The 144,179-nt window shown below is 43.2% G+C and overlaps 2 protein-coding genes and 2 long non-coding RNA genes across 14 annotated transcripts; 2 read left to right on the top strand and 2 right to left on the bottom strand.

Moving 5' to 3' along the window:
• Nucleotides 1-25,877: 25,877 nt before the first annotated feature.
• On the top strand, nucleotides 25,878-142,354 carry TACC1 (transforming acidic coiled-coil containing protein 1). 11 transcript variants are annotated; one of them, XM_078069589.1, is made up of 15 exons: nucleotides 25,878-26,015; nucleotides 83,352-85,127; nucleotides 86,089-86,204; nucleotides 110,762-111,860; nucleotides 114,157-114,192; nucleotides 115,432-115,492; nucleotides 117,556-117,763; nucleotides 120,409-120,461; nucleotides 127,812-127,940; nucleotides 129,546-129,622; nucleotides 131,023-131,066; nucleotides 132,565-132,725; nucleotides 133,636-133,742; nucleotides 136,351-136,471; nucleotides 137,553-142,354. In XM_078069589.1, exons 2-15 carry the CDS (start codon nucleotides 84,967-84,969, stop codon nucleotides 137,619-137,621), a joined length of 2,442 nt encoding a protein of 813 aa, XP_077925715.1. In that variant the 5' UTR covers nucleotides 25,878-26,015; nucleotides 83,352-84,966; the 3' UTR covers nucleotides 137,622-142,354. The 11 variants fall into 11 exon arrangements, with proteins under 11 accessions (XP_077925715.1, XP_077925718.1, XP_035928570.2 ...); XM_078069593.1 differs by having other exon boundaries at nucleotides 25,880-26,015; nucleotides 117,556-117,676; XM_078069592.1 differs by lacking the exon at nucleotides 114,157-114,192 and having other exon boundaries at nucleotides 25,879-26,015.
• On the top strand, nucleotides 47,558-48,300 carry LOC118523223 (large ribosomal subunit protein eL42-like). The gene has a single exon (XM_036072676.2). The coding sequence runs from the start codon at nucleotides 47,892-47,894 to the stop codon at nucleotides 48,210-48,212; it is 321 nt and encodes a 106-aa protein (XP_035928569.1). The 5' UTR covers nucleotides 47,558-47,891; the 3' UTR covers nucleotides 48,213-48,300.
• On the bottom strand, nucleotides 49,527-54,797 carry LOC144381412 (uncharacterized). The gene is made up of 2 exons (XR_013446621.1): nucleotides 54,578-54,797; nucleotides 49,527-49,749 (listed from the first exon to the last, which is right to left on the bottom strand). It is a non-coding gene; the product is annotated as an uncharacterized LOC144381412 (long non-coding RNA).
• LOC144381413 (uncharacterized) lies at nucleotides 80,006-83,392 on the bottom strand. The gene is made up of 2 exons (XR_013446622.1): nucleotides 83,330-83,392; nucleotides 80,006-80,377 (listed from the first exon to the last, which is right to left on the bottom strand). It is a non-coding gene; the product is annotated as an uncharacterized LOC144381413 (long non-coding RNA).
• Nucleotides 142,355-144,179: the final 1,825 nt, after the last annotated feature.

Raw genomic sequence — 144,179 nt, 5'->3', positions numbered from 1 at the left:
AAATTTAAGAAGTGGAGCTGGGGTCTAACATAGATCTGTCAGATCACAAAGTCCATGTATGTTTCAAAATAATTTCCTCTTAACATGTATGTTTCAAAATAATTTCCTTTTAACACAACTAATAGCAAAATTTAAAAATACAAAAATGATGGGGCACCTGGGTGGCTCAGTCAGTTAAGCGTCTGCCTTCGACTCGGGTCATGATCGAGTCCTGGGATCGAGTCCCGCTTTGGGCTCCCTGCTCATCGGGGAGCCTGCTTCTCCCTCTGCCTGCCGCGCCCCCTGCTTGTGCTCTTTCTCTCTCTGTCAAATAAATAAATAAAATCTTTTAAAAAATGCAAAAATGAAGAGGGAATGAAAGAAATATCCTTTGTAATCCACTACCCAAAGGTATTCACTGTCACAATGTGGGGTATGCATGTATATCTTGGACTTTTCTTATTCAGATGTAACTTACAAGTGACTTGAACTTGCTTAGGCTATACCCTTGTTCTTGGCCTGCATCTACCTTCGACACATTTATACCAACATTAGCTGGAATCATCCCCCAAAGAACACAATTTGACACCAAAAAAGAATTGTCAATCAGTGCGATTTTACCGGAGGGTTTGTGATAACCTGGAGGCAAGTCCCCTCAGCCCACGCAGCAAAATTATCCCCGACTCACACTTTTAAACTACTCTTCCTCTCTGCTTCTGCCACTTTCAAACAGCTCCTCCTTTTCTCCTGAGAAACAAATTTTCATTATCTCACTTTTTCTAATTTGCTCCCTCACCCATCACCCTGTTCAGGAAAACAACATGTTCTTCTCAGGATCTTTTCTTTATAACAGTAAAGGTTAAGATCATCAATAGTGAAAAATTTTACTCTTGTCTCTCTCACACATATTTTCTTACAAAAATGGGTTTATATTGTTTAGTAACCCACTTTGTTTTCTTTAAGAGTATGTATTATGGGAGGAATCTTAAAGTTCTGTTTGTTATTATTTTACTTGATTGATGTGAAAGGCAAAACAGGTGTCAGCCTGTGCACCTGGGAAATTTCTGGCAGAATACTGTTACAATCATATCCTTTGAGTCATAAAAGTCATTCTGCCTATATTTAGGTTAATTTTCAATATATTTTGGTTTAGAGCATACTGTTGTAAAGGAGACATTTTTTAAAAGGTCATCAAAACCAAACCAGATAGACGTTTTATTTCTCTATTAGTCAAATCATTTAATTTTTTAAAATATTTTATTTATTTATTTATTTATTTATCTATCTATCTATCAGAGACAGAGAGCACAAGCAGGGAAAGCGGCAGGCAGAGGGAGAAGCAGGCTCCCCGCTGAGCAAGGAGCCCCATGCGGGACATGATCCCAGGACCCTGGGATCACAACCTGAGCCGAAGGCAGACGCTTAACCCACTGAGTCACCCAGGCATCCCTAGTCAAACCATTTTATTGAACAAGACACACCAGTGGTGCCAATGAGAGTTAAACTCTATCTTTCCCCACATTGTCCTGCATATATTCTTCTGTCTGTGCTTTTGGATCAAAAAAGCCATTAAGAGGGAAGCCTGAGCCTCATTCCTGATGAACCAGCTTTGAGGGCGTGCACCAGTGGGAGCAGACCAGGTTCTGATGGCCAGGAATTCCTTATGTAAGAGAGCTGAGTCCCAGTCTGGGGGCAGAGCTGCTGGGACACATTCTTTTTATCTAAATTAGTGGTCTTCAGACATTTTTGATCACATACCATATGATCGGTGAATTAAAGATGAAGGTGAATTAAAGATGAAGGTGAATTAAAGATGGCCACACAAATACTGAAGGATAAATTTAACCAAGGAGATGAAAGACTTGTACTCTGAAAACTATAAGCCATTAATGAAAGAAATTGAAGACAGCACAAATAAATAGAAAGATCCACTGTGCTTGGATTGGAAGAATTAACACTGTCAAAATGTCCATTCTACCCAAAGCAAACTATAGATTCAGTGAAATCTCTATGAAAATATTAATAGTATTTTTCCCAGAACTAGAACAAATAATCCTAAAATTTGTATGGAACCACAAAAGATACTAAATAGCCAATTATAAAATAAATAAGTCATGGGGATGAAAAATGCTGCATAGGAAATATAGCCAACACTATTGTAATAATTTTATAAGGTAACAGATGGTAACTAAACTTAAAAGCAATTCATAATGTATGTGTGTAATTATGAAATCATTATGTTGTATGCCTGAAACTGATGTAATATTCCATGTCAATAATACTTCAATAAGAAGTTTTAAAAAGTAGGCTAAACTGATACTTCATTTTAAAAGCGCATCTAATTTTATTTTATTTTATTTTATTTTAAAGATTTTATTTATTTTTCGACAGAGAGACAGCAAGAGAGGGAACACAAGAAGGGGGAGCTGGAGAGGGAGAAGCAGGCTCCCCACAGAGCAGAGAGCCCAGTGCGGGGCTCGATCCCAGGACCCTGGGATCATGACCTGAGCTGAAGGCAGATGATTAACGACTGAGCTACCCAGGCGCCCCGGCATCTAATTTTAAAAACTGTATTTTCTTGCTGTGAAATTGAACATGTTAAGTTTTCCATTCTTGAGTGACAGAATGCTTACTTATAAAGACAATCACAAAAGAGAGAGAGAGAGAGAAATGTAAATTAAGATGGCCACAAACTCCTTGACAGACCATTCACTGAGAGGTAGTTTCTATGCCTCTTCCCCTTGAATCCTGAATGGACTCCTGAATAGCTTTTACTAGTAGAATATGATGGAAATGACACTTTGGTATTTTCTTGCTCCAGGCCTTAAGAGACTGGCAACTTCTACCTTCTACCTCCTGTTTTTTAAAATATTCCCTCTCGGGGGAGTCTGGGTGGCTCAGTCAGTTAAGTGTCTGCGCTCAGGCCATGGTTCCACGGTCCTGGGATCAAGCTTTGTGTCGGGCTCCCTGCTCAGTGGGGCGTCTGCTTCTCCCTCTGCCCCTCTGCTCCCCACTCGTGCTCACTCTCTCTCTCTCTCTCTCGTGCTCTCACCCTTTCAAATAAATAAATAAAAATAAATAAATACATAATAAAATAAAATAAAATATTCCCTCTCAGAACCCAGCTACCATTCTGTGAGGAAGCACAAGCAGCCCAATTCAGATGCCATATGGAAAATAACTGAGAAACACCCCCTCCCCTAACCAATCACCCTGGCTGAGCTCCCAAGTGATAGCGAGCACCAACTTGCCAGCCATCTTGGAAGTGGATCTTATGGATCCAATTGAGCTGTTCCAACTAATGCTGCTTCTTGCAAAGATAGACTGCCCAGGTGAGTCCTTCACAAATTACTAATCCACAAGATTGTGAACAAAATAAAATGGTGTTTTAAGCCCCTCAGTTTCCAGTTTGTTACACAGCAATAGATAACCAGAACACAACTTTATCATCAAAACCATTTAGCAACCTTTGTATACTAATTTGTTATATTTTATCCAGTTGTATTATATACATTATAAAACATAACAAAAATAAAAAACAAAAAAGAGTTATCCATAAATAGAAATACTAAAATTTTTTCTTACAACCCAGGGGTTTGTTTTGAGCATATACACATTTTGGTCATCAGTGGCCTAGAATAGATGATGCTTGAGACTCAACTCACTGCCAATAAACAATCCTCCAATACTACTGAAGTGTTTGAAAATGGAGAGTGTATTGATAGCACATGGGTCCAAGCACCCATAATTAACCACACATCTATGGAGAACCAAATTTGACCCAAACAAGAATACCCAAACTGTAAAAATAGAAGGGCAATTTTTGCCACCTCTATATTTTTCCTATTTTAATTACCACAACCAATGAATAGGTTTTTTTGTTTTCTTAAAAAGCATGGGATTAAGAGTGAACAATTTATATGGATCTGCTGTGGCCTAGGGAGAATTTAGATGTGCTAGTCCAAAGCCATTCCACAACATGTGAATATTATTCCAGGTCAGTAAATAAAAATCCACATCATTATTTTAATAAATACATGGTATTCCAATGGGTAGACGTACTATTTTTGACCCATAACTTGTCATTGGATATCCAAGCTATTTTCCAATTTTCGGTGATTGTAACAGTCATTCCTATAGCTAAATCTTTGCATAATCCTTTTTTATTTAATTATTTCCTTCAGATGCATTCCTAAAAGTAGAATTGTTGTTGTCAAATTTCTCTCCAAAAAGTTTGCACCAATTTATAATTTCTCCAACAGTGTCCATTTCCTAGCATCTTCAACATAATTATAATTAATTATAATTTTAAAAATAGTTTTGTCAATTGAATATAAAGATTGTGCTATACATATACATATGATATGTTTTTTTTTTTAATTTTATTTATTTATTTATTTAACAGAGATAGAGAAGACAAGTACAGGGAGAAACAGGCTCTCCGCTGATCAGGGAGCCCGATGCGGGGCTCGATCCCAGGACCCTGGGATCATGACCTGAGCCGAAGGCAGACACTAAACCGACTGAGCCACCCAGGCACCCCATGTATGATATGTATTTTATATATTAAACTTACCTTTGAGGGGTGGCTGCGTGGCTCAGTCAGTTAAGCGTTGGACTCTTGATTTTGGTTCAGGTCAGGATCTCAGAGTCCTGAGATCAAGCCCGAGTTGGGCTCTGCACTTGGGGGGGAGCCTGCTTAAGATTCTCTCTCCCTCTGCCCCTTCCCTGCACCCTGTGCTCAGGTGGGCTCTCTCTCTGTCTCTAAAAAAAAAATTTTTTTTTAATTTAAACTTACCTTTTGATTTTGGCTTTTTGCCTATTTTGCCTATTTATTTTTATAAGATGCCTCAGAATTTTTTTGTTGAAAGGAATAAAGCATACTACAAATAAACAAGTTTTTGTTTTTGTTTTTTTTTTAAAGATGTTATTTATTCATTTGACAGAGAGAGAGAGAGAGCACAAGCAAGTGGAGTAGCAGGTAGAAGGAGAAGAGAAGCAGGCTCCCCGTGGAGCAAGGAGCCCAAAGTGGGGCTTGATCCCAGGACTCTGGGATCATGACCTGAGCCGAAGGCAGCCGCTTAACCGACTGAGCCACGTAGGCGCCCCTAAACAGGTTTTTTTGAGAAAAGATTTATTTATTTTAGAGAGAGAGAGCCTGTGTGAGTAGGGGGAGGGGCAGAGGGCGAGAGAGAATCTAGAGCAGACACCCTGCTGAGTGCAGAGCCTGAAGCAGGGCTCAACAGGAAATGGGGAGGGGGGATCAATCCCATGACCCCGAGATCATGAACTGAGCCAAAATCAAGAGTCTGTCACTCAACCGACTGAGCCACCCAGGCAAAGAAACAATTTTAAAGAGGTAATTTCCTAAATCTGAGACAGAAATGACAGTTTTATTAGTCAATAACTTCTTTGTATTTGCAAGTGTCATAAATACAACTCCAGTTGGCTTAAGTAAAAAAAGGAATCTATTGGCTAACTGGAGAGTTTCAGGCACAGCTGGACTCAACGTTTCCAATAATAACATCAGGACCCTCTTCAGCTCTCAGCTCTGGTAGCCTCTGCTTGCCTTCATTCCCAGTCACACTCTTGCCTCATATCAGCAAGAACCCAGAGAAAAAGAGTATGTCTTTCCCAAGAGCTTTAACAAAAGGCTCAGAAAAGACTGTGATTGGCCAGCTTAGATCATGAGCTCATGCCTGAGCCAATCATGTGGCCAGGATAATAGATTCTCTGATTGGCCAGGCTTTATAGTTCCCTGTCTGCAGTTAGGAATATGGTGGGTTCTACCACAGCCGAAGTGGATGGATACTACAGAATTGGGGGCTGGGGGATTCCCAAAGGAAGGGAAGCCAGGCAGGAGAAAAAAAAAAAAAAAGCCCAGGTCCATTTGAGCAGATTTGATGGGATTTGGCCAACCTACAGCTCTCTCTGGGTTGTAATGCATAGTGATTTGATATGATAGAAATAGGGTCAAGGAGCCAGAAAACCTGGAATTAGTCCTACCTTTTCACGACTACCTGTGGAAGCTCTCTGAGCTTCAGATACCTTATTTATCAAAGGGGAAGATTAATCCCCACCTTACCTATTTCACATGATTCTGGTAAGGCTCAAATGAGATTGTGAATGTAGAAGTGCTTGCCAAAAATAAAATGTCATGCAAATACACCTCGCATGCAAATAAAAATAAAACTAGGAAATCGTGTGTGTTCCCAGTTGTGGTTTTGCCTGAGCACCCCCTTGAGTCGTCAAATGAAAAAAATCAGTGCGTTGTGGGTCTAAGGCCTCCACCCCGCTCAACCTTGGCTCGGTCTAAGCTGTCCACTTTAATTGTGCTGGAAGCCCTATTGAACTGTTGCCCTCAGGAAGCAGGAAAGGGTGGTGGCCATAATCACCGCTAAAAGTTGAAAATGGTACTAACATCACACATGCTGGTGTCCTTCTAGGAAAATTTGTATCCTGTCTGTCTTTGCTTTCCTTCTAATTAACAAGGCTGTGACCTTCCCTAGCACAGGAATGACCTACAGCCCAACGTGAAGCAGCAGGAAGCACCAAAGTGCATCTGGGCAGCCATGGAATTGCAGTCCTGCTGAATCCCCGGTTCAGGGCAGGGCCAGAGAGAGAAGCCAGGCATGGAGGCTCTCTGAGAAGCTGAGGTCTTCTGCTCGGAACATTTGTTTGGAAGTAGCCACACGCAGGCAGGGAATTATACATGAAGCCTGTTTTTGGCCCAGTTACCCAGGGAAAACTGCACTCATTGTTCTCCACCAACAACATAGAGTAATTCGTGCAAGACTGTCACAGATATCCCTGCTCACACCAGCCAGGATGGAAGGACACGGGAGGCCCAGACAAAGGAAGTTACAGGAGCCTCAACCAGGGAATGTGCACGTGCAGGCAACCGTGCAGAATGGTGACTGAGAGATGTACCAACTCCCAAAATGCAACTCTCGCCCCTTCTAGCCCACCAGGTTGCTGTCTGAAATTCCCACAATTCAGACAATTCTTTTAGAGGTATTACAGGTATTCCCCCCACTATCTGAAAGTAGAGTGTTCCTATGAAACCTTTTGTAAGCTGAAAGGGTGTAAAGCAAAAACCAAAAAAAATAAAAAACAAAAAAACCCCTAAAAATCCAATTACCATTGGTAATTTTGAACATTCCCAGACCCCGAAAATAACCTATCTTAGGCTTTTCTGATACCTTAGGACACATCTAACTAATGAATGCACAAAATAAATCAAGATAAGCACAGATGTTCGTAGACATGGTTCAAGGTCTGGCAGCTTGGTGCTGAGATGTTCGGTGTGGCTCCTGGGGAGGGAGCTCTGAGGGGCGGCTCTCCTTGTTCAGGGCGCTCGAAACAGGCGCTGAATGCTATTTTTTATTTCACTTTCCACCTTCATTCATAAAAGCAAAGATACTCTGAATTTCTTTCACTTAGTGAAAACAGGTCTTTTTCGTAAAAGCGAAGTGGTGTAAGGTGAACTTTCTAAAAGCAGGGGATACCTATATCTTCAAAAAGTCCCATTAAATGTCAATATAGGGAAACAGTAGGGTAGTTGAGGAAAAAGACCAATGAATCCATTAAGTCATTATCTTTCAAGAACAGAGATGTGTGGGGGCCAGAACGAGGGCACTAGATATTTGTGGGGGGGGATGAAGTCTCGAAGATAAATTTTGCCTGTCTCTGAGGCTGGGCTCTATGTATTAAAAATTATTTAAAATGCACCACCGCAGACTATCACATCTCCACACACTTGGTCACGTCTGACCTCATGTCTTGATTTCAGTAAAGAGGACAAGACAGCAGCCTTCCTCTGTCGTTGTGATGGCAGTTTTGCTAAATGGTTGTTTATATCTTAGTGCCCCGTTGAAGACTTCTGAGGTTTGAGAGTCCCTGGCTGGAACTGGTTTTTGGTGCAAATCTGTAAAAACAAAATGTGAGTTTTGTTGATTTCCAGATGGTATCTGTTAACGTTAACACTGCTGCCTCAGGAACATTTTCGAGCTTATTTTCTCCTCCTAAACAAAATGAAGTTTGGGGCCCAAGGGCAGCTTCCCTCCATCTTGTGCTCCTTCGATTCTTCGTGGCCTGTTCTTTTGCTCTTTCTTGGCAATTCCTTTGCCTCTGATTAGTGACTAGAGCTGCATTTGCTGACTGTCCCCTCCCGGCTTTCCTTGGCTGTGGCGCCCCCATTCAGAGAATCCGTATTACCTCATGACATGTGGCACAGTGCACACTTCGAAAGCTAAGAACTGGAAAGTTTCTCTTTTGGCAACGTTTCCCCAGTCGCCCAAGCAATTTCCACATGCAACACTTTCCATACTCATTGAGCACCGAGTTTAGAGGGTTTGAAATAAAAGACTCTCAGGTTTGCAGGCCTGGCCCAAAACAGCCGTGTCCACCAAATGCTAGTGTAACCGGTCCGTTCAAACGATTGGGTCCGAAGCATCGTTCCGTGCAGGGGAATTCTGGGGGCTCATGTCTCATCCCGTGGGTAGCCTTAAGAGCAGATGCCCCCACCCCCACCCCCAGGCTGACATTTAGCCCGGTTCTAAAATCAAGCAGTGCGACGGTCAGCTTTTGTAACAGTAGGGCGTCTGCTAGCGAAAAGGAATGCGACCAGCAAAGTTGCTGAGAGAAAGACTAGAATTATCACTGGCACGGGGGTCCCAGGAGCCAGGCCAGCAGAGTTGAATCTTGGCACTGGGAACTAAGGGCAGTCAGACGGTCCTCTGAGGGGCTTGTGGCACCAGGAAAGCCAAGTCAACGTATCTGGGAGTGTGCTGAGCTCTGGTCAAGCCAAGAGAGGCCAGGTCATGTATTAAACAGCCCCCACTTCACCTGAGAAGGCCATCGGAGCAAGTAGCGACCAGGAAGACACAGGAAAGTTCGCGGGACCTCCCAGGATGCTGAGGGCGCCTCTTAGGCCCTCCTTGTAAGCCACACAGGGCTCTTCCTCTGTGACTCAGATGCTATCTTAGGGTAAGATGGAGGAGGAGGAGTATTTTTATCCCTGAAGGACTGGACTCTACTCAAAGGGGACTGTTTATTATGGAAGCTTTAAACTAAGTTGGACAGTTAGTTACTTTTTCTGCCTTCTAACCAGGAGGAAGGCCAGCAAAGTTACAGACAAAATAAAGTAGTTTCTCCCCACAGCCCTGAGGCAGTGTGGATTGATTCTGTCAGCCTACGACAAGGAAAAGCGGGACTGGCCCCTCTGTCCCTCAGCCCACCCTGTTCCTACCCCTTCATCTGGAAACAGAATCCTCTGGGCTTCTGCTCTGGCCCAGGTCCTCCCTGTGGATGACTGGCTGTGATATGGCTCAGTCCACTGCTGAAGACGCGGGCTCTTGGGCTCATCTATCCCTCACTTGCACTCCCTGAGACTTGCTCACACATTTGGTGTTTGCTTAGTTCCCCTCTGCACGTCCTCTTCCCAAATCTTGTCCCTTGAGAAGTTCTCCTGTGTTCTCTTCCACTGTTCCAAGGGGCAGGGCCAGACCTATGGCTCAGACTGACCCCACAGCAATGAATGCGAATGCAGAAAGAAATCCTTGAGAAGAGTCGCAGACTGACAAAAGGCAGGCTCCTTTAGGACATCTTATATAGAAGCAGTGTCTAGAATTAAGCCAACAAGAGATCTAGAATTAAGGCCCCAAAAAGAAAAAGGGCCTATTATGTTTCTAAGGATGTGCTGCGAAGGACAGTGGCCCGTCCTTAACCTCATCTGCACTCACTCTGTCCCTCCCTGGCATACTGTCCTTCCTTTTTGTTTGCGTATTTTGTTCCTAAGGATCTTAATAAAAATAATAACAATAGCTAACCCATATTGAGCACTTACTATGCGCTGGCTCTGTGTTAAGTCCTTGTCACATGAAGCCACATAATATCCTCTGAGGTTGAAAAAATACTTAGGATTGAAAAATAAGTAGAGGAAACTGTGGTGGGGGGTGTGGGAAGGCAGACGGAAGCTGCTGGGTTGGCATATGAACAAGATACATATTCACACACAATAATGCTGGACTCTCCCCCTTTCTAGCTAATTTCCAGACTTTCGGATCCCTTTTGCTGCCAAAATCTTCCACATTGCGGCGGCACTCAATGCCTCCATCTCCTATTCCCTTAACCGCTGACTTCCGCCCCCACAATTCTATTGCAACTTCTTTTGTCAAGGTCACGATGACTTTCTTCTGGCCAAACACAATGGTTTTCCTCCTTACCCCTCATCCTTTGTGACCTCCTGGCAAAATTTAACGTTGTTAGTTACCCGCCTCCCGCACAGTCTTCCCTACCTTCTTCTTTCCTGCTTGCTTACTTGCTGGGTCCCCAAGCACACTCCTGATTGTGGGGCTTCTGCCAGGGCTCCTTTCACTTGGGCATCCCCCCGCTCCTGCTTCCAACTAGCAGATCTCTGTGTGACTCCAAAATTTACCTTCCCAGCCCAAACCCTGCCCCTGTGCTCCCGAATGCTCCTAGGGTTATCCCCCACCCTCCACATCCCTCAAATCAGTTTCTCTTGCAAACATGCCCATTTCCAAAGGGTGTCTAGGGCAAATGCAAGTCCAAAGACTACTCCTCCCCCATTTCCATTCTGCACCCCCAGACCAGCTCTCACTCTGAACACCTCTCACTCCGACCCTGTCTCCCCCTCCTTCCTCTTGCCCTAGGTCAGACTCCTCCCACCCCACGCCCCCTTGTTACCTGGGCCTTCTAGCTCATCTCAGAGCTTCTACCTCTCCTCCCCCATTATTTTCCTAAAACATTTCATTGAGGGGCACCTGGATGGCTCAGTCGGTTAAGGTTAAGCGTCTTCTTAGGCTCAGGTCATGATCCCAGGGTGCTGGGATCAGCCCTGTATTGGGCTCCCCCCTCAGCAGGGAGTCTGCTTCTCCCTCTCCCTTTGCCCCTCCCTCCACTCCTTCTCTCTCTCTTTTATAAATCAATAAAATCTTTTAAAAAAACCATTTCATTTAAAAGCAGTTTTTGTTGTGGCACTTGGCTCAGTCAGTAGAGCATGCAACTCCATCTCCCACGTTAGGTGTAGAGATTATGTTTTTAAGAAGTAGTTTTTGTTAATCAACACCTTTAAAATAATCTTTGATCTAGAGATTGTACTTACAGAAATCTATGCTAAGGATGGGGCGCCTGGGTGGCTCAGTTGGTTGGGCGTCCAACTCTTGATTTTAGCTGGGGTCATGGGAGAGTCAGCTGGAGATTCCCTCTCCGCCCCTCCCCCATTCTCTCTCTCTCTCTCTCTCAAATAAATAAATCTTTTTAAAAAGGGGGGGCACCTGGGTGGCTCAGTCAGTGAAGCATCCGACTCTTGATTTCAGCTCAGACCCTGGGATCAAGCCCCAGGGTGGGCTCCCCGCTTAGCGGGGAGTATGCTTCTCTTGTTCTCCCTCTCCCTCTGCCCCACACTGCACTTGCTCGCAGTCTCTCTCTCTGTCTCTGTCTCGCTCTAAAATAAAGAAATAAATCTTAAAGCAACATGATCTTAAAAAAAAAAAAATCTGTCCTAACAAAGTAATCAGAGATATGTGAGAACAAACATTCACACACAGGAATATTAAGTGAGAACAACTTAAGTGGCCAAGGGGGAGGGGGATGGTTGGTAAATACATCATGAGTCCACTGCAAGGGAACATGGTGCTGCCATTAAGAATCATGCTTTGAGGGCATCTGGCTGACTCAAGGAGAGGACCATGCTACTCTTGATCTCAGGGTCATGAGTTCAAGCCCCATGCTGGGTTGTAAAGATTACTTAAATAAACAGATAAACCTAAAAGAAAAAAGAATCATGCTTCAAATGGATATTGGATGATATGGAGAAACGTTCACCCTATATTGTTAAATGAAAAAAGCAGGCTACAAACTGGAACATATGCCATGACCCCCATCTCAACCCACTCTCCTCCTTGCTCATTACATCCCAGCAACATTCCTCTTCTTTTTTAGTTCTAGTAAGCTCTTTCCTTCCCCAGGGCATTTGCACGTGTCAGGAAAAACTGTGAAAGACTTTGAAAGGAGAGAAAAAATTTCATGGGTGTCCTGATTACCTTATTCGTCCTGGCTATCTCGCTCTTTCATTTTCTGTGAGCTAGTTTACAAGTCTGGAAGCTGTAGATAACTGAGGGCAGTGTGAATGATTATTCCCATGTGCCAGTAAATTCCGTCCGGGGGAAGGGCAGCTGATTTTCCTCCACCCAATTTGGCCCGTCTATGTATATATACTTGGAATTTTTCTGTGAAACAGTTGTAACATCTTAATGGTTCCTTCATTAATTAATGAGTTAAAAAAACCTCTTCGGCACATGTTCATTTTATATTTGTGTGATTTATCTTTTAATGTGTTTTCTATTTTATTTTTATTTATTTATTTATTTTTTATTTTTATTTTTTTAGATTTTTTTTATTTATTTATTTGAGAGAGAGAGAATGAGAGACAGAGAGCATGAGAGGGAGGAGTGTCAGAGGGAGAAGCAGACTCCCTGCTGAGCAGGGAGCCCAATGCGGGACTCGATCCCAGGACTCCAGGATCATGACCTGAGCTGAAGGCAGTCGCTTAACCAACTGAGCCACCCAGGCGCCCTCTATTTTATTTTTAAAAAAGATTTTATTTATTTATTTGAGAGAGAGAGAGTGTGCATGCATGAGTTGGGGGAAGGGGGCAGAGGGAGAGGGAGAAGCAGGCTCCCTGTAGGGAGCCCGACTCAGGGCTCCATCCCAGGACCCCGAGATCATGATCTAAGCCGAAGGCAGACACTTAACAGACTGAGCCACCCAGGCGCCCCTGATTTACCTTTTTAAAAACCATATTCCCTAACACACACCTGCTTCTTATGCTCTCTCTCGTCTCTTCACCTGTCCAACCCCTGCCCACCCTTCAGTCCCTGTGTAAATGTCACAGCTGCAGAGAGGCCTCCCTACTCTAGATCAGGTCTTCGATTATTCTCTTATGCATCCATGCCTTCCTAGCGCTTGTTGCAGTTTATAATTACATATTCTGTATGTTTACACATGTCTGGGAGTCAAATTATCTGTGGTTTAAATTTTCTTCTTTATATTTTTATTTTTACAAATTTTCTATAATGAATATGTACACTTTTATAATTTTTTAAATGCTATCTTTAATCACTACTTTCAAAAGGAAAAAAGCAAAAACAAAAACGAACCAGAGGAGGTTTACTGTCAGCTGCCTCTTGCATCTCCAGTGAAGTCTCCCTCCTCCAGCTCCTCTTGCCCACCCAGATTGCTCCCTTACACAAACCCCTGCTGCAACTGTATTCTGTTCTACACAATCATACTTACTGGAGCATCTGGTAACAGTGTAATGAGGAGCTGTGTATACAGCACTGTTCTAGAAGCTGTGTGTGTGTGTATGTGCGTGTGTATGTGATGAGACACTAAGTAAGTTGTGTTCCTACCCTGGAGGGGTTTATAAGTCCCAGGGTGATACAAGACAAATTAAATAACAATGTGAGATATTCTTTTTTAAAAATTTTTTATTGTTATGTTAATCACCATACATTACATCATTAGTTTTAGATGTAGTGTTCCAGGATTCATTGTTTGTGCATAACACCCAGTGCTCCATGCAGAACGTGCCCTCTTTAATACCCATCACCAGGCTAACCCATCCTCCCCCCCCTCCCCTCTAGAACCCTCAGTTTGTTTTTCAGAGTCTATTGTCTCTCATGGTTCGTCTCCCCCTCCGATATCCCCCCCTTCATTCTTTCCCTCCTGCTCTCTTCTTCTTCTTTTTTTTTTTCCTTTTTTTCCTTAACCTATATTGCATTATTTGTTTCAGAGGTACAGATCTGTGATTCAACAGTCTTGTACAATTCACAGTGCCAATGTGAGATATTCTTTAATGAAGTCCCAAGCTCTACCTAAATGTTCAGGCTTGAGCTCACTGAGGGCCAGAATGACCATGTGGTCTTCTATTAGGGTCTTGGCCTTGCACATTAGTCTTGTGTATTGAACTAGAACACAGCCTCACAGAACCCAGGACCGTTTTGGCCTCTTAATACGACCCACAGGACCTGACACAGCTTGGACACATGGCAGAGGCTCTTGTCCACTGATTCATCTGTCGTCCATGATGACCGGCTGGGTCGAGTCGTGGCACCTAGTTTATCTGGGAAATGAAGGCTTTACTGAGAGCCCTTCCCCACCCCAGCAGAATGTGTGTTCTGCTACCGCAAGTCCAAGTTATGGCAAAGTTATGTATTTGTGATTGCTTGATTCCTGTTGGGTCTGTGTAAGGAGAAGATAGACATTGATGCAGAGGCTGATCAAACTGAGAAGTGTGAGGCTGGGCGGGGGATTTCATGAGCTCCTCCTCAGGGCCTGTCCATGGGCAGCGAGCAGGGAGAGCAGCAGTGGGTGCTTCCCGAAAGTGGTGTTGTACAGCCGCCCGGAGTCCAGAAGGCAGGGGCATCTCCAGGAAGGGGGCCTTTGCTGAACCAGAAGCTGGAGACCAACCACCTTCCCACGCCTGGTTGGGATCTCTATTCTCCGGTCTCGTCATAAGGGTGGCACCTTTGGAAAACAACTCGCTTATTACGACTCTAGTTCAGGGACACTGAGGGCAGAGCTCTGCCATCATCCTGTTGTTTTACTCATGCAGAACTTGAGTCTTCTCGGGGGCCTCCTTGAAAATGTCCCCACTCTCCACAGTGGAACCGCTGGTAGGAAGACAACCCCCCGCCACTTCCATGCTTGCATTTGCAGGACAGCCTGTGACAGAGTAAGGGGACCTAGGGGGATAGCGATTGAAGAGTGGGTTACTTTTTAATCACAGTGGTCTACATGTTGCATACCCTGCTTCCCCCAGGAAGCCTTAGAAACTGGCTTTAAAATGTTTCTTAACCTTTGACTTCAAACTAGTTTGCCACCTCCTATATCCTCCCCCCCTCCCCCGCCCCTTAAACTCCCTGTCTGCACAATCTGACCTTCCTTGTGAAATAAGACACCAACCCCGTGGTATCTCTCCATCACTATTTTTTCTCTCTCAGTTTTGGGAGGCATCCCTTCCCTTTAAGACTGACGTCAAAGAAGTCTCTGTATCATCCCCCAAATTCTCTGGGATGCTGCTTTCAGGGAAGAGTCCTGGGGAGGGCGGATCAGGGTCTACACCCGTGTGGCAGCGATCAGTTCCACAGGGGCACCGCTGAGTCGCGATACCCGGCACGGAAGCCAAAACGGCTGGCTGGCGGCTGAGAAGGGCAGCCAGGGTCCCCAGAAGCAGACTCCGAGGCACAGTCGGAGCCTCAGTGTCCTCGTGTCTCAAGAACACGGTGGGGCGCCTCTTTCTGAACGTGCAAGTCTGGAGTGCAACAAGAGCGGCCAGATGTGGGACGGGATGCCAGGGCAATGGTGCTCCCCACTCACAGAGCCGCCTTTCATCCGAGGCCAGGAAAGGATTAAAAAAATTGTCATGTAAGTTCTACAACTTGGCTGTGACGATTTCCACGCACGCATGTGGGCCGCATTGTGCTGCCTCTCCTGGCCGATCTTGGGCTCTCAGAGTGGTTTGGCACCCGCAGCCCTCGTGGGCTCCCTGCAGGCCTCCCTGCCGGTCTGCTCTGGGGGCCTGTGTACCCAAGCCTGATTTGTGCAGCCTGGCTTTGCCCAAAGATGCGCGGGGTGGGGACGGGGGTGGGGAGGGGGGATTTAAGTCATTCTAACCGCCTAATTGACTGATCGCTTTTATTTCTCCTTTGCTGTTGACTTCCTGTTTACTGCTCCTTCCAGCTTAGACTAAGCCATTTGCAGCCGCACGATGTTTTAAGATTCTCTTCATTCAGGGAGAGCCAAGAGACAAAACTGCAGTCGGCCTGACAAAACAAAAGCAATGGCTCGGGAGAGCACAAGCTCGGCGAAGCGTCTGATTCCCCCGGTGCGGGGGTGGCTGCCGAGCGCTTTGCCCTGCGACGTGATGATTGCCAGTGATTAAGCCTGTCTGGTGGAGGGGAGGCCAAGCGAGGAGCAGCAACAGTAACAGGGAGATAAACGATTCCCAGGGACTAAGAACCGTGCAGACAAAACAGCAACAACCACCACCACCCAAATCCCCGGCACTCCCTTGAGAGTTCATAGCCAGGAGGATAAACACCACTTAATTTGCAAATGATTGCCATTTGGAGATGATAAAAAAATTAAATGTCACTGGAAGAAAAGTTTCCACGGAAATCGCGAGATCCTGTGTTGAGAACGTTTGTGAATTCCGGCTCAGCAGTCCCCGAAGCACAACTCACAACGGGACCCCGTGATATCTATTCCAAGGGCAGTTTGGGGTTTGGGTTTTACAATGACCCAGTGGTTCTCAAACCAGGGCGATGGGGTGATTTCACCCCTCTCTTCCCTGGGGACATTTGGTGAGGTCCGTAGACATTTTCGGTTGTCACAACCGTGGGGGGAGGAGGGGGGCGGTGCGGGGAGGCGGTTGTGAGTACTGCTGGCGACCAGTGTGCAGACGTCCAGGATGCTGTTAAACATCCTGGACATCCCTCCCCAACAAAACATTTCCAGTCCAACATGTGAGTATCGTGGAGATTGAGAACCCCTGGCCTTAAGGCATCTGAAAAGCAAAAAGGAATAGAGATGCATTGGCTTTCAATTCTAACTTTCGACTTGGACAAAGATGGGTACAGGCAGGGAATCCATCCTCTCTGGAAACACACAAAGCTGACATCTACAGAGCTGGTATTGCAGCCTCCGTGCGATCAGAATGTCTTGTGGGGCCTCTGAAATCTATGTGAAGATGAAGATGTGGGCACTCATCACCACCTTCCAGTGTCGGACCAGCTGGGTCAGGCGTCCATGCGTGTGCAGCCACTGCCCCCTAGGGGAAGAAATGTGCAGGGCTGCTCAGCGTGGGTTTCTGTTTCCAGGCGGTGTGTCGAGCTCTCAAAGCCCTCTTCCCTTATGCTCTCTTGTAATTGCTGAGTATATAAGGTAGACACCACAAAGTCCAAGGTGGGGGGAGAAAGATAATAAACAATCAGTAAATAAGATAGGATGTAATCTCAGTGCTCGTTGCTATGAAGAAAAGCATCCAAGACAACGGGTTAGAGGATGGCTGGGGTGGGGAAGTCGGCACCACTGCAGTCAGCCAGGGTGGTCAGGGAAGGCCTTTCTATGGCTGAGATCTAGAAGGAAGTGACCTTATGAACAGTACTATCTTTGGGGTAAGGCAGTGGGAGCCCCTGCCCTGGGCCTCCTGCTGCCAGGACGCTGATCACTCTCTTTACTTAACACGGGACCCTAGGGACATGCTTTTCCAGCTCTGCCCCCACGTGCAAACTAGTACAGAGAGAGTAAGCATGCAGAAATACTTGGTGAGAGAAAGGACAAATGAATTAATTTGTTAAGCCCTGCTTCTCAGATAGCATCAGTGCAATAGATTGTTGCATAAAGAATTGTTTTCCAGGGGCTCCTGGGTGGCACAGTCAGTTGAACGACTGACTCTTGGCTTCAGCTCATGATCTCGGGGTCCTGGGATTGAGCCCCACATGGGGCTCTGCACTCAGCATAGAGTCTGCTTGAGATTCTCTTTCTCCCTCTCCCTCTGCCCCTCCTGCTCGTGCGGTCTCTCTCTCTCTCTCTCAAATAAATTTTAAAACTCTTAAAAAAAAAAAAAGAATTGTTTCCCAGAGTTTCTGAGCATCTTTCTTTTTTTTTCTCTCTTTGTGTTTGGGAGATGCTCATGGATTACAGCAGTATTTGCAACATTTGCACGTGGTTTGGGAAGAACATTTTACAATTTTAAGTAATTCATATTTCTCTTAAATTCCTATATATGTTTGTCTGGATGCAAGATGCTTGAAGCATACCAATTCTTTAACCTAACAACCACATGGACATTGAACACTAATAATGAGAATCATATTTTTAATAAGAATATTTAATGTAATTTGGCTAAATTTTCAAAAAAACTTCTTCAGTTCTATTTAAATAATTCTAATTTTAAAATTTCACACTCACTAATTATAATATGGCATTTGTTTACTTTTAGGTAATTTTGAATCTTTGAAAAAAGGGAACTTTTTGAAAGCATGTGTGAAAACCATTTTAATTTTTAATTTTTTATATATACCTTCAGCTGTGTTTTTTTATCATTATTAAAAAGATTTAATTAATTTATTTGAGAGAACGTGAGGGAAAGAGAGAAAACATAAGGGGGGTGGGGGGGAGGGGGGCGGAGGGAAAGGGAGAAGCAGACTCCTCCCTGAGCAGGGAGCTCTACACAGGGCTCGATCCCAGGTGACCCTTAGCTGTGTTTTTAATCATAATATATTCAACTTTTGTACACTTTGAGAACAATAACATTTTAAAAATCTTATATATCATTCATCTCAATAGAACACAAATTATTTGGAAATGATTACATTAGTGATTTCACTTAAATGAAAGCAAAGAGTGAATTCTGTGGAATAAGTATATAACAAGAAAGATAATGTATGTCTCTATTTTGTTACTCATTTAAATATCACCAACCAGCCAACAGAACACTCAAATATGAGTATAATAATTAAATTCAATTGTCTTTTATAGTTTGCTAATTTACAGTCATGAAAACCATACGCTTACACATATTTTTCAATTTTGTTGTGCTGAAGGCATTTGTCATTGTAAGAGGAGAGAACATATCTTATATAACCGTTCTTAGTGGTGGGTGGGTCCCCATTTATTTGTACCCTTGCCCTGGGCCCCACTAATGCTAGGGCTGGGCATGTGTATGAAGATCTGGGGGAAGAGGCAGGAGCACGTTCAAAGGCCCTGAAACAGCAGAATGTTTGGCATGTTGGAGGGACAGAAAGGCCAGCGTGGATGCAGCCTGGAAGGTAAAGTTGGAGAGGTGGGCAGGGCCTTGCAATGTGGTAAGGAGTTCGGATCCTCCTCTAGTGGCCGTGGGAAGTCATTGGAGGGTTTAAGCTGGAGAAGCTGGTTCTGGCTGCCATAAAAGAGAATGATGTCAGGGGCACAGGAATAGAGGCCAGCACCCAATTAGAAAGCTGAAGCTTTAGTTCCAGCAAGACAACAATGATTTTGACCTGAGTTCTCCCAGTGAGAAGTGGTCAGACCAGGGATGACAGGGTTTACAAAGGATTGAGTTTTAGAGACGGGGGAAGGAGAGAATGATCTCCAGGTTTTTGGTGTGAGCAATTGATGCATGGTGGCAGGACGCCTAGAGAGAGGCATGAGGAGGTGGAGAATACCTTGTATTTGGAACAGAAGTTCTGCTTTTGTTGAAGTGCTTGCATTACTGATAAAGGCTAGAGGAGAAATTAACCAGGTAGGAGAAATTTATTAGCATCCCTTCTTACACCATGTCAGCAGGTCTCTTTGGGGCTTACTGGCCTACTGCCATCAGAGCTGTCCCATTCTAGTTGCCCATCACCCCCCCCCCCCCCCCCCCCCCCCGCGCAAGGTTTTGACGAGATAGCTGAGGTGTTACCACTCAATCCCTTTATGGCCTCGAGAAATTCTCTGTTTTAAGGTGGGACCCAGAAGTCTTTGAATTTTAAAGGAAGACTTTTTAAAGATAGAAGAGAAATCAATCTGTAATGGTAGAAATGTTTGCACGGCCGTGATCCCGGTGCCACCACCCCACCTTGCTGCCATCCTTACCCACCCTCCATGTCTCCGTACATACTCGGGGCACATATAAATCTGTGTCCTGTTTTCAGAACGAGCATGTAGGAGGTGCTGAATGTAACTTTGTCAGATGAGTGAGTGATATGAATGCATCAATAGGGATTCTTTGCCTTGTTTTTCTCCCTGAGTTTTCTCTTATTTGCCAGACCCCAAATCTGATTGGCTTGGGCGCGAGGGAGGAGAGCCCCGGAGGACTCTTTGCAATGTTGTGCTTTACTGCTTTAGACACCGCCTTTCATCCCCAGCCTTGCAATCAGCATCACAGGTCTGTGAGCTCTTACCCAAAAGCCAGGTGTGCTGCAGGATTCTGATTGTTTTCAGATTTGAGAAAGCTAATTCTGCATATTATACCTTTTATTATAGCAAACTCCCGGTGGGTGGCGTGGGGGGGTGGGGGGAGGCAACTTGTAATCAAATATATAAACCCTTTTGCAGTGAAATGTAAGAACATTCACACTAAATAGGAAAATACATAACCTCAGGTCAGTTTAGGTCAGGTCTTGCTGCCAAGTGAGTTATGAAACGCTTCTGGTTTTCTGAGTGTAGGAGTTTGGAAATGTGGACAAGAGATTCTGGACCTGGGAAACCCTCACTTTTTGGATGAGGCAACTGAGGTCCAGAGAGACAAAGCAGCGTGCCCAAGGTCACTGTACTAAGGCAAGAAGTCCAGATTAGGATATGGCTGCTCTTTCTAAAGCATAGTTCTGGGCTGTTTGTCTTGTCTGCTGCCCAATGGAAAGCAGTAAATGGCAGCCACTTCTGGGGCTTAGCTCCAATACCGAGTTTGGAAAGAGTTTTCTTTCTGGAACAGCAATGCCTCCATCTACTGGACAGATGCAAGAATGACATCTGACCCACATGAAGTTTGTTGTGCTGGTCGTGGATTCTACAGAAGAGCTGCTGAATTGTTTTTCTCTTCTGTGTCGGTGTAAATCATTTTTCAGGGACCAGAAAACCACTACTACATTACCCCTACGTAATCCAGCCTTTAAAATAAAACAACAGGGCGCCTGGGTGGCTCAGTTCGTTAAGGACTGCCTTCGGCTCAGGTCATGGTCCCGGGGTTCTGGGATGGAGTCCCACATCAGGCTTCCCCTGCTCTATGGGGAGCCTGCTTCTCCCTCTGCCTTTGCCTGCCACTCCCCCTGCTTGTGCTCTCTCTCTCTGTGTCAAATTAATAAATAAAATCTTTACAAATAAAACAAAATGAAACAACAACAGGGGCGCCTGGGTGGCTCAGTCAGTGAAGCATCCGACTCTTGATCTGAGCTCAGGTGTTGATCTCAGGGTCATGAGTTCAAGCCCTGCCTTGGGTTCAATGCTGGGCCTGGAGCCTACTTAAGAAAAAAATTCTAAAAGTAAAACAAAAGGACAACAAAAATAATGAGACCTTTTTCACCCATTTGCCAGGAATTCTAGAGTGAAAGTACCAGCGTCCATTCTCAGTACCTCCAGAAGACCTCTTCTAAAATATGACATTCTCGGGGCGCCTGGGTGGCTCAGTCGTTAAGCGTCTGCCTTCGGCTCAGGTCATGATCCCAGGGTCCTGGGATCGAGCCCCGCATCGGGCTCCCTGCTCTGCCGGAAGCCTGCTTCTCCCTCTCCCCCTGCTTGTGTTCCCTCTCTCGCTGTGTCTCTCTCTGTCAAATAAATAAATAAAATCTTTAAAAAAAAAATAAAATAAAATAAAATATGACATTCTCTTGCTTCAGACTTTTTGGCGGCTCCCATCGGTTACAGAAGTGATTCCGCAGGCCTCCTTGTTACCACACCTACCACTCCAGCCATTCCCCACACCATACACTCGTTGCCCCCATGGGGTCCTTATCGTACCTGTATTTCCCATTATAGTGCCTAGAACTGCCAACTACATTGGTTTGCTTGCTTCCTCTGCCAGACTTTCAGTTCTTGCACCTTTCATGGAACCCAGAATAAGCAGGAGTTTTTGAGAGATGAAAAATCAGAGTGAATTTATTTCAGTAACTAAAGACAATCAAAAATTTGCTTATTAATTAAATGCACACACAGTAATCATACAGTAATTGGTTCCTAAATCTCAGGGTAATTACACTTTTAAAATCCTTGCCTGAATATGAGTTCTGGTAGAGGACAGAATGGAAAGAGCCTGGGGATATCTGTCTCCCTAAGAAAGCAGATCATCAAAGAGTCACACTATGCAGAATAATTTGCTCCTGTAAGAAATGATTCTTTCCTTGAGTCTCTTAAACCTCAAAATGAATTAGCCAAGGAAACAAGGAATGCGGCATTTTGCAAGTTGGAGTGGGCTACACACTAAACAGATGTAGTTACTTTTTTCATGCACGTGCATTGTTTTTGCAGTAGCTTTATTTAGATATCATTCACGTACTGTAAATTCACTTGTTTAGAATGTACGATTCAGTGGTTTTTAGTATATTCACAAAGTTGTGCATACGTTGCCACCATCAGTTTTAGAACATTTTCATCAGTCCCCAAAGAAACCCTGTGGTTTTAACTATCAACCCCAGCTTCACCACCACACCAGCCCTCGGCAACCAGTTACTTACTCTCTGTCTCTACAGATTTGCTCATTCTGGATATTTCACATAAATGAAATCATATAATAGGCAGTGTTTTATGTCCGGTTGCTTTCCCTTAGCATGGCGTATTCAAAGTTCATCCATGTTGTAGCATGTGTTGGTACTTATTTCGTTTTATGACTGAGTAATATTGTATTGTTAGGGCTATATCAATTTTGTTTACCGACTCATCAGTTAATGAACATTTGGGTTGTTTCCATGAGCAGCTATAATGCAGAGTACTACTATAAATATTCGTGTATAGGTCTTTGTGCGGACATACGTTTTCAGTTCTCTCGGGTATATACCTAGGAGTAGAGCTGTTAAGTCCAGTGATACAGAGATGTTTCTTTCCTCTCCCTACCAGATTACAAACATCCCCAGGGCAGAGTTTGAGGACTTCATCTCCTGGCCCAGTCCTATGTACACAGATGTTCATTAAATGTTCATTGACTGTTGGGCGCCTGGGTGGCTCAGTCATTAAGCGTCTGCCTTCAGCTCAGGGCATAATCCCAGGGTCCTGGGATCGAGCCCTGCATCGGGCTACATGCTCGGCGGGAATCCTGCTTCTCCCTCTCCCACTCCCCCCGCTTGTGTTCCCTCTCTTGCTGTCTCTCTCTCTGTCAAATAAATAAATAAAATCTGGGGCGCCTGGGTGGCTCAATTGGTTGAGCGGCTGCCTTCAGCTCAGGTCATGATCCTGCAGTCCCAGGATCAAGTCCCGCATCGGGCTCCCTGCTCAGCAGGGAGTATGCTTCTCCCTCTGACCTCCCCCCATGTGCTCTCTCTCCCTCTCTCAAATAAATAAATAAATAAAATCTTAAAAATAAATAAATAAAAATATTTTTAAAAAAATGTTCATAGACTGGAATGAAGAAGTGGATGATATTTGCAATTCTAACATGGAACATGGTAGGGAGCTGGGGGACTAGACAGGCAACATGAATAAAATGAATCTTTTCAAAAAACTCAAATCATGAACAATCTTTTTTTTTAAATCATGAACAATCTCGACACTGCCAAGTAAAATTGCAAAAGATACTGCGCAGAACCCCAGCATCCCTTCTGTAAAATGAGAGCAACAATACCTTATGGAATTGTTGTGTTAAAATCATTTTCCTTCTGAGGAGGCCTCAAATAGAGCGGCACACACACTAGGCACTCGACCAACACAGTGTAACTGGTTAAATTCAGTATGGTCCCTCACCTACAAACCAATCCAAACTTTGGCCTTTTGTGAAATCTTGTCTAGCTTTGAAACCTTTTAACCTTAAAAAGACTGGGTTTTCGTTTCGCCTTCAGCTCTGTCTTTTGCTGCCCATAAAATTGTTATGCCTCTGTCTACATTCATATCAAATCAGTTAGTTTAGCAAGTGGAAAAAGATGACTGACTAAGCTAGTGACTCTTGCTCTCAGGAGAAGAATTAGAAACCCCACCCCACCAGGGTGCCTTTGGGGGTACAGTTGGTTAAATATCCAACTCTTGATTTAGGCTTGGGTCTGATCTCAGGGTCATGAGATCGAGCCCCACACGTGGGTCCAGGCTCAATGCGGAATCTGCTTGAGTTTCTCCCTCCCTCTGCCCCTGGGTCCTGCACTCTCTCTCTCTCTTTCTCTCTCAAATAAATAAATAAATATTTTATTTAAAAAAAAAATACCCCACCAATTCTGCTTGGCAACATCCCCCCATCCCTGTGGCAAGTTGTGCCCACCAAGCTACACACACTATATCTGGGAATTAGACTTTTGCCTTCATTTGGGGACATGATCAATCTTTTTAGAACACAGTTTGTCTGTTGTTTAGATATAAAATAGACTCAATTTGTCTACGTCTTTTCAGAGTGTGATTCTTGAGATCCTTTGGGGACAAAAACCAAGTGAGGGAGTATAGTATATTACATATACTATTATGTTAAGATATATTTAAAAAAAACCAAAATGGGCATCTAGTTAAATACTTTAATGATGGGTTAAATTTTGTTGATTAGGATTATTTCTACACTAAACCAAAATTGAAATGACAGAATCTCTAAATTTCAGAATATGAATGCATTTCAAGTACTTTCAACTTTAGGTACAAAACTCAAGCTAGAAAAAAAAAAATTTCACCTAAGTCAGTCTTGCTTTACTGACTAGATAAAAATGTTATCGGGGCACCTGGGTAGCTCAGTCGTTGGGCATCTGCCTTCGGCTCAGGTCATGGTCCCAGGGTCCTGGGATCGAGCCCCGCATCGGGCTCCCTGCTCGGTGGGCCTGCTTCTCCCTCTGCCTCTGCCTGCCGCTCCCCCTGCTTGTGCTCTCTCTCTGTCAAATAAATAAATAAAATCTTAAAAAAAACCCCACATATTTAAAAAAATAAAAATAAAATAAAAAATAAAAAGTAAACTATCCTTTAAAAAAATGTTATCGATACATTAAATAAAAAATCTAAAAATTGCTAGCCTCAGCCTATTATGTATGCAGTATAATTTTTGTAAACGAAGGAGACTTCTAAAACATTTAAAATTTTCTAACCTCATGAATTGGCAAAAAAATTTGTTCTTATCTTGCTTACACTATTGATTTGTTTATTACTCACCTTCTTTTAATAAGCAGAGCAGAGGGGATGTCCTCATTTCCTGTTTGTGAACTAATCCCCAATTAGCACCATGAGAACTACTGAGTTTTATTGCAAGGGTCAACAAGTACCCTAAAGTTTCCCAATTTGTGGTGGCATTTGACAATGTACAGACATGCCACCCTCCGGGCAATTACCAACAGCTAAATCTTATGATGGCTTTTCACCCCATGCACCCCCACCCACCGCCTCCAAGAATCACAACCAGCAATGTTGCAGCCCCATCCCTGAGGGGCTGAGGACGTGGTTTGTTACGTGGAACTGGACCCCAGTCCCCTTTGGGAAAGGTAGCCAGTTCCTGTGTCCCCATCATAGAAAGACCTAGAACTAAGAGAGGGTCTTGGAGACTAGCATTCTGCCTCTTACTATACTCCTCACACCCTGCACTGTGCGCAGAGATGTGAGCAGAGATGAGGCTGACCTAGACCCACAGTTTAAGGACATTTTCACTATAATCTTTTACCAGTTATTATTGTTGTTGTTTTTCCATTCGAAGGGAGGGGAAAACAGTCAAGAGGAATATGGGTGTGTATATTTCTTGAAACCCAGAGGTTCAGATGAAAAAAAACAGTCCATCAAAAATGTCCCTAGTACAAAAGTTGGCTAAACAAATAGCCTTCTTTTTTTTTGTTTTGTTTTGTTTTGTTTTTGTTTTGTTTTTTAAACTGAACTTTGTAACAGGAGAAATTTTCTCACAAGGAGAGAGTGTTCCTGAGCCAAGTTTAGGCAGAGGAAAATTTTTCCAGCATGTCAGGAACGAAGCTGACGTTCCATTAAGAAAAAAAAATGTGCTAAGGGAAAGAGTAAGGGGGAAAGGGGCACCAGAATTTAGACGGAGCTTTAAATTCCAGATAGGGCACCGTTGAGAGCCCCCCGGGAAGTTCCCCTCCGAAGGGAGACTGCAGCCCATTTCTCCCTGGAGCTCCCAGCCCCAGTGGACATTTCCTGTTCTGCCTCTGGAAATTCAAGCCAAAAATTACAAAACATCCTTTTCCCTCTGACCAAGTGCTTGGTTCGGAGACCATCCCCTTCCCACGTCGGTGATCTCAGTGCCTGCCCTCCCCTTCCTTCCGCGGAACCCCTCCCTGAGCAGCGGCAAGCGCTGGCTTCCCAAGGAGGGATGATGGATCCGTGGTAGCAGGTGGTGCAAACGGCGGCGAGAAACGACCCTGGGGACCCCAGCCCGAGAGGTAGGCACGGGGGACTGGACATTCTTGCGATCGTTTGACATTTATTGCGCAAAAGGAGGACTTGTCCTTTAAGCCTTGGGCTGAGGGCATTCTCTTGCCCACGGGTGTGTGTGGTGGGTGGGCAGACTCTCAGGCATAAGGTCAGACATTTCTTTTCCCTCTCTTTCTGAATTGCACTTTAACTCTTGGGCTCCTGGAAGCACACGTTTTGTTTGAGTTCTGGTATGGAAAGTGTTGTGGCAGAATTCTGAGAGTTCCCCCAATTCTGGGGTGGTTTTTTGTTTTTTGTTTTTGAGTCCCTGGAATGTCAAGGAGCTCTCCTAAATACCTTCAGCTCTGGGGAGACTGACGAAGAAATGAGGGAAGTGCCAGGACCGGGACCATGTGTCCTGCCGGCTCCCGGGGCTCTCTCCTTCCCTCCCCCTCCCACCCATGGGCACACTCTGGAGTTGCCCCTCCAGGCGTGGGGATGTGGCACGAGGGCCCTGGAGCACCAGTGCTGGGCGATTCCGGGCAGAGCCCAGGTGCAGTTCGAGACCCAGGTGACCGTGGCAGAGGTAACCCGTCCAGCCGGGAGGCTGCGTGGGGCCCTTGGCTTTGTTAGGGACACGCTCCCGGCAGTCAGTGGCTGGAAGGCTTAGCCTTGGCACCGCACGTGCTGACATTGGACCGACACCAACGACTCAGCATGGCTTCTGCACAAGGAGTACTCAAAACTTTAGGAAGCAGTCCTAAATGAGGCATTTCAAATGCCCTTCGTTTGCGCTCCTATGGCTTTCACTTACCTCTACCACACACAGCTCCTTAGCCACACGCATACTGCCCTGCGCTGTTCTCTTCACGGGCCAGATCAATGAGACGGTGAATTGAACAAACTCGTCATAACCTATTAGTGGGTGATCCCAAGACAGCAATGAGCTCTTGTTGGGCACTGGCTGCGTGCCAGCCACCATTCTAAGGGTGGTAGGCGTCATCGCCATCAGCCTTATTTACAGATGAGGACGCTGATGCCGGAGAAACAACTGGTCCATGGCAGAGATGGGGCCTGCACTGAGGTAGCCTCAGTCTCAAGGCCCGGCTGCCCTGCTCTGAAAACAGGCAGCAATGGTTCCAGCATTGCCTGGCTGGGTGGCTCTGGACAAGTTAAATGTCCTCAGCCTCAGTCTCCTCATCTGTAAAATGGGATAGTTATAACCCCACCCCACCGAGGTGTTGTGAGAGGTAAGTTAGTTTTAAAAGATTATTTTACTGAAGCAAGTGAACAAGGCGAGCAAGCTCTTCCCCATCCCTTTAGCGTGTGATGTAAATGGAGAAGGATCTCGTGCCACTGCAAAGCCCGAAGGTTCTGTAGGAGCTAGCAAGGACGCCCTGTTGGGATCTGACCTTCCACCAGGGACGTCGGAGTTTACTTGCCAGCCAGTGCAGGACTGCAGCTGCCAGCTCACTGGACTCCAAGCTCCCTAAGGGCAGGGTTCATGTAGTATATGCATTTGTTTCTCTTAAGAAACGCTTCTCAAACTGTGGTCTGAGGACATCATTGCTGTTTAGAAGGGACACAGGGTCCTTTTGGGGGAGGAGTTCAACCAGGAGCCTGCAAGTGCTCCAGGAGCCTCCTCTTCCCACTCCCAACAAAGCAGCTCTTTCCTGACTTATATGTTGGGGTGCCCAGTTGAAAGAAAGTTTTGAAAACAGTCTCAGAACTGCTAAGCTGGAAAGAGTAACGTGTCTGGGCTGAAAGTGCTTCTGGAATGGAGTTGATTCACAGCGGGATTTCTAGCTCCCCTGTCTAAGCACTCACTTGGCCCCCCAACTCCCTCCTACTTCGTGGTCATCTCCTGCCCCGGGACACCCAGTGGAGCTGTGTGCCAGCCAGGTGTGGGAATGAGCCCTTCCATCTCAGGCAGCCTGTCCTCACGTGCAGGGACAGGCAAGGGGCAGAGCCCCGGAGAGCCTGGCTTACAAGCTGGCCGCTCTCTGAGTCTTTTCTGAATGTGCCCTTCTCAACTCTGCTCACAGTTACGGACTGCATGATCAATAATCATAATAGCTGTTATTGATCTTCTGTAATGATAACAGCTTACTGATTGAGCCAGGCACTCTGCTGAGCACATTACAAGGATTAGCTCATGTAATCCTCACAAAGGCATGTTGCCCACTCTGCGGATAGGGCATCTAAAGGTAGAGACATGAATTGACTTGCTCAAGGGCACCCAGCCAGTTACGACTGATAGTGGGTTTGGAGCCCCATCCTCTGAGTCTGAGCCCCAGTGCCTCGAATATTTTTGCAGCCCTGTTTGACAGAGATAAGAGGGATATTGTGGTGAATGTGTTTTGTTCATAGTTTTGGCAAAGGATGCCCCAGAGAAAAGGCTGGAAGGAACAGAGTGACAGGGTCAGGACAGAATGTTCCATGGAAGGAAGGGTGCTTCTGTGAAAGAGTGGAGTCAGGAGTTTTGTTCAAGCAGTATCCCCGATAAACGTCGCCTCTTCTCTCAGAGGTGGTATGGTTTAGTGGGAAAGCAGCTCTGTAGCCAGACCCCTTGGGTTCCAATCCCAGTTCTGCCACGTATTAGCTACGTCATCGTAGGCAAATTATCCAAGTTATGCTATCCCATGTAGAGGGACGATAATGACAGTATCTCTCTCACAGAGATATTATTACGATAAAATGAATTAGTCCACAAAAAGCATTTAGAACTGTGTCTGGCACATAGTAAACACTCAGTGAATTATGTTTTTATGTGTAAAAGAGGTTGTTGGATTAACCTTAGGTAGTTCGGCGGCCGTCTGGAAATAAGTAACTGCTGTTCGAGACTATAAAATGGACACTAGTGATTTCAGCTGTGAGCTCGGGGGAGAGGGTTGTTCCTGGACCCCAGCGAGAAAGGACCAGCGTCCCTGAGAGACAGCTTAGAGAGACCCTGAGAGACCTATGAGAAAGAGCTGAGATGTTCTCCCAGAGATTAAAGAGGTAGAACTGAAACAACTAGCCTTTAGGGTCACTTTGTCAAATTGGACCCTTGGATGAAATGAGGTATAATCTATTTATCTTTGAAGTTATGGAAATTAGTCCCACCTCCGACCTATTGTTATTTCAAAAACAAATTTGTTTGTTTTTTCAGTGAGTAAATGCCATTGGCTGAACCACTTGTATTTTTGGAAGGATGACTTCTGAGATATAAAATTTAAGAGCTAAATATAGCAGATAAAAAAACCAGTAAGGAGATCATGAATTACAAAAGAATTTTGTGGCTTTTTCAAAGAACAAATCTGTGAGCCTAGCTTAAGTCTAGATTAAATTTGCAATGATTCTGAAAGTTATGCCCATCAGTTTGCTAGACTTTACTGGAAGTAAAAGTAGGCAAGAAATACATTAATAATTGACATTTATTGAGCACTTACTAGGAGCCAGGCCTTGTGCTAAGTGCTTCATATGCATTTTCTCATTTGTTTAATCCTCAAAACTGCACATCGAGTGACAACTCTTATTATCCCCAGTTTACAAATGAGGAACCCGAGGTCTAGAGGAGGAAACAATATGCACAAACACATACAGCTGGTAAGCGCTAGGGTCGGCGCTAACTCAGGACTGTCTGGTTTGCCTGTGGGTGCTTAAAGCTTACAGTACGGTTATAGTAGATCTAATCCTCCCTGACTTAGTCCATTTCTGTCTGTTTGAAATGTGCCATGTTTAGAAGAGGATGGAGGGAGCAGAACACCCACAGTATGAGGTCTGAGTGCAGCACTCAGGCATTTTGGAGAACAGGGGGCAGATGATACAAAGGGTGCCTGATATGGGGGGGTCGGCGGGGGGGTCCGGTGCACCTGCATCTAAGCAAGCATATTGTCAGGCAGGGCCCGGTGTGGGTAACCCTGTGGCGCGGATTGCCATCTTAACCTGTCTCCAGGCTCTCCCAGAGTCCTGGTGTCCAGGGATTCCTCCCTCCTCTTCTGCAAGGATCTCGGTCACTTTCTGACAAGACAGAGAAGGTCCCAGCTGCAGCCTCCCACTGAGCCCTGCTCTGCACCTAACACCGTCAGTACCCTGTATCTAAAATTAATCCTAGTTCTTGTCCATCAGAATTCCCTTTGGCCAGTGCTTGACTGTTAGCAAACCACTGGGAAGTGATTAATAAATGAATTGATATGCAGGTTTGGCTCTAGTGGGAGACTTAGATTTCGCGGTGGCAATGAATAGGGGAAGCATTTCGGAAGAGGGAGACCCCCCCAGGCACCCCCTAACCACATTCCGCGGTTGTACTCTACCCCATCGCTGGAAAGGCAAGCTCCTTTCTGAGGGTCTGAGGTCCACAGTGCAAGCTTCCCTTGTGTGTGTTTTTTTTAATTCACTTAGCCAACATATAAGTACATCATTGGTTTCAGATGTAGCGTTCAATAATTTATCAGTTGCGTATAATACCCGGTGCTCATCATATCACGTGCCCTCCTTTATGCCCTTCACCCAGTTACCCCATCCCCCACCCACCTCCCCTCCAGCAACCCTCAGTTTGTTTCCTAGAGTTAAGAGTCTCCAATGGTTTGTCTCCCTCTCTGATGACTTCCCATTCCGTTTTCCCTCCCTTCCCCTATGGTCCTCTGTGCTGTTTCTTATCTCTTGTTTTCTTGATAGAGAAGCTGCTTATCTGAATTTTCAGAAAACATTTATAGCACCGACTCAACAGGGACAGCTGTAGGCAGTGGTGTGAAGTGGGTGATGCCATCCATCAGTGCCCAGGGCCCTCTCTCTCTGTCCTTTTGTCCTTCCTGGCCCACCCCCACCCCCCCACTCCCCCCCCCACCCCCCCACCCCCGCTTCCACCCACCTTCTCAGTTTCTCACACGCTGACTCCTCTTCTTTCCTCATCTCCAATAGGACCTTGGGGCCCTTAACTCACTGAGCAACCTTAAAGCACACGTTTCCCAAGTATGGTTGTGTGTACAAAGAGGGTCAAATTGTTTTGTTGAGAACAAAATGGAATTTAGGAATCAGCAGTTTGGGGAGGGTTTCTAAGGATTTAGGGATAGAGGTCCTTGTTAGGCCCCCCACCGCCAAGTCATATACTTATAAACGAGTGCTCATGTGGGGCCCATCAGGAGTTATGGAGGGTCCTAGTTAATGATGACGGGTGGGGCTAGGGGCAGGGAGGAAATCTGTTGTTTATCCCAGGCCACCCAAGGTATATGGGGATTGGGGGGGAGGGGCAGGTAGTTCACATCTTCTGGAGGCCTGGAGGGCTCATGAAGATATTCTCTTCCTTTGCTTCATCCTCCATTTTGAAAAAGAGGTTCCAAAGAGACAGAAGCAGACAGGAGAAGTTGAAAAGGCAGGCATAATACAGAACAAAATGTCTCAAGGCAGCAGGGGAAGGCTCGGTGTATGTTCATTGTTCAGTGTGGGGCTCTCCTGGACCCTTGGAACTTTCCATAGTTTGACTCTCTGGCTAATTATTACCATCTGTGTGGTTGCTGGCAGCCACCCCTCTGCTGGGCCTGCCAGTGGAGTTGCCGGGCCAGCCCGAGGGCCGAGGGCTGCACCAGCTGCTGCCCAGCTGCTGAGGCCCCCCAGAGTTTTCTTGAGGAACGAGCAGACGTGCCCACTGACCAGCGTCCTGGCCGTTGGGTGAGTGGCTTGCTCCTCACATCACGCCGTTGGCTGTCCGGGGCCCGGTCTGGTCTTCTAGGCCCCCGTTCCCTTTTCCAGCATGCCTGTGACATGTCCACGTTGAGGGAGCACAGCCTGCTCCTTCCCTTGGAGTAGCTCCATAACCAGCGTGCGCTGCACACCCTTGCACGGGTGCAGAGATACGTCATGGAAAAGAGAGGCCTGTTTATGTTTTCGTAAGTAAACAGCTGTCAGGACTCTAGACACAGGTCAGCCTCAGCCTGGGAAGGCATTTAGTCTGCTTCTCAAATCCTGAGCATTAGAGCTGAAAGGGATCTTAAAGACTTTCTAGTCTAGTTCCTTCATTTTACAGATGAGGAGAAGGAAGCCTAGGGAAGTAGGGACTTGCCCAAGGCCACAGAGCTAGGATCCAGGGGGCCCTCTGTCTCACAAAGTCCATCTGTTATGTGGACGGTCTTGAGAAGGGATTGAAGTTAAATGGGTGCCAGATATTTCCATCTGCCCTTATAAATCCACTCTCCACTCTTCGCCACTCTTCTCTGTGTCCAGGAGGCTGACCTGGATGGCTGCCTTGCATTTGTGACCAGAGGCCACTAGCAGGAAATCAGAGCCACGGAAGAGAGTGATATGAGGTGCTTATTCTCCCTGCTGCTCTGCGGCGGGCCAAATGTGTCCCCTGACTGCAGGCCACAGCTCCTGTCAGACGGCCGTCTGTCTGCACACAGCTTCTGTCCCCCTAACCCGCGAGGCCCGGGGTGGTGCCGGAGTCTCCCCCACCGGTCAGCTCTGTGAAACGGACACTCTTTGAGGTCTCTCAAACTCTACTCACACCTTCGTCTATAGTCCCTGGATTAAACACTCAAATTGGAGAGGGTCCTGACTGATACATGTGGGTGGCTTTATTCATTACGGAATGAAAAATCTATATGAAAGGAAGGTGACATTTAGGAAGATGGTGTATGAGTTTCTTGTGGCTGCTACAACAAATGACCGCATATTCGGTGGCTTCAAACAGCAGAAATGTATTCTTTCACTGGTCTGGAGATCAGAAGTCCAGAATCAGTGTCACTGGGCAGAAATCGAGGTCTCAACAGGGCCATGCTCCTCCAAAGGCTGTAGGAGAGAATCTGCGCCTCGACTTCTTCAGCTTCTGGTGGCTGCCACTATTCCACAGCTTGTGGGCACATCACTTCAGTATCTGCCTCTGTGGTCGCATTGCCTGTTCCTCTTCTGTGTGTGAAATCTTCCTCTTCGTCCCTTTGATAAGGACTCTTGTGATTGCATTCAGGGCCCACCCAGATAATCCAAGATAATCTGTCCGTTTCAAGATCCTTAATTCCATTTGCCAATAAAATAACATTTTTCTAAGTAAGGTCACATTTATAGGTTCCAGGGAGTGGGACCTGATATCTTTGGGGTCATTGTTCAGCTTACTACAGAGAGTGACAAAGGCACTGATGAATCCCTTCAGAACAATTTTAAGATTTTATTTATTTATTTATTTACTTACTTATTTGAGAGAGAGTGAGCAAGCAAGAGAGACAGAGAGAGAACAAGCAGGGGGGAGGGGCAGAGGGAGAAGCAGACTCCCCACTGAGCAGGGAGCCCGACGTGGGGCTCGATCCCAGGACCCTGGGATCATGACCTGAGCTGAAGTCAGATGCTTAACCGACTGAGCCATCCAGGAGCCCCTAGTTTTGCATTTCACATTTAGGTCTGTGATCGATTTTGAATTAATTCTGTGAAGGGTATAAGGTCCAGTTGTTCCAGCATCATATGTTGAAAACACTATCTTTTTTGTTTGCTTGTTTGTTTTGTGTGTGTGTCTGGTTTTTTTTAGATTTTAACTATTTTATTGGGTTAATGTATTTTATTTTATTTTTTAATTTTTTATTAACATATAATGTATTATTTGTTTCAGGGGTATAGGTCTGTGATTCATCAGTCTTACACAATTCACAGTGCTCACCATAGTACATACCCTCCCCAGTGTCCATCACCCAGCCACCCCATCCCTCCCACCCCCTCCACTCCAGCAACCCTCAGTTTGTTTCCTGAGATTTAGAGTCTCTTAATGGCTTGTCTCCCTCTCTGGTTTCGTCTTGTTTCATTTTTCCCTCCTTTCCCCTATGATCCTCTGTCTTGTTTCTCAAAATCCTCATATCAGTGAGATTATATGATACTTATCTTCATCTGATTGACTTATTTCGCTTAGCATAATACCCTCTAGTTCCATCCACATCATTGCAAATGGCAAGATTTCATTTTTTTGAGGCTGCATAATATTCCATTGTATATATATATATATAACATCTTCTTTATCCATTCATCTGTTGATGGACATCTTGGCTCTTTCCATAGTTTGGCTATTGTGGACATTGCTGCTACAAACATTGCTTCACGTGCCCCTCCAGATCACTACATTTGTATCTTTGGGGTAAACACCCAGTAGAGCAATTGCTGGGTCATAGGGTAGCTCTATTTTCAACTTTTTGAGGAAACTCCATACTGTTTTCCAGAGTGGCTGCACCAGCTTGCATTCCCACCAACAGTGTAGGAGGGTTCCCTTTTCTCTGCATCCTTGCCAACATCTGTCATTTCCTGACTTGTTAATTTTAGTCATCATGACTGGTGTGAGGTCGTATCTCATTGTGGTTTTGATTTGTATTTCCCTAATGGCTAGTGACGTTGAGCACTTTTTCATGTGTCTGTTGGGCATTTGGATGTCTTCTTTGCAGAAATGTCTGTTCATGTCTTCTGCCCATTTCTCGATTGGATTAGTTGTTCTTTGGGTGTTGAGTTTGATAAGTCCTTTATAGATTTTGGATACTAGCCCTTTATCTGATCTGTCATCTGCAAATATCTTCTCCATTCTGTCGGTTGTCTTTTGGTTTTGTTGATTGTTTCCTTTGCTGTGCAAAAGCTTTTTATCTTGATGAAGTCCCAATAGTTCATTTTTGCCCTTGCTTCCCTTGCCTTTGATGATGTTTCTAGGAAGAAGTTGCTGCGGCTGAGGTCGAAGAGGTTGCTGCCTGTGTTCTCCTCAAGGATTTTGATGGATTCCTGTCTCACATTGAAGTCTTTCATCCATTTTGAGTGTATTTTTGTGCGTGGTGTAAGGAAATGGTCCAGTTTCATTCTTCTGCATGTGGCTATCCAATTTTCCCAACACTATTTGTTGAAGAGACTGTCTTTTCCATTGGACATTCTTTCCTGCTTTGTCAAAGATTAGTTGACCATAGAGTTGAGGGTCCATTTCTGGGCTCTCTATTCTGTTCCATTGATTTATGTGTCTGTTTTTGTGCCAGTACCATACTGTCTTGATGATGACAGCTTTGTAATAGAGCTTGAAGTCCGGAATTGTGATGCTGCCAGCTTTGCTTTTCTTTTTCAACATTCCTCTGGCTATTCGGGGTCTTTTCTGGTCCCATACAAATTTTAGGATTATTTGTTCCATTTCTTTGTAAAAGTTGATGGTATTTTGATAGGGATTGCATTAAATGTGTAGATTGCTCTAGGTAGCATGGACATCTTCACAATATTTGTTCTTCCAATCCATGAGCATGGAACATTTTTCCATTTCTTTGTGTCTTCCTCAATTTCTTTCATGAGTATTCTATAGTTTTCTGAGTACAGATTCTTTGCCTCTTTGGTTAGATGTATTCCTAGGTATCTTGTGGTTTGGAGTGCAATTGTAAATAGGATCGACTCCTTAATTTCTCTTTCTTCTGTCTTGTTGTTGGTGTATAGAAATGCCACTGATTTCTGTGCACTGATTTTATATCCTGCCACTTTACTGAATTCCTATATGAGTTCTAGCAGTTTTGGGATGGAGTCTTTTGGGTTTTCCACGTAAAGTATCATATCATTTGCAAAGAGTGAGAGTTTGACTTCTTCTTTGCCAATTCGGATGCCTTTTATTTCTTTTTGTTGGAAAAGACTATCTTTGCTCCATTGTCTTGCCTTTGCTCCTTTGACAGAATGTATATGGGTCTGTTTGTAGATGGGTCTATTTCTGTGCTCTCTGTTCTGTTCCATTGATTTATTTGTCCATTCTTTCACCAGTACCTCACTGTCTTGAGTACTGTAGCTTTATAGTAAGTCTTGAAGTTGGGTAGTGTCAGTCCTAAAATTTAGTTCCTGTCCTTCAAAATTGTGTTGGCCATTCTGGGTCTTTTGCCTCTCCATTTAAACTTTAGAATCAATTTCTCAATATCCAAATTATTTCCATGGTGGTTCTGCTTATGAATCTCTGTTCTGGTAAGCAATGACTTTCTGTACTCACCTGTTGGTCTCTCCAATCTTGGGTGGAGTGGTTTGTCCGATGTCATTCCCTCTCCTACAGATCCAAGAAGAGTTGTTGATTTTTCAGTCTGTTCAGCTTTTTACTTGCTCTTAGGACAGAGTAGTAACTTTCAAGCCCTTTATATGCAGTACCAGAAACCTCCAGAAAAAATCTGATGGCATGCATTTATTGATACCTCTATGTTTGACAAAAGCATTGCTCAATCATTGGGAGACACATATTGCTGAAGATGCCTTTCAGCCCCTAGACTCTAATTCCCTTATCTTTGGGCCTGGCTGCTGGATATCACTGTGACATTCCTGTTCTGAAGCCGGTTGTGTCGTCACCAGGCAAAACTTTGTGGGAAACAAAATGGTGGCAGATGTGATGGGGACACACAAGTTGTGGAAAGGCTCAGCCTAGGGACATTTAGTATGTGGAAGTCATTTGACTCAAGGAGTTAAAACCTAGAGCACAAGAACTGAAAGAATTTATCTACCTCCATCACCTTCTTTCACAGATGAGGAAAATGAGAACTGGAGAGAATTTCCCTACCCACAGCCGGCGAATGACAGATCCAGGACTAAACTAGAGGTCATAGGACTCAGTCTAAGGACTTCTCCACTATGCCACCCTCTCACCTTCTTCTCACATTTTCTCACCAACTGCCCTCCTTCTGGGCAATCTTTGAGTATTCTTTGTAGGATTTCTACCCTGAGTCGTTTGCTCGAAGTTGGTTGGCAGCAGGAATGAACTAAATATTGAGTCTGTTACAACACAGAATAAGAAAACAATGCTAAGAATTGTGGCTGAGATCAGTGCTATTCAGAGAGGCAGTCCACAACAAGATGAAGAGCTGGTGTCAGACTAGAAACCAACACACAGCTTCCTTCATTGAGAAGGTCTTGCTGTGAAAAACAAACCAGCTGAACTGAACAGTGTCCTTAGTGATGTGGGTGGTTTACAGTCTGCTACAAGCTCCTTATCTCATCACAGACCAGTGTGATGACCACTGGCAGAGGACAGCAGTAAAAGCATGGCTTCACTGCTGCTTAAGCAAACCTATCCCCCAAATAGGTCATGTTGATGGACAAAGACATCAGAGAAGGCAATAGTTCTTTTGTCTAGAATGTATTTCATTGGTAGAGTCCAGATCTGGGGCCATTTTTAAGGGGGATAATGACATTCCAGAAATCATCCAACAATGCCTGACTTATAGAGCATAAATTTTGTGCGGATAAAAGAGAAGCTGTTTTAAAAGTGCTTACTTACCACAGCGCACAGTATATGATAAAGCACTAAATAAATAAATAAATACATACATACATAATTTTATTACTACCGTATCATCATCCGGTACCAGAGGCCTATGTTAAGTGAGAAACATGTGAAGAATCTAGAGGTTTCCAGCTCGAAGTAAAGAAAACTTGGAGGCATGCAAGTCCATATGTTCAAAGAACTATCATGTCGAAGAAAGCAGACCAATTTTTTCATTTGTTCATTCAACTAATAAATCTCCTTGAGTGTTCTCTGTATTTCCAGACTGTTTTCTAGGTACTTGCGAAGATTGCTGTGGGCAAGAATAATGAGGTTCTGGGCCTCATGTGTGGGGGTGGTTATAAGACGATACATAAAAATAAAAATAATTTCAGAAGAAACCAAGACAAGATAAGACGATAGGGTTGGGGATTAGGAGATGCCTCTTCAGACTGAGTAGTTGGAAGCACCCTCACTGAGGTGGTGATGTTTGAGTTGAGTCCTGAATGACAATAAAGGCAGCCACATGAAGATCTAGGGTAGGAGGGATCCAGGCAGAGGATCATCAAACATCACTCAAGGTGGTAAAGACTCTTGGCAGGCAGATGTTAGCTAAATATGAGAAAGTTAGTTTTAACAATATAAGGGAGTGTTTTTAAAAACAACCTTTTCAGGGCGCCTGGGTGGCTCAGTCATTAAGTGTCTGCCTTCAGCTCAGGTCATGATCCCAGGGTCCTGGGATCGAGCCCCGCATCGGGCTCCCTGCTCGGCAGGAAGCCTGCTTCTCCCTCTCCCACTCCCGCTGCTGGTGTTCCCTCTCTGTCTGTGTCTCTCTCTGTCAAATAAATAAATAAAATCTTAAAAAAAAAAAAAACCAACCTTTTCATTTTACAACAGTTTTAGATTTACAGAAAAATTATGAAGATAGTATAGAGTGTTCCAATATAACCCACATACAGAATCCCCTGTAATTAACATTTAATATTTGTGTGGTACATATATCACAATTAATGAACCAATATTGATACATTATTATTAACTGAAGTCCATACTTTATTTAATTTCTTTAGTTTTTACCTAATGTCCTCTTTCTGTTCCAGATCCCATCCTGGGTGCCTTATTGCATTTAGTAGTTATAACTCCTCTGGTTACTTTTAGTTTGACAGTTTCTCAGATTTCCTTGTTTTTGACAACCCGGAAAGTTTTGAGGACCGTTGATCCTGTATTTTGTAAAATGTCTCAATTGGAATTTGTTTTATGTTGTTCTCACAATTATACTGTGGTTATGGGTTCTTAGAAGGAAAACCACAGAAGTAAAGTACTGTTTCCTTGCATCATATCAAGGATACATACTGTCTGGGATGCCTGGGTGGCTCAGTTGCTTAAGTGTCTGCCTTCAGCTCAGGTCATAATCCCAGGGTCCTGGGATCGAGTCCTGCATCAGCTCCTTGCTCAGCGGGAAGCCTGCTTCCCCTCTGCCTGCCGCTCCCCCTGCTTGTGCGCTCACTCTCTCTCTGGCAAATAAATAAATAAATAAAATCTTTTAAAAAAAAAAGGACACATACTGTCAACATGACTTATCACGACTGGTGTTTACCTTGATCACATGGCTGAAGCAGTGTTTGTCGGATTTCTCCACTGCAAAGTGACTCTTTTTTCCTCTTTCCATACGGTACTCTTTGGAAGGAAGCCACTATGTGCCACCCATGCTTAAGGAGTGGAGAGTTAAGCATTCCCTCATTGAGATTGGAGTATCTACACAAGTTATTTGGAATTTTTCTTCATGGAACATTTGTCTCTTCATTTATTTATTTGTTAAATCATTTACTTATATTGTAGAAACTTATGTGTAATTATTTCATACTTCAGGTTATAATCCAACACTAATTTGTTAATTTCATTTCTCAACTTGTTCCAACTTTGGCCATCGGGAACTCTTTCAGTTGGCTTCTGTGTCCCTATGTTATACCTCTATCAATGTGGGTTTTGGTGTTGTGTTTGTTTCTTTCTTGAGCACTTTTTTACTTTCTGGCACTATATGAAGCTCCAGGGTCACCTTGTATATTTCTTGCCCCAGTCCTAGAATCACCCATTTCTCCAAGTAGTCCTGGTTCCTTTTATTGGAGAAAGGAATTGAAAACCAAGCTCTGGGTGCTATATATGCTTATTGCTACTGAGGGGCTGTTGATTTTATGCCCTCTCAGCTGATAGAGCAAGATATATGTGTGTATACTAACCTGGGTATATACACATATTTATAAATATTTCTATATGTAACCATCTGAATCTTTATGGAACAAAACATGGATTCATATTGATGCCTCCAACTCTGATTTATTACCACATGGCTCTTTCTAGACCTCCCTTTGCTTACCTGTAACTTCTCACTTAAGCCGAGAAAGCTGGCTCCCACCATCTGCCATCCATTTACTTCATTGTTCAATTGCAATATACATGTATAGTGTTATTAGAATTGTGAACGTGTGCTCCTGTGGGAAACAACTTTATCAGCCAGAATACAGTGCTTATGTGTAGTTTAATGGCCATTAGTCTTACAGACTCCACCTGTTCCCAGAGTTACTTAGGTCAGCACCTTTCCCCCAACCCCTTCAAGTACAGGTGTTTTGTATATTTGTAATACAGTTAGATTGTTTTGTTAGTCTGCATTCCATCCTGGAATCCCCTCACCTCCTAAGTGATTGTTCTTTAATGCATATACATTAAGGTTCACTTTTTGTGCTGTAAAATTCTATGGGTTTTGACAAACGTGTAGTGTCATGTTTCTACTGTTACAGTATCATAAAGAATAGCTTATGCCCAGGCTGGCTCAGTCAGTAGAGCATGCAACTCTTAGTTTCAGGGTCATGAGTTTAAGCCCCACGTTGTGGATAGAGTTTACTTAATTAAAAAAAAAAAAAAAAATATATATATATATATATATATATATATAAAAGGAATAGCTCATGCTCTAAAAAAAATCCCCTGTGCTTCATGTATTAAGGCTTACTGAGGTGTAACACTTGGACAGGAGAGAAAGCAAGATTGGGCAGGAGAGCCTTCAGACTGTAGTTCTGACTAAGTCTCTGCCAGGCCAGTGAAGAGCTCCAAAGCAAACATTATCCACTAAGAGGAGTGCCTTGTTGGGCAGAAATGGTCAGGTCTTTATGCCACCACTTTGCTCAGCCTTTGGCTGGGGACTCCCAGAGAAGATTGAAAAGCTGAGGCGGACCCTGAAGGCACTAACAGCTGGAGGTTATCAGACCTCCAGGGAAGCTGGGTTGCTAAGTCCTTTCTTGGAAAGGGATCTGAGTGCTGCAATTCTTCGCCTGCCAAAAATATCTCTGAATATTGCAAGCAGAGGTTGACTGACCATTGGTCACAATTCTCAATCAGAGGAATTCTGAATCAGGTGGGATTTGGAATCAGATGATCCCGTTGGCCCCTTTTAGCTCTTCGGCCCTATGACTGTCCTCAGTATGCTTTGACCAGGCAATCCAGGTATTATGTTTCTCACATTCATTCCACTTTGCTCAAGCCTCTGTTTCCCTTCTTGCAATGGCCGTCTCATGCCCTGTTCAGTCCTTGCGGTAGGATCAGTCCCTTCCTCCCAGGGACTATTCATGGAGGGGCAGAGGACCCAAATGATGGAGTCTATAGCTTCCACTTATGCCGCCCACACCTTTTGGATCCCAGATGCTCAAAAAAATGGTTATAGTATCAATAGCCATGTGGATCACGGAGTTGAATGCAGATAAAAAATAACTTGTGAGCCCAGGCAAGAAAGTTGAAAAATTCAAAACTAAGGCTACCCAAAGCAAATCCTGGTCTGATACCACCCCTCCCTGGAGCACGGAAAAAGGTCAACAGGAGCACTCCCTGCTGATCAGTGCACATACTACATCTGGTAAGGTGTCATATTTTTATTTTCTTCCATCCTAACTCCCATGGGTAGCCCTGGATTTTCACCTGCAGGTTCGGAATCATTGCAGTGCAATTCTGGTCTTTCTCTGTTGGAATGTGGAAGACTTTGAGACTGCTTGAGGAAAGGGTGGCTCTGAGGTTTGGTTCCACCTGCTCTTAATCTTCTTTGTATTTATCTTGCTTATGGTGAAAAGCCTGTTTTATTCTTGTAACTTGGCAGCTCTGGCTGGCTCACAAATGTCCTAAGGTAAATAATTAAGGTCCCGACATGCCCTCTAAGGACAGTCTTATCTTCTAAGCCAAAAAACATTTTATATTTACTTTGTCTGTCTTTAGAGATTTCCTTTGAATGTTTGCTTCTGCTTTGCAACATTCTTAGGCTCCACACAGCCTGCTGGTTTGCCCAGCCAGAAAACGATAGTGTTTTTTTTTTGTATTTATGCTGCTATTTTGATTCAATGAACCATCATACTGATTTTTTAATTCCAAATTTAATGCTCGCAAGTTTGAGCACTTCCTTGAACCCAGCCCTCAGGACTCTTGCCAACTTTCTGTTTTTTCTACCCGCTTTTTCATTTCTTGGTGCAATGACTAACGTTGGAGCCTGCTGGGTCAGAGAGTAGAAATACAGTATACTCTCCCTATTCTCCAACCCTCAGCACCAGGCAGTGGGTTGGAATCCATGTTTAAGCACCAAAGGTTGGGGCGCCTGGCTGGTTCTGTCGGTAGAGCATGCAACTCTTGACCTCAGGGTTGTGAGCTTGAGCCCCATGTTAGATGTAGAGATTACTTAAAAATAAAGACCCAAAGGTTGCTCTAGGTCTCTACCCCTGAGTTAGATGAGACCCAAAAAAGTACCAAGAGTTAATGTTCCAAGAAGACACTTGAGGTTACTGAGGATGTTTGAATTATAGGCAGATTCTGTCTCTGAAGACAAGGCCAGGGCACAAAAAATATCCTGCTTTAAAAACAAAATCAATAGAAATCAATCAATCAATCAATCAATCGAAAGCACACAAAAGGTATAGTCCCGGAACCATTATGTAGGAATAGAAATGACAAGTAAATGAAATAAAAAACAAAAGAAGTTTTGTTGTTGTTGTTGTTTTAAATGCTTTCATTGCTCTCCTGGAGAATATAGATTGAAATTGTGGACTTGGCAGCCGTTCCCACAGTAGAAGGGCAGAATCACAGGTCTGAAGCACAAGCTTTCTTCTGGAAACTGCCCACTTATTATGGATGACGGTTGTATCACCTTAAATCAGGGGAACAAAGACTGTGTGTGTGTGTGTGTGTGTGTGCGCGCACACGTGCACACACCAGAAGTCAGCTTCACTAGCACAAAGTGTAAGACGACAGTCATACACAGAGTGGTGGAACCATAGAGGAATTTCTGAGAATTAGCCTTAGGCAGAAGGCATTTGGCTGGAAACTTGCACTGAAAACCTACCTTGTAAATAAGCATGTGACTTTCACCTGACTTAATTTTTTTCAGTCCTAAGGGCTCTAGTCGGAGCAAAGGTCCTGGTCTGGGTTGCTGGCATGTTCACTCTTCAGGGTAAACTGAGAATAAATTCAAAGACAAATCACCAAAGGTAATTTCTTTCTTTGACACTGAGTATAACTGGGATGGTTTTTAAAGTAAAATGTTCATATTTTCTAATCAAAGTAATAGATATGTAATCTTTGTATTTGGATTAAGTGTGAATGAAGGAAGTAAGAAGGGAGGAAAGAACAGAGGGCTGGGCGGGGTGGGGAAATCTGAGTCCTGGTTGCAGCTTTGGCACTCTGTAACCTTGGGCAAGTCTCAAGTGTGTCAGGGCCTCGGTTCACTCATATTAATAAAAGAAGCTGGAAGTAGATGACCTCTTAGGTCCTTTCCAGCTCTTTTCTAGAAATCAGTCTCTTAGTTTTGACTTTTTGTTGAATTTAGGCAGCGCCATGACAATAATGTGAGGCGGAATTAGGGTCAACAGGGTCATTGTGAGGCTGACGGCTGGTCTCAGGCAACTCTCAACTTCTGCAACATTTTTGCCAAGATGAATTCAGAGTAAGATAGACATCAAGGTAGGTGTCTGGGTGTATCTGCTGAATGAATGAGTGAATGAATGAATGAATGAATGCATAAATGAACGAATCACTCAGGGCAGGACTGAGGGAGAAGAGAATGGAAACATTCAATTGGAGAAAGTTTATTTGGAATAGAGCATAGATTTGCATGGGTGGAATGATGGCTTGGGGTAGATTTTATGGACACATTCAGCAGGAACTATACTTCAGCCCTGGGATGTATTAGGGTTAGGGTTTTTTTTTTTAAGATTTTATTTATTTATTTGAGAGAGAGAAAGAGATCAGGGGAGGAGCGAGGGAGGAGTACAAGCAGAAACTGCGCTGAGCGTGGAGCCCTTCTCGGAGCTCGATCTCACAACCCTGAGATCATGACTTGAGATGACACCAAGAACTGGACGCTTAAGCGACTGAGCCACCCAGGCGCCCCTAATTTATACACACTCTTTATCTAAAGAGTAGGTGGGATGATTGCTGGCAGGGTCACTCAGTAATACCATTCTTCCAGTATAGATGGTTCGACTACAAGATAATAGGACGTTTTTTCCTCTGTAATTTAATGACCATAATATAATCAGGATTTGCTTTGGCTGAGTTTTTCAGAAATCCAAAATAATAGTGGTTAAGCAATATGTAAGTTTATTTTTTCTTTCACATAAAAGGTCTGTAGGGCAGACTTAGGGGCTCCATGGTGTCATGGATCCAGGCTCCTTCAACCTCAAGAAGTATGGCCGCATGAACTGAGCTATCCCATCTACATTCCAGCTGGCAGGGGAAAGAAAGAGCCAAAAAGGGCTCACCGCCTATCTTAGTCTTTTTGGGCTGCTATAACAAAATACCACAGAATGTGTAGCTTGTACATGTATTTCTCACAGTTTTGGAGGCTGAAAGTCCAAGATCAGTGTGCCAGCAAAGGTGAGGGCTCTCTTCCAGGTTCATAGCCAGTGCTTTCTAGCTGTTGTCCTCAAATGGGGGAAGGGGCAAGGAATCTCTCTGGAGCCTCTTTTATAAGGGCACTGATCTCATTCATGAGGGCTCCACCCTCGTGATTTAAGCCCTCCCCAAATGTTCCATCTCCTAATACCATCACTCTTGGGGATTATTCAACACATGAATTTGAGGGAGACACAAACATTCAGCCCATAGTACCTCCCATTAATGATACTTCATATAAGTTGAACTTGGCACTTTTATTTTTATCCCATTGACCAAAACTTAGTTACATGGCCAGTCTGGGAAATGTAGCTATTATCCATAATAGCTAAAAGTCAGGATTTTTTTTGTTTGTTTTACTAAGAGAAAAGAGAAAAACAGATATTATGGAATATTAGTCTCTGTCACCTTAAGATATTACAGATTTAGTGCAATTATGCTTCCATTGCTCAATGCCCTTAAAATTGTCTTCAGGGCACATACCAAATTATTCCCAGTATTCTAGATGAGTCTTTATCCTGTGGAGGTGGATTTGATTTTTGGAACTGGGGTCACTCAGGACAACTGTGATGAGTAAGGTGGGTGATAAAGCTGAGCATTACATCTCATAAGAATAATATACAGGCTTCTACCTCTGGATATTATGGACCATTCTGGGTATTATGACCATTCTTGCAGAAAATAACTCTAAAACCTGGACATCATATATAAAGTGACGACCGGAAGGTACTGAAGAGGAAATGGAAGTAGATTCTGGTGTGGTGTGAGCTTGAGTAATTTTGGTTGCTCTACCTTAAAGTTTATTATTCTTTCATTTAACACATCCATTTGGTAGTTAAGTCCATCTGTTGAATTTTTTTCAGAAATTGCACTTTTCATCTCTAGATGAAGAAGTACATTATTAACTTTAAATGGGCTATGAAAAGTTAAGGATGTATTTTATAATTTATAGGTCAACCGCTGAAATAAAAATGTAAACACTGTAGCTAAAAAGCCATCAATAAAACAAAAATGGAATAATTTATAAAATATTAAAGTAATATTTTTTAAAAGGCAGGAAATGGGAAATGGAGAAGTAAATGTCAGGAGAGAAAAGTAGAAAACAAAAATATAAAATGATAGAACCACGGCGCCTGGGTGGCTCAGTGAGTTAAGCACCTGCCTTTGGCTCAAGTCACGATCCCAGGGTCCTGGGTTCAAGCCCCGAGTTGGGCTCCCTGCTCAGCCAAGAGTCTGCTTCTCCCTCTGCCTGCCACTCCCCTGCTTGTACACTCTCTCTCTCTCTTTCTCTCTCTCTGTCAAATAAATAAAATCTTTAAAATAAAATGATAGAACCCAACCCAACCATATCAGTAATTACATTAAATGTTTATAACCTAAACACTCCAATCAAAAGACTAAAATTGATGATTATTTTTAAATGGATTAAAAAGCCAAATGTAACACCTCAGTGAAAAAGATATATATAGGGGTACCTAGGTGGCTCAGTCGGTTGAGCATCTGCCCTCGGCTCAGGTCATGATCCCAGGGTCCTGGGATGGAGCCCCGCATTGGGCTCCCTGCTCAGTGGGGAGTCTGCTTCTCCCTCTCCCTCTCTCTCTGTGTCAAATAAATAAATAAAATCACACATATATATATATATATATATATATGGCAAATAAACATATGAAAGATGTGCCACATCATGTGTCATCAGGAGTCTACAAATTAAAACAAAGAGATACCACTGCACACCTATTACAATGGCAAAGATTCAGAACACTAGTGACACTAAATACTGGTGAGGATGTGGATAACAGGAACTCTCATCCATTGCTGGTAGGAGTGCAAAATGGTACAGCCCCTTTGGAAGATAGTTTGGTGGTTTCTTACAAATAAACCATATGATCCAGCAATTACATTCCTTGGTATTTGCCCAAATTAGTTAAAAACTTTTGTACAAACAAAAATCTTCACATGATGTTTAAAGCAGCTTTATTCATAATTGCCAAAAATTCCCCAAATAACCAAGATGTCCTTTAGTAGGGGAATGGATAAACTGTGGTACATCCAGACAAGGAATATTATTCAGGGCTGAAAAGAATTGAGTTATTAAGCCACCAAAAAGACATGGAGGAAACTTAAATGCATATTACTAAATGAGACAAGCCAGTCTGAAAGGCTACATACTGTTTGATTCTATTATGACATTCTGGAGAAGGCAAAACTACAAAAACAGTAAAAATATCTGATTGCCAGGGAATGGGGTGGGGGGAGGAGGAATAGGCAGAACACAGCAGGTTTTTAGAGGATTGAAACTATTCTGTATGATACTACAGTGGTGGATACATGTTACTATATGTTTGTTAAAACTCATAGAATGTACAATACCAAGTGTGAATCCTAATGTAAACTATGGACTTCGGGTGGCGATGACGTCAGTGTTGGTTGTAACATATGTACCACTCTGGTGTGCGGTGTTGACACTGGGGACGGTGTGTGTGTTTGGGGGCAGGGATACATGGGAACTCTCTATACTTTCTGCTCAGTTTAACTGTGGACTGAAAACTGCTCTAAAAATTAAAGTCTACTTAAAAAAACACATAGACATACTTTAAATATAAAGACAGAGATAGATCAAAAATAGATGGATAGAAAAGGATATATCATGTAAAGAGTAAGCATAAGAAGGCTGGCGTGGCTATATTAGTAACAAACAAAATAGATTTCTAAACAAAATGTGTTACCAAAGATAAAGAAGGGCACTTCAGAATAATGAAAATTTTAGTTAGTCAAGGTGACATGAAAATCGCAAATTTGCCTGCGCTCAATAACAGCTTCAAAATATATGAAGCAAAAATTGACAGAATTAAAGGAAGAAATATGTAATCAAAACTGGAGATTATAATGTCTCCCAAAAATTGATAGAGTAAACAAACAAAAATCAGCAAAGATAGAAAATGTTAACAATATTATCAACCACCTTGACCTAATTGATATTTATAGAACACTTCACCCAAGAACAGTAAAATGCACATTCTTTTCAAGTGTATATAATATGTTTACCAGGATAGACCATATTTTTTTTTTAAGATTTTATTTATTTATTTGACAGAGAGAGTGAGAGAGAGTGCACACAAGCAGGGAGAGGGCCAAAGGGAGAGGGAGAAGCAGGCTCCCCGCCGAGCAGGGAGCCTGATGCAGGGCTCGATCCCAGGATCCTGGGATCATGACCTGAACCGAAGGCAGACACCCAACCAACTGAGCCACCCAGGCGCCCTTAGACCATATTCTAGACCATAAATAAGTCTCAGTAAATTTTAAATTTGTTCTCTGACCACAATTAAATTAAATTAGAAACTAAGAACAGTGAGATAACTAGGAAAATCATAAATATTTGGAAACTAAACACTTTAAATATTCAATAGGTTGAAAAAGAAATTACAAGAGATTAGCAAATATTTTGTACTGAATGATAATAAAAATACAACGTATCAAAATTTGTGGGATATGCTAATTAGTACCTAGAGGGAAATAAGTTATAGCTTTGAATGCCTATAAGATAAAAGAAGAAAGCTCTCAAATCAATTTTCCACTTTTCCACCTAAGTTTCCACCTTTAAAAACTAGAAAAAGAAGCAAATTAAACCCAAAGCAATCAGAAGGAAGGAAATAATAAAGATAAGACAGAAATCAATGAAATAGAGAACAGGAAAAAAAAAGGGAAAATTAATAAAACCAAAAGCTGGTCATTTGAAAAAACTAATAAAATTGATAAATCTCCTTTCCGTGCCGATAGCGCTCCCGCAAACATGGTGAACGTTCCTAAAACCCGCCGGACTTTCGTCAAGAAGTGTGGCAAGCACCAGCCCCACAAAGTGACACAGTACAAGAAGGGCAAAGATTCTCTTTATGCCCAGGGAAAGCGGCGTTATGACAGGAAGCAGAGTGGCTATGGTGGGCAGACTAAGCCAATTTTCCGGAAAAAGGCTAAAACTACAAAGAAGATTGTGCTGAGGCTTGAATGTGTTGAGCCCAATTGCAGATCTAAGAGAATGCTGGCTACTAAGAGATGCAAGCATTTTGAACTGGGAGGAGATAAGAAGAGAAAGGGCCAAGTGATCCAGTTCTAAGCTTCATATTTTGTTAATATTATGAAGACAATAAAATCTTGAGGTTATGTTCACTTCAAAAAAAAAAAAATTGATAAATCTCAATCCCACCTGACCAAGAAAAAAAATAAGAAATTGCCATATCAGTAATGAAAGAGAGCACTCCATTACAGATCCTTCAGACATTAAAAGGAGAACACTCCATTATTATTTTTAAAATTTTTAAAAGACTTATTTAATATTTATTTGCGAGAGAGAGTGGGGGAGGGGCAAAGGGAGAGAATCTTCATGCAGACTTCCTACTGAGCACAGAGTCTGACTCTGGGCTCAATCTCACTACCCATGAGATCATGACCTGAGCTGAGACCAAGAATCAGATGCCCAACCAACTGAGGTGCCACCCAGGCACCCCAAATACTCCATTATTATTAGTATGAGCATCTTTATGCCATTAAATGTGAACATTTAGGTGAAATGGACACATTCTGGGAAAGAATAAATTACAAAGCTGACTCAAGAAGAAACAGAATGCTTGAACAGCCTTCTGACAAAGAAATGAAATTTGGAATTTAAAAACATTCTGACAAAGAAAACTTCTGGCTCAGATGGCTTCACTGGTGAATTCTATCAAACATTTAAAGAAGAAATAATACCAATCCTATGAAAACTCTTCCAGAAAATCAAGGAGGAAGAAACACTTTCCAACTCATTTTATGATGCCAGTATTATCCTGATTCCAAAACCAGTTGAAAACATCTGAAGAAAAAAAACTACAGATCAATAGCCCTCATGAATATAAATGTAAAAGTCCTCAACAAATATTATCAAATCAAATCTAGCAGCATATAAAAAGATTATATGCTACAATCAAGGGGCAATGCAAGTTTGGCTTGACATCTAAAAATCAATCAGTGTAATTCAACAAATTAATAGAATATAGGAGGAAAATAATATGAACATTTTAGTAAGTACAGAAATAGCATTTTTTGAAATTCAATACCTTTTTATCATTAAAAAAAACTCAGCAAATTATGAATAAAAGCAAACTTCCCAACTTGGTTAAGGCATTCTACAAAAGATGACAGCTAATGTCATGCTACAATGTGAAGGATTCAGTGCTTGCCACCTAAGATCAGGGAAAAGGCTAAGATGTTAGCTCTAACCACTTTTCTTTAATATTGTATGGAAGTACCGAGCCAGTGCTAGGCCCTGGAATACAGAGTATAAAGGAAGAAGTAAAACTGTCTTTATTTGCAAGTGACATACAGAAAACCCTAAGGAATCCACACACAAAAAACTATTAGAAGTAATAATGAACTTAGCAAGGTTGCAGGATAAAATATACAATAATCAATTTTATTTCTCCATTTAAAATAGCATAAAGGGGCACCTGGGTGGCTCAGTCAGTTAAGCATCTGCCTTTGGCTCCGGTCATGATCCCAGGGTCCTGGGATCGAGCCCCGCATGGGGCTCCCTGCTGAGCGGGGAGTCTGCTTCTCCTTCTCCCTTTGCCCCTCCTTACCGCTCGTGCTCTCTCTCTCAAATGGATAAATAGAATCTGTAAAAAATATTTAAACATAGCACAAACATTTAGGAATAAATTTAGCAAAAGATGTGCAAGACCTATAGGCTGAAAATGACAAAACATTATGGGAAATTCAAGATCTCCATAAATAGAGCTATGCCATGTTCATGGATCAGAAGTCTCAATGTTGTTAAACTAGCAGTCCTCCTTAAATTAGTCAATAGATTCAGTAAGTCAATAGATTCAATAAATTCAGACAAGGTTTTTTTTTAAAGAAATTTACAAATTGGGGTGCCTGAGTGGCTCAGTCATTAAACATCTGCCTTCGGCTCAGGTCATGATCCCAGGGTCCTGGAATCGATCCCCGCATTGGGTTCCCAGCTCCGCAGGAAGCCTGCTTCTCCTCTCCCACTCTCCCTGCTTGTGTTCCCTCTCTCACTGTGTCTCTCTCTGTCAAAAAATAAATAAAAAATCTTAAAAAAAAAAAAAAAGAAATTTACAAATTTATTTTAAACCTTCTATGAGAAGACAAAGAACCGAGAATAGTTAAAACTATTCAGAAAAAGAACAATATTGGAGCACTTATGCTACCTAATTTCAAGAAAAATATGTGGCTCTTGCAGTAACAATATGTGGCCTTTACTAACAATGTGTAGTAAACCTAATTTTATCCTTTTGGCTTATGAATTAGCATTTCAATAACTTCGCAAAAGGAAAGGTGGTGCAGCTCTGAGATAAGCATGTAATTTCCCAGGATGGCTACTATGAAGGGTAATACTCATTTGGCACAATTGCTGGGGGGAAAAAAATCCATGTTGAACATAAGCTTTGTGATCAAAACAGAACTGGGTTTAAATACTGGATATACCACTTACCTCTCTAAACCTCAGTTTCTTCCTCTTAAAATAGTGCACAGTGTAAAAATTAAGGAAATAAAGCACAGAGACCAAACTCTGTGTTATAACTCTGGAGCTAACCTGCCTGGATTCTATTCCTAGCTCTGCTATTTTGTAGCTGTGTGGCCTTGGGCATGTTTAACCTTTCCATGCTTCACTTTACTCATTTGTAAATTGAGGATATTAAAGTGCCTATAAACACTGTAATGGACATTAAATGAATTAATAAATCTAAAGCACTTAGAACAATCTGGCATATAAAAAGTACTCAAAAAACTGTTAGCTACTGTTGTTATCATTTCCTTGTGTTATAAGGACGAAATGTGGTTACTTTCATCAACCACCAAGCAAAGCCCCCAGTATCTACTAAATGCTAGCTCTCATCCTTCTAGGGAGCCTAAGGAGCATTCTAGGGGTAGGGTTTGACACTGACGAGTGTATTTTGCAATATAGGGGGCAATCATCAATTTCCATTTCTTAAATTTTCTTTCTTTACTATTTGTTCAATGTTTAAAAAATGCCTACTGACAGAATTATAATGCAAAATGGAAACCTTAACACTGGATATCAAATACTACCCCTCCAAGACTCCATCACAGGCCATATATCTCCTTTGATCCCTGCTGGCCATCATGTTCAGCAGCCCGCTGCCCAGGGACAGCAAAATGCGGGCTGCCTCCCTCCTCTCTTTCCTTTCTTCTCCTTCTTTGGTCGCTTTAGGCAGAAACTACAGGACATCCTAAAACAGTCAGAAGGTTCTATTCTCCCTTTATTCCGTATCAAATGCAATCGCAAGTGGTGTCCAGCTGTTATCCTCCTGCCTTCCTCTTGAAGGACAACTCCTCAGCTGCGTGAAGAGTTCTGAGCCCCAGAACTGGCCTTACTTGGGTAAGACAATGGGTCAGATGACAGCAGCGTCATCCACAACTTATAGCTGGCCTTTGAGCGCACAACTGCAGAACCACACTGAGGGAGAGGAGGTGGTTCCATTTCTTTAATAATTTTCCTCAGAGAAGGACTTGTGATTGCATGGTAACAATTCTGTATCTTCATTAGCAATGCTGAGCTTTTAAATGCTGCGTTCTAGTTGAAATATAAAAAGCCAGAAGGATTTTAAACCAAGAGACATTAAGCAGAGGATTTGTAGATATCCCAGAGCCTATTCCTTTGTTGGAGATCTGCAGCCAGTCTCTGAGATGGGGAAACAGAACTTGGCTCTGCTTCCATGTGAAGGGCCAATCATTATACATTGGGGGGAAGAGGGTTATTTGGGTCTTTCAGGTCTATCCTGGGCATTTTCCTTGAAAAGCCCTCATAAGTTTACTTTGCAAAGATAAAACTTCTCTCCTTCACTGTCTTCACACCTCTGGGTCTGGAGCCCCAGCTGCCCATGTCTCTGTACCGGCCAAGGCAGGCAAACCAGTAAACACAGGTATCTATGCAGAGATGCTCTTTGGCCCCCTATAGCCAAACTTCCTCATTATTTTGCAGACTTTTTTTCTCCTCATTGTCTTGGTTTCTCTGCATCACAATGGGGTGTGGGTTTCACTTTTTTCCTTCTTTTCAACAATTTTAGTGATGTTACCCTGTGCCTTTCTCCACTAATAATAATAAAACTTTCCCCAACAACCCATCTTGTCTACCCAGTAGGAAGAAAACTTTCCCCTTCTTCCCCTCCTCTCCTGTTGCTTCCCCTCCCATTTTTCCCTTGGAATGATCCACTGGGAATAAAGACCTTTCTCACTAGGAGAGGCTGAGTGTTCCTCTGAAAGGGAGCATGGCTCTGACAGGGTTATGTCTGCATTATCAATGGCACTTCAATCACATTACCAAAGTATTCCAGACAGAATGTGTGAAGAATGTGAGCATTTTTTTAAAATCATCTGCCAAGAGTCAACTTTTCTTCAGCTTTTTGAAATCCTTCCCACACAATCTCAGTTCCCAGCCTCACTACACTTTTACTAATTACTGTTTATTTTCCCATCCCCAAATACTCTGCCTGTATATGCCTACAACGTGGCAGCATCCTGAACTCTAGGAACTCTCTGGCTAGGGTAGAGTAAAGATAACGTATAAACAGGAAGTCAAAATTCCACATAAAAAAGGATCCGTTGTAAATAGAAGTCTCCATTGTGAGTTTTCCCACCCTTTCTGGAAACGTTAAAATGTAGGCACATACGTCTTTATTGCCTAAAGCTTCCAGTCAAGAAGGAAGTTAAGGTTGAGCGCCATTCTGTGTGCTTTGCCATAGGCTCATTCATTCATTCATTCATTCAGCAAATACTTACTGTATGTAAGGCAGGATACAGGCACTGTGCCAGGCACTAAGCTTGCACAGAGATAAGAAAGTATTCTTGTCATTATAGAACTCATATTCTAGTGGAAAGATAGACAAGTAAAGAAATAATTACAAAATAAGATTGGTAAGTGCCATGTTAGAGGAATTAACATATGGTGTAGGAACTTTGGGGAGGAAAACGATAACATGCATTTATCGACAATTATTAGTGTCTACTACTCACCAGGCAGTATTGGGGGAGCAGGGAAAACAAAACAATTCCCTGTCTTTGCAGAGTTTACATTCTAATGAAAGAGACAGGCTGTAACAAAAAATATGTACTATCGGGATACAGGATAGTGTTCCAGAAGGGAGGTCTGAGTTGGTCTGGAAGGATAAATAGGTATTAGCAGAAAAGGGCATTCCAATCTTTGTTTAAAACCAAACCAAACCAAACAGTGGGATGGAGGAGAGATGGCTGGAGAGGAGGGATGCAGGAGATGGGAATGGGTGAGAAAGGGCATGAAATATTCTGCAAAGGGATTTATTAGGCGTAGCATTAGGTGGATCACAGGTGCAATGGGAGGGATAGGGTACATTTTTCCCTAAGACAGAGTTTGGAAGAGAATTCATTCCAAACTGAATGTCAGAACCAGAAGGGTCATTAGAGGTAAAAATGAACATACTCCCTCGTTTTACAGATGAAGAAAACAAGACTTGCCGAGGGTGAAGTAATTAGTCCCAAGTCACCCAGCTAGTCGGAGGCAGAACCGGGACAAATCCGTTTTTCTCCACAGCTCAGCCCTGGCCTCACTCTCAGGAGAAGCTGCGGTGGGGAGGCTGCCTGGAAAGGCAGCCGCGGTCTCGGGATCCCGAGACACACACACACACACACACCCCGACACACACATCCTGACACACACACACACACACACCCCGACACACACGCGCACACACACCCCGACACACACACACACACACACCGACACACACATCCCGACACACACACCCCGACACACACACACACATCCCGACACACACACATCCCGACACACACACCCCGACACACACACCCCGACACACACACACACATCCCGACACACATACACACATCCCGACACACACACACCGACACACACATCCCGACACACACACACACCGACACACACATCCCGACACACACACACCGACACACACACATCCCGGCACACACACACATCCCGGCACACACACACATCCCGACACACACACACACCGACACACACACACATCCCGACACACACACACCGACATCCCGACACACACACCGACACACACATCCCGACACACACACACACACACCGACACACACATCCCGACACACACACACACCGACACACACACACATCCCGACACACACACACCGACACACACACATCCCAACACACACACACACCGACACACACACACATCCCGACACACACACACGACACACACACCGACACACACATTCCGACACACACACACACACACACACACACACACACACCCGCCCCCTACCGGTGCTTCCCTGCAGAGCCGCTCCCCTTCTAGCCTGGAGCAGGGACTCCCCAGGCGCTGCCGACCACCCCGGGCCGTGCGGGCAGACGGCGACGGCTCCCCGTCCGCGGGGCCCCCGGGGTGCGCCCAGGCCTCCCGCCCACTCCACCTGTTTTCGTTCGCCGCCAAGGGACTTCGCGGCTGGGAGTGCGCTGCCCGCGGTCCGGGCCCCCCGGCAGTATCGCGGGGCCCCGGTGGGAGCCGCGCGCTCAGCATCTCCCGGGGCGGGAGTCCCCCCGGCCGCGGCGCAGGCCGAGCCCTGCAATTGGCGGCGAAGTTGGCGGCTTCTCGAGCAACGCCCTTTAGCCGGCTTTCCCGGCGGCCGGGACCCTGAGGCAGGGCTCCCCACCACCCGCCCGCCCCTCCGCCCCTCCCTTCCTCCCCCGCCCCGCCGCCTCCTCCCCGCCCAGGGTCCGGGTCGAGCCGGCGCGCCGCAGAGCACGGGCGGGCGCAGCCGGGGCGCCGAGCTCCGAGCCATGGGAGGCTCGCACTCTCAGAGCCCGCGGGGCCGGGAACCGGCCGGGGACAGGCCCCCGACAGCCCGAGAGAGCGCGTGAGTCCCGAGCCCTCCCCGGGGCCGCCGTTCGGGGGTTTGCGTGCCAGCCCGGGATGCGAGCGCACGGCGCCTGTCCCGCAGGGGCTGGGAAGCCGGGGCTCCCGCCCGCGCCCGCGGGGGCCGGGGCTCCGGGGTGGGCCTGGTGGGACGTCCCGCTCCGAGCCTGGCCCTGCGGGGCTCCGGGGCGCCCGGCCACGACCCCACCGCGACAGAGTCGCGCCCAGGCGGGGCCGCTGCCCTGCGCCTGTTCACGCTGCGCGGGTGGGAGAAGGGGACCCCGAGTTTTCCGGAACTCGTCCAAGCAGGAAAACACACGTGTCCTAAAGGGCTCTGAAGTATTCGCGAGACAGCTATTTGCAGGGAGGTGTAGATATTAGAAAGGAGCTCGAGTCTCCGGTAATTTGGCCCGTGTTGGCTTTTGGAGTGCAGGAATTTGGATGCAGTGTTTGCTGCTCATAAGAACTCCCTCTCTTGTTTGCTCCGAGGGTTTCATGATGATCTCAGAAAAAGGGCTGTATTGTAGCAGCAGCAATTAGGCTTTTGTTCTGGGACGACAACAGTTGGGGACACCAAGTAACTGAAATGCAAGCTGCGAAGGAACATTTTTAGAGAACGTGATTTAGAGCAAGTTAGCCGCACGGTTTGAGAAGTGGCCATGCTTCTCGCCGGAGAGGATGCGTTGGTAACTACTTGAGAACCCAAACAATCGTTAAGCTTTTAATTTAAAATAATTTTAGAGCGTGTGTGTATCTTGGAGGTGAGGTCATGTTGAGGATCCATACTGTATTTTAATTCAGCCAATGACAAAGTTATTTCATTTGAGAAAGATACACTTAGGCTTCACATATAGCAGCCTGGGCCCTGGGAGGGCTTTTTGGTCGTCTTTTTGAGGCAAAGTAGCTTTCTGAATTTCCAAATGATACGCATGTTAGTAATGCCTCCTGATGTTTATGATCACTAAACTTAGTTCAGGAAGCTTATTGATCATATGGAAGGCTGAGAATTATCCAGCATGTAAAATGTGCAAAACACTTAAATACTCTTATTTAATCCCCAAGAATATCGAGGTAGTTTCTATCATTGCCCTCATTTTACTGATGAGAAAACTGGACAGAGAGATTAAGTGACTTATCCAAGGTCACACAGCTAGAAAGTGGTGGACTCAGGTTGTCTGACTCCAGAGCTCTTGCAGCAGCTACCTCCCACGGGAGAGTTGGGGGCTATCTTAGGAAGCCAACTTCTGTCTCGGCTGGCAGAATACATCTCACTTTTTAAAATTCTTCCTGAATAAAGGAGGAATCTGAATTAGCAATGCTTAGTACCTACTAAGAGGAAATTCCCAAAGTCAATTTAACCTTTTAAAAAGCAAACACAAGCAGCAGTGTAACATTGAGATGAAGTTAGGAGTTTTGGAAGCACAGAGCCCTGGGTTTAATTCTAGGCTCTGCTCCTTAACAGCTGGAGATCTTTTATCTGTTCCTTAACCTCTCTGTGTCTGTTTCCTTATTTGTAAAATGGGAGTGAAAACAATGTCCACTTCACAGGCTGTTCTGAAGATGACATAAGATGGGGTATATATGAAAGACAAGTTACAGTTTTATCTCTGAGCAATATATTGTTTTAGCCAAGGGTAAAAGTTGACTATTTAATCTTTGTGAACATGTGGCAGGGTTTACTGTGTAATTTGAAAGTAAATATGGAATCATTCACTGATAGCATGCTGAACTCAGTGCTTTCCGTGTAAGGTTCAGTGGTTAGGGTGAGGAATTTGATTCCCAGTTGTTAGATTAACCAATGGCTTAGCCGTAGATAGAGGATCTCTCTCTCAATGAGGTTCTTACACGGACCTTAGACATTCAGCAAAGCTGGCCTAAATATGATCAACATAAAAGCCCATCTTTGATCTTCACCTGGGAATACAGCCCAGAGACGCCCTTCCCTACTCAATTGAATACATTAAGGGGCACATAAACTCCTGTAGGCAGTGATAGGATTATTTGGTCTCAGAGTGTGCAGACTCTGCTTACGGAGTCAACCCTACAAACCACTTGGCGTGCACCAGGTCAAGGACTAGAAATATGAGATTCCGCGCCTGTAATATGAAAAGCTAAAAGTATGCCCTTTATCCAAGCCCTGCCTTACTTAGATGTAGAAGCCACAAGTCTCTCCAGGGTCTGAGAAAGTGGGGAATTCATTGTTAATGTCACCCGACTGCAGATTTCCTGCCGGACATATGGCTGTTGTGGATAACGCTGACCTCAAGGAAGTTCTCCTACTCAAGCCTTTTTAGTTGCGTTTTCAAAATCTATTGTTCCTTAAAAAAATAAATACATGAAAATCTCACAAGGAAAGCATTACTACGTTCATTTGTCTTTTGAGGGAGAAATTATGTTTCAGGATGGTCACAATTTATATTTCAGAATAATTTAATCAAGTACTAAAATTAACCAGATAAATCTCTCGTAGCAGAGCTCTGTTGTGAAATATAAAGAGGTATGGATGTACATGAAAAGAAATGTCTGATTTTTTTTTTTTACCCAGTTCCTGTGCACAGTCTGGGTGAAGAAATGTCCGATTTTAAGATAATGCTCACTATTATTAAAAATCGTAGCTGTCTACCTTCCCCAAACCCAAGGAAACAAAATTGCTGGCTTTGGTAAGAAATAGGGGAAATTTCACTTCATTTCTTTAGGGAGGCTGTACAATATGGTGATTAGGAACAGAAGCTGCAAAGTGAGGTAGACCTGGGTTGGCATTCCAGTTAGATAGCTTACTGGCTTAGTTCGGGAAGCCTCGGAAAATACTCACTTAATTCTTCGGTTGGGCAGAATTTCTACATCTTTAAAATGGCAATAATCGTGGGGTACCTGGGTGACTCAGTCGGTTGAATGGCCACTCTTGATTTTGGCTCAGGTGGTGATCTCAGGGTTGTGAGATCAAGCCCAGAGTCGGCTTGAGATTCTCTCCCTCTGCAACACCTCCCCCCGCCCCCCACCGCCGGCCCTGCTTGTGTGCATGCATGGGCTTGCAAACAAATCTTTAAAAAATAAATAATTAAATAACTAAAATAACAGTAGTCATAACTACTTTTTGAAGTGGTGTATATTAGTGCAGGGCGTGGTACTTGCCGACAGCTCACTACCTGAGTTATTATAATGTTTATATGTAAATGCACCTATAAACCAGATGCTATGCTGGGCTCTTTGGAATATATATATATATATATATTTTTTTTAATATTTCATTTATTTGACAGAGAGAGACACAGCGAGAGAGGGAACACAAGCAGGGGGAGTAGGAGAGGGAGAAGCAAGCTTCCCTCAGAGCAGGGAGCCCAATGTGGGGCTCGATCCCAGGACGCTGGGATCATGACCTGAGCCAAAGGCAGACGCTTAACGACTGAGCCACCCAGGCGCCCCAAGGGATATATATTTTTGAAGAAGGCAGGGTCTTTTCTGAAGGGAAGGTTGACTTGTGTCCTAATTCAGCAAGGCCTCTTAGAGAAGAAGCAAGGCAATAACTTCTTTGAGTTAATTTTTTTTCCTCAGTTAATTTACATTTTCCAGAAAGATGCACTATCCGGAGGACGGACGTGTGTTTGGGAATATGGCAGTTTGGTGAGATGTTTGAAATCACTGATTCCTTAGGTGGTTAGTTTTGGCAGTGTGTCCAGGGTGGGTTTTCTAAGAGCAAAAAATAATTTGTGGAGAGATTTGAAGAATGACATAAACGGAGCCTATTATTCCTTAGGGAATATGGTGTGTAACTAATTCATCTATAGCTTGTTGAGCTTGTCTGCCTGGAATGCAAGATATGCACCTGCTGTCAATTCTTATTAAATTTCTAGACCAATCTTTGTTTGCATTTGGAATATATCATAATGGAATAGGACAGTAGCAATGTCAGGAGGAGTTTCTGAGGTCTGGAGTGGTTTTGCCATGTACTTTTCTTATCATGTGAATTAGATGCAGGTTCTACAAGGTTCTAGTGAACTGCAAAATCAGCAACAATTAAACTCAAGTGCCTCTTGATGGGCAAACCGCTGTGGGACAGATGTCCCTGACCTGAAAAGGAAGCACTGACTTTGAGGTTTTAGACACAGGGAAACATGACTCAAAATTAGTAAATTTGGGGAATAATATTTCTGAAACCCATTGCAATTTTTATTGTCATTAAAAACACTTAAGTTCCTAGTTGCTATAGAAATTTTTTAAATGCCCATGTTTAAATGGCTCCGTCTCTGGTGAAGGCAGCACAAAAGGAAATGGTTTGAATTGCAAGACAGGGGGCTTATTTGTGTATATATGTTGAGTTTAGCTGTCACAACTTCTAGACCATGAGGGTAGTTCAGATAGTAAAAAGGTTAATAAGGGAAGAAAAATCCCTCTCTGAAAATCATTAGAAGGTAAAGTAGTTGCTCTCTCAAGGATTGAAACTTTAAGAAGGTTCAGGTATAGTTTTTGCCATAATTTCTTCCCTCTTTTTGATTCAGTGACCAGCTGTGCCTCACCCCCACTTCCACCCCACAGCTTCTCCCGGCTGGTACATGTTTCAGTATAAGAAAAGAAGGGGCACCTGGGTGGCTCAGTTGGTTAAGCGTCCAACTTTTGATTTTGGCTCAGCTCGTGATCTTGGGGATCCAGCCCCAAGTTGGGCTCTGAGCTCAGCTGGGAGTTTGCTTGAAGAGTCTCTCCCTCTGCCCCTCTTCCTGTGCCCATGCTCTCTCTGTCTCTCTAAAATAAAATAAAGAAATCTTTAAAAAATCAAGAAGAGAAAAGGAAAAAAGGCAGAGCATGGCTGCTGGTGTCCTGAGCTACCAAAGTAGATTATCTAATGTCTGAGTTAACCAGTTAATCTCCTGACCTTGAGTTAACAAATTCATGCACCCGGCATACATGTTAACCCAAGGTCAGGAGATTAACTGGTTGCATCCAAATGGCCACAGAACCTGGAGGCCCATCTTCTGAGGAAGCTCAGGCAGACTCTCGTGGGATGTTTTTACTTTTTTTCTTGTGGTGAAATACACATAACATAAAATTCACCATTTAAATCATTTTTAAGTGTATACTTAAAATGAAGTGTCATTAAGTACACTCACAATGTTGTATGATCATCACAATATCCATTTCCAGGACTTTTTTGGCATCCCAAACAGAAACTCTGCACCCATTAAGCAATAACTCCTCATCTTCCCCTCCCCTAGCCACTAGTAACCTTTATTCTGGTTTCTGTCTCTATCTGCCTATTCTGGGTCCCTCCTGTAACTGGAAGCATACAATATTTGTTCTTTGGTGTCTGGCTTACTTAACTCAGCATCATGTCCTCAAGGTTCATCCCTGTTGTAGCATGTATCGGAATTCATTCCTTTTTATGGCTGGGTATTATTCCAGTGTATGTATCCACCCCATTCTATTTATCCATTCGTCTGTTGATGGGCACTTGGGTTGCCTCCACCTTTTGGCTATTGTGAATAATTCTGCTCTGCAGGTTGGTGTGCAAGTATCTGTTTGAGGCTCTACTTTCAGTTCTTTGGGGTATATGCCCAGGAGCAGAATTGCTGGGTCATATGGTGACTCTATGTTTAACTTTTTGAGGAACCATCAAACGGTTTTCCCCAGGACTTCATCATTTTACATTCCCACCAGCAATGCATGAGGGTTCCAGTTTCTCCCTATCCTTCCAACACATTTTTTTTTTTGCTTCTTTTTTAACTAATATCTAGCCTAATGGGTGTGAAGTGGCATCTCATTTTGTTTTGATTTGCACTTCCCTAGTGATCAGTGATGTTGATGGTCCTTTCATGTGCTTATCCACCATTTGTATGTCTCCTTTGGAGGAATGTCTATTCAAGTGCTTTGCCCAGTTTTAGATTAGGTTGTTTGTTTTGTTGTTGAGTTATAGGTGTTCTTTAGATATCCTGGATATTAATCCCTTATCAGATTTGTGGTTTCAAATATTTTCTTCCATTCTGTGGGTTGCCTTTTCACTCTGTTGATAGTATCCTTTGATGCACAAAGGCTCTTAAGTTTAATGAAGTCCAATTTATCTACTCTTTATTGTGTTTCCTGTGCTTTTGGTGTCATATCCAAGAAATTATTGCAAGACCCAATGTCATGAAGATTTGCCCTATGTCTTATTCTAGGAGTTTTATAGTTTTAGCTCTTAAGTTTAGGTCTTGTATCCATTTTGAGAGTAAGTTTTGCATCTGGTGTAAGGTAAGGCCTCCTTCATTCTTTTGCATGTGGGTCCAGTTTTTCTGGCACCATTTGTTGAAAAGATTATCCTTTCCGCACTGAATGGTTTTGGTACCCTTGTTGAAAATCAATTGACCATATATGTGAGGTTTTATTTCTGGGCTCTCTATTGTGTTCGAGTCACCTATATGTCTATCCTTATGGTAGTGCCACACTGTTTAGATTACTGTAACTTTGTAGTAAGTTTGAAATCAGGAAGTATGAGTCCTTCAGGTTTTTTTTTTCAAGACTGTTTTGGCTGTTTGGGGTTTCTTGAGGTGGGGTGTATGTGTGTGTTTGTGTGTGTGTGTGTGTGTGTGTGTGTATGTGTGTGTTAATCTCTCTCTGTCTCTCTCTCTCTGTGGCTTTTTCTTCTTGGCTGGTGACAGTCAGCCAGCCTTGCATGAGAGAATGCTAGACTGCCTTCAAGTGGCAGTATGTCCCCAAAATGCTCCTTCTCTGCCCTCCCTGCTTCCCCACCAGCAACCAGACTTTTCACCCCAAGATATCTGCTGAGAACCTGCCCTGAGCCAGACACTTAGGCACCAAGTATCCAAAGAGCACCTTGATATGGACAGGAGCCCCCAAGAGGCAGGCAGAAAAGTAGAATCACTGTGAAGTTTAAAGGTCCTGAGAGATGAGCATCAGAGAGCCCACCTGTTCCCCAAGAAGCAACTGAGTCTGGACGGAGTCTTGAAGGAGGAGTGAGTTGCCAGGTGAGGGGGTCAGGGAAGGGGCAGTCCAGGTGAAAGGAAAGCCTGTATGAGGCATGTCCTGTGGTGTCAGGGGCTTGTCATTTCTGGGGAATGGTGAGGATTTGGGGGTAAGGTGGTTGTGGAGTGGACTGGGGGGGATTGGGAAGCAGTGAGTCTGGAGAACTGGATAAAGGCTGGGTGATGAGGTCTTTGTGGCTATGTGGGAGTTTGGACTTAATTTTAGGAACCGTAGATGGAAGTTTTCAGCTGAGGGGTTGGCCAAAACACCATGGCAGCCCTGGACAAAACTGGAGAGAAGTATTCTTGCAGAGTAACTCAACCAAATGGTGGGGGGTCCAGTAAACCACAACTTCCTATGATTCTCCCCAGCACCTCACTGCCTACCCCAGGCAGCGCATCCAGGGGACTAGAGTTTCCTTTTTCAACCCCTTACCTTGTCTTCATTTCTATTTATTAGCTATTCAGTAGCATATATAAACATTTCCATTTTTCTGATTTTCCAAAGAATTTTTTTAATCTAAATTCAATTAGCCAATGTATAGTAATTCATTAGTTTTTGATATAATGTTCAACGAAGTTGTGTATAACACCCAGTGCTCATCATATCAGGTATCCTCCTTAATGCCCATCACCCAGTTACCCCATCCCCCCACCCATGATTTTCCAAATTTTCTATGAGAGGCATATATTCCTTTTATAATCATGAAGTATATAAAAATTTGAAAATTTAGAAAACCCAGACTATAAAGAAAATAAATCATTCATAATCTCATTACCCAGCGATGACTGTTAATATCTTGGTACATTCTATTGCTGTCTCTTTTTTTCCAGGAAATATATTTTTCAAAAGTGGGGTTATACTATGTTGTACATTCTGATTTTTTGACTTAATGTTTTTTAACATTTCTCTGTATCATTATACTGAGATGGTACATTATCTACATGTACCATAGTTTATTCAATTTTTTCCTAAATGTTTTATATTTAGGTTGGTAACTCTTCTTGCTCATGTAAATAACACAGTTAATAAATATCCTTATAATTCTTTGTACATCTCTGGTTAATAACTTAGGATACTTTCCTAGAAGTTTAATTACAGGATAAAAGAATGTGAACATTCTGAATGTTTTGTTTTTATATATATATATATATATATATATATATATATATATATATATATATATTACTACATATTGTCAAATTATCCCCCCCAAACTAGTACCAGTTACACTCCTCCCCCACCCCCCAGCAGTATAGCATCCTTTCCAATGCTAGGCACTATCATTTTGAATCTTTGCCAGTTTGGTAAGAAAAAAAATAATAATCTTGATTTAATTTTTGTGTCCATTATCAGAGTGAACTTTTTTCCATATATTATTAGCCAACTGTAATTTTTAATTTATTTCTGTTGGCCAATTTGTACTGAAATATTAATTTTTTCATATTTATTTGGGCTCTTTATATGATGAGGTCAGCTAACATCTATTGAGCACTTGCTACGTGCTAGGAAAATGTTAATGTCTTAACATACATTAACTTATATGATTCTCAAAATAGCCCTATAAAGTAGGTACGATTTTAAATTCCTATTTTATACATGAGGAAATGGGCACAGAGAGATTAAACAACTTGCCCAAGGTCTCACAGCTAATGAGTGACAAAATTGAGATTTAAACCTAGACAGTCTGAATCTGGAGACCTATGTGCCTAGCTGTTGTGTCATACAGATCTAATAACCCTTGTCCACCATTTTTTTGTTTTTTTGAAGGGGAGGTATTTTTTAAAGATTTGTTTATTTGAGAGAGAGAGAGAGAGAGAGCATGCGCATGGGGGTGGGCAGGGCAGAGAGAGAGAGAGAATCTCAAGCAGACTCCCTACTGAGCATAGAGCCCAACTCTGTGGGTCTCACGACCCTGAGATCATGACCTGAGCCAAAACCAAGAGTCTGATGCTTAACCAGCTGAGCCACCCAGGTGCCCCAAGGGGGAGGTATTTTCTAAATTAACTTTTTATTTTAGAACAATTTTAGATTTACAGAAAAATTCAGACTTACTGAGAGTTCCTGTCGATGCCACACACAGTCTCCCTATTATCACCATCTCATATTATATAGTATTTGTTACAATTCACGAAACTGTCACTGATATATTAACTGAAGTCTATACTTTATCCAGATTTACTTAGTTTTTATCTGATATCCTTTTTCCTTTTTATATAAATTATTTTTATTGTGTGAAAATGTCGTAATTCATGCTGATTAAGAATAAAAATGTAGCATGTAACAAAATAGGCATCTACTTATTAAAAGCAACCTAGGGGACGCTTGGGTGGCTTATTCAGTTAAGTGTCTGCCTTCCTCTTAGGTCATGATCCCAGGATCCTGGGATCGAGTCCCTTGCTCACCAGGAAGACTGCTGCTCCCCCTGCTTGTGCGCTTGCTCTCTTACAAATAAATAAAATCTTTAAAATGAATGAATGAATGAATGAATGAATGCATGCAATCTGGACTTATAGCCTTTTTCTGTTACAGAGTCCCATCCAGAATACCACATTACATTTAGTAGTCCTGTTACTTTTTAATATAAATAAACCTATCATGTTTTCCTCTAGGGTTTCTTCCTCTGCTTTTATGCTTAGTTAAGTTCTTCCCTATCCCAGGATGAGATAACTTTTTTCTTCTAGTTGTTTTATGACTTCCTTTTCTTTATAATAAGCCATTTACTCTATCTGAAATTTCTAGAAACAGTAGTGTAAGGTAAGGCTCTGATTTTTTTTTTTTCCAAAAAAGCTAGCCAGTTACTCCAGTACTAGTCCTTTTTTTTTTTTTAAATATTTTATTTATTTATTTGACAGAGAGAGACACAGCGAGAGAAGGAACACAAGCGGGGGAGTGGGAGAGGGAGAAGCAGGCTTCCTGCCGAGCAGGGAGCCCGATGCGGGGCTCGATCCCAGGATCCTGGGATCATGACCTGAGCCAAAGGCAGACGCTTAACGACTGAGCCACCCAGGAGCCCCCATCCAGTACTAGTCTTAAGTATAGACAGTCCCTGATTTACTATGGTTTGACTTACAGTTTTTCAACTTGAGGATGGTGTGAAAGCCACACGCATCCAGTAGAAACCAGACTTGGAGTTTTGAGTTTTGGTCCTTTCCCGGGCTAGCCGTAGGCAGGACGCTCCTCTCGGGGGTTGGTGGGGAGTGGCAGGTCGCCACAGGCCTCGGTCAGCCCCGCGATCTCGAGGGTGGACACCCATACACTGACAGCCGTTCTGTTTCTGTCAGTACAGTGTTCAGTCAGTCACAGGAGACGTTCAGCGCTTTATTATGAAGCAGGCTTTGTGTTAGGTGATTTTGCCTAACTGTAGGCGAATGTAAGTGTTCGGAGCATGTTTAAGGTTGGCTAGGCTAAGCCCTGATGTCCAGTAGGTTAGGTGTATTAAGTGCATTTCTGACTTCTGGTATTTTCAACTTATAATGGGTTTATCAGGACATAACCCCATTGTAAATCAAGGAAAAACTGCATTAAATAATCCCTCTCTTCCTGCAGATTGTAATAGCATTTTAAAAAATTGAGTATTATAACCTCTCTTTCCTTCTGTTTAACACTTGTTGTTTTTTCTCTTTCCATTCTTATCCATTCGACGAATATCAACTGACTGCCTTCTTGTGTTCAGGCCCTGTGAATATTATGTATTATTTATGTAGGAATTTACATGAGCAGAGAAAAGCATTTTTAAATGTTTAAAATCTGAGTATTCATTTATAATTTGGGGGGCAAGACATTTGCCGGAGAATCAGACGAGTGGAGGTGACTTTGGGAATGGAGGGGGAATGGAGGAGCTTGGGAAAAAAGAATACTCATAATTAAGCTTTTTTCATAGATTTTACACTGACGTAGGTCAATCTGCGGGTCATTTGAAGGTTTCATTTTAAACGGTTTAGCTTCCTGTATGGAAACAGTGGTGCCTTCAAATACTGTCAGGTCATCTGCATGCTCTGCCATGCTTACACTTTCCTTGGACAGTCTAGACTTTATATTTCATGATAATATGATATAAAGTCCTTGCAGATTTATATAAGGAATGGCAAATGATTAACCGCTATTCTCTGCTCATCCTTTATCTGCCAGCTCTTCTACCTGTAGAGACTTGGTAACTCTGGAGAGTAAGAGAGTGCCTGCCTCATGCTGACATTTCTTCATTTTCAGAATTCTCACTGTTAAGGATACTGTGGATATAACTTTTTTTGCCTGTACGTAGTACAGTTTTGCCTTGGCTAATCTTATGGTATGCTTGCTGCAAATGCTATTAATAACAATTGTAGGCAAAAGAAATTATATTTGACTTGCTTAAATTTAGGGGTATTACATAGAAACTTTGGAGTCATATCTATTTTCTGAAAGCAGGCTAGTTCTGTTTCTAATATAACCCATACATTTGTCTCCTACCGCATGTCCCCATGAAAGCCTGACAGCGTGGTATGTCACTGGTAAGGATGAGAGCCCCTAGGAATCTTACAAAGATGCTGTGCTGTAGAGCACCAGCTCTTAAAACTCCTTTGGATCACAGATCCCTTGATAATTATGATAAAACATAACGTAAGTCTATGAAAAATGTAGACTCTTTCCAAATGAAAATACACACACACACACACACACACACACAATATATATAAAAGTTAGGAGTGTCAGGGATCCTGAAGCCAATGCATTATCTTGTTTAACCTTTTCCTAGACCTGGGGCACTTGGGTGGCTCAGTCAGTTGAGTGTCTGACTCTTGGTTTCAGCTCAGGTCATGATTTCAGGGTCGTGGGATCATGATCTCAGGGTCGTGGGATCGAGCCCCATGTTGGGCTCCACACTCAGGGGGAGTCTGCTTGAGATTCTCTCTCTCCCTCTGCCCTTCCCCCTGCTTTTGTGTACTCCCTCTTTAGAATAAATAAGTATTTTTAAAAAAATCCTTTCCTAGACCCTGTGAAGTAGATATTATTATCTCAATTTTACAGATAAATAAACTGACGCCTGGACAAAGTTAAGAAACCTGGACAAAGTTAAGAGCTAGTAAATAGTAGAGCTGGGATTCAGGTCTAATGCATCTGGCTGAAGCAGAAGAAACAAAAGTACCAGTCATTTCCAGAGTCAATCGGCCACATAGGCAACTCATTAACCAGCAGAGGCTTCTGTTTATCTGCTAGAAAATAAATTTTTATGGCTTGTTCCCTAGTGATAACATGGTTTCAGCAAAGTAAATGTTTGAGAAACATTGTCCAGCCCATTCTGGTGATAAATACCCATATAGTGTATTGCATTTACGTAGAGCAGATAGAATGCTTTTCCTGGGTTTCTTTGCAGAATTATTTTTGTCTGTGAGTCTTGCTTTCCTAACAACTGCAAAATGTTATGTTTCTATGGCTACATCCAAATTGTTTTAAATAGGGTTTAAGGGGAAAAAACTAGAAAGGCTTGGACATGAAGTAATGGTGGGAAGATGACTGACATTTTACCTGCCAGACATCACCTTTTAAGCATTTCTCTGAGTCCTGTCCCTTCCCCCATCCCTTCCTTTGCTTTCGCAAACCTGTGCATCCACTGGTTCCACGTGTGTGAAGCCACGATTCCTAGTACAAGTCCAGTGGCCCGTAGTGATGACATTTGGGAACACAAGTCAGGTTCTGAAGAACTTGGGCCACCTTTACAGTTGGTACCTGAAGTGGTTGTTAACAGGTTCCCTTGAGAGTAAGATTAGAACTAATAGATGGGTCCAAATTTCCAAAAGTAGCTGACAATAGCGGGGACGAAGAGAGAGAGAGGTAGGACGGTGTGGAGCTGGCATCTTTCACAGGCTTCCGGACGAGTAGAAGGCGCTGTTCTCCAGTCCTCCCACTAGGGGGCGCCATCCGCCATCCGCTTAGTTCTTGGTGGAGGTTGGTCTGAGGTGGACCATTTCTTCAGGCGACTCCTTTGCTGGGTGGGATAAAATGAGAGTCATCTGATACCAACTCACAGTACATGTCAGAGAAAGGAAAACAGGGAACCAGGGAGATCGAAATTGAATTTTTCGATACTTCTCTTTCCTTCTGCTGGCTGGGATCCTACCTCTCATGGGTGTGTTTTCTTCACCCCAAATCACATGGTTTCGAGCCTACTTTTTGTGGCTTCTGAGAAGTTGGAAGTCTTCCCCCTTCTTCATGTGTTGTTCATTGGTGTGCAAGGGTTGAATTGCAGGATAAACACCCTGTGTTGGACGCGGAGGGGACTCATGGTGACTTTTTGTATTTATGGAAATACAAACCTTGAAGAAATTCTCCTTTTTTTTTTTTAAAGATTTTATTTATTTGACAGAGAGAGAGATAGTGAGAGAGGGAACACAAGCAGGGGGAGTGGGAGAAGGAGAAGCAGGCCTCCCGCGGAGCAGGGAGCCCGATGCGGGGCTCGATCCCAGAATTCTGGGATCATGACCTGAGCCGAAGGCAGACGCTTAACGACTGAGCCACCCAGGCACCCCAGAAATTCTCTTTAAAAAATACTTGTTGATTGAATGTGTGATAGAACTTCTTCTGGCGCCCCCTGGTGGCTGCTGTGGCTCCTGGCTGGCAAATCTGTACAGTAGAGGGTTTTATTCGCAGAGAGAAGGGAACCCCCGTGCTTCCCCCACCCAGCAGGATACCAGTTCTTCTAACAAGAGTGGGTTAGCCCAGCTTTTGAGACATGTTCTTCAGAGACCAAAACCCAAACAAAACCAAATCCAAACTTGACTGGCGCTTTGGTCTCTTTTTCTCAGGCTTTGTTTCCCTAGGCCTACACTTTTGTTGTTGTTGTTGTTTTTAAGATTTTATTTATTTATTTGACAGAGAGAGACACAGCGAGAGAGGAAACACAAGCAGGGGGAGTGGGAGAGGGAGAAGCAGGCTTCCCGCGGAACAGGGAGCCCGATGAGGGGCTCGATCCGAGCAGAAGGCAGACGCTTAACGACTGAGCCACGCAGGCGCCCCCCTAGGCCTACACGTTTTAATTTCTCCTTGTGTTTCTCATTTGGCAGTCCTTTCCCAATTTTATGGTCTTTTTCTTTTAAGTGGAAGTTGTTTTTATACCCCTGATGATTGTCTTTTGTTTGATTGATTCCATACCCCCGTATGAGTGAGTGGTCAGTGGGGTTGGGGCTTGTGTCGGGACTGAGGTGTTTGAGGAGTGTGTATGCCCATGCATGTGCGCGAACGTGTGTGTGTATGACTGTGTGTAGGGATGTGTGTATGTGTGTCCGTGTGTGTGTCTCTGTGTGTGCACCATATGTGTGTGAGGTGTGGGGGGGGAATATGGTATGTGTGGGACGATGAGTGGGAAAATGTATGGTATGTGTGGGACGATGAGTGGGAGTATGTGTGTGTGTGTGATTCTGTGGCACATGGTGCGCATGACTGTGTGTAGGGGTGTGGGGGGCGTATGTGGGTCTCTGTGTGTGACTGTGTGTGTGCACACACGCATGTGTGTGAGGTGTGTGTGTGTGTACACGAACATGGGCCTGTGCAGCCGGCCCTGATTTTCCCACACATCCTTCCTCCCAGAGCTGCGACAGTCGCAGACATAGAGAAGTCAGATGATGGTGGTTCCCCCTGCTGAGCTGAAGAGCTGTATTCAGGGCTGTCTGTGTGTCTTGAATAGAGTATGTAGGAATACTCTAGCTGACAGTACCAAATCCCAGATTGCTCGTGTTCTGTACAAAGCAGAGAGGTTTTTTGATGCTACATTATTTGTCAGCATGAAAATAGCTCCCCAGGAGCAGAATAATCTTGAGAGGAGCACAGACTTGGGCTCACATTCCTCTTTTGCAATCAGTAACATCACCACGCTCCGGGTTTCCCTCCCTCCCTCCCTCCCTCTTTTCTTCCTCTCCCCCGCACTTTTCCTCTTCACGCATTTGAAAACCCTCTATGGAAGCTGAATCATGTTGTTTCCTTTTTTGGTCATACTTGAGCTTTCCTCCACTTTCATCAGGCTGAGGCTCGGGATGTGTGAAACAAATCCTTTCCTTGCATTATGCTGTCTGTAATGTGCCTGTTTTGTATGTCGATCTCAGAGAGAATAAGCAGTTCCTTTGGCCTGCCTTGCCCATGCTGAGAGGCACTCAATAGATGTTTTTGAATGAGCGGATTTAATTAAAGTGTAGGTACTAAAGATAAAACAATACTGAATATCTTATTTGAGGGGAAAAAAATCAACAGCCACAGGGAGAAAATACAGATTCCAGCATGAGACAGTTTAATAATATCCGAGTGTTAGGGAGTTTCTTTAAATGTGGCCCTCGGTGGTGCTGGCGAGGGAGAGTGAATTCTGGGAACATCTCAGGCCACTTTTTACCCAACAGATGTATCAGGAGCCCTGGAATGAGGCTGAAGAATGTTACCGCACAAACTCCTCATATCCATTCCTGGCACCCACCAGCCTGGGAAATGTGTCTACCAGCTGTCATTACTTGAGGCTTACAGAGCTTCTTAAATAAAGGGATTGTTGAACCAAGAGGCCAGTGACTAATGAAAATGCCCATCATTTGGCTAATCCCAGTGCAGAGTCACATTTGTGCACATACTGTCCGCTGGTATCGCCCTGGGATGCCTGCTGAATACACTGCAGATACCATGGTAAAGGCCACTTCTCCTACAGGGAGCTCCTGTGGGCAGCTTTTAGCCTGTGTCCCTCCCTCAAGATGCTGGATTTTCTTCGGAATCCTGTCAGAGGGCCCAGGTTTGATACAGGAAATAGGAGAGGTAGTGGTGACAAAGTTTAGAGAGGTTGTCAGGAGATGCAAGTTGGATGGGTTTGGGTCATGTGGCCTTTGCAGAACCAAGTGTGTATGTGTGTGGGGGGTAGTCAGGGAGGTGGGTGTGGAATGTAGTGTTTAGTCAGGCCTGACTCACTCTCCCACCCCTGCATTGGGAGCCGGATACGCAAACCACAAGCCCTGAGAGTGGGAGGGGGTGGCTCCTCAAAGAAAATGTGACTTTTGCTCAGAGAACGGGTTAACGAGGCTCGGCCGACAAGAACAGGGAATACCTCTTACAGGTATCATGCGGTACCGTTGTGAGGTAGGAACTGGTGATGCAGTGGGCTCCCGGGTCCTATTGAGGTAATTCAGAATATTTTGAATGAAAGGAAACAGTGAAATTCAGTCCACAAATACCATTTTGTGGAGGAAATATGGAATTTGCTGTTGATCAAAAAGCTTTTTTGTCTCTAGTTTGGAGGTTAGAGACACATTTCCTGTGTAGAGAGTGAGGGTCTGCAGTGTGGCTGGAGGACACACAGAGGCTGCCCCCCCCCAGAGTTTCTAATTCGTAGGTTCACTTTAAGGCAAAGGACTTAAACACTCCATTTCCCAAAGAAAGAAGGAAAGGAAGGGAGTCAGCCAATGGTTCAATAAATACATTAAAGGATGTTCAGACTTCCTTTAGCAATCAAATGTGTTCAAATAAAACCAACAATGGTGTGTCATTTCCACCTACTTGCCATAGTTTTAGATGCACTGAACTCAGTGTTGATTAAGGTTGAGGGAGAAGCTATCTCGTACACCGTCATTTAAAAAGGTAAATTAGTACAGCCTTTCTGGAGAGCAGTTTTGCTATATGTGTCCAAATATTAAAATGTGTTTGTTTTGACACTACAATCCCATTTCTAGACCCTTAAGAAATCATTGTGTGTGAAAAGATGCATGCGTAGGGTTATTCATCACAGTTTCACTTACAATGAGGAACAGTGAACCCCCTAAATGTCCCTCCATGGAGAACAAATGATGTAAATGTTGGTAGACACCGAAAGGCTTATTACTGCAAGTAAGCGAGAGAGCAGAACACTTGGGCTCTACGGGGTCAGGAAGGGCACTGGTTTCATATCCTGGTCCCCACTTCCTCCCCTGGGGAGCAGAGCTCCTGCTTAAAACAGGAGAAGTAGGGATTAAGTCCTCACCTCTAGCAGAGGGTGGTATGATATTTAAATCCCATTTGTGTAAAAACTATCTGTCTGTCTGCCTATCTATCCATGCTCATAATTACATGCTTGGATATTTTTAAGAGGAGTATTTGGAAGTTTTTGTCTATTCAGTCATCAAATACTATCAGCAGACAGAGCAAGGTAGGCAAGGTGCTTTGTGTTCATGGAGCCACTTCTAGTCGGGAAGGACAGATAATAATTAGAAAAAATAGAAATAATTTGATGCCAGATGTAAAAAGTGCTTTGACAAAGATAAAAACAGGGTATGTTGTTCACCAACATTTTAACGGTGGCTGTTTATCAAAAGCACAACTATGGGTGAGTTTTCCCTTCGTCTTTGTTCTTTTCTGTGTCATCAAAAACTCACCTTTTCAAAGATCATGATCCAGCAGGGCCCCCAGACAACCTGTGCCTTTTCTAGTCCACCAACATTACCTGGACAGTTCTGCCCCTGACTCGCTTCGCTTTAGCTACACTTGCTCTGAAGCAGAGGCTCCTGTTCTCTCTGCCAGGATCCTGTACCCCCGACACTTCCCACATCCATCCCTCAGGCCTCAGCCTGTCCCCTTCCATTTATCTCCACTAACCACCGCCTCCCTTGGCCTTTGCTGTTGCCCCTGCGCTTTTCTGATAAAGCATACTCCACAGTTTGTAAGTTACATATTTATTTCTTTGCTTCCTAAACTCACTAATGTGCAAGCTCCATGTGGACAAGAACTGTATTTGGTTTGTCAGTTGTAAAATCTGTGGAACGACTGAATGAAAGAATGAACATGTGTATTATTTTCCCTTAAAGGTATTTAAAATACTTTTAAGACAAAGCACAATGTTTTTTTTATAAAGAAATTCTTTGCTTTATAAAACAGTTCAAGTTGCTTTTTAGGATGAGGTGGTGGGCTCCAGGTTGGGCATGGAGCCTACTTAAAAAAATAAAAAATAAAAATAAAATGAGGCAAATGTTGGGGAGGGGTGGAGTTTTATCTCTATTATACATACCAGGTGTGTATATCCATTAGGGTTGGGGAGAAAGCCTAGAATTTATACTTCCTGCCAGAAAGGTGTAAGTCCTAGACATACAAACTTTGGTGCCTGACTGCACCTTGGGCAATCCCTAATGTCTCAGGGACTCATGTGGTCATCTGAAAACAAGGATATTCAGCCCAGTGATCTTTGGTCCTTTCCATCTAAAAATTCCTGTGGTTCTGTGAGATCTCGGGTGGATGCTTAGGTTTGGAGTCACTGACTTATCATTTGTTCAGAAAATGATTTGAAGCAAACACATTCTACTCAGTAGTTGTCTATGCCTTGGCAAAAGGAAGTGGAAAATCCATACAGTATTACCACATCTTATATGATGAGGTACTGAGAAGAACAGTAAGGATAACCTTACTTATGGCACTTCTATAAGATAATACAACAAAATAACTGACTGACTATGAGTCCGTATGAAAACAGTTTCTAAAAAAATATCTTATGGGTGAGTATCGGAAATAACACCAGTTGGTGTTAAAGGCAAAGAACAATAGTGATTAATTTCTTTATAGAATGTGGGTCAATTATGATTTTAGCCTTTGAATTGGCAAAATACTCATATTTATTATATAGTATTTCTGGATTTATCGTATTATTTTCAAGAAATATTCGAGAAGAATTCAAGAAGAGAATATTCTCTCAAAGAAGATTATATCCTTCATACAATATCCAAATCCATTCTGCCTGGAAGACTGAGTATTGACTCCCTCTTCCCTTCAGCTTTGTCATCCACACGTGTCATCTTTAAAGACACCACTGCCTAATTTCCAGAAAGGCAGTATTACAGCTCATGTCATTGCAGCTGGGGGAAGGGTGGGCTCAGTCCTGCTTTCAGAATAGTTAGACCACCTCATCCACGTGGCAGGCTTGAGTCTCACGGCTGGGCAATTTTCTGGCTTTAAGAAAAAGACACCACTGTGATATAAGATGCATTTTTGAAAGAACCAAAATGTCGTCTTTCTCACAATGATGTGGAATGACATTTAAGGCAGGCTCTTCCCATATTGCCATCTAGGGGAATTGAAGACGCTAAAACACCCCAAAAGAAGTTGTATTGTGAAGGAAGAGGTGAGGCTGCTTATCACCAAGGGACTCGGCGGTGCAGCAGCATAAAGGTGGACTTTTAGTACTCTCTTACCTAACAGTCCTCGGGTGTGTTGGTCTAGGGCAGCAGGCCGCTCTGCTCCCGAGGTCAGCCGGGTGTGACTCCATCCATCTGTTCTGCCATCTCCCAAGTGTGGTCCTCATCCACACCGTAGAAGCTGGCCCAGCACCAGCCCACAACACGGGGCAAGCACAGCAGTTTTCTTTTTAAAAACATCACCCCCTAGGGGCGCCTGGGTGGCTCAGTTGTTAAGCGTCTGCCTTCAGCTCAGGTCATGATCCCAGGGTCCTGGGATCGAGCCCCACATCGGGCTCCCTGCTCAGCGGGAATCCTGCTTATCCCTCTCCCACCTCTCTCGCCGTGTCTCTGTCAAATAAATAAAAATAAAATCTTTAAAACAAAAACAAGAAAAAAAACGTCACCCCAAAGTCATACCTGCCACCTGGCTCACTTCCCCCAGGCCAGAACTAAGTCACAAGACCACGCCTGCCTGCAGAAAGGGCAGGGAAATGTGGCCTCTACTGGGTGGCCATGTGCCCAGTGGAAACTCAGGGGGCTCTTTTACCAGAAGAGATAAGGAAATAACGGCCATGGGAGGAAGTTAGACTCTGCTGTGGTGGTTGTGGAAGTCCAAAGAATAAGGGTGCAGAAGGCACACGATGCTAGAGAAGTGTTACAGGTTTTTTTTTTTTATCATCATTAAAATTGTATGTGTGTGTGTTTACACTTGTTCAGAAGCAAAAGAACCATGAGTTATACTTCACACTTTGAATAGGAGATAACTTTTGACATTTTTTTTTAAAGATTTTATTTATTTGACAGAGAGAGAGACAGTGAGAGAGGGAACACAAGCAGGGGGAGTGGGAGAGGGAGAAGCAGGCTTCCCGCTGAGCAGGGAGCCCGACGTGGGGCTCAATCCCAGGACCCTGGGATCATGACCTGAGCCGAAGGCAGACACTTAACGACTGAACCACCCGGGAGCCCCAACTTTTGACATTTTTTCAAGCTTCCAACAGTTAAAATTTTTCATTGCCTTTTGGAAGATAGAGGAGGGCAATGCGACACCTTCCTTAAATATATCCATATTTTCACTCACCAAGTTGAGGCTTTGCTGGACACTCCAGAGCCACAAGGATCTCTTTTGCCCTCTGGGCAGAGTTGAATTTACCATGAAGCAAATGCAGCGTAAACTTCAGGACCCCTCACTTGGATAGGCCCCCTCCAGGGTCTCCAGAAGGGCCCTAGCATTGTATTCACAAGATCCTTTTGTAGTTTTCTTAGAGAGCTCCCCAGATTCTTAAGCTTCCTGCCGCACAGAACCAGGCCTCGGCAACGTGTGCCATGCCTCCATCCACTACTGAGCCCACCACTGTTCCCACTTTTTCCAGATGGGAAGAGGCTCCCACCTAGTATAGTAGTTCTCCTTTACCCACCAGAGATAAACCCCCAGTGGATGCCTAAACCACAGATAGTACCAAATCCTATATACACTATGTTTTTTCCTATACATACCTATGATTTGGTTTAATTTATCTATTAGGTACAGTAAGAGATTAACAACAATAATTAACCATAAAATAGAACTATTATAACACCATACTGTAATGAAAGTTATTGAATGTGGTCTTTCTTTCAAAATGTCTTATTGTACTGCACTCATCCTTCTTCTTGTGATGATGTGAGATGGTAAAATGCCTACTTGATGAGAAGAAGCAAGGTGAATGAGGTCCACATTGGGACCCCACTTTAGGCTGCTCTTGACCTTCTGACAGTGTGTGAGGAGAATCATCAGCATCCAGACCCTGGTTGATTGCAGGGAACTGAAATTACAAAAAGGGACATGGCGACTAAGGGAGGACTCCTGGAGTCCGGGGTACCTCATCAACATGGTTTCTTGGAAGAAACCACTCTAAAAGGGAAGTACCCCAAAAGGAGAGCATCCCAAAGAGACATTAGAACTGATTTTTTTTTGCCCCTTCCACATAAAGCGCACCTTTGATATCCTGGCCCAATTTTGTATGTCCTTGCTCATGTGTATCAGTAGGAAGTCCCTGGGAAAATATTTTGATGGCACCTTGGCTACCCAGGCAAATGCCTCCTTGGAATGAGTGTGTCACTTAGATTAGACCACAGGCTGCCCACTAGTACCCACGGCCCCACCGTGCTGCATGTCATCCAAGCTTGCCGCTTCTTGTCTTGATCTCTGGCAGGTTTGGGTTCTCCGTGTAAGGGCCCTTTCGGTTAGAACTTCCCTGTAACTGTTGGAGGAAGAGAACCTGTTGGTTCCACTTTCAGATTCAGAAATTAATTTTTAATCAGCCTAAAGCATTGTTTCTGGGGTGGAACTTGATGGTATATGGGGACAAGGTGGGGAGAGATGGGTGCAAATACACAACACATAATTTTGCGTATAATTTCAGAGCAGTCACAATCTTTGAAACCCCTCTTGCTAAGCCCCTACTCTACAAGTTGAAAATGTAGTCAACTTGACCTGTTTTGTTTAAAAAAGGCCATACTAATACCTTCCTCATAATAATACCCTCCAATACTGTGGGGCCAAAGGGTGCAGATTAGAGGAGATAATTCACGTAAAGAGCCCTTAGCACAGTGTCTGACACATAGTACGCAGTTATAATTGCTCATTTCTGCTGGGGTTTTGATGATCTTGACGATTTTCATGAGTTCCTTAGGTAATAACAATATTAGCTTTTGGTTGCTATTATTTTCCCCAGCCTGTCGTTTGCCTTTTAATATGAAGGCAAACATTTATTAGCTTTATTCTTCTTATGTAGCCAAATCTGCAATCTTTATTTTGTGTGTGATTTCATTAATTACTGGAAAGATTGGACAGTCATCCTTCTGACAGAGCTTTGACAGATTCTGTTGCTTCTGGATTGTTTTCTCCCCCTGGCTTGATTCTTATTATTTAGCATTCTAATCCATCTGGAATTTATCTTGGTACATGCTCTGGGGTAGAGGTTTAACTTAATCTTTTTCTCCATTGCCAACCACTTATTCCCCAACCACTTATTAAATAACCTGCCCCTCCCCACTGTATTATAACATCTTCTTTATCATATAATACATTCCTATGTTTTATAAGTGTCTTTTTCTTGGCTTTCCATTTTGTTTCACAGAACAAGGATATGCCTATTTTGGCATCAATGTGTCTTAATATCTTGTAGACCTAATCCCCTTCTCGACTCTCTCTTTTTTAAAGAATCTAAAATATGCTCACTTGCTTATTTTTCTAAATAAACTTTTGGAAAATATTGACAAATCCCAAGAAAAAAATCCTAGGAATTTGATTGACATTGCATTAGATTTATTAATTAGTTGGGTAGTATTGCCATCTTTAAATATTTAGTTTTACCAACTTGAAACGTTGTAATGTCTTTTCGCTTATTCAGCTAGTTGGTTAGCTGATATTTATTGGTGATGAAAATGAGCAATGTGTTAACATTTGTAGTTTTAAAACAATTTTAACATACTTAAAAAGACAGGTTTCCCTTCTCCCCACTTTGTACTATAATAGAGCAGTAAAAGGAAATATTTTCCTTCAATTTTCACACACATGTGGTTTCAGAACCCAAACACAGGAAGATTTAACAGTCACGAAGAATTACTGTCATGAAATCCCCCCCAAGTGAGGATTTAAGTAGAGTGGGTGTCCCAGTTATTTTGGAAATCTTTTTGTGGTTTTATTCTTTCTCTGGGTGGACATTCCCCACCCCCCAAGCCTCCCTCCTAACTGCTCCCCCCATCTCTGCTGTCCTTTCCAATTGCCATCCCAATCTGTTATTTTCCAAGTTCTTAGTGACAATATTTCATAAATTGAAAATGGGGTCATGTATTTATAAATAGAATGGGTAGAATATTTGCTCTCAAGATGATCTCAGAAAACCTGGGTCATGTGATCAATGTTGCTTTAGTGTTCCAGGTGTATTATTTGGGAAATTTATTCTGGAGGTAGAATAGAGGAGAGGGAATAAAATGGCTGCAGGAAAAGGAGTATTATTCTATTTCAATTTCCTAAATTCTTTCATCCTCTTTAACTCAAGCCTTAGATTCTACCCACTGTCTAACCATGGTGAATGTCGATCTCTCAAATTTGGAGTAATAGTCTTATTACTTAAATTAAGTAATTCATAAACTTAAATTCATAAACAACTGAGAAACTTAAATTCATAAACAACTGAGAAAGGGTTTCAGATGGTTTTCTTGTCTGAGGCTTAACATGTAATGCTGCCTGATTCAGAGGGCCCACTTTTCTTAATGCCTAATCTCCTGAAAAGGAATATAAGTTCAACAGAAAAATACAAGGGCACCTGGGTGGCTCAGTCGGTTAAGCGTCTGCCTTCAGCTCAGGTCATGGTCCCAGGGTCCTGGGATGGAGCCTGGAATCGTGCTCCCTGCTCAGCAATGAGTCTGTTTCTCCCTACCGCCCCTCTGCCTGCTTGTGCGTTCTCTCTCTGTCTCTCAAATAAACAAAATCTTAAAATAAAAAATAGAAGAACACAAAATGTGCTAAATCAATAACAATAATTTTACAAGATCGTCTACCTGCTTAACAGGCTCTGTAATTGCAATAATGCTGTTTAGCTGGAAAAACCACTTATGTCTCCTGGAATGGAAAATATTTCTAAATTTAAAGATAGTTCACTGCTTTAATTGGATCTTTTGTGTTTATTTTTGGCTTGTTTTCAACTTTGGATTTGTGGTCGTTGGTGGGAAGAATTAGGGATAATATTGGGGTTATTTTCCTCACTTAGCATGAACAGACTGACCTATTTCTGTTTCTGTCCTTCGTACTCAACAACTATTTCTCTAATACTCCTACATCCCAGGGTAGAGTTAAAGTGAACTTTCTCATAAAGTCAATAAACATACAGCCATGGTGTCTGATGGGGACGGGAGAGAACTTCACAGAACTGGCTCTTAAATGACACTAGTTCAGTGTAAACATCATAAAATAGATTTATTTTTTTTCCCACCTCCCACTGAAAGCTGAAACAGTATAACTCCGCTATGTGGCAGTTCTGCTGTAAGTCTGATCTTAACCCAGGCTGAATGGCATACTTTCTGGGTAAGTCAAACTTTACTTTTGTGATATAGAACAAAATAAATCAGAGGGTCGACTTGACAAGAATTGTTCACCAGAGCAAAGCCTGGACAAGGGTCTCTGAGAGGCCCTCGGTGGGGAGCTTGGCCAAGTCTTTAAAGGATGCAATCTAGATCCCTTTTAATCTTTCTGGAGCTCTGAAAGAGTATTAACCATGGACATAAATCTGGCTCTTCTCTTAAAAAATTAGAAAGGAGGTTCTCTTTATGATACAATTTTCAGCGCAAATGCATTGTACAAATTCTGATTTGGGTGTGTTTGGGTAGTGGAGGGAAGACTGTAATTCTACAGGTGATTGTAGCCTATAGGTAAGAATCACATCTGATCTCACAAAGACTGTAATGTTAACATATTTGAATAGGTCAGATGCCCTTATTGGCCATGTTGTCTTGTGCAGACATCGGCCTGTTATTGCCTGGTTAGACTGAGGTTGGCCAGGAAAGCAGGCCTTCTGCTGGTGCGGGGGGCGGGGGGGGGGGGGGGCGGGCGGAGAGCTAGGTATTCTTAGCTGTGGCTTTCATGCCAGCTAAGCAGGAAGTGGGGACTGCAGCAGCACTCTATTGAGAGGAGTGTCTAGCTGATGGAATGGCAAGCTACCCAGTGGCCTCGAGGACATTCTGCTTTCTTCCAGTCTGATATAGCGCCAAAGGTACCAACAGACTAGCGTTCTAGATTCAGTCCCGGCGCCAAATAGCTGTATGACTTCAGACAGGTGGTTGCCCTTTCTGCTTCAGCTACCTCACCTGCAAACTGAGAATGAGAAGACCTGCCCCACTACTGAAGAGAATGAATATAAGGATTGGATGAAACTTTATTGATAATAAGGTACTGTTAAGTCATTATGTCTTAGGGACCTCCCGAGGCTGTTTAGCTTGGTAAGTGAGGAGAGAACATTCAGGGATCAGGGTGATGGAGTTACCAGCGCGGGGAATGCCCCATCGTGTCTTGGAAACCTCATCCCGTGAACAGATGGCTCTCAAAAAAGCAGGGTTGGGGGACTGGGAGACATTCTGTGGAGGTTCCACTGAGGCACATCAACCGCATTGCTGTTCTCCGGGCCAGTGCTTTTCCTACACGCTTCAGAGCTGCCCAGCCACTTCGGTGACATCATCCATCTGGCATGTAATCTTAGTTGAATTCCATGTATCTCTTGCTCACCAGATTCCTAAATTGTGAGAATACGGATACATTGACGGTCTTGTCTGCCTGCCTGCCTGACCTTTCGGTTTTCTCTGTGGCTGCTTCAGCCCCTATCCCCTCGTGCCATCCTGCCCCCACCCCTTGCCTCCTCCACTCCCACCATCTCAGAGCAGAAGCTTTCTCATCTTACTGGCTGTCGGAAACTTGGTTTCCTTAGCAGTTGGTTTTCCTGTCGTTCCCCTGTAAAAGTGTTCCCATCACACTTGCATTGCTTACAGCGCTGATGCTTTCCGAACAAGTGGAGTGAAAGCTAAGGACACAAATTCCAGTTCTGCTTCTTTACCCTCTGGGGCAGAGGCTGTCCGCTTTCTCTAGGTTGTTTGGGGCAGGGAAATGCGGTTCTCTGGGTCTCCCAATCTTGACTCCTTCTCTCCCATCCCCCAGGTTGCTACCAGAATGATCTTTCTAAATGGAAATGTTACTTACTTGCTCAAAGCCTGATGACTCCCCTCTGCCCATCCAGGTTCCCTGGGCCCCTGGACACACTGATGGCTTTGTTTTGGCCCAGCACCATGTTGGCCTCCACAAGGTTTAAAACAATTTAAATTAGTAAGAACATTAAAGATTGGAAGATGTCTTATAAAATCCACAGTTTGAGTTTCTCTTGGAAGGTTGTTAGATGGCAATGCTGGGCACAGGAACTGGGCAGGGCTGCCTCTTAGCCACAGCAGGCTTCTCCAGATGGCATACCTCCTGCTACGGCCTCGTCACTCCCTTACGTTACCTGGGGAGGTTCTGGTGTTTGCTCCCCCCATTATAGCATCAAGTTCAACTTGAGTTAAAATCAACTTTTTAGGGCGCCTGGGTGGCTCAGTCGTTAAGCGTCTGCCTTCGGCTCAGGTCATGATCCCAGGGTCCTGGGATCGAGTCCCACATCGGGCTCCCTGCTTGGCGGGAAGCCTGCTTCTCCCTCTCCCACTCCCCCTGCTTGTGTTCCTGCTCTCGCTGTCTCTCTCTCTCTGTCAAATAAATAAATAAAATCTTTAAAAAAAAAAAAAATCAACTTTTTACCAGGTATATGGGATCCATACCAGTTAGGCCCCAACTACATCTGCCCCCAACTCCTGCCCCATCCCTACAGGCTTTTCTAGAATAGCTTTGCTATGAAATGGTTAGTTGTTTGCCTGTTTGAGTTTGCTTACCCTTTCATTTTATTTTATTTTGTTATTTTTTTTAACTGAAGAGACCCATCTTGCAGATCCCTCTGGAGCATCCATTACAGGCAAGGGTGTGCCTGGCTTGGCCACACCACAATTACGGGGTGTTTCAAGGGAGTTACATTTCAGATTTTCATGGCGTATTGATCCAAAGCGTCTGTGAAGGGCAAGCAACAGAGTAGGGAAGAGAGCAGATGGGGCCCTTTCTGTGCTTTCGGTCATTTCCAAAACAAATACATTTCATTTGGCTACGTGGTCATGTGTTTGCAGACATTCTGCTCTGTGATGCTGAGGACATAGCAAAATGGTTTACTTTGGTTAGGATATCTGTTTTCAAACATTGCCCATTCTTTCCCAGAATTACAGGAAAATTGATATATCAGCCTCGTTACTTGAACTTCTAGACAATAAAATAAATTCAAGCTATTGAGTAATTACTTCCTTTATTGTTGTTCACATTAAGTCCAGGAGCTTGCCGAGGAGTGATGTTCAGAAACCTGGGCACTTGCTTCTCCAGTTTCAAGATATTGCTGCATAGGTTGGGTTTTATCTTACTGGGGCCATTACTTGCTCCAGGTTCCACTCTGTGCTGGTTCCCAAACTTGATTTCCCCAGGAGGAGTCAGGCTTTAGGAATTTATGGTATCCTAGCCAAACTCATAAGATCTATTACTAAACTAGAATATTCCTTTTCTTTTCATTTACTGAACACCTACTAAGTGTGTGGCCCTGTCCTAATGTCTGGAGAAACAAAAATAAATCACAAATATGATGTGGTCCCTACCATTTAGAAGCTTATGGTATAGAAGTGGGACAGATATGTAAGCAAATACATTATATATCATGTGCTAAGAGTAGGGTGACCTTATATCTTGGGGACATCCTGGTTTATGCCTGCTGTCTGGTATAACTACTAATAGTGCCGCCTTTCAAACCATCTAAGGGCCACAGTAAAGGTTTCTGTTAACGTTTGGGGTATAGAGATGGTAGATGGGGGAGAAATCAGCCTGTTTTTCCAGAGTAGACTCTTGAGCTGGGTGATGAAGGAAGTTTGGGCAGTCAAGGTCAGGGAGCTCAATGTGTGGGTAAGGGGGAGGGGCACGTGCAAAACTGCAGGCAAAAGGGAAATTGTTCCGGAAGCAGCAGTCAGTCCAAGCTAGTCATTGTTTCCCAAATTTATCCTGTGAAAAAAATTCCCCAAGATACTTGGTAAAAATACAGATTGGCAGGTCCTGCTGGTAATCTGGATTGGTATTTTTAAAGAAGCACCCCAGATAATTCTGGGACATATTGAAAGTTCAGAACCAATTCTCTACTGATTATGGCAAGGAATACAAAGGGCTGGGAGTAAAGAGGAGCGGGAACAGCAAGACTAGAGCACAAGTCACCTATTAGTCAGGTGGGGGGACCCCAGGTGGGAAAACCCTCAGAGGTAGAGCTAGTTGGAAGACATTTACAGTAGACCTATGAAAAATGGACAGTGTGGGAACTATATGTCAGCTACAATGGGGATGCAGAGGAATGAAAATATTAGAGAACTACTCAGGAGGAAGAATGAACAGGACCTAGGATATGCCCGTTACTGATTTACATAGGTAATATTTCCAGGCAATAAAACACTTGTGTGAAATCCAGAAACCTAGGGGACCTTACAACCTGAAGGTTTAAATGGTGAGCCATAAACCTAAAAAGACAAAGAATTGGATAACATTGTGATGTATTTCATGTGGATGTTAAAAAAAAAAAATGACTCCTGCTTACCTCCCATTGTTATAATCTCCAGAACAGTCACGACAGTTGTGTTTATCTCTGGAAAAGAGCTGGATGAGTTCTAAAGCATCCTGACACACCCAACCCTTTTATCTAGACTTCAGGCAAACCTCTGCCCTTCTGTTAGGGTAAGACTACTTGCCAGGCCTTATCTTGCCTTATTTTTGCTTCTGTTTTTGTTATCGAATGTGTGAGACAGTCACAGTCATGACTCCTCAACAGTCCCAACCCCCTTTCAGGGCAGATGGTCGGCCTGGTGCAGTTTCAGCATGACTTTGTTCCTAAATTCTGGAGCTGCCCTTTCTGTGAGAACCTGATGTCACCTCACAGATTCACCGCGACTGTGGGAAATTACAATAGGACAAGAAACGCCCTATCCAGGCCAGGAGATCGTGAAGCCTGGTGTTTGTGGTTTGTGGCAGCCGGCTTCCTTGGTGCACTGGAAATTCTGAGGCGAGCAATCCCTATATGGAAAATGAAGAAAATCCGAGGAGAGCTCTGCTATTTTTCTCTGCCTTCCAACATAAAGAGGGTTTTTATTTTGAAGGCCGCCTTCACCAGGCCTGTTGGCATACTTCTGAAGCAGCAAACGAAGTCGGAAAGCAGAGACTTAGAAGTTATGAAGAGAAAGCCTCAAAAAAAGGAGAATGGGAAACCGATCAGGCTATAATTTCACGGGGTAATTTGGCACCCTTTACCAGAGACCTGGCCCCAGAGCGTCCACGAGTGCGGTTTGGGGAGGGACAAAACATCTACAGTTCCAGTGCTTGGCTACTCTTGTAGCGTTGCTGAGGAATTTCCAAATCCTGGGAGTGACAGGGTCGGAGGTGAGCAGGCTGAAATCTTCCACGCTGTCAGTGTCAGGGAGGGGGAGAAACATCAGGCAACAGCGACCTCAAAGTTGTTTTTTAAATAAGGGGCTTCACTTCTGTGCGGTCCAATGTCACAACGCCATTAAGTCACAGTAGCAAGATGAGAAAATAAGAAGGGAAGGAGGAAAAGTCCAGCGTGCACGGACCCAGAAAATGGATTTCCCTGCTCCTGCCGCTGACGGAGCTGTTGGGGGCGCCTGGGTGCTCTGCCCGCCGGAGTCGCAGCAGCGCAGCCCCCTTCCCGCAGTCCGGGCGCGACCAGAGTGGCGCCGCGGCGGGGGGATCGGGCGGGCGCGCCGAGGACTTCAAAGGCCCGGCGCTGCCGCCGCCCCCGCCCGCGCGCGCGAATAGTACGGTCCAAGGGGGCGGCTCCTGGGGCGCGGCTCCCGCGGCAGCTGATGCGCGCCCCGCCGGCCGGGAGGCGGGAGCCAGAGACCCCCGAGACCCGAGCCGCCCGGCGCCGCGGGCCGGGGCCCTGAGGAGGCCCCAGGAGAGGCATCTTCCCGGCGGGAGTCGCCGGCGCGGGGGTGGCCGCGGCCGCACCGTTCGGAAAGGAGGACGAAGAGGAAGCTGCGCTGCTTGCCGGCGGAGAGGAAGCGCTCCACCCGGGCCCCCGACGGCGCTCGTTTAACCACATCCGTGCCTCCGCTGGAAACGCTTACAGGCGCCTGTCACCCGTTCCCTCCATTTTGAAAGGGAAAAAAGGCTCTCCCCCTTCCCCTACTCTTAGGACCTGGAGCCGGAGGAGCCGCGCTCATGGCGTTCAGCCCTTGGCAGATCCTGTCCCCAGTGCAGTGGGCGAAATGGACCTGGTCCGCGGTGCGCGGCGGGGGCGCCGGAGAGGACGAGGCCGGAGGGCCAGAGGGCGACCCCGAGGAGGAGGACTCGCAAGCCGAGACCAAATCCTTGAGTTTCAGGCAAGTACACGCATCCCTGCCGAGATGCAGACGTGCTGCCATCCATCCATCTGCGGCTCATTCTGTGTGCGTGTGTGTGGTCGCTCACCCGCGTAACCATTATCATCGCAATGCCTCCGTCCCTACCCGAAACCGGGTCCCCGCTGTGCATTCGAAAGTTCAGGATGTTCTGTCTGGTATTACGTTTCCCCCGTTTCAGTATGAGCTTTCCGAACCTAACCCAGAATCTGCAGTCTTTCCGCATCCCGGTCTGCTTCAGTCACTTTCCCTTAAGCTTCGAGTCCCTAGCCCCCGCCCCTACACACACACAGTGTCATTGATCACAGCCGGTAGAACTTGGGGCCCTCCCTGTGGGGGAAGAAGTCGCTCCCAGGCCCTCCTGGTGTCCCTCTGTGTCCCGAAAATGCAGCCTTGGTAAAGAAGGTCGCGTGATGACAGGCCCCTGGCAGCTGGTGAGAAATGGTGGTCTTTGCTGAGCTGTCACCGAGTGATTGAGGAAGGCAGGTGACAGTATTCTCAGCTTGGGGCCGAGTGAGTTCCAAACAGGTAGAGGCCTGCTTGAGAAAAAGGCATCATGGCGAGAGCTGACTTAATTTTTAGGAGGAGGGGGCAATCTTAATTTTTAAGCCTATGAAAAAGGGTTCTTGTTAGAAAAGGAGTCTGTTGAAAAGCGCTTTGGGGGGGATATCAGAAGAAAGGATGACCTCAAAAATAAATGGTGCTGGAGAAAAGCTCTGGAGGATGGAGGAATATCAGGGAGACAGGATGCCAGGCAGAAGGCCGAGGAGGGCCCAGCGAGAAAACCCCATGGTGAGCTCCCACAGGCCAGTCCCTGCTGAGGACTAGTGGGTTGTAAAGTTAGGCAAAAATGCTGGACTTTAGCCTTTGTCGATATATAGACTGTAAAAGGTGTCGGAAGTACCGTTGAAAGTGGTAATTCCTCATTTTTCCCCCTTGGCAGCTCGGATTCTGAAGGTAATTTTGAGACCCCTGAAGCTGAAACACCAATCAGATCGCCTCTCAAGGAATCCTGTGATTCATCCCTAGGATTGGCAGGACAGGGGGCCAAAACCCAAGGTAAAGAAAGACTTTCATTTTCTGCCTCTTTTGTTTTAAAGTTTTGAAAATGTAAATGAGGGAAGGAAGAGTGTTAACTTAGGGCCATTTAAAAAGCTTTGGATTGAGTACTTACCAAGAAAGGAGCTGTTTTAAAGCTCCTGGCTTATTTGAACTGTTTTTGTTTGTTTTTTAGGAATGTGGTGGTCAGAGGCTTTCTTCCTAAGTAGTTTGTACATTTGCAGGATGAGATTATCAAACATTCCTGCTGAGCCCTTCCCCTCAGCCCCCCAAAAACAAAAATGTGTGTGGTAATGCAGAGGTGGGGGGAGGAATGTTTAAATTTGGCTTTGGATAGTTCTCAGGCTAAGTCACTTTCTCCAGGGGTGTGTGTAGCTGGAGACAAAAATTACAGGTAAGAGTTGATCATTTAGATAGGAAGGAATCTTAAGAAGCTGTTTTAAAATTGTTTACCTCTCCCCTCATCTACATAGGAATGGTGGTAAGCTTCACAGTCTACCTAAGAAAACCTGGCACAGAGATTGTCTCCTAGCCCCGCTCAGAGCTCAACCTTGAGCCTGCCCTTCATCTACAAAAGCTTCTGTTGTTTCATTTAATTAGTAGGAAGCTTTTTTGTCACACAGCCAGTTTTGAGTAAAATTTCACCTGTCCTGGTAGAATCTGTTTATCCACGCAATAGAGTGCGCTCTGATTCAGCAGTGAATAAGTCTTGCTCTCACTGAGCTAACATTATGGAGGGAGAGGGATCTTTTAAAGGTTAAGCAGGATACATACGTCAGCTTGTCTTACGTATTATGGAGAAAAATAAAGCCGTGGAAGGAGGAATAAGGTGTGTGGGGTGGGGATAAGAGATGCTGAAGGGTAATTAGGCGGAGCCTTGCCTATAAGGGAACTTGAGCAGAGCCCTGAGGGAAGATTGAGGGAACAGTCTTGCAGATTCTTGGGGAGGGAACCCTTTCAGCAGAGTGAATGGTTATCTGCAAAGGCCTGAAGCAGGACCAGCCTGGGATGGAGTGAGGCCCTGCGGTGGGAGGGTTTTGAGGACCAGTGAAGAGGCCAGTGTGACTTGAGTGGAGTGACTAGGGAGGGAACAGTAGGAGCTGAAGTTAGCCAGATAAAGGGAAGTCTGGAACATTTTGTTAATGGTTTAAAATGACAGAAATGTATTCTCTCACAGATTTGGAGGCTAGAAGTCCGAAATCAAGGTGTCAGCAGAGCCACAGAGCCAAAGGTTCTAGTGAACAATCCTTTCTTGTCTTCTCTAGCTTCTGGTGGTTGCTAGTAATTCTTGGTGTTCCTTGGCTTGTGGCAGCATAACTTCAGTCTCTGCCTCCTTCATTACATGACAGGCTGCTCCCTGTGTGTCTTTGTGCCTTCACATGACATTCTTTTAAGGACACCAGTCAGTGGATATAGGGACCCTTCTAATCCGGTATGACCTCATCTTAACTTGATTACATCTGCAAAGGTACTATTTCCAAATAAGGTCACATTCACAGGTATGGGGAGTTGGGAATTCAACGTACCTTTTTTTTTTTTTTTTTTAAGAGGGAGAGTGCTAGAGGGGGGAAGGGGCAGAGAGAGAGAGGGAGAGAATCTTAAGCAGGCTCCACGCCCAGCACAGAGCCCCACACACAGGGCTCTATCTTGCCACCCTGAGATTATGACCTGAGCTGAAATCAAGAGTTGGACACTTAACCAACTGAGCCACCTCGGCGCCCCTCAGCATATCTTTTTGAGGGACACAGTTTAACCCACAACAGAGGGCTTTGAGCAGAGCCATCATGCTTTGACATCTTTTCTCAAAGGCTACCTGGCTGCTGTCTGGAGAAGGGACTCTAGCATGGATGTCCTTTTTGAGTGCTTTTTCTTTTCCAGTGTCTGTCACTGTCACCCTGTGATGGCAGACAGAGCCAGCTTTCAGTTATCCTGTTAACTAGTTTTTGACCTGATGATAACTTTTTTCTACTAATAGTTATCGTATTTTTTGGCTTCGTAACTTCCTCACAGGTTGCTTGGGGAAGTCAGGTGCTCTGTGATAGACTTCATGAGGGAGCTGGAATTATTGTTCAAATGATTCCAGCTTTTTGAGATTTGATTTTGCTTTGAATCGGGAGCTTCATACTGCACTTCCCCTGCTGAGAATTCGGCCGTATTCTCAACTCACCCTGGGTTGCTTTTCACCATTGTTTTTGGAAGAGACCCGCATGGGAACAGGCATGTTATGTATCAGAGCGCTCAGTGTGTCACTTAGCTTTACAGCACAGAAGATAAGATGCACTTGTTCTTCATAACTTCCCTTTTCCTCTCTTAAGATTGGCAGATTAGAAAGGAGATTTGAAACCTGGAAAGAATTATTTTGATGCTTTCCATCAAATTTAAATAATGCTCACCAGACATGTTAAGTAGCTACTTGAAAGTCTCTTTGAATTGCCCTCAGCTTGGGCAGCCCCTTCCTCACCATTCCATCAGTTGGTAGTCTGATTCATTGCATAGAGGCCTGTATGGCTCAGGCCCCCAGAGCCATAGAGACCCAATCGTTTGGTCCTTCCTGTGCCACTGACTCTTTTTTACATGTTTTGGTAACTTCTAGCTCACACTCTTTTTCTCACTCTCCCTAAAAGGTTTCTTTTTAGAGTCACAGACCAGGAAAGCTCTGTGGAGTAGATCATGGTTGAAGGCCATGTCTTTGGCAGGGGATGGGGGGGTGGTGTACAATCTGGGAAATTATCACTCTGTATTAAGAAATCTTTGAATTTAGGGTCTTTAAATAGTAGGATGATTGCATGTCAGCCTGGTAGTATCCTGCCTTTGAGAACTCCTGCCCAACATGTAGAAGGAGACTGTTAGTCCAGAGTCTTGTTGATGGCCTTGTTACACATACACAGTATGTATTTAGTACGAAAGCACAGGTCTGACCAGGAAAGGTATCAGTGGACAAAAATTCCTAGAGACTCATTTCATGTTGAAGTCTTAATTTCTGGGCTTGGATGGTCCTCTTTCTCCTGGAATTGTTGATCATTTGGCTCCTGATAAAGTTAGTCTTTCATATTTCTGTGGTTTTAGGACGTGGTGGGGCAGCAGGTAGAGATTATATAAGACTATATCTTCTGGAGGGATGATTTATGAGTTGTTAGTAAGGGGTTGGAGTTAACATATGTAAAAGATCCTGGCTTCCTGGTATATAATGGCCCTCCAATGTATGGGCTGTATCCCATATCCCATACCCATGGCCCCCACCCCAAACTCCATCTAATTCTTAGAACACAGGGAAACATTTGAAGTTAATTTTCTTTTTATTGGAAGTTTTTCTGGGGAACTTACAGTATCTGAACCCTGTAATGCTTCTTTGAGACAGTTATATGCCATTCTAGGAATTAAACGGTAGATGAGGTTGTGGGGATTTTTTTAAGCCACAGGTTTCAGACTAACTGCTAAAATAAAACTTGAGCCACAGAGGTTCCTTGAAAATACCAGAGTAGTGGCTGTAATATTTGGGATGGTAATTCTGTGTTTTCTGTCTGCCTCCCTCAACAAAGAGTGTTTAAGCTCCTGCTGTTACTGTTCTTTCTCTTTGCTTGGGGATGATCAGTGAGGAGACATCACCAATGAGAGGACTTTTGAAGAAGGTGCAATCTCAAGTTCATCTTTTTTTTTTTTTCTTTTTTGGTGGCCTGTGCATTGTTTTAGACTTTAAAAGTGAATGTCCTCTGCTACTAGAAGCCTCCTTACCGCACACATACCTTCATTTAATTCTTGCTGAAGCTCTCATACGCCCTTGGAGCAACTCGTTAAATCTACGCTGTTTGATGTGTTAATTAGATGCCTCAGTATTTCAAAGACATAGGATAGTCCTCCTGAATAGAAGGAAAGATAAACAGGATCAATCCGCAGATATTTACTGCTGGAGGCCTGGGGGGAATGCAGGGTTGTTTGTTGACACCCTTTTGGTAGTCTAGACCCGGAATCAGGCTGTGGCTCGGAGACCAGATGTGGCATGCTGCCTGCTGTGGCCGATTATTCTGCCTGGGAGCTAAGAATTATTTTTACATTTTTAAATGGTTGAAAAAAATTGTGCTGTGTGAAAATTATATGAAATTCAAATTTTAGGGCCCATAAATAAAGTGTTGTGGGAATGCAGCCCCACTTGTTCACTTAGGGGTGATGTCTGATATGGCTCCTTTCACACTAAATTAGCAAGGTTTTTCTGTTTGTTTTTAAGTGGGCTCCACACCCCCTGTGGGGCTTGAACTCACAACCCTGCGATTCAGAGTCCTATGCTCTATCTACTGAGCCAGCGAGACGCCCCTGAAATAGCAAGGCTGAGTACTTGGAACGGAGACTGGCCAGCAAAAGCCTAAAATACTTACTCTTTGGCTCTTGACAAAAATGTTTGCTGATCTAGATACACTTAAGACAATTTTGATAAAAATCTAAAGCTGAGGTAATTTGGGATAACTTTAAAGAAAGCGGCAAGGCTAGCCATGATTAATTAACAATGAAGCATGAGGCCGGGTGCCATTAGTGTAGGCCTGTGTGGTCAGGTAAAGCTTTGGGATAAGACTGGTTTGGGCTGGCTGTTTGTCTGCCTTGGAAAACACAAATGTCATTGGTCTGTCAGTGTACCTGATTTTCAATTAACTAAAAGATCCAAGGAGTTATGAAAAAAGGAAATTAGGGAAGAATGAATATAGTTTGGGAATCATTTAATATAAGTACAAATACATAGACCTTAAACTTTTGCCTATTAACTGTTTTTTAATGGTTTTAATTTAATGGTTTTAATTTCATTTAATGGTTTTAATTGGGTGTTTCAGAATTTATTTGCCGGTTGATGTGGTATATTGTTGGCATATGTTGTAGGGTTGAAATGGTATATTTATTGGATTGTTTCAGACTGTACGTATGTTAAGACCTAGAATGCAAATCTTGTTAAAATGTAAGCCTTAGGTTTTTGATCCTAAGGCTTTGGGTTATGTGTATAAGAGAATAGTATATAGACATTTTTCATTAAGTATTTATTGAAGTGTTCCAGTCGAATCCATGTATGGCTCTCCTAAGAATTTAGTTTAACATCCTCTCCTTGCCCCTACCACAGGGATTGCTTTATTAAAATTTCCTAGAAATAATGGGGCTAATAAGGACCCTTAATGTTACCTAGTCTGATAGTTCGACCCCTATGGCTCCTTCAACAATATCTGAAGCCATCCTATTCTTTTTCATTTTTATTTTTTATTTTTTGATGTAATTGGCTCTTTCACAGTTGAATTAAAATTTTTAGGGGTGCTTGGGTGGCTCAGTCGTTAGGCGTCTGCCTTCGGCTCAGGTCATGATCCCAGGGTCCTGGGATCGAGCCCCGCATTGGGCTCCCTGCTCCGCGGGAGGCCTGCTTCTCCCTCTCCCACTCCCCCTGCTTGTGTTCCCTCTCTCTGTGTGTCTCTCTCTGTCAAATAAATAAATAAAATCTTAAAAAAATTTTTTTTTATATTATATTATTGTAAGATATTTAAGGCTTGAAAACTTCAGCAGCATGGTACAGTTCTTTTTTTTTCCCCCCCAGATAACGTTTTTAGCTCTCAACCTCGGAGATTCCTACTAGTTAGTAAGTGCGATCAGAGCCATGTTTCTTTGTTGCTTTGTTTATACCAGTGTAAATGAGCCATGTGGAGCTTCTATATGGTGTTCTGCCCAAAGAGAAAGTTTCCTTGGGGAAAAAGTGTAATTTTTCCAGCAGACACCTCAGAAAGTGCAGAACCACACTATCTGAATAAAAAACTTAGGGGCAGGGGAAAAGTATGCCTGCTGGAAGTAAACATTTTAATAACTATAAAGCAGTATTTTTCTTTCAAAATGAATAGTAAATTCAAGATCTTCTTGAGAAATGTTGTAAGGATTAAACTCATTTCAGGCTTGTACTCCCCAGTTTGGGGCTTACCTGAGCATCAAACAAAGCGAGTTAGCTTACTTTGACAATTTCTGGTGGTTGAAGGCATCAGGGGTGTGTGTGTGTGTGTGTGTGTGTGTGTGCGCGCGTGTGTGTGTGTGCGCGTGTGTGTGTGTGTGTGTCGGGCTGGGGGCAACCCTTCCAAAATGATATTGCTGCCATTTAATGTTCTGTTTTAAAAAAAATAGATGTGGTCTAAAGCCATTTAAACATTTAGGTTAAAGAGGACTTATAGTGTCTTTTTCTATGGGACAGTAACACTCTTCATAGGAAGTCCTGGCAGCATAAGCCATTTCGTCACAATCTCCTAACCTCAGGTCAGGGACGGGGAGATCCTGGCTTATCTCCCCAAAACAAAACAGCCGTCTTGGGTGGGGATGTGATAAATGAGGGTTGCTGAACTGCCTGAGAACTGTTTGCATTGGGCCTAGAAAGGGATTGCTGCTTGTTAAGTTTAGGATCTCACCCTCACCTTTACTTGTGCGAGAACCTAATTTTATGAGTTTCCACAAACATGATCGGATCTCCAGGGGTTAGATTGCTAATGGATGAATGGATATTTCATTATTTCACAAATGAAAAAACATAATCTGGCAGTTGCTGATCTCCAGCTTTCCCTACCATAAGACTCTCCCCTAGCCGACCGCCTGGCTTTCTGTGTCAGCTGAGTTTATTGAATGTATTGGACTCAAGTAGCCTTTTTTTTTCCTTTTCAGCATCTTACTTGATTTTTAGAACAGTGGTGCTATGAGATAGGACACATGTGATCGCCATTCCAAAGATTGGGAAATCAAGGCCAGCATCTTTACTGCTAGTAGTAGAGCGGGGTCTTAAATTCAGCTTTTTAAGATAGCACATCCAGAGCTTTATGGGACATATTATACAGCTTCTCTCCCCAGGGAATCCGTGATTCTCTCTCTTCACTGATTGAAGAGAAAACTTACCAGAGGAAATAAAGGGGACAGAGTGTATGATGGAGGGAGAACCTCCTTTAAAGTATCCTGTTAGGTGATAGTAATTTAAAACAAAAGTTCAATTGGGGATATATATTCCACATTTATTAACTTGGCATGTATAATATGTAAAGTATAAAATGTACTTCAGCAATTTTGAATATCAGAAGTTTGCAGCAAAATTTAGACACAGAGCCAGAAGCAGGAAAGAAAAAAAGCATTACCAGGTAAGCAGCTCTGTTGAAAACATTTTGCACCCTTAATGCTTAACTTCAGCTCATCAGTGAGAAATTAAGAGGGAGGGGACTTAGTCAGTAGTAGCTTTTGCTTTCTCTCTCCACCTGTGAGTCACATGTGGATGAGAAGAGGCGTGTGCACGGAAATGTATGCAGCCTCCTGGGACTCTGCACCTATTTTGGGATAGAAAGAGGAGTTTCTAAGAGGCCTGTATTAGTCATCTATTGCTGCATAACAAATTACTCCAAAACTTATTAGCAGCTTAGAAGTTAGAACAATAAATATTATTTCACACAGTTTTCAGAGGCCTGGAATTTGGGGAGCAGCTTAGCTGGGTGTTCTGGCTTAGGGTTACTTGGGAGAATGAGTCACAGTGTTGGCCGGGACTGTAGTCATCTGAGAGCTTGACTGGGGCTGGAAGAACTTATCCTCAGGTAGCTCACCCCTGCCTGGCAAGTTCTTTACCAGGTGGACGGACCTCTCTGTCTATGAGGTTGCTTGAGTGCTCTTCCAGCATGGCAGCTGACTGGCCACAGAGTGGGTGATCCAAGAGAAAGATGGGAATTGTAATGTCTTTTATGACTTAGCCTCAGGAGTCACGCTGTTATTTCCACAGTATCAAAAAGATACCAAAAAGGTTACATGGGTCAGTGCAACAGCATTATTGCCAGGAGATGGGATTCATCTCATCTGATAAATGGCACCCTCATTGGGGGCCATCTTGGAGGCTGACTAGCATAAGACTGTTTTATACTTTTTAAAAAAACTTATACCAAAGGGTATAATTTCAAAGACTTCCAACTTTTTTATTGCTCTCTTCCTCTGGGACCTCTTCGCTGCCTTCCTTTTGCCCCTTTTCTTAGAGTGCAGGAGCAGAAGAGACAAGAGAAATCATGTGGCCTTCAGTCAGGGTCCCTGTCATGTTGTGGGGGCATCACTTGTGCCTGGTGAATCGGCTGCTGTTCCTGTCTGGAGCTCCTCTCTCTTCCCCTTCATCCTGCATCAAGCCCCCAGGTCCTGTGTGGGCGGTTGCTACTTTGTGAGAGAGGCAGTTGGTATTTTGAATTCTCCAGTAATTATTTCTGAAGAGATGCACATTATGGTTGTTTGGCAGCAATGGGGTGAAGTTACACAATTGCACGTCTCTGCAGAGGAGTCCCATCTGTTAGCACGTGCTTGTTCTCTCTGCTCCCCCTGCTGCAGGCTTTGGGGATGGAGGAAAAGTCCTACGGTGGCGGGGGTGGGGGGTAGCTTCTACAATTTCTGTCTGTGGTGGGGGATTTCTGATGTATTTGAAATGTAACCTCAAACAAATCCAGATGGTTCTGAAACTCCGGGGCATCTCAGGAGTGAGAAGAGAAGACGTATTCATTGTTGGATGGGTTTCTGTGGAGAAGGTCTGGCTGCTTGGTGGGCAGACCCTCATGATTGGGGGGGCCCTCCCTCTTACCGTCTTGGCCGTCAGAGGACTGGGTTTGGGTCTCTTTTTAAGTAAAATAGCATAACATGCTGGTTTGGAGATTTGAAATATTTTCTTCATCCTCAGTATAAGCTTTTTCAGCTTATCAAGTGGCTTTCCAGATTATTCTTTACCTGTGGAGTCTTACATTTTGCAGTGAGCCTCTGTCAGCAGTTAGAAGCTTATCTCAGGAGAAATGGCATCTGGCGTCTTGGCTCTTAACAAAAAACAACTAAACTTGCCCCTGCCCCCTTCCCTGTTCCTCCCAGCTCGTGAGTAGTGCTTTATTTGGTTAAAAAAAAAAAAAAATTTTTTTTTTTTTGGAGGGCAGGGAGGAGGAAGTTTGGACAGTTTGTTGCTGTCTGGGTTTGGTCAGGGGTGGGTGTGTGGGGGGGGTGTTGGGTGTTGATGTTTTTCTGCTTTAAGTAGTGACATCTTAAAGTTATGGCATACCTAAGAGGATGTTCTGCATTTTCCTGCCTTGACTCACCCACTTGGAATCCCCTCCTTATTCTCATGCTTCTGGGTGACCTGGGGCCCCAGTGGTTGTCAGGAGAATGTGAGCTTTGCTGCCAGTATCCTGAGGTTCTACCCAGCGTTCCTGGAAAAGGCCTGCTTGTACTGTTGTCCCTCCCCTGGGCAATACATCATGTCCACTTCTACTCCATTTTTAAGGCTTGTGCCCTTGACTAAGTGGCTGAGAATGTACATATATAAAATATATTTCAGCTTTGGGGTAATCAGAAGGACTGGGAATTCAGACGTGAAACTGAAAAAAAAAAAAAAAACCCTCAAATTTTGGACACTTGCCTAAATGCTAATATGTACCTTATTAACAGTCTCCTCAGGTCAGATCACTTTAGCAGGAAGGGGTGGCCCAAGTGCCACAATCACACTTGTTTCCCTCCTGAAGCCCTGATTCAAAAACGGGGAGAGTAGGGGGTGGGAGGGCAAGACCAAGCCATACCTTTGAGGGACGAGAGCTCTTCAAAGGGAAAGGGTCAAATGAAGAACAAATGTTAATCTTTTACAGCTGCTGATTTAGAGCTGCACAGCTTTACCACTACTTATATGTACTTTTTCTGTATATAAAAGATAATCAGTTGGGAAAGAAGTCCTTTATGTGTCAGACATTGGCCCAGCAGTGGATGGGTACTGATTGAATATCAGCTCTGCTTTGGGTGCTCGGGTTCTGCTTTGGGGACTAGGGCGTAAGGCCCCCACAGAGCGCAGTCTGGAGGAAGCTAGCTGGTTTCTGGTTCCCAGGCTTCTTGGCCTCCTTGGCTTCTCCAGAAGTTTTAGCAGCAAAGAGATAGTTTTAACGAGGGAATATGTGAGGGAGGTCTTGGGAAGAAGGCAAATGTTAAAAATTAGCATTGAAAAAAACAACTTCCCCTCCCCAAACAAGAACAAAGCCAAAAGCGATTTTTTTTTTTTGAGCTTGCTAATTGTCCTGTCTCTAGGATGGTTCCTGTATGCGCTGTATCTGTTGTAGGCGAGAGGAGTGATGTCATTTTTCACCTTTTTCTGTAAATAGAATCTATCTAGCACACTGTAGGTTTCCTCAAGAGAAATTTAAAATCCCAAGTTGATGTGATGGTGAGACCTACCACCTCTCTGAAATATGTGTCCCTACAAGTGATATGTATAGAGACTGTTTAAAGCATTTTCTGAAATGTAAGTCTGTGGTATAGTAGAACATTTTATTAGGAATTGCAGGACAGTGCTCCTGCTCTGAGCCTTTGAGCTATATCCTTTTTTCTTTTTTAACAGTTTTATTGAGATCTAATTCACATGCCGTACAGTTCACCCATTTTAAAGGTCTAGGATTCAATGATGTTTAGTATATTAACAGAGTTGTACAGCTATTGCCTCCCTCCAATTTTTAGAACATTTTATCACCCCCAAAGACTCTGAACCCATTAGCATTCCTTTGCCATTCCACCCCCTAGTCCTAGGCAACTGATAATCTACTTTGTGTCTCAGTAGATTTGCTTATTCTGGACATTTTATATAAATAGAACTATACAGTGTATAGTCTTGTGCCTTCCTCTGCTCACATCCATGTTGTAGCATGTATCAGTACTTCATTCGTTTTCATTGTCAGTTAATAACTCCTACATGGATATGCCATATTTTGTTCAGTTGATGGACATTAGGGTTATTTCCACTTTGGGGCTATTGTGATTCATGCTGCTACGAACACTTCCTGTTCAGGTTTTTGTGTGGACATATGTTTTCATTTCTCTTGGGTATATAGCTAAGTCGAGTTGCTGGGTCATACGGTAACGCTGTTTCTAACACTTTGAAGAACTGTCAAACTCTTTTCCAAAGTGGCTGCACCATTTTACATTCCTACCAAGAGTGTGTGAGGGTTTCAATTTCTCCACATCCTCACCAATACTTGTTATCTGTCTGATTTTAGCCATCTTACTAGGTATGATACCTGGCCTCTCCTGGTTTTGATTTGCATTTCCCTAATACCCAACAGTATTGAGCATCTTTTCATATACTTGTTGGCTGTTTGTATATCTTCTGTAGCAAAATGTTTATACAGATTCTTTGCCTACTTTTTAACTGGGTTATTTATCTTTTTATATTGAGTTGTAAGAGTACTTTATTCTAGATATGAGTCCCTTGTTTGATATGTGATTGTAAATAGTTCCTCCCATTCTGGGGGTTGTCTTTTCACTTTCTTTTTTTGGGGGGGCAAAGGGGCAGAGGGAGAGGGAGAGAGAGAATCTTAAGCAGGCTCCATGCCCGATGCCGATTGATCTCATGACCCGAGCCAAAATCAGAGTTGGATGCCTAACTGACTGAGCCACCCAGGAGCCCCTCTTTTCACTTTTTTGATGGCATCATTTGATGTGTAAAAGTTTTTAATTTTGATATTCAGTTTTCTACTTTTTCTTTTGTCCCTTGTGTCATATCCAAGAAGGCTTTGCCTTTTAACCCACGGTCACAAAGATTTACTCCTATGTTTTCTTCTAAGAATTTTACAGTTTAAGCTCTTACTTTTAGGTCTATGATTGATTTTGAGTTAATCTTTATATATGTTGTGAGGAAATGATGCATCTTCTTTCTTTTGCATGTAGATGTCCAGTTAGTTGTCCCAGCACCACTTGTTGAAGACTGTTTGAATTAATTTTGTACCCTTGTACAAACCTTGTCAAAAATCAGTTGATCATAGATGTAACGGTTGGTTTCTGAACTTTTAATTGTTTTATTGATCTATATACCTTTCCTTATGTTTATCCTACACTGTCTTGATTATGGTAGCTTTGTAGTAAGTTTTGACATCAAGAAATATGAGTCCTCCAACTTTATTTTTTTGATTGTTTAGTTACTCTGGGTTCTTCGCATGTTGAATTTTAGGATCATCTTACTGATTTTTGCAAAGAAGCCAGCTGGGGTTTTCATACAGATTGTATTCAATCTGTAGATAAATTTGGGGAGTACTGTCATGTTAACAATATCAGATTTTCCAATCCATGAATATAGGATGTCTTTCCATTATTTAAGATTTTTAATTTCTTCAAATGATGTCTTATAGTTTTTAGAGGACAAGTCTCACCCTTCTTTTGTTATTTTTAAGTATTTTATTCTTTTTGATACTATGATAAATAGAATTGTTTTTTAATTTCTTTTTTGGATTTTTCATTTCATGTGTGTAGAAATACAATTCATTTTTGCACATTGATCTTGTATTCTGCAAATTTGCTCAATTCATTAGTTATAATAGTTGCACATTTCATCTGCAAATAGAGATAGTTTTTACTTTTTCCTTCCCAATCTAGATGCCTTTTATTTCTTTTCCTTGCCTAATTGATCTGGCTAGGCCTCCTCATATAATTTTGAATAGAAATAACAAAAGCTGATATTCATGTCTTGTTCTTGATCTTAAGGGGAAAGCATCAATCTTTTACCATTAAGTATGACATTAGTTGTAGGTTTTCATGGTTGTTCTTTATCAAGTTGAGGAAGTTCCCTTCTGTGCGTAGTTTGTTGGGTGTTTTTGGTCGTGAAAGGATGTTGGGTTTTGTCAAATTCTTTTTCTGTCTATGTTGAGATGATAATGTGTGTTTTGTCTTCCATTCTGTTGCTATGATATATTACCCTAAATGATTTTCAGATGTTAAACCAACCTTGCATTCCTCAGATAAATCCCACTGTTCATGATGCATAATCCTTATGTGTTGGTGGAATCAGTTTGATAGTATTTTGTTGAGGATTTTTGCTTCTCTTTTCAATAGGAGATATTGGTCTGTAGTTTCTATCTCTCTTGTGATAGCTTTGGGTTTGGTATCAGGGTAATACTGGCCTGACAGAATGAATTGGGACGTTTTTCCCCCTCGTATTTTTCGTTAAGAGTTTGTGAGGAATTGATATTAATTCTTCTTTATTTTTTTAAAGATTTTATTTATTTATTTGAGAGAGAGAGCATGAGCCAGGAGAGGGGCAGAGGGAGAAGCAGACTCCCTGCTGAGCAGGGAGCCCAATGTGGGGCTCAATCCCAGGACTCTGGGATCACGACCTGAGCCGAAGGCAGACGCTTAACTGACTGAGCCACCCAGGTGCCCGATATTAATTCTTTAAATATTTGGTAGAATTCACCAATCTGATCCAAGTCTTTGTGTGTGTGTGTGTGTGTGTGTGTGTGTGGTGGAGGGAGTTTTTAATTAACCAATTCATTCTCTGTCCCTGCTTTAGATCTATTCAGATTTTCCATTTCCTCTTGAGTCAGATTCAGTAGTTTGTGTCTTTCTAGGAATTTGTCTACTTTATCTAAGTTATCTAACTTGTTAACATACAGTGTCTCATTTTTAAATGGAATTAATAAGCCCTGCTGTGCCTTTTTTACAGGGTAGATTTGAGGATCAAGTTAGGTAATGTTTTGAGGATCAAATAAGTGAGAAGTATTTTATTTGTTCTAAATTCTTAGTTCTAGGAAAACATAACCATGTTTTACCACTGTTTACAATTTAGAGTTTGTACTGTGTTCCTCCTTTGTCAGTTGCATTTCAGGGGGAATGATTGCTGCCCTTGTTACCAAAGGAATATGAACTAAGTTTGGGTTCGAGGGGGACTTGAAGTGATTTGGGAGCCTATTTCTGCCTGCTTCCTGAGGAGTAGTAGAACAAATAGATCCTACACTGTCAGGGTCAGAGGACATCACTGCCCCATTAGGAAATCAGTTGTGGGCTCTGACCCATTCTCCTCTCAGCCAGCACTGAGAACAGCTGTTTACTTTCCCGAGGAAGTGCTGAAGCTTGGTCCAGTCACTGATTTCCTAAGCTCTCCTGTAATCCATACCTTAGACGCACTGTATTCGTTCACCCCACCTCCTCCCAGCTTGTGTCTAAGTCAGTAATGAAGGTTCTCTTGGGGCGCCTCGGTGGCTCAGTCGGTTAGGTGTTCACCTCTTGATTTTGGCTCAGGTCATGATCTCAGGGTAGTGAGATTGGGCCCTCTGTCGGGCTCATGTGCTGGGCCCACGCCTGCTTAAGAGTCTCTCTCTCCCCCTCTCCCTCTATAGCCCCCCCCCCCGCCAGGGTTCTCTTAAAATGCAACTTAGTCAGCTTTTAAAAATAAAGAATTATTTCATATAATGCTCTAGAAAGTTCTCTCTTCTGAATATGAAGGCAAATTCAAAGAAGGAATCACTCCTTTAGAAAGGGAAGAGAAGTTGGTGATATAAGAAACTGACACTCTAAAATCAGAAGTCCAGCAGCACTGGTGTTTTCTGTGTAAAACATGTGGGGTGGCCATCGTATGAGAAGGTGGTAGTTTTTCCCTCACTGTTCAGCACGTGATTGTTCTCTGAAGGGGCTCTGAGTGTGGCTCATGTTTTCCTTAACTGGATTGTAAGCCCCATGCACTTATCTTGTGGTCTCTTTATGCCTAGTACAGCGTATGCTGCAGGTCGTAAGGGCCTGTGCGTAGTTGGTTAGATGATTATCTTAGAAAATATTTTGTGATTTGATTTTAGGGCTTCAAGTCCTGATGAAGCAAATGGTTTAAATTAATTAGGGAGTGGTGACATTGAACATCTGGTTTGGATCTTTATGTAGAATATCTTAGTCCTGCGGCTTGTAGTCAGTTGCTGTTGTGCATTTATAAAACTTCACTGTCATTGCTGGGCCTTCCAAGTTTGTGTTATTCTCTGCATATCATTCATGTGGCCCTGAGTAGCAAAGACCTGCATTTTGGGCTTGAGTTCAGAAATCCAGGCCAGGGCCTTGGTAACCAGGGGTCCTACTCTATAGTTGTGTAGATTGAGGCTTCCCAGTTATGAGATGGGAGATTGTACAACTGTGGGATTGTCTCCACCAATGAGGATAGACTAGAGCAGTAGGTAGGAGTAGTTCCATGTATTTGAGATGTGTATCCCAACATGGTCATATTAATTCTTTATCTCACTTCTGAGCACTCAGAAGTATGGCACTTGTACTTTGTTACTAGAGACTGTCCCTCTGCTTCCCGACTCTCAGATGCCCACCCCTCAGTGGATTTGACAACATAATCAATATATTTCTGTCCCACCATTGTGTTGAACCCCCACTCTGGACCCTTCCTGGGCTTGTGATCCCACTTGGGGTTTCCCATGAATGAAGAGAAATTAGATAATGAAGATAGCTCTGAAATTAATTGGGGGACTGTCTGCATGGTTGAACCATGGCCTGCCTGTGCCTCAAACTAGAATCCAACTGCCTTCCCCTCTCCCTCCACCTCCCTTTGTGCGAGGGGGTGTGTGTGTGTGTGTTAACCGTTCTGAGCCATGATTTCTTCATCTGTGAGATGGGATTAAAAAAATAGGTCACAGGGTTGTTGTGAGAATTAAATAAAGTAATATATCTAGAGTGTCAAGCAGTTACAACAATATTGTAATTAAGAAAAAATTTTCAGGAGGGAGACGCTTCAAAAATAGCTTTTTACAATGAATTCCACCCCTCTGTCTTGGGAGGAGAAGGAGAGGGGGGCTGGTTGGGGTTGGAAATAGGAATCCTATGGTGAAATGGAGACAAAAGAGAAATGGGTAAAAGGGGGTTAAGTTTGGGTAAGAAGAGATTTTTGTGCTTACTAAGGATTCTGGGCCTCAGAATATAAGTTTTATGTCTTTATATGTTTTAATTGAATAACCATATAACTTTTTTCAAACACTGTTCTTCCCCTTTCTTTTTCCATATAAACGTGTCTTGGAGATCCTATTCCGTTAGCACATACAGATCTACTTTTTGGTTTAACACCCAATAGTATTCTGGTGTAATGTTGCATATTTAGTGATCTTTCAGTCCTCTGTGATACTTTATAATTGCCCAAAATCAGTGTGTAGGAACCAACACTTCAGTGAACATTTTCGTCCTTATACATATGTGTGTATGGCCCTCTTTGTGAGCATAATTAAAATAAATTCCTAGCAGTGGCATTGATGAATTAAAGAATCTATTCATTTTGGATTCTGATAGGTATTGCTAAATACTCTGAAAGACCCCCCAACAGATTTACCCATGAAATGTATGGAGAGTGCCTACTGGCCCTCTTATCTAGCAGCTGTTACTGGGTATCAATATTTTAATTTTTACAAATCGGATGGGTTAAAAATGGTATCCTGCTTATTAATTGTGTGAAAGTGAGCATATTTTTCAAAAATGTTTTGGCCACTTAAAAAAAAATGCTTGCTTGCTTGCTTGTAGCCTTTATCATATAGAACTTACTCTTAATTTCAGTAGTTCAGTGGAAAGCACCAGGGATGGTACTTTTTTTTTTAAGTGGGAAATGGGGAGGAGGATTTATGGTCTGGTTGCTCACTAAAACTGCTTGCTGCCTCCCATTCTGAGATTCCTTAAGACAGGAGATTCTGTCTGTGTGTTCTCTTTAATCCTGCTTTTGATTGTATGAGTTCTTGTGTGTAAAACGCTCAGTCACGGTGCCTGACACTGTAGTCAGCGCCGCTTCCTCCTTTTTCTTCCCTCTCATTGTTCTCCCGCTCGACACCAGGCCTCGTGGGGGGCCGCCTCTCTGCTGTCTACCAGGGCTTCACAACACCTGACCTCCGAGTGGTCAGGGTCGCGGGGCAGGCCAGCAGTGTGCATCCCCCTTCAAATTGATGTTCTCTAAATATCCTGCAGTGATTAGAGAAGAGCTCCGCGGAAGTCTGCAGACTAAGGCCAAATTTTGGGCGTCTCTTGACCTTATCCTGCACTCTGCACAACAAAACCTTGACCACCGTCCAGAGAAGGAAAATATTTACTCCAGTTTGTTCCTGGGGTTTGATTCTCTTCCCCGGGGTAGTCTGTCCAGTCTCCGTTCCTGCCACACCGGGGTACTGGCGAGACCATTTCCCCCTACACACTCCCACTTGATGCTTAGTGTCCCTTCAGTCCAGTCTTGATGTCAACATGAACAAAGTAAGGGGACTGAATTGGGTTTAAACGAAACCTATTTGAATTTATGTTTTAGTGAATGTTCCCTCTCAAAGGTTTAGTCCACACTTAAAAGTGCTTAAAACAGCGCTTGCAACACATCCCTTTTGAACGTTCTCAGAGGTGACAAGCTTTATTCTTAGATGTTAAGATTTTTTCCCTGCGGTAGCTGAAGACTTTTTAAACCTCAGTGTAGTGATTGAAGCGGAATTAAAGTTATAACTATAAAGTAATGAGAGGAGCCCTTTTGAGGACCCTAAAAGTGGTCCAGATATAACAGTGTTCAAGAGCAGTGATTCCTAAATGCCACGCTATGAAGAAGACTTGGATTTTCTCCACTGGAGAATGCTCTGACATCATTTGTCTTTGAGTTTCAGGGGCTTTGTGGGCCCTCTGAAAATTTATCTGCAAACCCTTCCTGAATTTCTATAAAGGTCGTTTCATGTATTGGTTCTCAGATTTTGTTTTAAGGCCTTAGAGTCAGACTGTATCTTCAGCTTAGATGGGGGAGACTGGATTTTGAGGTTAGAAAGAGGCCAGTATGTATGTCTGTATGATACAGGAGGCCTGTTCAAATTTTGGCAGCTTTCTCACTTTACACGTCAGGTATTTAGGAACGCATGAAAGGGACTTTCTGTAGCTAAAGGAGAGGAACTGATGGACAGATCTAAAAGGAGCTTCCAGACAATGTTTCACCAAAAAATTAAAATCTGAGGGGAAAAAGGCAAGCATATTTGAGAATAATGCCAAACCGGAAGTGTTAATATACATTGTTTTCCAGATGGGTCTGTTCTGTTTCCTCTTAAATTGTACATACGAAAGCAGCTAGCCCAGTAGGTTCTCTGTGTATGTTAGTGACTACGCTTCTCAGCTTCAAAAATACTTCATGTTAATAGCATTTCCCCCCTTCTGAGGCTTTCAAGCTTTTTCATAAACTTGTCTTCTAACTCAGTATATCTTCAGCATACTGGAGTGCAAACCACAATGTCTGAAGACTGTTACCTCGTCTTCAAAATTTTGGTATTCTGTGCCTTTTCTTTTGAAAATACTTTAAAATGGAGGGAAGATCTTTCACATGAGCATAGTCTATATCCTGAATAAGCATAAAAAGCATCTATGTTTTAAAGCACCCCTGGATGATTCACACAGCCTTTTAGATTTAGAGAAGGCTGATAATTGAAAGGAAGGGTTGTGTTAACAGCAACAAATGTGGCAGAAGTGGAAATGTTGGTCTATTTTTGGATTTCCTCTGTGTTTGCTTTGAATTCATCTACTGATCTAATCTCTAACCGTCTATGTTCAGGATGCTGCCAGGCAATGCTGTGCTTGTCAGAATCGTCCAAACTCATCAAACTCATTTCAGGGAGAGAGCATTTCAGCACCCTGGAGGAAGATTTTTAAGGAATACAGGATTTTTGTAAAAATAGAAGGATGAATAGAGGTAGGGCAGTTACATAATTTTCCAGATGAAAAGGAAGCGCTGGCGGCTGTGGCCGCAGCTCTGACAGATGGAAGACCGAGAACCGGAGCCTGCTAAGAAGGGCATTCATTGTACCTCTGCTCTGTGGTACCTGAAGTTTACGTTCTGTTTTAGGGCGGCACTAGGTATATAGGCCCTGCTGGTACTGGGATAGTTGGCAGATTCAGATTCAGTAACATTCAAATCTTACTCAGACATATCTTTTTGAGTTTTGTGGTCTCTTTTCTTGTTTTACATTCTCACAACTCCCCAAACTGGCTTAAGTCAGTGAGCAATCCTCTCCCACCCGCTCTGTCCCACCGGAAGTACTTTCTAGTGGGGACTGAAGATACTGGACCAAGGAGGGGTCCTCAGTGACTTGGGTGCATGACTGGGCAGGTTACTCTGCCTGGTACCTGGGTGGTGTCTTCTTGGCAGAGCTCCTCCACCTGTCTGCTCAGGCTGAATTCAGATGAGGGGCATTTGCTTTCCTTCCCTGTTCCACCAGTGGGTGGCAAGGGTGGGTGGCAAGCTTTATCATGCAGCCCACAAAGCTCCTTAATCCCTAGAGCTGCAGGGATGGGACTGGGCCAGGTAGCATTAGAACTTCTGTCTTAACACTGAGATCCTGCTCCTTTGTCATCCCTCCTTGTCCAGCTTTCAGGCTGCCTGCCCTGTCCCCTCATGCTGTGACGTACTCTCCCTCTCGAGTTTCAGGTTCTCAGCTTGGCAAAAGCAGCTGGTGGAGATGGGGACAAGGGGGGAGGATCTAAAAGGAGTGCACAGATCTGAGGGAAGGTGGGAAGGCCCTGCCCTTTTCTAATAGAGAAGATTAGGGCCGAAACCAAAAGCTAGGAGAGAGGGAAGTGAGAGGTGGCTCTTAGAGGTTTCCCCTTGGTCTTTGGGAAGCGTGGGGTTGATGGTGAGGTTCCAAGAAGTGGGTCACACTCTTCTCCTGTCTGTACCCTCGCCCTCCCCTCACATTCTCTCAAGCCTGTAGGAAAGGACAGAGGACTGGGGGTGTGAGGACCCAGGGATCCCATGAGGGAGACTGATGGTGAATGTTTATAAGTTAATGGCAAGGAGAAGACACTGGGAGAGAAAAGAAACAAATTTTTATTGTGATCAGCTCCCAACATCACACAGAAAAGTAGAACTTCCATATTCCCAGGGCCGAGATGAAACAATTATCAAGATTTTTCTTGGACTTGCTTCCAGCATTTTTCCTTTGTCTTTTGTTTTGTTGCTTAAATATTTTTAAAGCAAATTCCAGGTATCATGTCATATATGTTTCAATATGCATCCCTAAAATATTTGGACACTTTTATTATATAAAACTATTATGCCATTATTAATAATATTACTCTTAATTTATAAAGATGGTTAAAATTCGGGTTGTTTTTTTTTTTTTAAGATTTTATTTATTTATTTGACAGAGAGATAGAGAGGGAGCACAAGTAGGCAGAGTGGCACGCAGAGGGAGAGGGAGAAGCAGGATCCCCGCTGAGCAAGGAGCCTGATGCGGGGCTCAATCCCAGCACCCTGGGATCATGACCTGAGCCGAAGGCAGACGCTTAACCGGCTGAGCCACCCAGGTGCCCCAAAATTCAGGTTTTTTAATTGAGATATAATTGACATTAATTTCAGGTGTATAACATAATGATTCAATATTTGTATATTTTGCAAAGTGATCACCACAATAAGTCCAGTTAACATCTGTCACGATACATAGCTTCAAGTTTCTTTTCTTTTTTTTTTTTAAAGATTTTATTTATTTATTCATGAGAGACAGAGAGAGAGAGAGAGAAGCAGGCTCCCAAGGAGCAGGGAGCCCGATGTGGGACTCGATCCCAGGACCCTGAGATCATGACCTGAGCTGAAGGCAGACACTTAACCATCTGAGCCACCCAGGCACCCCTGAAGTTTATTTTCTTATAATGAGAACTTTTAAGATCTGTCTTAGCAACTTTCAAATATGCAGTACCATGTTATTAACTGTAGTTACCACACCATACATTACAACCCCATGACTTATATATTTTATACCTGGAAGTTTGTACCTTTGACCCATTTTACTCACCTTCCACCTCTGGCAACCACCAATCTGCTCTCTGTATCTATGAGCTTGGTTTTTTTCTTGAAGTTTTATTTTAAACTGGATTAATCACTTTCAGATACGCTTTGTTGTTCTTGTTGTTGTTTTTAATAAAAGATACCAACTATAAAAAAATTCAGATTTGAGGCAGCTGGGTGGCTCAGTCAGTTAAGCATCTGCCTTCGGTTCAGGTCATGGTTCCAGGGTCCTGGGACTGAGCCCCGCATCGGCTCCCTGCTCAGCTGGGAGCCTGCTTCTCCCTCTGCCTTCCACCCTATGCTCTGTCTCTCCCTCTCTGTCTTTCAAATAAATGAATAAAAATCTTAAAAAGAAAATAAAAATAAATTTAAAAAAATTAAAAATTCAGATTTAAAATATGCTGAGGCTCAACGATGAAAGTGTAAAATGGAAATAACTTATAATTATGTAGTATTCCATGTGACTTTTAAGGGAATCACATCTACCTCCTTGGCTTCAGTTATGTCAAGTATTATTTGCATCCCAAATCTCTCTGAGCTTACTGCCTACTCAACATCTCTACTTCAAAGGCCCAAACAGCTCTCAGCATCTCCAAGCCAAACTCCTGGCCCCACTCCGACAGCCCCCAAACTCGTTTGCTAGTATTTCCTGAATATCACTGGATGGTAATACATCTTGTCTTTCCATAAGTTAAAAACTTACGAATCATCTTTGATACCTCCATCAACTTCAGTCCTATGGCCGGGCCAGCCAAAGACGGAGCCTTACCGATTTTACCTCATTTTCTTTCTCAAATATTTTATATTTCTCTTCTATTCATTACCCTCGCCGAAGCCACCAGAATTTTGATACTCTTGCAGTTCTTCTCCATATTGCGTTTGCTCTGTGCTCAGTTATGCCACTTTACACTGGGATGAGATCATCTCCTTATTATGTGTATCACTTGGATAATACAAATAGAGCTATTTATTAAAAGACTGGATAGATCGTGGGAAGTGATATATATTATAGTTGTAAAGGTTCAAAACACCAGTTTTTAAAACAATGGGATTTATGAAATTGAAAAATACAAAATAACTAAATTGGTCTAAATCAGCGTATTTCAGTTGCGTTTGTTATATGTTATTGAGAAAACCTTGATTTGTACAAGTCAGTAGTGACCAATGAGGATTCGAAACACTTAGTACCTGAAAATATACTTTAGCTCAACTGTCCTGGAAGCCTGAAAGAGGAGCATAAGGAAATTGTTTCAAAGCTGAGTTACTGAGAGTATCTCACAATTTGGCTAATTTCTTAATTTTGCAGGTGTAAAATTTAGAAAAAGTATGTGAAGTGGTTCCTCACGAGTTTCAGTCTTTTTGGGGGGAAAATATAATACTGCAGTGTTTAACAGCATCATTTTAAAAACTCGCAGGTGCCTTTGAATATTCAGTTTCAAGACAAATTTCTTGTTTTGTATGTTCTCAGATTCTCTGACACCAACTTGGCGTCGGTAGCTCAGTGGCTTCTGACGCTAACTATCCATCGTTTCCACAGGCCCCACAAATCATGTGCTCATTCCCACAAGACTGTGCGCCTCCCCTCCCTCACTTCATTCAGATGCCAGTTGCAAATACAATTTTCAGTACTTCCGACCAACTGGCTTTAAATTTGGGGGTTCCCACAGCCCCCCTCTTCAGGTTTGGCAATTTGCTTAGATGACTCTCAGAACTCAGGGTGCAAAAGACAAAGTGAGGTGAAGGTGCAGAGAATCCATGCCCTCTCCTCTCTGGTGCCCCACCTTTCCAGCACTTTGAGGAGGTCATCAACCTGTAAGCTCCCCAGACCCTGTTGTTTAGGGGTTTTTATGTAGGTTTTATTATTTGGGCATGTTTGATTAAATCGTTGGCTGTTGATGATTAGACTTCGCTTCCTGCTTCTCTTCTCCCTTGAGGGTGACGGTGAGGTGGGGCTGACAGTTCCAACCCCATCATCCTGGCTTGGCCTTTCAGGTGACCAGCCCTCATCCTGAAGCTCCCTAGGGGCAGAGGGAGAGGGGGAGAGAAAATCCTAAGCAGGCTCCACGCCCAACGCAGAGCCCAACATGGGGCTCGATCTCACAACCCTGAGATCTTGACCTGAGCCAAAATCAAGAGTCGGGCACTGACTGAGCCACCCAGGCACCCCTTTACTTTCTATTTTTAAAAAGAAATTCTTTTGGGGGAGCCTGGGTGGCTCAGTCATTAAGCGTCTGCCTTCAGCTCAGGTCATGATCCCAGGGTCCTGGGATCGAGCCCCGCATCGGGCTCCCTGCTCCGCGGGAAGCCTGCTTCTCCCTCTCCTACTCCCCCTGCTTGTGTTCCCTCTCTCACTGTGTCTCTCTCTGTCAAATAAATAAATAAAATCTTAAAAAAAAAGAAATTCTCTTGAAGTATGTTAAAGCAAATCCCAGATACAATGTGTTAAGAGCGTCTTAAAAAGTACAGTATTAATAATAGTTAAATGGATATTTGAAAACAAAACTGACGTTGGACATTGGTAGAATATCTGAAGCGTCTGTGCAGAACAGTTTGTAAGCCACTGCCTACCTGATTCTAGTCATAAAGGAGCCATGTGAAAATAGAGCTGAGTGCTTTAAAAAACTCTTCCCGTGGTCCTCAGTTTTTTTGATCCTGTATTAGGATTAGGGTTAGGAAGTAGGATTAGAGGGTCATCTTGGAGTTCCCCTTAAAATCATGAGATACCAAGATCATGCCAGCTTATTTGGTTTTTGCTGCTACTATTCTATTGTTATTTCAGGTATCGAAGTTAGGAAAGCACGATCTTAGTTTGTGCTTGAAAGAAATACCCTCGTGTACACCTTCCTAATTGCAGCATTTCTTCTAATAAAACCCAAGTTAGAGAGGATCTTTATTTTTCACAAGTGCTTTGAGAGACTACCTGGCCCAGCTTAGTGACAGAGCTTTGAAAGAAAAAATAACTTTATTATTGTATGATTTGTGTCTTAGTAAAATAAGGATTATTTGTTATTGTTTTTAAATGACATCAGTATTTTTTTAAGTTTTATTAAATCCAGTTGATTTTTCTGTTTTGAGTAAGCCCTCTGCCCAGTGTGGGGCTTGAACTCACAACCCTGGGATCAAGAGTCACGTGCATGCTCTATCGACTAAGCCAGCTAGGTGCCCCAGGACTATTTGTTTTTAAAGCCATTTCTGTATCTGATTTTTCAAATTAGTTTTTTTTTAATTTCAAATTTTTTTTGTTTTTGTTTTAAACACACACACATTTTTTTTTATTTGAGAGAGAGAGAGCATGAGCGGGGAAAGAGGGAGAGGGAGAAGCAGACTCCCCGCTGAGCAGGGAGCCCGATGCGGGCGGGGCTCGATCTCAGGACTGTGGGATCACGACCCGATCCGAAGGCAGACGCCCAACTGACTGAGCCGCCCAAGCACCCCTGATTCTTTTAGTTTTTTAAGTCTACAGAGAAGTTGCCATGGTGGGTAGGCCATGGTGGATTTTTCATTTAATTTTGAAACAGTTCAGTAATTTAAACACAGTTCAGTAATTTAAACAATATTCTGGGGAAGAGGGAATACTTGTTTTTGCCATCCAAAGATGAAAATCTGCTTCCTGCCTAACATTCAGACCCTGAAGCTGTCAGCGGCCAGATCTGACCCCTCTACCTTAGCTGGCATCATCTAATGTTCTTTCCAATCCAGTTATTTTAGCCTATAGAACAGTCTCTCGATCTATTTAGCTTTTTCTTCAATAGCTCTGTTTGGTATAATTATTGTTTATATAACTGGGATGAAACACATATACAGTTTGGGCTAGGAAAATTGATTTTAGAGGTAGCACCAGCTGTTCCCTTTCAGGCTGCTCTGCTGGCCTTGCTGAATCTTAGAGATGCTTGATAAAAGCAAGGAGGGAGGAACTTGGTGCTTGTCTCTGTGGATTCAGCTAGTAGAGATTATTTATCCATGCCAAAAAGATAAGTCTTTAATAGATGGCTTTTGTGTTTTGTTTTAGAATCACAAGAAGCTGATGAACAGCTGGTAGCAGAAGTGGTTGAAAAATGTTCATCGGAGACTTGTTCTAGAACCTCAGAAAATGAGGTAGCACAGCAGGCTGTTGATTCTTACACGGCCAAGGATTTCAAAGAACCTGAACACGAGAGTAGCAAAATTTCAGTAGTGAGGCCATTTTCAATAGAAACCAAGAATCCCACGGATATCCCAGCGGCTCTAGGAACAAAGGCCGCTTATGGCTGTGTAACTGTGGTCTCGGGCGAGGCTTTGCCCTCCAGCACACCAGAAGCCATCCTGGACAAGGCAATGACAGAAGGCACCATGGGGGTTGCACTGGAGGCTTCCACAGAAGCTGACCTAAAGGCTGGCAGCTCCTGTCCAGAGCCTGTTCCCAGCAGAAGCAAGCTAAGGAAACCCAAACCCGTGTCTCTGAGGAAGAAGACAATTGGTGAATTCTTAGAAACTGATACTGCCCTGGAGGGCACACCTCTCCCCCAGGCTTCCTATCAGTTCTGTCCCGATGAGATGGATGGGAACACAAATGCTTTGCTAGGAGGTGCCAGGATCCAGAAATCTCCCCCTGATATGAAGGAAACATCGCGCACTCCCAGCAGTGACACCAACGACTCAGGAGTTGAGCTGCTGGAGGAGTCAAGGAACTCACCTCTGAAACTAGAGTTTGATTTCACAGAAGATCTGGAAAATGTAGAGCCCAGGAAAGGCCTTCCAAGGAAGGTTGGCAGGAAACTGGGTAGCAAACTGCCTCCCAAGGTACAGAAAGATAGCATTAGTAAGCCGGTAGGCGCCAAAGGTGCGGACCAGCCTGCAGACCCCGCTGCACATAGTGCTCCTCCCTCCCAGGCATCTGCCAAGCTGGATCCCAGCCAGTGGGATCACCACAACTTCAGTCCCTTTGGGGGCCACTCAACTCTGCAGAACTCCCCCCCCCTCTCCTCTAAGGGCTCCTACCACTTTGACGAATCCATGGATCCCTTTAAACCAACTACAACGTTAGCAAGCAGTGACTTTTGTTCTCCCGCCGGTAATCATATTAATGAAATCTTAGAGTCACCCAAGAAGGCAAAGTCGCGTTTAATAACGTGAGTGACGACGGGCGCGGGTGTTGTGTTCTGTGTACTCTGAGTTTGGCAGCCGACTGCTCTCGTTTTGGCCAACTGAAGTTACCTTTGAGGTGCCGCAGGGCAGACACACAGCTCATAGCTTTGTGCAGCAGTCCTCACTATCTTGCCTAACTCTGGTGTAGGGTCAGAAACACCAGAGGCTTCCTTTTCAGGCGTCTGCCTTGTTTCTGAGTCCTCAGCTTATTCAAGCTCCACACCTTGGGTACTTTTCTCCTATTAAAAAAAAAAAAAAGAAAAAAGAATAGCGTACGATAGGTAGAGATTTGATGGTTTTCAGAAATCCTATCTGGGCTGTCAGGAATTAACTTTATCTACAGAATTCAAGTGTCAGTGCTAGCCACCACCTTCAGATTCTCTATGGATAAAACAAAAATTCCAAGCCTCCAGATTACCTGTCTAGTATCGGTAACATGTGCAGAATGGTCCCAAAAGGTCTTCTAGAAGTCTTTCACTTAAAACGGGAAGCTGTGATTTTTGTTGGAAACAAACCTACCGCTAAAAGTTGGTAAGAATTCTTACGTCCCCGTGTTTAGCTTCTGGCTCCATTAGGAAGGCAGTAAATGTCCAGTGAGAATTAAGAACATTTTGAACGTTCATGTAAATCTGACTGAATTAGTCTTTTGTTGTGTGTTGTCTCCCTCCTCCTCCCCTGCTCTCTGGGACCTCCATAACCACCTTTGCAAGGTCCTTGGTGTTCTCAGAGTGATCAAGCTGGATTCCGTGTAAAGTTTCAGTTTAAATTTGTTACAGGGTTACCTTTTCCCAGAACTTGGGTTGATGACAGTATATCCCTTTGTGACCCTGTGACATTTTACTAAAAATGAGATAATAGGGAAGGACCAATGACATGGAGGATGAAATGTGAAAAGGGAGGATGAGAAGTACCATTATTTCTAGCTGTTACCATAGATGAGTCAGGAAAGTAATGGTCCGCAGTACTGTGACCTGACAGAGCATGCTAGATGGCATGATGCATTATATTAGAAAAGTTTAAAGAGCAGACAGCATCAGGACCAAGAAGCTTGAGCCATGAGAAATCAGTTCCTCGGCAACCCCAGAATGTCCAAGGTGAATGAAATGTCAGCAGTAGTTCTTGATCTGTTCTTTGATTATATATGAGCAGTTAAGTGGTTGCTGGAAAATATTGATTGGGCATCCTCAGAGTGCTCTTCTGTGACTGAGGCTGGTTACCTTTCTCTAGTCAGTGCTTCGGGTATGTGTTGGCCCCGTCATTGCCTTGGTGCTTTATAATGTGGGATGTCCAAAATACGGGGTGCTTCTGGCTAGCAAGGTTGATAAGGAGTCATCGGGGGCCTCCCTACAGTTGTATGTCGAAGCCGTGTAGCCAGTGAATTCATGTTAGATCAGATTAAATCTGGACCAAAGGGAGGGGAGTTTATCCTACACTTAATTTGCAGTAGCAAGAAGTACCCTCTCAGATCCTGCCACTCTCACCCGGTGGCATTTTCCTCCTGTTCTGTTCTTGGTGAGTGAACTTCTTGATTTAATATACCTTACAGATTTTTTTTTCTAACTCTTACGCAATCAAAACTCTTGTCTCCTTGTTCTTTCTGTAAGAGAGGGTGCTCCACCTCTTGTGTAACTCTGGGGTTTTGTTTAGAAAATCCGTTCATCGGTAGGAAGGGCTGGAGGTGTACCTATGAAGGAGGATCAAGTGGAAAGTTTGAAGTTCTGTTAGCAGGTTACTTGTGGGGCTTTTTAAAAGATGCATGCAATTGGCATCTCAGATTCTTCTGTAAAATGGAGACATTGTACCATCTATGAGTGGTATTTTATGGCTCAAATAAGATAAATTATGTAAAATCACGGTAAGCTTCTTAGTGATACACACATACAGTAGTTATAATCTGATCCATTGTCAACTATTGTTGTATTCACACACTGCCTTTAATCTGGATGACGAGACATTTATGAGTAAATGTTCTCAGTAGTGAAATGTTGGTTTTATATATTGACAAATATTTGGAAGTTCACTTTTCATCTATAAAATTGAATATGAGGCATTTCTGAGTGTTTCTACTCCTCTTACTCTGTTAGAGAGAGGTTCCTGATAATCATTCACTCACCAATGATAACATTCATGAGTATGACATTTTTATTTGTATCCCACCTCATAGAAAGAATTTTGCAGCCTTTACATCTGCCAGACTACAGATAAATATTCCAGGCTTTACATGATTTTTTTCTCCATCTGTCTGTCTCTTTTCTGTCTCTAATTTTCTTGGTGCATCAGGACTACTGAACAAGTGAAATTTCTCTGTTTTCTGTTGTAAGTACTTCTGCTGTTTCTGTTTGTCCCTGGGACCGTTGGCAGTTCCTCTCCCCAGACCATCTCTCCATAGCATGTTGGCTTGTTTCTGAGTTTGACCTTCTGATGATTTTTTGCATTTCATTTGCCACTTCATGAGTCAGCTTAGCCTTGCAATTTGTACCTAAAGGAGTGGAGATCAGCCTTCCACCTTAGGTGCAAGAGCTTGCGCTCCCTGGCTTGGCACGCCTCACGTGGCACTTTGATAATGAGCGCTGGCTTGGCCCCGAGATCATCCCGACAGTGGTCTGAGGGACTGCTCTGCTGTTTTGGAAATAATTGACTTTTTTGATAGGATAAGGTTGCTGGCTTGGAGCAGGGGATACATTTTAGAGGCAACTCCAGTTTGGTGGTTTGGTAGCAGGGGGTGGCATTTAGTAAGAGCATTAGTAAAAGAAAAATCCAGACTAGATAGTGATCATGCACATTCTGGTAACTTAATATGCTCCTCCCTTCCCCCTCCCCCCAGAAGAAGAAGAAAAAGTTGTAAATTTATTTATTTTGGCAGAGTGGCTTTTTTACTGGGAATTTTAAGTTCATTAAAACAGAACAGAATCTGAACTAGTCTTCAGGTCATAAATTATGTGCCAGTTCCAATCTTTGCACAAATACATGACATTCGTTTTCCATCTTACTGCTTAATAGAAATGGTAACCATTTACACAAATATTTTTATTTTTGTACTTTCCGTTGACCATAGTTCTTCTCTGTTAGCACACAGGTCTGGAACTGTCTTATCAGACTTATGTGGTTTTTAGTGCAATAAAGAACTTTTTTAAAGAATCTGGTCCAGTGTGGTAATTTTTCTAATGAATTGTCACAGCCAAGTGAGTAAGGATCAGATGAACTGAATGTCTCTAGGTGCTAAGGGTACCTCTGAAAGGCTTGGTGGTGTGTAAGCAGAAACCGCAGGGGTCAGGGTACTGGTGTTAAACGTCCCACAGAAGCACGTGAGGAGGTCTTTTCAGAGAATGAGCTGAGCTCTAGTTCCTTGCTTGCCCTGTCTCCTGGGAGAAGATTCAGAGATGTGACAGGTGTTCCCCTCTCTAGTGTGTAGATGTAGAACGTGTGTGGTGCTGTATGCTTTGGCTTTTCTCTGCACACATTGCTTTCTCTGCTCCATCTCATAGCTTGGAAATTGTTAATGTGATTCCAAAATGGCCTGTTTTTGTTTTTTGTTTTTTGTTTTTTCCTTTCCAGGAGTGGCTGTAAGGTGAAGAAATATGAAACACAGTCTCTTGCTTTGGATGGCTGTTCTCAGGTGAGTCTCTGCCCATCACCAGAATGTCTCTTAGACCAAGGGTACCCCAAACTGGAGTTTGTATCCTCCTGGGGGGCATGGGGGAGCCAGGGGGGATTAATGAAGAGTTTCCAACAGGTGTCTTGAGTATCTGGCTTTGAGGAAACCAATTTCCAGACCCTTAATTTCCTAAAGTGACCTGAGAAGGCTCCTGAGAACAGGGAAGGCCCCTCACGTTAACCCTTTTCCCACTTCTATTGGGTAAAGTTTCCTCCCATTCTAAATCTTACTAAGATGCATTTTTACTGGGTATGAAATGTCTGGGACATCAGACAAAGGGCAGATTTGAAATATTGATGCATGTTTTAGAAAGTGATTGATTCTAATAACTGGATAACAATTTTTTTAAGTCAGATGGTTTTCCAATTCGTTGCTTTTAGCAAAGTAGGAGAACCTGAGTTACCACCTGATCGATCATTAAAAATTATCCTTGACACGCTGTTAAATGTCAATTATATCTAAGTAAAAAAATTATTTTTTTTTAAAGATTCTATGTATTTGAGAGAGAGAGCATGAGCCAGGGTAGGGACAGAGGGACAAACAGACTCCCCGCTGAGCAGGAATCCCCGAAGCAGGGCTCTATCCCAGGACCATGAGACCTTGACCTGAGCCAAAGTCAGATGCTTAACTGGCTGAGCCACCCAGGAGCCCCCCCAAAATAATTTTTGATGATAGAATTTTTTGGTACATAACTTGGAAAGGGGTTCCAAGAATCGAGAGACATATTTCTATTACAAAACTTTTTTCTCTTTCATCTATTTGTATAAGTAAGTTTAAATATCTAAGGCTTCTTATTGATTTATAATTATAAAAATGAAAAACAGGATTAAAATTCATATGGACCCTTGTTTCCTTCTAGCAATAAATATTTGTCCATGACTGTATGAATTGGGAAACATAAAAGAAACAAAAATCCAGACCTATTTGATTGAGACCCTTTTTAAAACTTTATTTCAGCATAACTGATTACAGAAATACATTCATTGGTTAATAAAATGCATTTTAAATTTAACTTATTTTACACAGTTTGGACCAACAACTTTTGGTATATGGCTGAAGATTAAAAAAAAAAATTTGCCCTCTCACTTATTTTTTCATCTGTTACAAATGTGTAAAGTATCCACTTTCAAATGCTGCTAGAGCAGGCAACAAGAACCATGAGAAATTTACCTTTGATTCAGAAAAATAGCACATATGACACTGCAAAAGTTTTAAGTAATTGGTACAACAAAATGTAATTGATACTTGTTTTTAGTATCAATTTTTGAATTTGATAGTACTTATCAAAAGTTGTAATAATTTTAGGATACATTGTGCATTAGTTATGTGCAATGATTAACTCTCCAGAAGAAAAACTGTTAATACTTGGAGACTTACGGTCATAGAAATTTTTTTTAATTTTAACTTTTTTAACTGAGAAAAATGATAGGGAGAACTTTAAATGACTTTCAAGTATAGAAATGCTTTATTTAAGAATAATTTCTTGGTGGAAGTAGAAGGGAAATACAAATTCAGAGGGGGAAAAGCAATGATGCAAATTTCTGACTTAAAATTATTAAAGAGTGTGTGTTCATGTTTGATTTTAAAGAGATGATAGAGCATCATCAAATCACTAGAGTAACTGGATTGAAGTAAGCAAGACAGTTTTTAAAGTATACCAGATTTTTTTTTATATTTATGCTGAAAAGTTTTTGGAAGTCACCTGAAAATACAAAGGGGTACATTGATATTCCAAAACATTGATATGAGCAAAATATTTGAAAACCACTGTGGACCACTTAAAATTCTTGCTTATAAATCTAGGCTAGAAAAGGTTAATTTTTCAGAGGTCATGTGTGAATAACAGAACTTAGGTTCTAGAAAGCATAGTATTCATGATTGAGAGACCCCAGCTTCCTCCTTGACTGGTACCAAAATCTGTGGTTAAGTGTTCTCGGACACCCGTGTGGGATGGTGTCTGAGACGTCGCCTTCCCCACTGTTGGTCCTCCTAAACGGTAGCCTCTGATCTGTTGCATTTCCCAGGATGAAGGAGCAGTGATCGCCCAGATTTCAGACATTTCTAATAGGGATGGCCACGCTACTGATGAGGAGAAACTGGCGTCCACTTCATCTGGTCAGAAATCATCTGGGGCCGAGGTGAAAGGTGAGCCAGAGGAAGACCTGGAGTACTTTGAATGTTCCAATGTTCCCGTGTCTACCATAAATCATGCGTTTTCATCCTCAGAAGCAGGTATGGAAGTATATGTTCATCTTTCTAATGTACTTAAGCCTAGAAATGCCTGAAAGCCTAATGCAGGAGGCGCTTTAAAGAGATTAGAGAATTGGGTCACTTGGAGGAGAGATCTGTGCTTTGCTTCTTTACCTAGAAAAGAGGCACAGGAGGGTGTCTTGTTGAAGTACCAGAGACATAGGGATGAGTGTGGCAGAATGCACAGGAGACGCTGACGTATGAGACTGCTTGAATTTTGAATAATTTATTTTATGGGACCACATCTCAAAATACAGTGGCCTATAGCCATGTTGTGGTTGTTGTTCAACTTAGAGAAATAACAGTAACACGGAGAGTGCCTTACCGTGTGCAGGCACAGTTGTAAGTGCTTGACATCTATTAATTGATTACTCCTTGATCGGTATTGTTTTTTTCCCCCATTTTTCAGAGAAGGACGGTGAGACAGAAGTTAAGTCAGTCAGCCAAGGTCACTTGACTAGCAAATGGTAGAACTAGGATTCGAACCTCAACAATCTGGTTTCACGGTCTTTTAACCGCAGTGCTAATGTGGGAAGAGATTGCTTTCATGACTAGAATATTATACATTTTCCTGCTCACCGATGTGGTAGATTGAAATTGACTAATATCCTGAAAAATCCTTAATGCTCTAGTAAAAGAACTAACTAGACTAACCTATGCTGAAGCTTCTCACTGTTGAACTTGTAAGAACATTCTAGAGCTGAGGCCCTTGTCCAGGTCCCAAGTTGTATCTGTGGCCTTAAACTTGACTTGTGAGATGTTTAGAAACCATGTTCCTGACTACCGTAAACATTATTAAAAACTCAGATTTTCAGCAATGTAAGTTGATTTGGGGACTTTTATACTCAGAATTTTAAAAATCACAACATGTCCTCAAACCAGGGAAGCAGGTGGAAGTCCAGACTTTGCAAGAGTTCTCTCCTCAGCCTCTCCCCACTGCCCACATCTCCATCTCCCATCTGTAGAGTAAAGGTGCCAGGCACTATTCCACGTTTCTTCCCAGGCCGCTTTCTGCTCTGACATCATCCCAGGGATGATCCTGAGTACTCTTGTACCTACATTATTTCTTACATTTAAAATGCCTTTCTTGGGGTGCCTGGGTGGCTCAGTCGTTAAGCGTCTGCCTTCTGCTCAGGTCATGATCCCAGGGTCCTGGGATCAAGCCCTGCATTGGGCTCCCTGCTCAGCGGGAAGCCTGCTTCTCCCTCACCCACTCCCCCTGCTTGTGTTCCCTCTCTCGCTGTGTCTCTCTTTGTCAAATAAATAAATAAAAATCTTAAAAAAAAATAAAATAAAATGCCTTTCTTTGCCATCTTCTATAAAAATTCTGTCTGTCCTTTCAGGTTTCTGTCAAAAGTGAGACTTGGCTTCCACACTATGTTCCCACTGCATTTCTTCTTACTACTCCTATTCCATGTATTTATTATAACAGGTGTCTCTGATAAATTTCTTGAGGGGCATGTAGATATTTGATGGATTATATTCTTCCTCACTAGAGGAAATTCCTCCAACGGAAATTTCTAGAGCTGGGGTTCTGTTAGCCACGGTGCTGTCCTCAGAGTTAGTGAAAAGCTAATGCTCCAGCTCCAGGGACTGATAGCCGTGTCCTGGGAGCAAGCAAAGGCTACGGTCATGCAGGGGTGGTAAGCGTTGTGGAGGTGGGAAAGGAGTTCTGGCTCTGTCAGGGGAATCAGACTCTCCGGGGAGAGTCACCTTTGCACCAGGTCTTGATAGATAGACACACAGATGTGCCCCAGGGAACGAGAATCTCTCCCAGGGGCGGGAAGGAACCTGCGGTGTTAGTAAATGCTCAGCAGTTCTCTGTGAATTCAGGACAAGTGGGAAAACAAGGTTGTACTGAGGAATCTGGACTTGATCCTGTCGGTAAAGGGGAGCCATTGAAGATTTGTACGCAGAGTGGTGATGGTCACATTTGTGTTTTAAATAATTCACTGTTGACAGTACACTAAAATAATAATTCGCTGTTGCTACATGGAGGATTGTAGCTTTAGAATTGTGGTTTTTTTCATATTTTAAAATTTTCTTCAATGAGTGCATATTCCTTTAATTAGAAAAAGCATAATTTTTTTTTTTTTTTAATGTTGCCTTTGGTGGTGGTAGACAAGTTTGAAAGCGTATGGGGAGGAGAATGAATTTAGTCTTTCGGGCATTGAAATTTAGAGCTTATTGTTTTATCTGCTACGTTAAATAGTCTGAGGGTACCCTTCTGGGCTGGAGTGTAAATTCACTCAGACCTGCTAATAAAAATAACATTCACATTGTGGTTTCCTCTTTCTGACATAGTCCCATGGTTGTAGTAACAACTTATTTACAAAACTTTTTACGGACACAAGGGGGCAGCCTTGCTGTTCTTTCCACCTGAAGATGGTGATTGTGTGTATAGCTGTCTAACGGCACAACTCCCCTTTCTTCTGAGTATTTCGGACTTTTAACACAGACAACACATCCATCAACAAAGTGCCGGTGCTCCTTTGAAAATCTGGAAATGCTGTTCTTGGGTTCATAGATGTCACTCTGGGCCTGCACTGGGGTCTCCAGAGTCTTCATCAGGAAAGACAGGAACTGACTTCTTGGGATAACTATAAAAATGACTCTCTGTGTTGTAGGTATAGAGAAAGAGACGTGCCAGAAGATGGAAAAAGATGGATCTGCCATGACCGTAAGTTCCTACACTTGTGGGGGGCAGGGGAAGTGTGGGGCTCAGGTTTTTTTTTTTTTCAGTATTTATTTTAAAGCCCACATTAATTCATTAACTAAATTGTAGTCAGTGTTTGGTGACGGGCTGAAATATAAATAAAAGTTTTTTCACTTGAGGAGCTCGTAGTCTATCCTGATATCTATCCAGTAGCCATCAGCCTCATGTGGCCACTGAGCACCTGATCTGTAGCTAGTCTGAATTGAGATGTCTTGTAAAAGTAAAATATAACTAGTCTTTAAAGACTTAGGACAAAAAAAAAAAAAAGGCAAATAAAATGTCTCAAACTTTTTATATTCATTACATGTCGAGATGATCCTATTTTAGATGTATTAGGTTAACTGAACTATATTATTAAAATTAATTTTGTGTGTCTTTTTACTTTTTAAATGGCTACCGAAACATTTTAAATTACCAGTGGCTTGCATTGTAATTCTTTTGAACAGCACTGGTAGTGGATACAAAATGGAAACTAATGAGACGGTATGAATGTTGTAATCCAATGTGTTCCGGGGGCTGTGGGAGCCAGGGCTGACCGCCTGCGCGGCAGGTGTTGGGGAGGCTGAATTTGAGCTCATTAAAAGCAAAATTATGTTATACTTTTTAGACTTAGAAAAATAGTACAAAGAATTCCTATAAATCTTTCACCCATATTCCTTGAATGTTAACATTTTATATAATCACAGTACAGTTATCAAGATCAGTGAACACTGGTACAGTATGATTATAACACTAAGCTAGAAGCCGTATTTGAATTGTGTCAGTTGTCCCAGTAACGTCCTCTTTCTGGTGCAGGATCCAGCTCAGGATCCCATGTTGCATTTAGTTCTCGGGTTCTCAGTCTCCTGTAATCTGTGATAGTTTTTCAGTCTTTGTCTTTCCTGACCTTGACACTTTTGAAGAATACAGGTCAGTGTTTTGTAGAATATCTTTCATTTTGGGTTCGTCCAGTGTTTCTGCTAATTAAATTCAGTTTATGCATTTTGGGCACAAAGCCATCAGAAGTGACCTTGTGGATCCCAGCTTGTCCCATTATTGGTGGAGTTAACTTTGATCACTTGGTTAAGGTGGTGTTGTCTTAGCTTCCGCCATTTGAACTTAGTTTGAAAGATAAAGCAGTGAAGGGTGTTCTGGGCAGCAGAGTTGGCCTGCACAAAGGCCAGGAGTGAGAAGCATGGGCTCTATGAGGAAGTGGAAGTGTTAGTCATCTCGTGTGAGAGGGTAGTCCACATATAGTAGCTGAGGGCCAGATCATCAGGGGCTAGTGACATGGTGCCAGGAGGTTTGAAATTTGTGGTAGAAGCAGTAGGGAACTATCGTGGGGTTTTAAGTAAGGAGCATCGTGATGGGTAAGAGTTCAAAGGATGGGGTGGAGGCTGAGAGAGATTTATCGGGTAGAACCATCACTGTTTGGTGACTTGGGAGATGTGCATGGTGGCTGGGGTGGAGTGGTGGTGAGAAAGTTGGTGAAAGCCACCCAAGGTTTCTTCCTTGAATGTCCAAGTGGTCAGTGTTACTGATAACCCGCCCCGCAAACCTGGGGTGCCCAGGGGCTTCTCCCTCCCCCTTATTCCCACAAGCAAAATCTACTGTTTCAAAGTCCGGAAACCATATATTGTAAACCCACCAATGTTTCTCCAGCCTGTGGCCACCACCAGTCTTTTTAAATATGGTGGTAGTTTCCTAACCAGTCTCCCTGTTTCTAGGCTGTTCTCTCATCCTTTTACATAAGCCAAGGTAATGTTTTAAACACCAAACTGATCTTGTTACTCTTTGCTTAACCCTCTTGGTTGGCTTCCCTTGTCTTTAGAATAAGTTCAGACTCTTCCGGCGGCGGATGTGGCTTTCTGCACTGGGACTCTGCCTTTCTCTCCAGCTTCCACTGTCTCCTCTCTCCCTCACACATCTGACTCTGAACCACATGGAAGTTCTTTCAGTTCTGTGAACCTACCCCTTGGAGTCACTTCTTGTTCTCCCTTCCTTCCTTCCAACACTGTAAGCTTGGTGAAGGTAGGGACCACGACTGTCTGTTTGCTGCTACTTCAGCACCTACCACAATAAATTCTGCTGAACACAGGAATCAGTAAAGTAAGAATACAGAAAGAGGAGCAGAATTGTAGAAGTTAATTTTTAGATCTGTGGCTTTGAGACATCTGTGGGACCAGTTTCTAAGTCCATATTTCCAGGAGGCAGTTCTAATAAGTACATAGCATGAGTTCAGTAAAAGTTGGCTTTATTTACAATTTTTTAAAAGATTGATTGATTTTTATTTTTTAAAAGATTTTATTTATTTATTTGAGAGAGAGAGAGCACAAGCAGAGGGAGGAGCAGAGGGACAAGCAGACTCCCTACTGAGCAGGGAGCCCCAGGTAGGGCTCAATCCCAGGACCCTAAAATCATGCCCTGAGCCAAAGTCAGATGCTTAACCGACTGAGCCACCCAGGCGCCCCAAAATTTATTTACTTATTTTAGAGAGAGAGTGTGTGCGAGGTGGGGAGAGGGAGAGAATCCTCAGACTCCCCGCTGAACGCGGAACCCAATGCGGGCCTAAATCCCCAGACCCAAGGTCACCACCAGAGCCAAAACCAAGAGTTGAAGGCTTAACTCATTAAGCCACCCAGGCACCCCAGCCCTTAAATCTATTAAAGCCAACCCAGGGGGTGCCTGGGTGACGCAGTGGGTTAAGCCTCTGACTCTTGGTTTCAGTTCAGGTCGTGATCTCAGGGTTGTGAGATCAAGCTCTGCATCGGACTCCGCGTTCAGCATAGAGTCTGCTTTAGACTCTCTCTCCCTTTCCCTCTGCCCTTCTCTCTCTCTAAAATAAATAAAATCTTTAAAAAATTTGAGGGTCTTTAGGACACAGGATAGTTGAAGCTATAGGATTAGATGAAGCTGTGATTGAAACATTCTTTACCTTAATCCACAGTAAAAATATGTTTTGCATCTTGACTAATATATATATGTATATATGAATGACACATCACAACATATGCACTTGTATTTTTATAAAACAAATTGCACAAAACAGTATCTACCTTTCTTCATGTGATTCACTCTGATATTTTTCTATTCTATTTCATTTTTTAAAAGATTTTATTTATTTGAGAGAGAGAGAGCAAGCATGAGAGAGCACGAGCAGGGGAAGAGGGAGGGGCAGAGTGAGAAACAGACTTCCCACTGAGCCGGGAGCCTGACTAAGGGCTCAATCCCAGAACCCTGGGATCAAGACCTGAGCCAAAAGCAGACGCTTAACTGACTGAGCCACCCAGGCACCTCTATTTCATTTTTTAAATTCCATTTCATTTTTTAATGCAGATTGCATGTCCCAGTAAATTGTTTTCAGGACTCACTGTTAGGCCAAGACACACAGTGATTCCCTAGAGGACACAGAATGAGCAAACGTGAAGGTAGATGGGTGAAGGGGTAGCCTGTGGAAACGTGGGCAGAAGGAAGACATACACAAAGCACATAGGGTCTCAGGAGCATTGTCCCCCCACAAGGGCCTCACACATTAGTGAATTTGTTTCTGGACAAAATCACTTTTTTGGGAGCCAGGTCACCTAATCCCAGCACAGCCACTCATGGGCCTGTCTCTCCTCATCTGTGGGAGGGAGGGATGCCTGCCACCCCCACCCACAATAGGCTGACATTACACACGCCGCTACCCAAAGAGCCTGCTCATGCACTTGGGGAAACCAGTTCCTTTGGAAGTTTTCTAAGTACTAAGGGAGCGCTTTCTTGTATTTTCAGTCTTTAAAAATAGCAAACGGATGATCGGGGCAGGTTGTGTCGAGTGGACCAAGCCTTGGTCTGCGCAGCTGCAGGTTCAGGTGGCTTCCCCAGCGTTGGGAACAGACTGGTTCAACTTCCGGATTCCCAACTTCTTCATCCATAAAATGAGAGCACCTGTTGGCCTCGTCCGGTGGTCATGAGGATGAAAGGCAGAGATAACGTCAAAAATGGGAGCTGCAGAGTGGTAGGCCACTGTCAGGTGGGGTGATGCTGCCAGGAAGAGGGTGGGAGAGTGAGCGAGAAAGAAAAGTGGGGAATACTTGTCTTTGGAGCTGGCTGCCAAAGAACATATCCTATGTTGTGATCTTTTAAAAGTAACCCCAGTGGAACTTCCTGAAATCAATGACTTTCTACTTCCTAGAATGTGGAATAGGCGTCACATAAGGAAATTGCAGTATTCAGAACATTGAATAAAGAAATCTGGTTCATCTAGCATTGACTTGTTTAAGCCTCTCTGTGTTTCTTGGAAGTGCATTCCTGTTGCAGCAGTTGGTGGTAGCCGGGGCGAAGTGACTAAGGCCAGAGTGCACTCACTGGTGGGCAGTGAGTCTCATCTTGCTTATCAGCTATTGGTCTGCAGCGTTTTTCAGTTAGTAGTCAATTTATTTTTTTAGGAAGGCTTAAACTTCTAAAAATTGAGTTCATTTGGTTTTTCCAAGGATGTCTCTGTTAGAGCTCAGTGGCTGGGGTGCTAGTACTCCAGTGGGTTCAAGGACAGAAGATGGGATGAGCTCCGCTTGCTGTGAGAGACTAACAGTGCTCATTTTCCCACTGCAAGGACATGAGCAGAGAGGTTTCCTTGGTGGCATCCGTGCTCACTGCCAGTCTGCAACAGACTGCATTGAGTTCCACTGTCTAGAGACAGGTCTTTCTTGGCCCTCAGTTGTGAATGCTTTGGGAATAGGGGAAAGGATTAGGGGATGTGAAACAGGATCCTTTGGAAGGCTGGGACTGACTGCTTAGGTTAGCATCTTTATTAAACATAATAGATTACCCAGCCCAGGATGAGATTGTCAGGTCAATTCTTTATGATGGTAGATTCCGTAGGCTTTCTGTGCTGTTGATAAGCAATATAAAGGACTAAAGAAGGTGAAAAGCTAAATCCTAGGATTCTTGAAAAAGGTGGCTAAAATAGGCCATGGCCGTAAATTCCTCATAAGAGCTGTTGCATTTTGCATTTAAGCCGTGAGGGGAGAGGCACGGGGCCAGGTGGAAGGGAGTGATCAGGGGAGGGCCGCAGGCCGCAGAGCCCACTCATCTGGATATATCTGCCCCCATCTAAGGTCTGATCACCTGCTTCCACTTGGAATGTTGCCTCTTCCAGATACATTAAGTTGTTGAGCAAGTGGGCAGACAACTCATGTATCCTCTCAACAAATGAATGAGATGCCGACTTCTAGAATAGACGTTGATGTTTTCCTTACTAAGAAAACTCTTTTTGGCTTATTTCCCAAAATCTTGCTAACTTGAGGGTCATGGGAGGCACAGAAGGGCTGTTTCTTAGAATTGATTTGACTTGGTGATTCTGGCTTCAACTAATAAAAACACAAAAGACTGATTTTAAAATGTATTAACTTAGAATCAGAAATTTAACAAAGTGAACCAAATGTGTCAGCTTGACCTAGGGTGTTACCTCCCTGTAGGCAAGTTACATGGGAACAAGAGTATGAGAAAGTTTCTTGAGGGAGAAGCATGGCAGAGGAAGTTAATGGGCTGATGACTCAGATGTCCAGAGGTTTATTCATTATCTACAAGAAACATTTCTGATGTCCTCCTTTCTGGCTCTGGAATCCTGGGGCAGTTCTGCTGGGTGCCTCTGACCTTACACAGGCTGCAGTCAAGGCATTGACCAGAGCTGCGGTCACCTCCAGGCTCAACTTGGGGTAGAGCCACTTCCAAGCTCACTCACGCGGCTGTCACCATGTCTCAGGTCCTCACTAGCTGTTGGCAGAGACATCAATTCCTTGCCACGTGGGCCTCTCCATAGAGAGTTCTTCACAATGTGGAAGCTGGAGTCTTTTTGTAAACTAATCTCAAAAGTGACATCCCATGGCTTTTACCATAGTCTCTTCAGAAGTGAGTCCCCAGGTCCAGCCTAGACTCAAGGGGAGGAGATTACATGAGAGGATGAGTACCAGGACGGTGGGGGTCATCGGGGGCTGTGTTTGAGGCTGCCCACAAGTGGCCTCTGGCTCTAGTGATAGATCTACCCCATGATAGAGAGTGTTTCTGGGGGGACTGTTGACTCCTGTCAGCAGGGTGGGCTGCCTTCCTCCAGATGCTGCTTGAAATGGGCGCTACCAGCTTGTGGCTTTCGCATTCCCCATTTCCCTGGCCTAAGCCAGGGTTTTCTGTATCAGGCCCTTCTACGTGAAGCTAAAGGCAAAATTATACGTGAATTTTTGAGCATTTTCTAGAGGAACAGTGAGTTGCAATCACCGTGAAAAGTTTAAAAACTACTGGTCTAAGCTGACTCTGGACTTTCTGTTCAGTCTTGGTTCAAACAAGATACCAGAGAGATTGGTTATACAGATTCTTAAGAGTGTTAAGATTATTGCCAGGTCCTTGGGCTGGCATTTTGGATGTTATTAGATCAGCTTTTTTCCTATTTACACAAAAAAGTTTACTTACACAGGTGGGAGGAAATAGCCCCAAAAATGCCTTTTAGGAAAGAGCAGAGAATGAAATCCCATGTTCATGTGAAAAAATCACTACCGTGGCTTTCTGGAACCTCAGTTTACTATAAAAGCAAGCTGCCGCATCAGAAGGGAACTGAAAACTTAACAGCAAGGAAGAATCAAAAAGAATCAAAAAAGTGAAAAGTGAAAGTGCAGGCATAGATCTGGCCACTTTGTACAGGGACCATTCATGGTGTCCACCTGACAGCATCACTGGGTCAGGGCTGGATGTCACTGCAGAGCAGCTGAAGTTCCTGGTGGCCCCGAATCGTTCCAGGGGTGGGGCAGGGGAGTCAGCATTCAGTTGTGTGTGCCATTTCTGCTTCCTGAAGCCTGAGAGTTACTAGTCCATTTTAGAAACATTTCTATCCAAGGTGACTAAAGAGGTACACAAAAGTATCAATATGTTTAAAAGTTGGTACTTCAATATGTTTGAAAGTTGATACTTTTTTTGGGAAAAGTTACATGGAATGCATTATCCCCAAAAATCCCCTGAAAAATGAGACATTTTTCCTTTTCAAGCATGTGATTCTTTGGTGACCGGTCACTGTGATAATCACACTTTCTCCTTTTTGGATAAGGAAAAAACTTCACTAGGCTGTCTGTTAAATGGAAGTTAACTTGCTCCCCCCCCACCCCCATATTCATTAAAGAACTTTTTCCTTTAGATTGTACCGTAACTAGATTTGATTTTATTTTTTGAAAGCTTCCCCTGCTGTGTTTTTGTCTTCAAACATGTTTTTAAACATTGTAGTCCATTGAGTAATAAGGAAGTTATTGAAGGATGCTTGGGGTTGGGAAGCTGAAGACTGAAGGTATTAAGTGTAACTTCTTGCCCCCTCAGGGACTGTTGTTGGAGTCCTCTGTGGAGAAGGCCCCCGTGTCTGTGGCCTGTGGAGGGGAGAGCCCCCTGGATGGCATCTGCCTCAGTGAATCAGATAAGACAGCCGTGCTTACTCTCATAAGAGAAGAGGTAAAGGCCCTCGTGTTCTGTCCACTTATCACTCCCTGACTTTGTGAAGCCCATGTGCCAGAAGGGAGATCCCATCTCTGTTTGGCTTGAGTTATTCCTGGCTGGAAGTTCTTACTTCCTGCAGCTTGTGTAGTTCATAGAAAGGGCTCCCTGTAAAACTCTCATTGGTGCTGGAGTCCTGGGGAAAAAGCTGACAGCGCTTCATTATCTTTCAGCCTTGAAGTTTTTTGAATATTGAATTCTGCCAACTCTTCCCACATATGTAACTAAATCAGTGCCTTCGTTTAACAGACTTGCAGTAATATAAAATTGCTTCCCACTTTGATCCATTCTTTAATTAAACAGATCAACTCTTAAATTCCTTTCCTGTGTCTCTTGAACAGCCTCTGTTCAAAACAGATTCCTGCTAGGCCTTTCCTGGGTGATCAGAAGAATATGAAAGACGCAGTCATGTGCTCTTAATCAGTTACCACCCTCTCTCGTTATATTTCTATGCTGTATTTTATGTGTTTGGCTTGTGTGTTTCTTGATGATCCCACTCCTTTTTTTTTTTTTAAAAGAAGGGAATTCCCTTATTGTAGCAATGTTATTTTTATCAGTGAGAGTAGTTAAGAACCTGATATATAGGTCTTTTAAAGCTTCACAAAATAGCATTAGGTTGATAATGAGGGATGTCAGCTGATCCTGTTGTCAGAACTTGGGAACAGTGGTGAGGAGGCCCTACCAAAATCTTGTCAATAAGAAAAATGACCTCATCTTCCTCCCGAGAGTGAAACTATGAGAAGACTGCCTATTGGAGCAGAGCAAGAATGTGCCTCATCACCTGAAGCAGACGGGCTGGCTGCTAGGTTCTTGAGATTCTGATTAAAGGCACCAAAATAAAGAATGTTGTTATCAGTGAGAAAGAGAGAAGCATAGAGAAGTGTAATAAAAGGAGAACAGTGATGCCCTTCTAAGCTCTGTCCAGGCACCTGGAGTTTGAGGTAACGATTTCTAAGGGCACCCCAACAGGGATACACGTGCTGGTCTGAGGGGCAAGATCCCACCTGTAGTGAGATACAGGTGCATCTGGCTGGAGGTTTTGAACTTCTGAGCCCCTAGTTATGACTCCATTCTTACCAAGCCATCAGAAATCTCTGTAGAACGAGAACATGCTGGTCATGCTAATGCCCTGATGCTGTCAGAGTTCTGTTTCTTATCATCAGTAAAATTAGTACTTTGATTAAGGTGAGTCTCTGCCAGGCTGATGGCTCTTCTTTTGGTGTCCTGTCCCAATCAATCACGGTTCTGGGCCTACAGAGCTAAGAGCCAGACCCTGGACCTGGGTAAAATTCACAGAGATTGTGATTATCACTTGGGACTTTCCTGGGAGATGTTCTCTTCCCCTCTACTTTGGTGGCTACATTTCCACCATCCTATGTGGCAGAGAGTACATTTTTCCAAATGCTTGTGAGCATGATACACAGAGGTTGAGGCTTTATATTCCCAATGTAGCTTGAATGTCTTGGGATGCACCTGGTTGTGTGTTTTCAGTTTCCAATCTTAAATTCAAACTGTAATAGATTTCAGTAGGTAAAACCAAGCTTTATCTCTATTATAATTTAGATAATCACTAAGGAAATTGAAGCAAATGAATGGAAGAAAAAATACGAAGAAACCCGACAAGAAGTCTTGGAGATGAGGTTAGACTAGAGGTTTGGGGGAGGGGTTGGATACCTTTATGCATTATTAGATTTAATATAAATGTAGTAATGAAAGTATTTGCTTACCACAGAACCAACTGCTGAAAACTAGACGGCATTGATATTTGCACCTTAATTTGTGATTGACAGTGTCTTTTCATGAGTGTTTCTGACCAGTTATTCAAATACTGTAGCTTCTTGTGGGTTTTTGAGAACATTACAAATAAGCAGAACCCACATAGTTCTTACCTTTTGAAGAGACATCAATTTGTGCGAAAAAAATCCACTTAAGCTCCAGAATAATAAGATTTATTGACATACTCAGTTATGGAGGCATTATAATTTGTAACACTTTTCTAAGATCAGTTACACATGATGGCTTCAAATTTCATAACCACCAAATAGATTATAAAAAGCATGTTAACAGGAAACAAAATCAATTGACCTTAAATTGAGATCTTTTTATTTTTGCTCTTCATTCCCTAGAAAGGAGAGTTAGAAGCTGTGAAATAACTAAAGATGGCATCAAAGAAGAAGAAAAACGCATAATTTATACACTCATACAGTCAGCACTTGAATGATGAAGAAACATTTTAATTATGCCCACTTGAATTTGTAGCTCTTGTATTACTTGCTTCGTGAGCATTTACTGGGTGTGAGGTCCCGTGCTGGGTGTGCGAACGGGAGGCCCCTGCCCTTAGCTTACAGTAGCCGTCGGAAGAAACTCGGACCAAGTGATGGGCACCACCAGCGAGGGACAGGGGAACCGTAATTTCTCACTGAGGGGTCACAGGGAAGAGCACTCATCTTACTGGAAAGGGTCAGGGACACTTCACTGCACTTCACCAAAAAGAAAGGTTAACATGACAGGGTGATCTTTAAAGTCTTTGAATAACTGAAATGCTTTTGGAACTAGGACAGTAAAATAAAATTTGTGACTGAATCAGAGGGCACGGACTGCCCAAAAGGGTGGATGAGGGCCAGGAAAGCCTGAACTCAGATCAGCCTTCTTAGGAAGAACCCCAAGAATGTCATTCACTTATTTTGTAAAAGATTGATTTGTCCAGGCAGAGTTAATGTATTGCCTTGAGGTCATTTATATGAGGTTCAAAGAGAAAGTGAAGGCAGTTTCTATAGATAAAATAAATAGAATGAAAGGCTTGTTAAACATAAAGTCTTCAGAAAAATCTTTTTTGAACTTTAACAAATCTTACCTTAATATTAAAAAAGCCCCAAAGCAGATAACTGGGTTATGTAAATTTGTTCATTTGAACATCATTTAAATATTCATTGAACATCATATACAATGTTCAAATGTTCATTTGTTAATGTGTTTGTTTAGGGCAGCATTTCTCCAACTTCCATTAAAAATTCTCTTCTGATAATAATTTTTTTTTAAGGAAAATTGTGGCTGAATATGAAAAGACCATTGCCCAAATGATTGGTAAGGACTTTTTTTTTTTTTTTTTTTAAGATTTTACTTGTTTATTTGAGAGAGAGTGCGTGCGCGCGAGAGCGGGGAAGGGGCAGAGGGAGGAGAAAGATTCTCAAGCAGACTCCCACTGAGCGGGGAGCTGGACTTGGGGCTCAATCTCACAACCCTGAGTTCACGACCTGAGCCGGACATGACCAAGAGGCGGACACTTAGCCGACTGAGCCACCCAGGCGCCCCTGGCCTTTTTCTTCTGTGGTGTGAGCCATAGGTTCCGTAGATGATTTTCAAATCAGAATATGAGCTTCCACTTGTCCCTCACTTAGATTCAGTTGATTCTCACTGTTTGCAGTGGTTCCATTCCACAACGTTGCCACAAACACTGAATTAGCAAATACTGAGCCATTGCTTTAGGGGAAGTACAGGGTGAGGTTCCTGCGGGCCTCTGGTCACAACATCTTTGTCAATACATAACCTTGTCTTATGTGTATTTCTGTTTAAAGACATCTGGTTTAATGTCAGTTCATTAACATTGAACTCATGGCCCTCAGTGCTGTAGTTCGTGCCTCAATGAAGATGATCTCACGAAGGTATTTTCTCCATAAGGCACATCACAGCCTTCTTGCTCACCCAGAAAGCACAAAAATGCAAAAATCATGATACTAAATAGACTGAAAAGGATACTTGTTTATAGTATGAAACAAGGAGGCAGTGTGTCGTCCGGTTCAGCCTTAGCTGAGAATGTGCATGTCAAGTGACTTGACATTTTTTTGCCCCTCTGCGCATGACTGGGAATACACCCCAAGTACTGATTTTTAGTTTACAAGTAAATTTTAGCAAGTAGATAAATTCACAAGTACACAATCCACAAATAATGAGCATCAGCCATAGTTAGGTTCATTTTAGAGGCTAGCAAATGCTTGAATTCTGTGAAAAACCCTCCACCTGGCACCCAGAGGGTTGATGGCCTACTCACATCATCAGTACCCCTGGGTGGGGTCTTCCTTTGGGTGCAGTGTCTTTACTCTGCTGCAAGTTGTACTTTTTCCCTGTGTCCGACGCACTGGTACCTTTTACAAACCAACAGTGGTTGGTGCGCATGCGTTGAATTTAGAAATAACCCTGCAGCCAGTATTGTCAGGACTGACCGCCCAAGTCTTTCTCTACTTCAGCACTGAGATGACATTTTCTACGGTCCACATCACCTCCTGCCTTCCCAGCGTAGGGCCTTTGCCATAGCTGTCCCTCTGCTGGAATAGCCTCCTGGGTAGCTGCATCAGCTACTCTGCATCCCTCTGAGAGAGGCCACCTATTTGAAAAAGGAACCCCACGCCTCTTGTTCTGCTTTGGTTTTCCCCCATCACTTGTCACCATCTGAATCTCCCTTGAGAGGAACTTTGTTATGTCCACTGCTGGGTCCCCCCCACCGAGAATACGGCTTAGCTCACAGAGGGCAGCTGATAACCATCTGTTGTATGACTCTGCCTTTACTTTTGATTGTGCTTCTCAGAAGATGAACAGAGGACAAGTATGACCTCTCAGAAAAGCTTCCAGCAACTGACCATGGAGAAGGAGCAGGCCCTGGCTGACCTTAATTCTGTGGAAAGGTCCCTTTCTGATCTCTTCAGGAGATACGAGAACCTGAAAGGCGTTCTGGAAGGGTTCAAGAAGGTAGCATGTCCTTTTCCTTTTGTCTCCTTAGTAGTGTATTTTCTTGGTAATGGATCTTTAAACATACATGCCAGAGGTGTGGATAGCCTTCTAAATAGGGGCTCAGGACCCATATATCATTGGCCTTGTATCTTCTGTTCCAGTGAAGGTAGAGGTTTTCTTTCCTGTTTTCTCTTTCTGTGGTGGTTCAGGCATCTGGCCCACCAGGTGGCGTGTCTTGGTCATTCCCCTCCTAGGTCAGGCTACAGCCAGAGTGTGGCATGGAGTATAGTAAGTGTGGAACCCTCAGACCTTAGGAGAATTCTAGAAATTGTTTTGATAATTCACCAATTTAATATTAGTAAAGGGAAAATTTAGCACTAAAAAATTCAGGCTACATATTCTAGAAGAAAATAAGTAATAATCTCAAATTTACGTGTAAGTGGGCATATTGATTCACCTCAGTTGCATACCATCAATAAGGTACATTTATAGTAATGAACATTCTTTTTTTTTTTTATTGTAAAATAAAAATGAGAATGGCCAGTTTACCTAAAAGGAGACTCAGATTGCCATTCACTTTTGAACTCTTTTTTTTTTTTTTTTTAAGATTTATTTTTTAAGTAATCTTTACACCCAACATGGGGCTTGAACTCACAACCCCAAGATCAAGAGTCATGTGCTCTACTCACTGAGCCAGCCAGGTGCCCCTGCCACTCACATTTGAATGACGGCCTCCCTAAACTGGGTGTATTGATATAACTGAAACTTACTGTGTTTTGAAAATTTATACATGAAGAAATTATCTAGAATTTCTTCAGCAAGAATTATTTGTACCTGTTTTCTCAAAAAAACTGGTACATGGCTTGTCACTAGTAAAAGAAAAATAAAATGACCAGTTTCTTTATTTTAAATTGTCACTTTGGAACAGAATGAAGAAGCCTTGAAAAAATGTGCCCAGGATTACTTAGCCAGAGTTAAACAAGAGGAACAGCGATACCAGGCTCTGAAGATCCACGCAGAAGAAAAACTAGACAAGTGAGAACTCGCAATAAATCTGTTTCACGGTTCATGGTGTGGTGGGAAGATTGAAAAAGGCCAGAAAAAACCCTCAACCTTGTTTGGCAATTCCAGGTTGCACTGGGGTGTGTGTGTATCTGTGTGTTTGTGTGTGCGCGCGCATACATTTTATTATTTAATTTTTTGAATAGGTAAAATCTTCACATGGTTCAAACATTAAAAAGAATAAAAAGATACACAGTATCTCTCTCCCATCCCAATACCCTTCCTTCTCCCCGCCCTCCTCATCACCGCAGGTAATTTGGTCATTAGTTCCTCCAGTCCTTGCAGATCTACTTTTTCCCCTTCTCCCCCTCCCCCAGCTTTATGGAGATAAAATTAACATAAATCAGTGTGCAGTTTAAGGTGTATGACCTGTTGATTTGCTCCAGTTACATATCACACAACAGTAGCCTTAACTAACACCCCCAGCACACCATGTGATCACCGTTCTTTTTACTGTGGTGAGACTCTCCCTTTGTTATGCAGATGACAGCATACTTTGTTTTTTTCATTTAGTGGTGTATTTTGGAAATCTTTCCATAGCAATCCATGAAGAGCTTCCATTATTTTTCTTAGCAGCCATATGGTGTTCCAGCGTTGAAATGTGTCATTTATTTAACCAAACCCCGCTCCTGTGGGACCCTCGGGTTATTTGCCACCCACTACAAACAGGGCTGCAATAAGGAACCTTGGATTATTATCATTTGGCGTGCATTTTGGGGAGCTATCTGTATGCTGGAAAGGGAATTGCTGGGCCAAAGAATATGTGAATTTGTAATCATGATAAATGTTGTCAAATTGCCCTCATTCGACTTTCATCCCTACATGAAGTATGAGAGCTTCTCTTCTCCCCACAGCTTGGCCAACAGACCAAATTTTTGGTTTTCTGCAAATCCAGTAGATAAAGGTGGTATTCCAGTTTAGTTGGGGTTTTCTTTTTCTGATAAACAAATAGAGCATTTATTTTATTCAGTGTAGTTTTGATTTTGTTTATCTTACGAGTAAAATTGAACATATTTTAGCAACTGTCTATACACATATTTGCTTTACCGTGAATGATTCTATTCTTTGCCCAGTTTTTTATTGTCAGTTTATATATTATATATATAAATATATTATTATATTTATGCACTAAGGATGCCAGCCCTTTGTGATATGAGTTGCGAATGATTTTTCTAATTTGTCTTTTGCCTTCTAGTGTTTTTTGACATGCAGGAATTTTATTTTTATGTAGTGAAATTTGTCAGTCATTTCTTTTACGCAGGATTTTCTGTCGTGGTGACATAGATCTTCTCTGGGCTGAATATAAAATATTCTGCCATGTTTTCCTTCTAATACTTTTATGGCTTTATTTTTTTTAACCCTTAAATCCAGCACATTTGGAATTTATCCTGAGGAACGTCTGAAGAATGCTCCCAACTTTATTTTTTAACTAAAAAGTGATACCTACTTGTACATTTTGCTTTCTATCATCATATTTGTAAAACATTTCAAGTTCCCCTCTCATTTTCACTCCCAGAGGTACTGCTATCAAAGGTTTATTGTGTGTCCTTCCAGTTTTTTTTTTGTGCCTTTACAAATACTACCCAAAATGGCTTTGGACTTTTTTTTTTTCATAATATCAGAGTTATAAAATACAAATTTCCTTTTTCACTTAATAGTGTATCATGGCCATTTTCCATGTCAGAACATATAGTTCCATCTAGTTATTTTTATTAGGTTGTAGGATTATTCCATGCCTTTATCGATGGGCATTTAGATAGTTTCACGCTTTTTTCTATTGTAAACAACGCTGCAGTGAACATACTTGTGCACACAATTGTGCAAAGTGGGAGTATTGCTGCGGATACGTTACTTTAAGGGAATTGCTGGGTCAGAAGATGTATTCATTTTAAATCATAATAGTTGCAACCATATCACCCTCCACAAAGACAGCGCCAGTTTTCATTTCCCCCATCAGCTGGTGAGCCTGTTTCCTTGCATCTCGGCCATCATAGAATAAGAGCATCCTGGTTAATATTTGCCAATCTGATAAATTTTAAAAGTTTATCGTTTAAATTTGCATGCCTCTGACTACTAATGAGTTCTTAGCTTCCTTTCATCAATTAATTGGCTATTTGTCAATTGACATTTATAGTTTTTAAAATTTCTTTTGTATCTCTTTAATAAAGTCACTTTAAGTTCTAGTGTCATAGAGGTCAGTGGTTAGTGTCCTGTAACAATCCCACAGACCCTGCCTGCTATTGTCCTAGGTTAAAAAAAAAAAATCTAAGATTGCTGTAGAAACTGTCACATGATTCCATTTTCTAGTGACATATAAATTTTGAACTCGCTGTGGCCTATGAGATTAATTCTGCCACTGGTTTTCACCTTGGAAATTTCCTTAGCAGTTGGGTGTCAATTGAATATTTATAAATTTAAATTGAATGCTTTAGGTCACTGATGTCTCCCTTATCGTGCTGTCATTGCTTTTAGCCTGTGTCCCACAGATGTCAGCGGTTAGTATCTTGACTCCTTAGCTATGACTGATGACTAACCGGGTGTTTCTTGTCCCTTTATTCTGCAAACAAAACACCACAAACAGAGCCAATGAAGAGATCGCTCAGGTTCGAACAAAAGCGAAGGCCGAGAGTGCAGCTCTCCATGCCGGACTCCGGAAGGAACAGATGAAGGTGGAGTCCCTGGAAAGAGCCCTTCAGCAGAAGGTACACAGAGGGGTGTGGTGTGACGACCGGAGGGACACTTGGTTTTCCTCCTGGGCAGTGGCTGACTTGTGGTGGATTTGGATGAAAGAGAAGCCTTGTCTTCTTTGCCCAGACACTTTGATCCAGCTCCTCTGGGAACTGATGCAGGTCGACACAAACAAGGCAGACCATTAATTCCCAAGCATATGAGTAGGAAATATCCCCGGGCAGGATGCAGGGAGGAAATTGCATTAACTAAAGTTTAGGGGACCAGACACTTCTTAGCTCTGAGGCTACCTTTTCTTCTTTCTTTTTGTTTTTTTATGTAAACGTGACACCATCTTGCCCCTTCATTGCAACTTCACCCTCCTGGGGACATTGGCAACGTCTGGAGATACATTTACTTGTCACGACTGGCATCTCATTGGTAGAGGCCAGAAATGCTACTAAACATCTAACAATGCACAGAACAGTCCCTACAACAAAGATTGACCCAGCCCAAAATGTCAGTGGTACCATGGTTGAGAAATTCTGCTGTAGGGAGATAAAATTATCAGGTCCCCATTTCTCACTGTCCAGTGATTCTTGGACTTCATTTTTGTGTGTGCCTCTTATGTTTTTCTCACTGTATCTCCAATTACGTACTCCTGCCTGTGGCATCCCTTCAGCTAGAGCAAGGGGTTCTATCCTGGGGTCTGCTAAGCCCAGGCAGTGTTCCCTGGCATACTCAGACTCCAGGATCCCAGGTCCCTGGAGGTGCTGATGGGCTGAGTGAGGTCCCACATACCTGTGTTTGTAACAAGTATCGCAGGTAATTCCTGTGATAATAAGAACATTTGAGAACTAAGGTTCATGGACAAGCTGCAGAGGGCCAGTGGTTACCCTCATCCCCTACTCAACTGAAGCACGACTTGGTGAACACATGAACATTTTTCAGGGGAGAAGCGTCCCTTTCTTTAAAGGGTCTCCGATGTAGAAAAGTTAGGAACCACTGAGCTAGGATGTCAAGGCAGAGCGTAGCCAGCCTTGGGACTATTTAGTTGTCATTGCCTTGATCTCAGGATGCAAAGTGGCCTATATAACCATGTCATTTGTCTTTCAGAACCAAGAAATCGAGGAACTAACGAAAATCTGCGATGAGCTGATTGCGAAGCTGGGGAAGACTGACTGAGTTTCCCCCCATTAGCTCAGCAGATCTGCATTTGGCTGCTTTTCTCTTAACCACAGTTATCTTGCCTTATCCAGGAATAATTGTCCCTTTGCAGAGAAAAAAAAAACCTTTAAAAAAGCACATGCCCACTGCTGCCTGTCCCGCTTTGCTGCCGACACAACAGCCCTGGAAGGAACCCTAGAGCATCGCACGGTCCTGGGAGGAGTGGCGTCCGAGTGCTGTCCGCCGATAGGTTTGGTCAGGCTGCTAAGTTTGGGGGCGTGATTTCTCTGTCTTTAGTCCATTTTTAAAAGTCATCTTTTCTTTTCCAAGCACGTTAAATTTGGGATTTTGTGGCTCCTCTTTGGGATCATCTTCTGTCCACCACCTATCTGAATTTTTTGGTGACCTATTTAGTTTGTCTTTTAAATTTAGCGTTCAACATTGGTAGTCTTATTTGAGGGAGGAAATAATTTGGCCTATTGTTACTTCTAGTTTGTAAACAAGAAGGGACTTTGAGTACCTGTTTCTACACACATACACACACACATATATGCTTATAGATATATGCTACTGGTTTTTTTCTCTGAAGCAGAGTCAAATAAGAGCTTCTCCACACAAGAGCATATTTCCATAAATGTAAAACCCTGTTTTGAAATAGAGTCGTGGCCCAGCATGCCAACCTCAGACTTTGGGGAATTGAAGGTGAAAGACCCCAGACTCAGGTTTTACATCTGGGGAAGACTTTTTGCCACAGTGTTTCATTGCCCTGGTATTTGGATACTCCTCAGCCCTGACAAGTGCGGCCCCTTTGGGGTCAGTCCCCAGAGCACAAAGGGCAGCGCTAGCTGGACTCCCTCCAAGCTGAGGTTTGGCAAGTCTGTCCCAGAGCCGTTCCGTCTCCTCTGCTTCTATTTGTTGCTACAAAATCAGCATTGACCCTTCATCATCTATTTGAAATACGCAAAGAAAATCTACTTGTAAAAGGCTTAGGCAGTCTCATTGAGTTAAAAGGTAACTGTAATCCTGCTAGCAATTGTAAGGAGAAGAAACAGTTGGGTTTTTTACAAGTGTAATGCGTTGTTCTTTGGATTTTTTTTTTTTTTTTTAAGGCAAAAAACCCTTTCAAACTTAGAATGTTTAACAAAACGGGCTGTAAAAATCATGTGAACCACTCCAAAAATCAGCACATTTTGAATATTGTTAAACAAAGAACATTTGGATCCTGGAGGAGAGGAGTGCAAGGAGCAGAACAACACTCCAAAACCAAATTCCTGAAGCTCTTCCTGGACGTGGGTCAGAGTGATAGGGCCATTAACCCCAAGATGGAAATGTTTCCATGTAATGCCAGTGAACTCCCTTCCATTTGGTAGGCAGAACCAAATCCATGCAGTGTTTGAAAACACTCTTTTGTCTTAATCTTACACCCTGAAAGTCTTCATGGTGATATGCACTATGTTCAGTACATGTAAGTTTTCGTACCTTTCTTGTAAAAACCCTTGCATGATCCAGCTTCAGCAATGAATTGTGCCTAGTGGAGAACCTCTATAGATCTTTAAAAATGCATTTTTCTTTAGCAGTGTACTATTCACATGGGTGCGATCTTTAGCCCCAGGGAGGTCCATAGTGTCTTTAAAGCTAGAAGTCACGTCTTACCAGTATGCATTTATCGTAATTGGTGCTTAGGCTGTATTTTAAAGCCTACTGTCTTAATATTTTGTACAAAAAAGAACAACAGAAATGAGCTGTGGTTGGAGAAGTGACTTGACAATCATTTGGGCTTTGAGAGCAGTCACTGTGGTTCAGTGTGAGTACAATACTGTAGTCACAGTGTCCGTGATGGACAAGTGTCTCCAGTTGGTGGAACGGATTTCTCTCGGTCCTCCACTACTAGGGAAATTAACTTTGCATTTTGCAGAAAGAAACATTGCTAAACCTTTTTGCCACTGTGTTTTGGTGAGATATCCATGTTTATTTGTTTTATATTGATCTGTTTTAAGCATGAAAGGCTTATAGCGGTCTCCATTCTAAATTCGTAGTCCTCCATTTAGGCTTCTTATGTATATAAAAAAAAGTAGCTGTGTGTTAAAACCAAGGTGATGACAATCCTTCCCTATTACGCTGGTGGAAGAGACCCCCCAAAAAGACCCCAGTGAATGAGGTTGCTGCACAAGGGCCGCGAAAGGGCCGTGGTTACGCAACGTCCGCCGCTGGCTTCTCAGCCATGGCTGTTGCAAGCGAATGTTCTTCCTCCTCACTTCATAGATGGATATTCTCCAACAAGAATAAAAATGTAGCTTGTTCAGCTGGCAAATCAAGAGAATATCCTGGGCAGAAAGAAGTATGTTTGTTTTTCTTTAAAAATAAGCAAAAGGAAAAAAAAAAAAATTCCAAATTCTAAGAGTGAGAACATAGCCTAGAGTTTTGCTTCAAAGCGTGTGAGGGCCGTGACTTGTTAGGTCGGCAATAATAAACCCCGTCAACAAGAGTGGGAAGAGAGGAGAAAGGAAGCTGCTGTCCCAGACAGGTTTGGGGGCATTAGGTGATCAGTCTTGTTGAGACTCCGAACCCAGAGCTATTTCTTAAGTTTTTGACTTTGCCAAAGTGTAGATAGATAGTCTTTATCTAAAAGTATTTTAATGGGAAGATTTAGCTAAGACAGACCGAAGAGTTTGTCACTTGGTTGGCTGGTCAGTTATAGTCAGACCTCCTGAGATTTACTTTATTTGGAGAAGCTCCTGGAAGCCAGTGACCTGCCCAAACCTTTTGTTCTGTAAAACTGTTCTGGAAATATTGAGAAGCCCAGTTTTCTCACGTGGTTTCTAGCTTCTTCAGACCCAGCCCAAATTAGGAAGTGCAGAAGCACATGATGGTGAAGAGCTCTGACGATCTGGCAGCCTTCCAGAATGATATGGAATCTAAGGGGAGATTTATGTTTCATTTTGGAGGCTAGCTCAAGCTGAATTTTACCCTTCCTTCCTGTCCCACACTTTGTGCAACCCTCCCACAAATACTTAGATATTTGTTATACAGCCCTGAATTAGCACTGAATTACACAGGGAGCATCAAGTGCCCCGAACGTTCCTGGGCTGACTAAGCAGCCAGAACAAAACACTGATTTTCAAGCAAGGCAGGTAACAGAGGGCCCAGTGGTGGCTCTGCAGCTCAGAATAGAGTTTTAAAGAGGGGGCATTAGTAAGTCTGGTGTGCTGCGGTCGGAGATGGTTCAGCACACCCTTTTCTGGTGGGGCAGAAGCTCTAACGCTCCCTGTTTATTTCCTTTGGTTCTTCACTACAACCGGTAGCCGTCTCCCAAGTCGTACATGATCGTCGTCCCTCTGTAGTCTGTGACTGTGCGAGCTTGCTCTCGGACGATGTGGGTTTCTTTATCCTCTTGTCGGGAAGAGAGAAACTAGGTGCTGAAAGATTAAATGATTTAGGCAAAGGATTTTAAAGTAAAGATGTATATATTCTAAAGAATTTAAAAGATAACAGATTATTATTTGCTTATTAAAGAATAAAATATAGTCTGGGAATCCCAGAATGCCAAGCCAAAGGTCTAAGAAGTCATCTTCTTCAAAGATTTTAAAGAAGTAGCATTTTGAGGAGAAAAAGGTCCAAAGCGTGTGAGGGCCATGTCCAAAAAGGTTTGACTGGCCTCCAGATTCTGGTGGCTTTAGGAAAGCAATGTATCACTCAAACCTGGAGTCTCCCGCATAGTAAAGGTAAAGGAACTGATACACTAGACACTTCTCTCTAATGGTCTCCTCTGGAAGATGATGTCGATGGCAGCATTTCCAGGGAAGACCCACGCCCTCGTGCCCAGAGCCAGCATTCTGGAGACTAAAGATTGCACTTTTCGTAGTTCTTTGTCCAAATGCGATCCCAATTCTGTGCCTCTTAGCATGCAGTTAGATTTGGACAAACAAGATTCCTAAGGAATGACTTTATTAACTATAATATGGTTACAGCTATTACATATATATATATATTCTGGTTATAGTTCTAATATGGAGATGTTGTGTGTGACACCGGCCTGTGGCAGTCCGAATAACGCTCCCAACTCATTTGGAGGAGGCCAGGCCCAGAGCTGAGGTGTGGCTCGAACCTTCCCTGTATCCCTTCTTCACCGTAGAGCTGTGAAGGTGTCACTTTGTTCCCCCTCTGCCTTTCAGTGGTATCCGAAATATATACAAAGTACGTCCTAGTCACATTGCTAACGGATGCTCTGTGAATGATTTCCACATGGACATGTACGGATTTGAACTCGGAAGCCTCGCCCAGTCCAGATACGGGGCCGCCTGCGGATTACTGGCCACACGCGCGGCTTCCGAGCCATCCTTGTCACCCAGGGGGACGGGATCCGGGCATTCCTTTGAAACCTCAGAGGTAGCAGTAAACCTTTCAGTGTTGCTGTTAGCAAGTGTGTGTTTGCCAGTAGATGCCCATTTGTACTCACGTGCCAACAAGTAGACGTCAGCCGCACATCTGCTTCCTCTGTGTCCCCGCGGGCGCCCAGGCGCGTGTGAGGAGCCTCCCATCCGGAGGAGCGAACGCCGCGTCGACTACTGTTATCAGGATTGTGTTGTGTGGAATAATCATCTACATAAATTTTATATGCACAGTACTTTCCCTTTTATATGTCAGGTAAATATTTGTAAAAGTTATACTCACACAAATGAAATTATTATAATGATTACTAATATATTTTTTCCATGTTTCATTGCCTGAATAAAAACTGTTTACCACTGTTAGATCTGGGCGTGGGAGTGTTTTTCCCCCGGTTAGAAGTCATCTTATCCCCAAGTGTGAAAATTTATGACAGCCCTGCTTTTCAGAGCTCCATATTTCAGGCTAAAAATAGAACAGATGACATTTTCACGACACTCATTTTGTGAAATTTTATGCATTTGGTTGGGTGTGTAATTAAAACAAACAAACTTTGGAATTCAGACCTTGCCATATAAATTTCCATGCGTTCGCATCTGTGCAAACAGAGTTTTTAATTGCGTGCTTCTTGGTTTTGCTTAGAGACTGCATGTCCGCTCTGGCATTTTGCAAGCCCTGAGAACCTAAGTCCCCTCAAGCTCTCGGACTCATTGACAAACACAAGATAAGCCCGGACTGTGCAAACACTGCAAAGCAGCCCACAGCAAAGAGTTCACGTGTTTGTGCTTCTTCTAGGTTAACACCAGGAAAAACCTTTTCAGTACTGGCCCGGCCACCTCTGTGCTTAAGGGGAGAGGGGCCTGGGCAGGAGACTTTGTGAGTTTTACTGCAGGAAAAGATCAACTAGAAGGCTAGTTATGGGTCCACTCCACAGCTTGGTGGGGGACCCACTGTGGAGAGTCCGAGCACTGTTGGCAGCATCATAAGACCACTGCAGCCTATGAAGTCCCTAAAAAGAACGTTTTTCTCTAGTATGCTCCTGAGCCGGCAGGAGGAGTCCTGTAAAACGACAGAGGAGGTGGCACTGATTCTTGCTACGTGCTCACGATGGTAGAAATCTCATAATTTTCCAAGCATTATTGGGAAGAAGAAGACAGAAAGTACCTTCCTACTCTTACAGTTTTATTCTTAGATAGGATGAGACCAAAGGAGATTTTCATACGTTTGCGAATAGGGGATCGTTTTAGTGAGTGGCAAGCAGTATTTTCGTAAGAGAAACCGTGACAGGAGGTAAGGTATTGCACAAGTTAAGGATGAGTAGTGTTTCACGAAATCTGTTGCAGATAGAAGTGTGTATGTATTAGGTCATGATGGAAAGTTAATTTCTTGCTATGGCCGGTGGTCGAAGTGTGAAAAAAACCAGTCTACCAACTTAAGTCCTTTTGCAACTATAGAAACTGAGGCCCGGAGAGAAATGTGGCCAAGACCGCATAGCTTGCATATTAGTGAACATTGTTGCCGTCCCTCACAATGGGCAGCAAAATTGTCACTTCTTCCTTCGTCCTTTTCAAGCTCTTTAAATCCAAGCCCTCCCAGGTTTGGATAATATTGTAGGCATTTTCCAAGTTTGTAGGCACTTAAGGACCAGTCAAAACCGAATACCTTTCTCCTCATGCATTTATTCACTTACCAAATACTTCTGCATCTGCAGAATCTAAAGTGAAATGTGCTGAGTTTCTGAGGCTTAGTTAGCGAAAGAGAAATTGTTTTCAAGTTTCACTGAAATGTCACTGAAATATAAATGATATGCTAATTAAAACTTCTTTCCCAGCAGAAAGCCATTCCTAATCTACAAGTCTTTGCCCAGTTGTGATTTATAGGTTATTTTATCTAAGTTATGTGCATGAGGATGGAGACCCAGTGGTGCTTACAATTTAATCACGAGATAAATTTAACCCCCACACAGGACAAGATGGCACGGAACTGTCAGTGCCGTGACAAGCCCTGAGCGCTGGCGGGGTCCTGGAGGAGGGACAGTGGAATAGGGAAAGACACACAAATCCAGCAGAGCACCAGGCCGTGTAGACCAGCACCCGGCTCAGACTGGCTTCAGATCCAGTCTCTCTGTTATTTCGCCTGCCTGAGCTTCAGTTTTCCTAGCTAGGGATAATAGTTCCCACCTCACGAGGG

Source organism: Halichoerus grypus, chromosome 3 (assembly GCF_964656455.1).
Source record: "Halichoerus grypus chromosome 3, mHalGry1.hap1.1, whole genome shotgun sequence".
Classification (NCBI taxonomy): domain Eukaryota; kingdom Metazoa; phylum Chordata; class Mammalia; order Carnivora; family Phocidae; genus Halichoerus; species Halichoerus grypus.
This window is presented reverse-complemented; position numbering and strand designations above follow the sequence as displayed.

What these genes read in the sequence shown, in the direction of transcription:
- LOC118523223 (XM_036072676.2), top strand. Translation starts at nt 47,892, where the DNA reads ATGGTGAACGTTCCTAAAACCCGCCGGACTTTCGTCAAGAAGTGTGGC.
- TACC1 (XM_078069589.1), top strand. Translation starts at nt 84,967, where the DNA reads ATGGCGTTCAGCCCTTGGCAGATCCTGTCCCCAGTGCAGTGGGCGAAA. An exon ending in AAGATGGATCTGCCATGACC is followed by an intron (nt 120,462 to 127,811) that starts GTAAGTTCCTAC and finishes TTGCCCCCTCAG; the next exon opens with GGACTGTTGTTGGAGTCCTC. An exon ending in CAAGAAGTCTTGGAGATGAG is followed by an intron (nt 129,623 to 131,022) that starts GTTAGACTAGAG and finishes TTTTTTTTTAAG; the next exon opens with GAAAATTGTGGCTGAATATG.